Genomic DNA, 100,992 nt, shown 5'->3' with positions numbered 1-100,992 from the left:
CGTGTGGTTTCTGCATGGAGATGGAATTACAGACAGATCCCCAGTGTCCTGCTTCCCTAATCACTTGCCTAGCTAGAGTTCTCAGATATGCAGATATGTTGGGGTTTTTCTACATCCAATTCATACCATCCAATTTGATGGTGTTCAAATGTTTGGGAAAATGCATTTTAAATGTGCTTCTGTGCATTGCTATCAATATTATGCACTGACATCTAAGGACACTTTTCCAGTCTGTTGACCTAACCTTTCATTTAGAATATATGTAATGGATATCTGGTGTATCGAAGATGTGGTGAGAGACATTGACAGGTACAAAGGATGAACATTTACCTCTCCTTGCTCCAAACAATACTTTCTTTTCATGGGCATTCTCAACTAAGTAATCATATTTCTTGCCTAGAATATTTTCATCATCTCTTTTAGGAATTAACATTTCTACACAGAGGATTAGAGAAAGGTGGTCTATTTTTTAGTTTGCTTAATTTGTACTTCTGAGAATTCTTTGTGTGTAGTTAATTTCTTTCTCCAGTGACTCAGTTTTCCCGTTTGTTTATATGACTCTTTCCAAGAGTGAGTGAAGAGGGACTATTCCTGAAACCCAGAAAAATGGGATTGTAAAATGACTCTCCAAAAAGCAGAAGGGTGGCATTGGCAAGTGCATAAAACTTTTGTTGTTTCTTTCACTAACTTTGTTCCATGTTTGGATTTTTTTTGGGGGTGTGTGGGGTTTTTGATCTTTCATAAACTCTCTGTGCTGAAGTTTATGCTTTTGTAAAATGAGGACAATGTCCTTTTCAGTCTCAGGAGATGATATGAGGGTTATGTAAACCATAATTAAATTCAGTACTGTGAGATCATTAGAAGAAAGTCTCTTGTTGTTACTGTAACTCTAATGTTTAAAGATACTCAGTGGGGTACAATTTCTAACAATGCTGATGGAAGTTAGAATTTTTCAGGAACTTCTAAAGATGCTGGAGACCTAGAAAGAATACTTACAATCTTTGCCTCTCTATACATTTTGATTACAGACTGAATCCTCTTGCCAGAGGAGCTATGGGGATCCTCCACCTGTTCCTAGAATTTTTAGAATCAGGTGTGATAAGAAGAGGTTCACCCCCTACTCCATCTAACCTCTTCCAATCGTGCTGTCATGAAATGGCAATACAGCAGTTGTTAGCTACTTCTGTGTCTCCAGAAGAATATCCATGTAATATATAAAGTTCCTCTAGGAGACAGTGAATCTGAGGCTGTGCCTTCAAATGGGTATTTTCCACGGCTGGTATCTTTTTTTATGCAATGACACTTTTTAATGACACAAAGGGATGACTTTTCATGTAGAAATTTCACAGAAAGCAAGAAATATGGGTTACTATTAGTACTGTTCTATGAATTCTATGTCACAGGTTTTCCTTTTTAAAAAAAACACATAAGATTATTATATAAATATAAAAATTTATCATCTTTTACTATACTTGAATTCTTAAGTACTTTTTTCCTCAATCTTTTCTGGGTCTCCAAGGAGTGTTTTAAAATGTACAATGGGAAAGAAAAGAAATGAGGGTTGGCAAAGAATTGCTGAGATTTTTTTCAAATGCAGTAGCTATTTTTCCTATTTGTCCCATTATGGAAATGTGCTGAAACAGTAGTGTTAGAATCATAATGATCAAATGTCATGGAAATCACTTCTAAGTAAGATGAGCTTCTGTATTTTGGAAAACTGTATTGATTATGGGAGAAATGGAAACTGATTCTTATGCAGTTTGTAACAAAAATTATAATCACTTCTGATTTATAAAAAGTACGTCTAAAAACATACCTCTGGCATGTGCAGGAGGGCAAAAAAGAAGCACATGTATTTGAAGAGAAGTTTGCAGTGTAATTAAGTGTAATATTCCTCTGTGGGTTTTTACTTCAGGAGTTGTGTGGACTGTGGGGACAGGAGGGAGGAAAATCCCCACATGGGTCTGTAGATGCAAGTTGCATAGATTTTCAGGTCAGCCCTGCTACCACAAGATCTATAGTGAATAAGTTCATAAAAAAAGGAAACGAGAGAGCATTTTTCTGAGTTATTTGCTGCTAGTTAATCTACCCCTAGAAAGAAGGTTTTCAGTAAGATGCACCTCCCTTCAGTAAGCAGGGAGGTGCAGATTATACTTGATATAATGTGCTATGCATTAATTTTGCAGTAAAGGCAAAAATTAAAAGGAAGTATTGATAGCTGTTCCTCACCCCTGCCATCTTCCACCTCCTTTCAAATAACCTACTCAACCTCCTGGGAGTGAAACGCTATTGTAAGTGCCACTTTTGTCTGGAATGGGTTTTACAGTAATCGGCATAGCAGGACAACATCATTCCCTTCAACAGTTTCTCTATAAAAACTGTTGAAAACCAGCAGCAATCGTTTGTCTTCACTTCCAGCCTTGAGTGCTTAACCTTGGATGGGAGAATCATGCTGAGTCCTTTCCTCCATTGAATCCTCACCTGTAATTAAAATGTTGCAGATCGTATTAGTTACTCACTTATACCTGGTAACATCAACGCCTTCTTATTATATTGAGCTGACCCCTGCACTGTGCTGTTTGCCTTCTGCTGGTTTGTGAGAGAGTTATTGATGAGAGTTAGGCCCAAGCAACTTGCTCTGTACAGGTGCCCGGCAGGGTGTATATGGAAACACTGGTTACTGCTCAGCTGTGCCCTCTGCTGAGTCTGGCTTTTCTTGGCTCCCGGCTGGTCCTGCTCAACTGGGTTACAACTTCCATGGCTAAATGGCTCCAGGAAGGCAAAAATGAAGCTTATGTACCTGTGTGTTCTGGCCTTTCTCCTTTGACCAGTAGCATTAAGTTGTCTTTATTGAGATGGTGGAGGTTTCACTGAGATGCCTGAGAGAAACCTTCACATCTTCAGTCAATAACCCTGCCCCCAGAATTTTCAGGTGATTATGCTATATTTAGGGCCTGGGGACACTAACAGTGTTTAGCAAAACAGCCACAATCCCTTCAAAAATGTGTTACTTAGTAAATGATCATGCTGATCAAAAACAATAACAAAAAATGTGTTCGGCTCCTTCATGTTTTCTTAGGAGTTAAAAAGAAGTAAAGGAAATAATTTTGTGACTATGGTCAACAGAAGTTGCCCAATTTTTCAATAGAGGTGATCCACCATGTAAAAACTATTTTAACATAGTCACTTTTCAGATTAGTATTGCACTTAAGAGGGAAAAATCTGGGCGCAAGTGAAGTTAACTGTAATTTAAAGTATTTCCTGAGGACTGGCACTCCTTTGGAGGAAATAGCTTACTGAAATGACTCTTTTTGTTTTTAAGTTGAAAAAAGGATACAAGGGAGGAAAAAAGTGAAATCATAAATCCATAAAGCTCACATTTATTTGTTATACATACAGGGCAGTTTTGTCTAGGCAAAGTTGCCTGAGATTTTTTTAATGATACCTTTTAAATGCTCTTTCTGAAATTTTGATTCATCTTTCAAAGCATCAAACTTTGCTATAATAATATTGATATTTCCTGCCCCACTGATATGGCTTACATCATTTCAGTACCATATAATGTCAAATCTTTACTATAAAACATTTTGAGCAGAAAGAGAAAGAAAAACTCAAGAGCAGCATAGCCAGGAGAAACTGATTCTGTCTCTCTGCACGAATGAAGGGAAATGTCATCATAGATCAGACATTATGCACTACACATACATAATGTATGTATTTTTTCCTCCTATTTTCTCTCAGTCAAGTCTGATTGATTATGAGGGGAAACTAAAAAAGTAATGGACAACTGGAAATTGCTAGACTATGTTGTTATAGAATGCTCTGAATATTATTAAATGAATTAGTTACGCCATAGGGGGGAGAACAGCTGCATTCTGAACCAGGAAACAGCCTGATTCTGCCTTCATTTTTATTTTAAGCCAGTGAAACTATCATATGACTGAAGTCAATGGATCTAATGAATCTTTCAAAATATCTTCCTGGTAGAAAGTACTCAGAATGTAAGCACCTTGTGTGCAAAACCCATTAGAACCAAATATTGCTTCCCAGTGTTTCAGGGTATCTCCTTTTGTTTTCAGTAGGATTTGGGAACATAGTTTATTGCTTTGTTTTTATATATATATTACAGGAAGAAAAGGTTATCAGTTCAGCAAACTTGTAGAGCTCCACTGAGTGAAGGAGCTGACTTAGTATAGTTGTGATACAGAAAGAACATTTGGAACACTTGGCAGGAACAAAATACGCATTCCTTTACGATGCATATTTTAGACATTTATTTACTGTGTGTTTTAGGTCAAGTTGTCTCATACTAATTTTAAAATTAGATGTAGACCGAGGGGCCTGTAAGGACATATTTCTCTGAATGTCCTGTGTGCTTGCCCAAACTTGAGATCTGGGAAAACTGGGACAGTCGATCTGAAGATGCAACACCAAAGATAATATGTACTTTGAAATACATATAGTTGTCTTCACCTTTCTCTGTCAGAGTTTTCCCCCTCCTACTTGGAAAAGCAAGGCTATCTTGGCACCTATAACGCAAAGATCATTGTCGTTCTCAGGGATATGTGCTGTGGTGAAAATACATGAGGTGGCATGGAGAATAACTGCATTTTATCATTTATATAAAGTCTATTAATGCTGGAAAGAGAAATTGTCATTATGGAGTGTTCTATGGTCAACTGATAATTTTTTTATGCTATCAGCCCAGCAGTGCAGTGATCTGTGTTTAATGAAAATAGCTGTATAAGAAAAAAGGACTCATGGTAAAGTTGTATTTAACATCTTTCACGGAAGAAAAGGGGTAATTTGCTACCTCCCCAGTGAGCTGGGTACTGTATAAGCCACATTGTTCTTGCATGCCTCACAGGGACTGTGATCTGTCTGTTCTATTACTCTTTGTATGACAACACTCCCTGAGTGCTGTATTCTTCCACGTCACATGGAGGCCACAGCCATCTGGGCCAGATATCTGAGCACAGATTAATTCTGCCAAAGATGAGGCACTCAGTCCCCAGGTTTTCCATCCAGTCAGTGGAGAGAGTGAGTGTGTTTTGTGAGAGAAAGGCATCTCCAGAAGGTGATTTCGGTTTCAGGAGGACCAGATATACTCCCGGAGGTTCCACTGACTTTTGGTATAGTTGGAAGCTCCTAGCTGAGGTACTTCAGTTAAATAACTAAATCTGGACAAATCCAGGCCTTGGTATGTATTTTATCCCCTAGGCTAGGGCAGGGAAAATCTTTCTCTTGGCGTATCAGAATTAATTTGAAAAGAATGTGTCTTACATATATAGCATTAAACTAAGACCCACTGTGAGTTGCAATCTTTAGAATGTATCTTCAATTAATGTCATGCCAAATTATGTTTGTGGTGGAAACATACATATATGAAATTTCATAGGAAATATGAAATCGCAACCTCATATTTCACAGAGTGGAGTCCTCCTTGTTACAACAGCTTGCATTTGTACAGGGATCTATCTGCGCTCCAATTGCAAAAGCACACCAGGCCGGAGGGATTTCGTGGCTCAGCTGGTAGTCTTTGCTCCACTATGGTAACTGGTAAATTTGGCTCAATGCAGAGACATTCTTCTTCCTGTCTCCAAAATGAACAATTTTGTTCCCCATAGACTTCATTGGGATAAAAGACATGATAAACCTGTAGGGGTTAAGTTTCCTGTCCTTTCTCAGTCAGAGCTAGTTATTTTAACTGCACTCTAACGTTAAACTCCCAGTACTAAATCCTGCCTTCTATGATGCAGGGTTTCAGAGCAAAGCTACATTTTCTCTGAAATATCTAATAAACTATTACATTTCTTTCTCAGTAATAGGATAATGGACCCCTTGAAAATGACTAATTTGGTCCTGATAGTTTTCTATTATTTAGAAAGGAGAAGAAAAATTCTACTCCAATTATTGTAGCAACAAAGCAAATCAAAGAGGAAAATCTGTATGATATGGCACTGTGTTTTTAGCACCTCTCGTCTTAGCTCTAAAATGAACTCTAAAATGCACATTTTCTATTCAGTTTGCTGGTGGTGTAATTAAAATAAGATATTTTTACTGAGATTACATGCTCTTTCTTTTTACAGTGCTAAGGTACTTTAGCATGTGACAATCTTAAGTTCTGAATGTACTACCTTGTAGAAATCTGTTATGACTATATTCACTCAAAATCTCATTTGTTCATGCATAATTCACTATATACCCTTTTCATGGCCTACTCCAGATCTCCCTTTTTTCTTAATAGGGACACACATTTTAAGAATGGTGTGTTTCAAATCTTCCTGGTTTAATTTAAATAGATTTCTTAAAATAAATGGAACTTTCAGGTAAAAGTATGAGGAATCTCTGTTTATACTAGGTTAGAAATATGCAAGATTTGCAGCGTTCCCTTAACTTCACTCCAACACCAATGCTGCATTTTCCCCTTTCTGTGTTTTCTTCTTTCTGATCTTACAAATTCAGCAGGGAAATAAATATACAAGTGTCTTCTACCTGTAGTCCAAAAGAAAAAGGATGATAACAATACCAGGTATTGCATGGATACCTACATCGATGGCTGTCATGAGAAAGCCTGCTATTTCTGGCCTCTTCCAAATTGCAGTTTGCCTGCAGTTACAGTTGTGGGATCAGGGCATCTTCCGTCTACGTGTTCGTGCTTCACAGCACCAACAGTACCATGGTCTGTCGTATGACAAGGGGCAGCAGGGCAAGTCTCTTTCCCTTTGCATGTTTTTACCCAGTGAACAAACGGATTTGCCACGTGTCACCAAACATCATGAGAAGCAAAATCTCAGTATGTTGGACAACATCTCTACCAGAGAAAACCTTCATCTCCAGGGTACTAGTCATAAATTGAGAGTTTCTGAGTGTGATTTCAGCCTTGCTAGAATTTCTGTGGAGGGAGGGATGATTGTTTTTTACAATAAATACTGAAGAACAAAAATCTTATTGATAATATAAGATATCCTATATGCAAAATTCTCTAAATTTGGATAAAGCTGAAAACATTTATCAAGTGGACAATCCTGTAGAGAAATTGCATAAAGGTCTTACAGAATTGAAAAGCAAAAATCATTGCAAATTCAGTGTGAATATAATTGCTGCCCTATAGTAAATACTACAAATCAGTACAAAACGTGTTAGTATACATTAAATTCAATGAGATTTTCTCATGGGGATTCAACATACCATCAGAATCCTTGGGGTCTTCTTTAGGGTTATAGCTTCAGACAGCTTTCAGTTCAGATAATGTCTGATGTCTGCATGTGTAACTGCTGTAACTCAGTTGTGCATACTGTATGTGAAAGTTGCCCACCTACATGTATACTGCACTGGGTAGCTGTAGGCCCCTTCTTTCAATGAAGCACACCTCTTTGTAACTTTGTCCTGTTTCATGTGTATCAATCCATATACGTATTTGTGCACTCACAATTAGTCTGCTTGTTGGAGACCTGTGAATAAAAACATTAGTGTATGAGGGGAAGGGAAGGAAAGCATTTACAATTGTACATTTGTCCTCTACTCTACAATTGTCCTCTACTGTACAATTAAGGACCACAAAAATAATCAATGAATGTACCACTGAGTAAATATACAGTACTAAGCATAAAGAAACTTTGCTCTTTTTTTGTTTAACATCTAAATATGACTGTAATAAAAAAGAAGTAATAATTGTTTGTATTACCCTCTACACAACGTATATTGCAAAGCACTATATCAAGGGTGGGGTACAAACTGAATATTCTTGTGAAGAGGTTTTAATTTAGAATAAGAGCTGATCTACTTGCAGTGGCACGCTTCAGGAGGAACTCTACTGCAGTGAAGGGAGTAATCCCAGCACACACTGAAAATCAGGGCAGTCAGATTGCTTCTGTATTTCATGTTAGGCTCAATTAAATAGCTGTTTCAAATGTTTGCACTTTCTGGTGGTAGTATCAACACCTGGAACGGTCGTACTGCTCTTCTGTACTAAGGCTCATATTTGTCTGTATTTGACTCCTTCAATGCTTTTTCTATAGCCTAGAGACCACTCAGTGAAGGAGAAGATGGGAGCAGAGACTGACATCCAGGAATGTTTTTTAAGAACATCTTTAATGAGAGCAAGTATTTCACTCTGTTCACTCGAGCAGAACAAGTTACACCATGTCATAACACAGAGTGCATGGGCACGTGAACCCAGGCGTGCTTCCTGCTCTGCTGTCTGCTTTTTTGTGTGGTGGATGTTTCACAGAAACTAAACGGACATGAGCCATTTTACCTCAGTCCCTGCAGCTCCTCAGTGCAGAAACATCATAGATATTTTTTGTGCTAGGAATAATGATGGTCTCCAGACAATGGTGTGAACAGAAAACATGAAGTCTATTTCTTCTCCTTTCAAGTCAACAAATATCTTAACCCTAATTTCAAGGCAGAGGTTTATATTTCCTGTGATTGGATAAACTGTGCAATTTCCCTCCTGTGTGTGGGCTGCCTGCGGCACCTCTGGGCACAGGCAGCAGTGAGCAGCTGTCTGCGTGCGGGGCTGGAGCCCTCTGCCAAGTGCTGAGCTCTTGCAAATGTAATGGAGACATTGGTCTCCTCTCTGTATTTATCTGCGCATTTTTTGTCCTTTCTGGCTCTACTCCTTTTCTCTTAATTTGTTTTCATGGTGCAAGAATGTGTCATTAGTTTTTTTCCTCAGCTTCTCATCTGTTGGTCTGTGGAATCCATGTGCAGTGTGAGTGGGCAGGAGGCAGAGGCAGTAGGCACTGGGCCTGCAGTTTGGGCAGGGCTGTGAGGGTGGGAAAAAGGAGCCCAGACGGTGCTGCTGCAAAACATGGTGGGCCCAGGCTGGGGCTGTGGGGGATGAGCATGGGCGGTGGTGGCAGTGGCAGGGACACAGCAAGAGTGACACCAAGGGCCATGTCCACTTCCAGCCCTAGTGTCCCAACAGCCAAACGGGAATTCTGTTATAGGAGATAGAAATATGTTGTCTTTTGAGCGTAATTGATCTGTAAAAATCAATCAGCAGTGATTTGTATTGCTTCTTCCTTAGCTACGAGGGACCGTCAGTCATGTGTGCATAATCCTGTTTCAGCTGGAACCGACAATCCCTTTTGGGATTTTCCACTGCATCGACACAGTGGAAATTCAGAACTGAATATGCATCAAAACTGCTCAGTCAAAAAAACCTCCAAACATTTGGGCTTTATTTTTTTCTTTTTTTTTTTCAGTAAGTCCGTGTAATCTAGAACCAGTAACATGCCATTAGAGCTTTTCATTTTGATCCTGTTATTTCCCTTACTCCTTGCAGCAGCTGTAAGCAGCCAGACACTGTGAGCAACGTTTCTACATGCTCAGAGCCCTCCTGTGGGCAAGTGCGTGCTGCCAGCCGCCCCGACGGTCCCCAAACCAGCACTGTCCCAGGCCCTGGCTCTTCCTTTAATTGCCTTTTAAAAATAGTTTTGGCACTATATTTTTCTTCAACAGAAGCATTTAATTTCAATAAAAGCATGTAAAGTAGTTTGTTTACATAGATACCTAATGCATATGGAAACTTTCTAAAGACTCTTGTTACTTTGCACCTGATTCTATTAATGTTGATTTAACAGGCATACAGAGTAAATAACGTTGCTAAGAAGGACAGTAATACTTTTTTAATAGTTTTAATTACCTAAAATTATCTATCCTCTAGAAGAAATAAACCAAAAAGATTGAAATATGCAGTGAGATGCTCTTTAATGCATTGGGGAATTGAATATATTATAAGAACTCACATAGATGAAATGCTGATTAGTATTTAGGAAGACTAATTATAGTTAAAGACTGCTGTACTGATCATAGGCTGATATGCAACCTTGCTGTGTCTTCAGAAATCTTTAGAGCGTAGGACACAAAACAGACTTTACCTTTTTTTGAAATCTGGTACATGTGTATTTGTATGGCTTACAAAATACTTTTTGTATGCAAGGAGTGATAGATTGGTATGTAAATAAGGAGACAAAGCATCACACAGCTGTAGCAAAACTGGATACAACTCTAGAAAAATGGAATCTGATTTCTAGGGGCATTCATCTAACAGGATGAATCTACACAAAGCTTGCAGGATGTAAACAGTAATGGTTTTGCTGATGACAAGGGCTTAATGAGTGGGGAATAAAGTATACTGGAAGGCAATATATGGGATTTAAAAAGAAAATATTCTATATTTGCATAGATTTTTCTTCTAATATACATTTCCAAACTCACAAATTATTTGTGCATGTTGACAGAAGATATTTTCTGCAGTAGGGCTGTTCAGTTCAATCTATGAGGGATATGATGCTTCTCCATATTGAACTTTACATACAATTGCTGGGGCATGCTTCGCATGCACTGCAGCACCAAGAATGTTTAAGCTTTGGGGCATGAAATGATCAGCTACTCAGACTGGGAAGAAGTTCATCCTTCTATCAAACAGTGCATTACTGGAGTTTAATGTTTCTGGAGCAGTAGTAGTTGTTCAGAGCTTTTATCTTTTCCTGTACAGTGCTTCTAATGTTCCTAAATTGCTATGGACAGCTAAAATAGAAAGAAATATTGCAAATGTTGGTCCACAGAAAACTTGCTTCCTTTACACAAAATGTTCCACAGAAGGCAGTTGGCTAAATCTCCAGAGTAGTAGGATTTGGTGCAGAACATTTTTTTTTTTTATATAAAAATGGAAAATATTAAATAGGTGCTCAATAATATTTATCAGAAAAAAAATAAAGCATATTTCATTCTCTAGCCTCCAAAACTCCCCTTGCACAAAAACTTTTTCTCTGAAAATAGAAAAGAAACAGCAATTCCATTAAATGCATCAGTGACCAGTGTGTTTCTGCTGAGGTCCCTGATATGTTTTGCTTTAGACAGCTATAATGCCCTTCTACCTAATGTAGTCCCTCACTCCAAACTAAACACTCAGGATGGGACCTAATAAGATAGTTTAAAGAGGAAGAGCTTAAACTGGTTACTGAAATATTTTTTTCTAACTGAGATAACGGTCAGTAAAGTGACCAAAAATAGGCCAAATGGGCATATTCCTTCTGATCAGGATAGAGAACAATTATTTTCATAGAAGTAATGAGTTGTAATTGAACACCAGATGTGCCATTACCATAGTCCTAGAGTGAACTGAATCTAACACTTCCCAGATTCTGACAGCAGGTTAGGTGACGAGCTTATTTGTGTCTTGGATGAATGTTTAAACAAGCACTTTCCTAACATTTATTATTAAAATTCTCATTAGAAACCAGACTAAGAGGTCTTAGAAAGAGGGACTTCCACTAAATAGATGTATCACATATCACTTAATTTTTTCTCTAAGCTGCATACTCATACAGTACCATTCCTGTCACACAAAATGCCTATCTGCCCATTATTAACCCATCTTCCTACCCCACTCAAACATGATATACTGATTTTGTACCAGATTCATCCACCATAATCATGCTTGGGATGTTCTTCCTACAGGATGTGGCCAGACTAGGGAAAGACATGCAGCTTGGTTTGAGATAGGTCTCTGAGCAGCCTATTAGCTGTGGACAACATCACAATGATGGCTGTACTCGTGATGGAAAATTAATATGTGGCCTTTGGCCTATGTGATGGAAGAACATAGCAGTTTGCCCACAGCTGAGACCCCTAAGGAACAGAGGTATCTTTGTCACAGTCTAAGTACAGAAGGAAACAAAAGGTACCTGGGAACAAGAAGAGATGCAGGTTTAGATAACAGTAATGGATGGAAGTGCAAAAGACACAGGTACTAGCTTCTTTTTCAAATTTACAGTTATTTAACTATAGGAAAAAGAGCTTGAGCTTCTGTGTGAAGTCCTTGTTGAGCCACATCCCTTATCCTTATTTTCCTGGGAAAAGATTTTCAATAATGAAACTGAAGGGTACTAAGTATGTGCGAAATACAGGTACATGGGGTATTAACACAAGTGTCGTTCCTTGTGGTAATGCCTTCTTGAAAACTATGGCTGTAAAATTTTACAGAATTTATTTTCAACTCCCTCCTGCCCAGCCCTTCCCCTAAGATATTTCTACAATACCGTGGTATAACGTGTTGGGAAGGAAACAACCTTGACACCGTATTTTATTTTCTAGTAGTGACAATAAAATCTTGGGGTTTTTAGTAGAGTTATTTCCTAATATGTGTCATTGGTGGTGGTTTTTTTCTGGCTGTGTTTGTACACCATTTATAAAACTCAAGCACAAATGGGTCTTCTTATTGGAATTATAACCTTTAGCTTCCTACTAGCTTTCTACTACCTATCTACTCTGAAGTTTCTTTTGTGTACATTACAAGTAGTTAGAAAAACTTACTATTCTTGGAAATCATCAAGTATATATTTATGTACCTTTGGATAATTTGAAGAAAGTCATTATACAAAGAAGAATGGAGAGACATCTTAGTAGAGATTGACCGGTGGGGAGGTAGTGGCATGATGAGTGACCAGCCAGGGTAAGGTCACGCAGAGACATGCTCAACCTGGTAGACCATGGTGTCAGCAATACTTATTCCTGCATAAACAGATTTTCATTTCCTTTCCTCTGTCCTTTTTAGTCCTATGAGTTGTTGAAAATGAGATGTTAAGTGACAGTGGACCTCCTGGCACTTTGAATAGGTACGCCAGAAAATTTTTGCAGAGCATGCAGCAGGTAGGTATGGGCATAATGGACTACATTTTGTCATGGTGGTACTTACGTATGTTCATATAAGTACTTCTGAATTCACAAATTTTAAAAAAAAGTGCTCCTGACATTGAATGCTGTAATCAAGCAAACCAGCTCTCTGTCTAGCCAACCAGTCACATTATCCAGTAAGAATGAGACATAGGCAAATTTTCAGTACAGAGGAGGTTAAGAGTGCTCATAAATTCATATCGCACTTGGAAGTGAAGGCAGGCTTTGTGCCAGGGTTCTGCAGGCAAAGAGTAATGGCTTAATCGATTCTGTTACATCCTCCTCTCCACTTTCCTTTACAGATTTCCTTAAACTTATACCTACACTGTTCATAAAAATTCATCTCAGATTCACTGGATTTCAAAGATCCACTTGTGTCTTAATTTTTATGCCCTATCCATTTATCTGGTCATTCTATAGTGCTGATATTTTAAACCTGACATGATGTACAGGATAGATGTCTGTTGATTTTTAAATTATATGACAGAAAATGTAATAATTTTGTGTTGTACTTTTTGGAATGTTTTGTAAAGGTATTCAAAGAGACACAGTAGCATGACTTATATTATTTCAAACCTCAAAAATATCCCAGGCAAATTAATAGGGCTTTTAGCTGCATAGGTCTCATCTGTTTTCTTTTGTCTCCTATATTGCCATAATCACCAGAGAGTTTGAATGCTTCTCAGGAGATTAGTGGGCCACACAATTATTTTTTTCAGAACCTATGACATCAGTTCATTCTGCCTCATTCTTTCCTTCAGGTGCGAATTGTATAAGATAGGCATTATACAAGGGAAGCAGAGAGCCTACACATGCTCATGTTGTCCTGGAGCTGGCAGTCCTCCTGCTGAACTTGGAGCAGGAGGTAGTGAGGCTGGTGATGGATGAGCATTCCTGTGGTAGTTCTTTCATAGCCTTCAGCTTGACTGGAGAGGAGTTCTAATTCCTTCAGTGAAAACCTGTAGATGGTAGAAAAGTCCATTGTGTCCCTGTCTTTATCCCCAGACTTAGAGCAGACTTTCACAATTTTGACCAATGCATTTAACAGTTTGATAATGAAAGCTAAGACCCAGAACGTGACTCAGTGCTTTTGGGAGATAGCAGGAAGCTTTGAAGCTTTGCAGTGGAGAAGAGCAAAAGAGTCTGATATACTTGCTTTAGTCCATGTTGACAACGCTAAATTAGAGCTCTGTAAAGACTGAGAGCTTCATTTCATAAAAATTGTATGTAGAAGTCTAAGAGGATGAGAATATCTACCCTCTGTGAAGAAGCAGATATACAGGTAGAGCAAGAAAGTCTTGCAAGAGTTAGTTCTGTTATCTTGCAAACACACTTTAAAATTCACTATCTATATAAATAACAAGCAGATGTTCAGGACACTTCAAGCTAGCACTTCACTAACCAGTGAATCTGGATGACACCAGTCTTAACAGCTTCAAAGGCCATTTTTTAAAAGGTACAAATTTTATCTCAAGAAATTGTATTACGAAGTATTTAAAATTATGCACAAACGTATACAAAGTGATATCCCCAAAGTAAAGGCACAAACCTCTTCAGAAAATAGCAGGATGTTGAGATCTGTTTCTCTGCACATAAAGGCCAAAAGTCCAATTCATTTCAACAGAAAAAGGATGGACCATTAGCCTTTTTTTTTTCTTTCTTTTTTTTTATTTTTTCTTTTTCCCTTTTTCTTTTCTTTTGAGCTTGGAAAAAACTGGGAATAGTAAAAAATAAATCCTTATCAAGAACCATTAAGTTCTCTTCCAGAGCCTTTCAAATATCACAGTTCAAGTTATACTTCAAATGTCAGTGTCAGATTTCAATGTCAGGTAGTCACTGCCTGTTCTATTATTACTACTGCTGCCTACCTTGAAAAAAGTCTATTCACAATACATTCTTTTTAAAGATATGCAGCAAGATGTTAATCTGTCTTTCCATCTATGTCTTGTACTCTTTTTATTGCAATAGCATCTGGGCCTTAGGAACAGACACTATATTAAGGTTAGTTAAACAAAAAACTGGGAAAAAATTGTAACTATCTGAGACAGCAGCATGCATTTGCACCCTTTTTTACTCTGTGGTATTTACCATTTATGCATTCCTTTCAGGGAAGTTAGCCAGAAGCCTAGTAGGAATATAAGTCATAGCTGTAGCTAAACTGAAGATGGATCATGGCTATATCCATAGTTAAAAGCTTTTTAAAAGGTCAGTTTTCAATACAGTGGGTGCTAAATTATGAACTATGTGCTTAATTGCACAGAAGTCATTTTAGATTCCATCCCTCTTTGCCCACACAGTTGTTCTTCCAGAGTATGCTAAAGCTTTCAGTAGTTCATTCAAATGAATATAGGTCATTGCACATTTTCAAGTACTGCCATTGTCCCAGTAGTCTTTGTTAGCTAACCTAAATACTTTTGAAAATATTTCAGCTAAATATTTTTCCTTGTAAGTGTGGACAGTATGGTAATCTGAGCATACATCTTTGTTTTTCCCTTATTCATTGTTATGTATTTTAAATTACAAGCTGCTAACAGCAGTGACTATCTCTTTCTATCTGCCTGGACAGCAGTTAATACATTTGGAGTATTATTGAAACTTTTATGAATATTGCTAATTATGAAACATCTTTACAGACTTCAACAGAGCAACATGGCACTGCAGCATTCATTATCACAAACAAACTCACATAGTATGTAAGACATTTGCAAGATGCTTTCCAACAGGTCTCAACCAGTTGAAACATGTTTGACTTAAATGCTTGAAAGTCTGTTGACTGTGAAGGAAAAACACACAGTTCTTCAAAAAGGAGAGAGGTGTTTTATTGACATTAAGATGTTCTAATAGCAATGCTTTAACTTTCTTTTGATCTGTCTTAGATTATTTGTCAGTAGAGGTAGGCAAAAGAACCTATTTTTGATAGCAAGAGAACCTTATTCTTCGTATGTACAATATAAGCTTCCTGTAAGAAAAGATTGTTTCATGTGGTAAATTGTACAGCAATTAAAAATATGCAGCAATCTTGTCATAAACAAAAAGTAACACACTGTTGGTGAAATAAAGTGTTAATTGATAATTGTTAGAAAGAGTCTTTTCTCAGCATGTCTTTTATGGAAAAAGACAGACATCCAGTCTAAATAGTAGGTTAGCATTACTTTTCCAGAGCACACAAACTGTATTTTTTGATCACTTTTATGAATGACGCATATATTCTTGGATGTCCCTTTAGACTGCACTGTCACTTCATGCAGTAAAGTCCTGGAAGTAGCCATGGATGAGACTGTAACTTCCAGACAGCTTTCCAACTCTTAAGTCTTTTCTTCTCTAAGAATGTGGAGTTGAAGGTTTTACCAGTATCAAATTAAGCCCTCTGGCTCTTTGTCTGCAAATGGGTTATAGAATGAAGGGTCACTGATCGCTGTGTCCCTGTCCATATTCCATAGGATAAAGAAACCAGGCAATCAGTAACAGGGATGTAAATATTCTTATTCTTTCTCGTTCCATTACAAAGGCATGTTTCAATCTCAAACTCAAAGCACGATCACACTGAGTTAGAACAGAGGGCCATCTAGCCTGTCTCCTGTTTCTGACTGTGACCATTAAAGGATGCTTAAGGAAAAAGTAGAAAAAATAGAGAGTATGTCTTAATGATCCTTCCCCCGAAAAGACGTCCTGAATTTAGTGATTTATAATCTGAAAGTTCATCTGAATCATCACATTTAAAAACTGATCATGTCCTCAGTGAATGCATCTAAACTCTTCTGAGCGCCCTTTCACAGCTTTAGCTTCCACAAGAATATAAAAATTTCCAAAACCTTTCTGAAACAATAAATTTCTTTTCTTAGTGATTAATTTTTAGGATAAAGAAAGGCCAGTCTGTGCTTCTCAAGCTGAAAGCTACACGGGAGCTAAGCTTTCATTGAAGAGCAGGTAACCCTGTATTTTCTAGTAAGTGCTTTGAGGTAAGAACACTTCCATGGACATTTGCTGCAACTGATCTCACAACAAAGAGCCAACCAGGCAGTTGTGGTGACCACACACTTTTGACACTACTCAGTAGAACTGCTTTTACACACTGATTTTGATCCACCTAGATTCTGTTTCATCCACAGTAGCCCTTCTTATTTCTTTATAGTCTGTCACATCTTTACTGTGAAATGACATCTCACTATATTTAGGTCTGTATCCCTTTCCTGGCCAGCAAATTCTTTTTGATGCTGGTATCATTGTCACAACTACTATTTCAACATGCTTTCCCTCTGGAGGTTCTTTTCCTTTATGCATATAAATTTCAGGTGTTGCTTACTTTTTTTTTAACTACTTTTTTTTTTTTTTAAAGCCAGATTTCTGCAGCTACGTCACTGACTCACTTGATGTTTTCTTTAATATTATCTTTTGTTTCTTCTTACTGTCCCTTTGTTAAAAAGTCCTCCCTTCAGAAAAAAAGTCCTCTATTGAGTGGCCAAGCAACCTAAAATCTTCCTTCTAAGATTAGTCATTGAGTCATCTCCCAGTTTATTTAATCTTGTATTTCATACATGTTCCTTCTCTTGGGGCTGGAAGAATTCCATTAAAGACCAGATAAGCCAGTCTTTCCCAGCTGGCAGCTCTTTGATCCTGTTCTTGAAGGAATTTTGCAGTGATATTTTTCAGCATGAAGTAGGATTAGTGGATTCTTCTGCTGTCCCATGATGACTTTTTGTAGTTCAGGACAACATGTATTCTTGCTTCTGCCACACCACATACCTTTCTTTCCTCCAGATCGGCTCTGATGACTTGCTCATTGATTCTTTAATGAAAATCCCCAGTCATCCATACATATCTGCTTTCCATGTTGTCAATGTGCTTCTTCCCTTATCCCTCATCTGTGATTTCTTTATCCATTATTTTTGTCCTTTTCTGATCTGTCATGATTTGTATAATGCAATTCATTGTCCTCATGATCCAGTCTCTGCTTATTGTCATTGCTCCTTCCTCTCCTTACAGAGCTAGCTGCTCTTCTTTCCCCCTTGGTGTGTCTGCCAGTTTCTTCTCTTTATTTGCCCACCTTGATCTTTCCATTGGCTGTCTTTTCTCTTACCTTGTCTTCATGGCACAAATGGCTACTTTTCTTTTCTGGGTCTCTATGTTTCAGATCCTCAGTTTCTTCAGGGATCTACAATTCTTGAATCTTCCGTGCTGTCTTGTCTTTTCTCCTCTGTCATGTCCTTAAATCCCCTTTAAAAACTTGATTCTATGTATCCATGGCAACAGTTGCTTCAGATTCTGTGACCAACGCAAGCACTGAATTAATTCTGCAGTGCTTTTCTTGTTTACCATATCACATAAAAATGGGAGAGCTGAATTTTCTTATCTGATGACTCATAACTCTCCACTAGAGCTGATGTTTGAGCCCTTTTTCTTAGAGCTGAGTGAACAACTCCTAAGGAACAGCTCATTTAGTGAAAGTAACCCTTTTTTTTTTCTTTTTTTCCAGTTATTGTGAAACAGAATCTGTTGGATTTTTACAAAGAGTAAATACTGGATGGTTGGTTAGGATGTGCTGAGCTTTGGAATATCATTCCTGAAACCTGTAGAGAAGAAAGCCAGCAAAGGGCAACACATATCTGGGATGGTGAGGGAGGAATAGGATAAACCAACTTAGTGAGCAGCCATCTGTTACTCCCACAAATACTGCCATCTTGTGCATGAGTGATTAAAAACGTGAAACAATGCCATAGGTTCAGTCTGAGGGGATGGCTTTGCAAACCCTTGGCAAATGCTACTAGGAAGCTGCAAGCACCCTGCAGTCAATAAGAACAATAAGTCAATAAGAGAAGCTCATCACAACATATGATGGAATGCTACATAGATTCAGAGCACCAACTAGCATGTTAGGGAAACTATACAGGTGTTATCTATGTAACATGTGCATTATCAACTACAAAATTAGGAGTGAAATGCAGAAGTGGCTGTGATACACAGAAGGATGCTTAATACTTAAGCAGGGATGTAGGTGTATACAGGTTTGATTGATCTTCTGAGATAAGGTGATGGTGTGGTTTCTCATGTCAGTAAAACTAGAAAGAAGCTGCTTATCTGATTATACAGATTGTGGAGAAGACTAGTTCTTTTAGCAGAAGACGCTCCTACAAGTAAGATACATCTTGACCATCTGTTGCCAGATGGAAGTGTTCTACTTCTGAATCACTGGCTGCAATGACATATTTAGAAAATGAATCTTTCATGGATAGACCCACAGCACAAACTGTTTGTGATGAACCTCACATACATACACTGAGGTTATATTTTCTGTTTACTTGGCCTTAAGTTATAGTATGGCTATATACTCCTGTGAACATATTGTTGTTTAGTAGATAGCAAATCCTGCAGTTCACACCCACCCTTTGTCAGGTATCCCAGTTGCTTGAATAAGTAGTACATAATTCATCACTAAAAAATGCATAGAGGTCCTATTTCACTTTTATTTTGAAATCTCTAAATTTATTTGAGGAGTCTGTAGGATTCAGCATATGTACTTAGGTGGCCAGTGCGGGCAGTGTTTTGGTATTCAGACAGGCCCAGAACACAGCCAATTGAAGCATACACCTTCACTTACAGGTCTGTACTTAAATTTCCCCTGTGAAAAAAATATGCCATTTTTTCTTTCTTTTTTTCTTTAAGATATTTACTGTGATTTTTTTTTTAGTGAAGAGAGTTTAAGAAGAATAACTTATACATAAGCTAACTGGGAACTTCACAATTATGCAGTAAAATTTTAAGTCATTACTGTTTTAATGAAGTATAAAGATGATTATCGTGCTTAAGTTCTTTGAAGTTTAATTGTGGCTTTTTACACATATTATTATGCACAAATTAGGTCTTATGCAGAAGCTGAGAACTATCAGTGAATTTTATCTCAGCAGAAATAACACCAGGTTTTAGTCTTACATGAGCTGAAATGAACTGAGTTTATTATTTGGCCAGAAGGAAATAGAACAACTAAATGGAATCTGAAGAAATAGCATATAGAGTTTTGTACATGCCAGCCTCCATCAAATTTGTCTAAATGAGAAATAACTGATATACAGATTGTTGCAGTGTCATAGAGATTCTCATACTGGTGACATGGTGCACCTCTTTGATTTTGAAAAAGAAGAACCATATCCGCTCCTATCTGTAGTTGCATCACATCTTTCTGGCAATACAGAATTTGCTTAGATAGTTACATGAGGAACATACTTAATGTATTTTAAGATACAGTTTAAAGAAAAGCTGCAGCCCAGCTTCCCAAAAATCACCATCAGGAATTCTGCAGATCAGCAGTTCTAGACAAGTTGAGATACAGGTATTATTAAATACAAGTTAGTTTTGATATACATGTGCCTGTAGTGACTTCTGCTTCTTCTTTGTATGTATTTTTGGTGAACATCAGAGCAGTTGATTTTTTTCTGGCAAAAAATATTTAGAATCAGCAAATTTCATAGGCTGGCATGTGAGCTAAATTTTAATGAATACAAGGTGGAACTGATCATTGTGACAGAAACAATAACATGATATTTACATCTACTCAAAACTAATCAGCATAACTAAAAATTTGGATATTTGGCAATCATGAGAATTAAAAAATCAGGAAAGAAATGTCAATACTGAATAAATTTGAGGAAATCATAACATCACCTCACTCTGTTACTATTTTATACTACTATTACTGTTAATGAGACACACAGGAAGTACATTAATCAGCTGGATAGGTTTTATCAGCAGCTGTTTCACATCTGATTTCAGATGAGGCTGTATAATGGATAGACCAATGTCCATCACTTCCAGTGGGCTGACTCCACATCCATTGTTGGTAGAGATTGTCACTGATGAGTCCCAGAGTTAAAACAGGCAATGCACAAATCTCCCTGCAGATCCTGTATGGAAAACTGGAACCTGAATAAAGTGTGGCTGGCTATAAAGTACTTCAGGGACTCTAAATACTCAACTGAGCATCGAGTGAGGTAAGAATTGTGGAACAAAAGATGTTTATCAAATGTAGGTACAATCATGGATGCATCAAGCAAGCTTGACTCACCCACTGCCTCCACAGCACTACCAGCCTTGACTGTGAGGGACTTTTGGCAGCAGTAATTCTAGTGTCATTAGTGTGCAACTAAAAAAAGGGTTGAAATTCACATAATTATGTTTTATCTGTGAATTATTTGCTCAGAACTTTTAGGACTCCTTGGGTTTAAAACAGACCCAATATTGCTATCCCATTGAATGGCCTGTGTCATTCATACCTCACTGGCTATTGCTAATACACAGAGAGCTGCAGCTGATTTTGCCTTGCCTAGTAAATCCATTCCTGACTGCAGAACAAGCTGCAGACTAAGACTAGCCATTTAGAACATTCCACATATTTGAATATTTTGGTTCTAAAACAGAGAGAAAAATGAAGACAATAAGCTATTCCAAGATCTATATAGGAAATTATTGCAGACAGTTGCACTTTGTTAACTATTTTAGTGGGTATCTCTGCAGAGATTCCCACAATCAGCTGCCTGACCATGGGAAGGTGTCTTTGTAGCTACCTTCTGAGTGTAAAGGGCTTCTTGTTGTTATGGTAGAAGGTCATTGTCACATCTGTGTTGGATGGGATTTCATGTCAGCTCCTTCACTCCAGTGGGGTCTTTCTTTAGTACAAAGCTATAGGATGAAGATTTGCCTTGATTTCACAAATGAAGTAATTTTATGAAATTCTTTTATTGGTTAATCCCATATTAATTTGCCTGCTTGCAAAACAAGTGCATTCTTCCCTCATCTTCTTAACTAAAAATGACCTTGTTATTTCTGATCATGCAGCTTGTTGGGCAAAACTTAATCCTGTAGCTACAAACATAATCCAGTGAATCCTCTTCTTGCTGATAACACTTTTTACTATTTGAACTCCTGTGGGAGCTTTTTATTTGGTGTTTGACAGGCTTCCAGGTCCTCCTAATGTTAATCTTCAGATAATGACTAATCTAAGAAAGAGAAGGATATAGTTTCATCTTTCATGGTAATAAGATTGTTTCTCAATACTGTTTCAACTGTTTTACAGTTTTTTTAAAAAGGCATTTTATTTAATTTCAAGACAGGAGAGCATAATTTAGCTCTTAGTATCATCACAAATGTACACCTATCAGAAGGCCAGCAAATAATGAAGAAACAAGAGACATTTGTGCAACATATGTGGAAATCACTGGGGAAAGTATTGCATTGGTATATGTTGCACTGCCTCCAATCTGCTGATAATATTCTCCTCCACATTTCATTTACTCTTGACCTAGATGCTGCTGTCTATTGGCAATCACTGACAGCCTGGCAGATGCTACAGGGACCTTTTTGGCTATATATTAATCCACTTATGAGGTGGAAGGTTATTTGGAGGAAGTGGCAAAGCGAGTAACTGCTCTGGGATTCAGAGGGAAAGAGCATCTGAGTTCATTACTAAGGTTCACCAGTTAGTGGCACTCATGAATTTTCAGGTAGCAAAAGCAGCCAAGAGTGCCTTTTCCTGCTCTTATCAGGGCGATTTGCAATTGTTCTTCTCTCGTGCATCTCTCAGCTGATAGCAACCTATTCTTACACAGTTTACATTTCATTGGCTTCACACTTTGCTTTTGAATATCCATGAAAATGGTGACTTTGATCTGTAAGATCTGTGTCTAAGTTATCTTAAACAGTAATTTCTCCCCCAGCATCTTTACCATCAGTATGAGCTGTGTTACTCTTTCCCTTTTTCCTGTTATGTAGGTAAAAGATATGTTCTCTCTCCTATTGGGGAGGATTGGCTCTTGTGTATTTCTTTTCTTACTCTGGCAGAACTGGAGCCTGAAAGGATCATCATTCCTATTTTCTCATTTTACAGTCTTTTTATAGGAGAAAAGCAATTTGGAAAAATGTCGCATATTTGGCTGAGAACAAACTCCCTAGCATTTTACATTAAAAAGGTATAGATGTTAGTGTATAAAATTCTCTGTTTTATCAGTCATATCTGAAGATGAGTTCTTTGATATTCTGTAGTTTGGTTTGATATTCAGGTTACATTAGATATGAGGCTTATCTCTGCTCTGTCAGTTATTCAAAATGCTCGTTTGCTGTTCATACAGTTAGAGTTAGCTTCCTATTGCTTTGTCTGTCCTCTCTCCTCACCCCCCAAAATCAACACTATATCAGCATCAGGGAGAAGAGACTTTTAATTACTGCAGCACCAAAGCTTAAAATGTAAGAGAAATCCTCTTGGAGGAAGAATAGTGTGAAACTGTGGAAAACCTAATGCACTGTATTCTTCTAAAGATTGTTCTGAATATACATTTCAGTATTTCCACAATGAATATGGTTCAGGTTATTACAATATTTCTCTCTGATGATTTTTCTCAGCCTTAGAGAGCTAAAAAGCTGATTTTTGTCACCTTTAGATCATGTAAGAACTCTTTCTGATATAAAAACAGAGACTTCATTATCTGTGAAAGCCTGAGTGTGAAAAAAGCAGCTGTCTGTGCATATGCATGGAAAAGAGAGGTAACTGGAAAAATAGGTAAAAATAAAAAGGGAAATCTTCACTAACAGTGTTTGCCATGAGTAGAGCATCAACTACTGTAACAAATAACTTTGAGAAGTTTGGGGGTTTTTTTTCCCAATGCAATTCAGCAGTGACAAAAGCTATGAAATTTAAGTTGTAAGTATGAAACTCCGCCAGTTTGCACTGTAACTAGAATTCTTGTGTAGCTGGATATCAGGGACATGCCTTTGTGCTCATCAAGGCAAGTCCACTGAGTGGAGCAGGAACTCTCAGTCTGGCCATCTGCAGAGACAAAATAGTGGACAATTTGAAATAATGGACTAACCTGAGACAAAGTGGTTGACTGAATTCTTAGCCACCTTCACAGCTAAGTGTTTGACTAATTGGCATAGGAACTATCCAGGTGGGAATTTTGGACTGTCCTGAAGACTTTCGCAGGCAGCTCCTGCCATGCCCAGATCAATTTGTGTGTTTCAGTGTGTTGATTATCAACCTGCACAGAGAATCTGGACCTTCCAGGGACTCCCCAGCTGGTTCATCTTGGAAAACTGATAAAGCTGTATATAGATATCCTTCCGCCCACTAACTCTAAGCTCTCGTACTTTACATTCATGTAACACATTCCTCCTCCTTATGAACAGACTCTGATGATAAATAGATGATACAAATGGTACAAATGATAGATATAAATGTCAGTATCTCAGAGGAAAGTATCTTCATTGTTTTCTTTCTTTTTTTCTTTATTAAAATGCCATCATCTCCATTCTCCATTACCTCTATGAAGACTATATAGATTTGACACCTAATGGTTTCCTATCATGAAGATTTGTTTCCTTCATAGCACAGTGACCTTATTTTCCTGTTTTCTTGGCAAATTCAACACTCCCCAGACACATTCGCTGTTTACCTTTTGGCAAACCACTACATTTTTACCACACTGGGAAGTATAAGTGCCACCAATAGTTCTAGTGAGATTTATTTGCATTTTAGTAGATTTTTTTTAGTTCGGAGCATATCTTTACATCTCCTGAATTATTAAGTCCTTTTTCCTTGGTGTAGGTGAACTTTGTCCATAAATGGAAAGAGACAAATGAAATCGATTATGCCATTTGTATTTCTAGCTGAATCATAAGTTACAGGGAAACCTGTGATGGGACATCTCATAATGATGATACAGTAGTGTCTGAGATCTGCTTGGCACTTGTGTAAAAAGCTATGGAAGATGGGCAGCACCAGGCTCTCAAATTGCCTTCACACTGGCTTTCATCAAAAAAGGGATATGCCAGAAAACAGTCATACAAATGGCAACTGTGGATAATACAAGTAGTAAGATAGCAAGAAGATTAGGGGACTCCCTTTCAAAACTAATATCTGAGTCCATCTTGTAGCTCTGGCAGAAATGTGGTATTAAATAAATCAGTTGAAGTCATATTCAAGTTGTGAGCCCAGGTGATTCCTCTTCTGTTTTTGAGTAATGCTGGAAGTGCTTAAACTCTAGGCATCTCACTTTTTTACAATAAAAGTTGTTTCGAATTTCCCAGAGCTCATTGCTGATGTCACATCCAAAAAGAAGACTCCCAGTGAACATGAAGTACCTGAGCCAGTAGGCATGCGTAGAAATCACCTATGGAATTGATTTCCAGGCAAAATGCAGGGCAGTGATGGCTTTTGGTAAAAACATTCTGCTGGTTTGGCCATGGTCTTGCTGCCAAACTCCTACTCCCTTTACACAGTAGCTAAAAATTAAAAAAAAACCCAAACCACCCTAGAAATATGAATGCAATTCCCTCATGTTGAGGAGGGGTGCTGAGGCTTCTTATAAATTGAATTGAATGGATTTTGATCCAAATGGGATCAGAAACACTGTGAACATGTTTGCAACTGTATAAATTGAGGATGTTCAGCCTACAGCTGCCAAGTGTGATATTCACCTGTAGCTCATAAGCAGCCATCATTCAGCGCTGCAGGGGGGTACCGCTGCTGTCAGATGCTGTTGTCCAGAGCTCCTCCTGGAGTTGTGTGCTTGCAATCTTTCTTCCAAAACCAGAGAGAGCACAGATGTGAATGTGACTCCCTAGTCTAGCAGTGAGGCAGATTGATGATGACATGTGGCAGAGGTAGGCTTGTCTGGAGAGTGATCCTGTTGGCTGCTGTTAGGCATACCCCCAGAAAAGGAGCTGGAGGGAGGCATACTGCCTAATGCATACGGTGGTGTACTGCCAGAGAAACTGTTTCATAGGCTGCCTAGTAACTAGTTTTATGAAAAGACTTCATATTACTAAAACAGAACTAGTTCTTTACCAAGAGCTATTTATAGGGGTGCTTGTAGCATTTCCGCCATGCCCTCACAGATGGCTTCATGATGCCTTATTCAGGCTCACTCATCTTCCTCCAAACTCATAGCAGCAACCTCTGGAAAGGCAATTTCATGTATGGTATGTGTTTATCCTGTGTAAAGGGTGTTCCAGTATCCAGCCAGTGTCCATCTCCATGTTATAGAAAAGGAAATTTTGGGACACACCTCAGGGTCTACAGTTCATCCCCATTTTGGTGCACTGAGAGCTTTAGGGATTGGCAGACACCCATCTGCAGTATTTACGCAACATTAATAAGAACATGTCTCTCCTTTGATGCTGTGCTGGAGAAAAGGAATCTTAGGCCCTTTTTGTTCTTGAGGTAACAGCTAAAGAGCAGCCATGTATTGGTCCTTAATGCTCAGAGCTTGTTCCCTTTTCTTCAATGTACTGTTAGCACTCAATAAATAATAAATAACTGCTATGTTGTTGTCTCTTTAATGAGCTGAGCCTATAGTCCCAATGTGCAGTAGCTGTGCATGCACATCTCCATCTGCAATATTAATGGTTATATTATGTAACCGTAAAACAGAGTGTCAAGGAATCTCTGGGACTCTTGCCTGAGGGAGGATTTGAATGGAATATGAACAGCAGAGTTTGACCCTGGATGCGTACAAGTAAATTGATCAACAGCAGAACCACCATTTTCTATTTGCTTGATAAATAAGTTCAGCATTTAACAATCTGAGAGAGATTTCAAGGGCATATGCCGTACTGCTTGCTTATGAAGCATTTTCTTGCTCATTGCTTTGGATAAACACAAGCTGAACACAGATAACCACTGCTGTGTTTGATAGCACCAAAGACTGGGCTAAAAATGCCCAGAGTGACAAGGTCCCAGCTGAAAAGCTCCTAGCTCCTGGGGACAGCCCAGCTGGTACATGCACAAGTCTCATTGAACAGAGCAACAGCTCTGCTTCCACATTTCTATTAACTGACTCAGAAGGGGAAGGAGGCACAGTGTCAGAGTCCCTCAGCCACCTTCACGAGAGGAGGAGAGTATTAAAGATGCTCAGCGCAGTGCTGGGAGTCAGGCTGCACACACACATAGCAGAGTTTGTTTTTCCAATATTGCGTGGAAGCATCTGCTTTCTCTTCTCTTTAGTGTGCTACCTCCTGGACTGTTCAGCCCCAAGCCCTGCATGGAATATGCACATGCCCAGGCAGGGCATGGGAGGGAGAAAGAGAACAGTCAGCTGCAGTTTACTGAAGCATCAGAGGGAGAAAGGGAATCAAAGATGGATTTGGGAGGCCATGGAAGAGAGAGAGAAAGAGGTGGAAGATGTTGGAAGATCCTCTACATGAGAGAAGCTGAATGAGGAAAGGGGAGTATGTGAAAAGGGTAAAGATAAACTGGAGGAGGAACACAGGGAGACCAGAAGGAGAGAACATAAAAAAAGCAGTGAATGGTGAGACAGAAAGGAACAGTAAGGGTCACACTTGAGAAAAACAAAAGAGGTCTAAAGAACTGCTTCAGTATCTTTTAGGAAAAGCGTAGAGAGAAGCTTTTAAAACTAGAGTTTTAAAAATTAAATAATCAAAGCAATAGTGGTGTGGTTTTGGTTTGTTTGTTTTGGGGTTTTTTTTCGGAAGAAGAGAGCAATGTAGAGGGCTGCCCAGCATTTAGAAGTTTTATAATTCTTTAAGATGCTAATTCCACAGGCAATTTTAGTCAATTTACTATTCCAGTCATGGGCTGAATCCTAGGATCATTACATCCACAGTCCTTTTTTTTTCTGCTCTTCTTTTTCTGTGGCAGAGATTAGTAGTGCAGATTTTTCTTCTAGGAGGTTATTGGGTTTTTTGTTTGTTTTATTTGTAACAACAGATCTTAATTTTCTTGCAAAGAACTAGGAAAGGTTTTGTAACTGTGGTGTTGAGAATAAATATTCTATGTGATCCTTCAGAATCACAAATTTACTGTATTGTGATTGCAAGACATTACTTCACAGCTTGGTACTTTGTTCTAGTCCTGTGTTCCCATGCTTCTGCAGAAGCCTCAGAGATTAAAATTTTAGTTTTGAAAATTTTTAAGCCTTCAACTGATGCCCCTTCAGCCCCCTCTAGTAGAAACTTTAAGAACATGCTTAAGTTTCTCTGAAGTCAATAGAATTAGAAAAGCTCTACTGAAAAGATGTAAAGGTTTTGTTTTGTTGAAGTTTGCAGGGATATAATGAAAACAATTTTAAGTACAAATCTTTGTATAGATACTGTTATTTGGAACAAAAATGGCTGGATCAGTTTAAGAAAATGGTAAAATCTAAATTAACTTGAAGTTCCTTCATACTGCAATAAAGGAGAACACATAAGCAGTCCTCTTCCCTGTTGTAATTATCATCATTCCTTATTTTGGTACAAATCTTTTAGAGTTTGCTGTAGGCACATTATTCCAAACAATGCTAGCTTCTTACAGATGGACACAATATATTTTGTTTCCTTCACAGGTGAACATGATTTCAAACAGCAGGCATCAGTCTCAGAGAAGCTACATGACGTTGCCGTGCTTCATATTAGTTGAGGTAAGAAAATACAGCAGATACATTGCTAAGTTCTTGGGTGTATTTTTTTAAGAAAATGCTCTCAGCAGAAACAGATTTATATTTTACCAACATATTTATGTTTATCTCAACATGGACTGCTATCTGCTAGTTGACAATCACTTCTGGCAGCTGTGAGTAGAATTTCTGTCCCCATACTGTTTTTCCCCGCCTCCCCTCTTTCATGAGAGGGAATGAAGGAGGGTCCCTATGCCTGCAATTTCATTTGAAGTGGATATGATGTTCTAAAGTGCCAGAATCCAGGAGAGTGAAGTACCTCCGAGCTGGACCCGTACAGATATTGGTGGCTAAATCTTGGTAATAATACCCCATCAGTCTAGAATTCTTTTTGTTCATCAATCTTAAACTACCTAACATTTGAGAGTAAATGTCATTATTTTAATTTTAAAGATAGGGAGCAGTGGAACAGAAAGTTCCTTTAGTTGTTCAAGGTTGTTCAGTCTGTCCAGAACAGGAGATGTTTTGGAATGATGCATATTGAGTAACTTAAGCACCATCTAAACCAGTTTGTGTTTCTTTTGCTTTTATTTTTGAGACTACTCTTACTGAGGGACTATAACCAACTCCTTTTCTTTACTCTGATGCTTGTAGATCATGCTTATAGCAGAACTGACCCCAGTTATGTCTGCCCTGCAGTGGACCTGAGGCTGCAGCATGACATAGATCTATTTGGCTGTATTTGATCTAACTTCAAGGTGTCTTGCTTCAGCTCCACCCTAAACTCAGCAGAACTTGCTGCCTGCAGGGATTTGGGAGTTCCTTGCTGCTGTGGCTGTATGCCCACTGTTAACCTAATTATGATAAAGCTGGCTCAGCCAGGGTTAGATCCAGAGGGGTATGGATAAGGATGCTGCACAGCCATATCTGTGTGTATAGCCAGGGTCAGACTCATTGCACTTGAGTGTGTGAGCATGGCAAGTACAGCCCCCTAGTCCCTGTAGTAAATCTTGTGCTAACATTTAGGTGAAAGTGCACTACATTACAGTCATGCAAGGTTAGTGGTGTGGAAATGTCCCATTTCCAGCTAGCTGCAAGCTCCCTTCTAGAGAATGGGCAAAACTATATTGTAACAAATACGTTATTATATAACAGTATACATCTTGTGGAACCCAATAAAATATTGGTGTGAAGGAGAATGTAATTCCTTCATATGGCAGGTTTTACACTGGTAACTCAGTTTAGGGTAGTTGTGCCCATTTATATTGGCAGAGGTTTTGTTCCCATTTCTTTTAAGGCATTTCTATATCCAAAACATTTGGATCATGTATAAAATTCAGGCACCATTTTGCTTATCTTTTAATGCATGCTAATTATAAAGAAAAATCCTAATGATTCTGCCAGGGTTGCCAGCTGATTTGGTATGAGGGAGCCTGAGGGAGACTATTAAGCTAGATTTTGAGTACAATCGTTCCTGACTTACTTGTGCACACTGGTATCATTGGATTCAGTGGAATGCAGATCAAAGTAGAACATCTTCAGATAAACATTGCTGAGGCGGAGGGAAAGTGGGGGATTTGCATTCAATTTTATGCTCAACCACAGATTTCCTGTGCTGTATTGAATATGCTACTTGGGCCTCACTGCAAAGGCAATTGGGCATTGTTATGCCTGGATTTTAGGCAATCTGTTTGGTAGCAGTTGTTCCAGGGGTTCAGTAGTGCTTAATATTGGACTTCAGAAGTGAAAGTTGAGGAGCATTAAGATTCCTATGTGGATCTAGTTCCTAGTGTGTTGCTACCCATGTCTTTACCTCAGCTGGTACCGGGAAACCAATGCTTTTGTTGCTGTAGGATGCTTAGATTCTTCTGTGGTACTTTTAGAGACATCTGATAAACAGACAGCGGGGGATGTAGTAAATTGACGGAGAATATAGCAACATGCATAGGAAAGTTTTTTATGATGTAAACATTATGACTTAAGTGACCTTTCCTGAAGAAATTTTCATCCTTCATGGAGTCTTTCTTCTTTGCCTGTTAAATTACAGCGGGTTTTTTATCAGCACATTTTAGAAGTTGCTTCCGTGTAGATAGAAAATTGCTTCATTGTCTGGCATTATTTCTGTCACATCATTTCAGTTAGTTTTGCAACTTGGCAATTTATGTTCACTGTTTTCCAGTAATGTTTGTGATCCACTGTGACACAAATCACTGCAGATCCACTGGCTTTTCTTGCTTGTGCAATGTCACACTGAGACAGCATCAAGATGCATGACCTCTTGTCGTGGTTTAACCCCAGCCAGCTACTAAGCCCCACTGTAGCCAGCTACTAAGCCCCAGCTGCTTGCTTACTCCCCCCCGGCAGGGTCGGGGAGAGAATCGGAAGAGTAACGCTGAGAAAACTTGTGGGTTGAGATAAAGACAGTTTAATAGATAAAGCAAAAGCCATGCATGCAAGCAAAGCAGAACAAGGAATATTCACCGCTTCCCATGGCAGGGAAGTGTTCAGCCATCTCCAGGAAAGCAGGGCTCCATCACACACAACGGTTACTTGGGAAGACAAACACCATCACTCCAAACATCCCCCCACCGTTCCTTTTTCTTCTCCCAGCTTTATATGCTGAGCATGACATCATATGGTATAGAATATCCCTTTGGTCAGTTGGGGTCAGCTGTCCCACCTGTGTCCCCTCCCAACGCCTTGTGCACCCCCAGCCTACTCGCTGGTGGGGTGTTCTGAGAAGCAGGAAAGGGCTTCGCTCTGTGTAAGCACAGCTGAACAGTAACGAAAACATCCCTGTGTTATCAACACTGCTTTCAGCACAAATCCAAAACATAGCTACTATGAAGAAAATGGTCTAGTGGAGGGTGTCCCTGCCCGTAGCAGGGGGGTTGGAACTAGATGATCTTCGAGGTCCCTTCCAACCCAAACCATTTTATGATTCTATGATTCTATGAAAATTAAGTCTGTCCCAGCCAAAACCAGCATACCTCTGTATCGTGAATTGTAATGGCATTAGGGGATCCAAAATTCTGATGATGTCATGATACTATTATATGAGTTTATGTCATGGAAGTCATCAGGGAGATGGTACAGAGCAGCTAGAGCTGTAGATGGGGATCAGAACACATAATTTCTATTCCTAAATGTTGGGGGGAATCACTTAGCCTTATCCAACTTCTGGCTCATTATTTCTAAAATCTGAATAACAGTTCTACACCCACATTTGATAAGATACATAGATAGAAGAGAACAGATATGTTGTAGCAGTACTGTATTCTATAATCACTTGATATTATCATTGTTCTCCAGAATCAAAAAGTGATCCAAATACTGTAACAGCTGTAATTCTTTTTTTTAAAGCAACTAGATAAGAGAAGTATGCAGTATTTGAGTACCTGGGTTTAGGTATTCGAGTGATGAAAAGGTCTGTGAACTTTCTCAGCCTTCCTTTAAAAGCCTCATTGTAAGTTCCTTACTTCTCTAGCAGAAGAAATTAGTCCACTCATACATAAAAGACGTAAGGTAACAATTATGCTTTCACTTAGGCTGCAGCTGGAGAGCAAAAGAAGATATCAGGTAAGGATTCAAATGTCTGCAGCCATACAGCCACAAAACCAAGTCCTCTACACTGATAAAAGGGAATAGAAGCCATGAGGTGCCAATAGCAGTAGTGGTGACTGTCATTTGGTGGTGGCTGCCTGTAGAGACCTGATGTGTCTACAGAGTTTATAGGACTGGGCTATCTGTCAGAGAAACTGTTTATTTGCACAAGCACAGGAGTAACTAAGTGGCTGTGTGCAGCTTTGCCAGACTGTATTTCAAGAGTTTGTTTTGCATGGGACACAGAAAAAATCCACTTTCCTGGAAATCTATCAGCCTTTATTGAGTTGTATATTAGAGCATTTGAGCAGATGTAAATGCGATACAGGGTATAACATACGACTGTACGCAAGTCCTAGTTTGCTTGTCAGAGAAGCGTGTGTGTGATGCTGTGGTTCTCCACGCCACTGACATCTTGGTAGCACTTTCTCCTGAGCTCTACAGCAGCTGGGAAGCTCGGGCTTAGCCCTCAGCCAGAGCCTGGCCCAGCACTCGTGGTTGGGAGGTAAGCAGGGGCAACACAGCTAAAGCTACAGGAAGGTCAGTAAGTACCTTAGCCCTGGAAGGAGATGTGAGGGTGCTTGTTGGAAGTTACAGCAGGCAATAGTTACATACATGTTAGTCAGGTTCTACTTCACTCTCCTCAGAAAAATATGACTTTTTCATGAGTAGCCTGCGGTTAGGAGCAAAAGAAAAGGTGGACATCAGAGTGATGTACATTAGGAGAATGCTAAGAGTAGTTTCTGTCTTGCAACAAGGCAGAATAAGGTTTTCTGCACTTCTTAGAGCTTGCTCCAAAGCATAGGCTCAGCTCTGCTAAGCAATAATGTTATAGCAGGAGGTAATTTATTTGGTAGATCTAGTCTCTGTGCTCTTGGCCTTTCTAGCAATATTTAGTGGATTTTTTTTCCTAACTTATTTCTAACCTTGGGAAAGAAATTTAGTCTAAACAGAAAAGATGTACAGAAACTTTCAGTGGTAAGGAAATCAGAGTCTCTGTAGACTTTATTGTTTTGGTGATACTAAGCTCTATACCTTTCAAAATGCCAGCTTTTCTCTACAGAACAGTCTTGTAAGCTACTACTGTCAAAAAAAGTCTTGTAAGCTACTACTTTGCAGAAACCCCTGTCCTCTTCAATTGACAAATTATGGAAAAGATGCACCTGGGTATTCTGTCATCTGCTCCAGATACTTTCATTAGTCTAATTCAAAGAGATTAACCTCTTTTTATCTGTTGATCCTAGTGGATGGAACTAAGAGTCTGTATCTGACTACCCAAGCTGGAGGGAAAAATGTAAATTCTATAAGACTTTGAAAGCTCAAAAACTGAATCTGCATGGCAGAACTTGAGCTGTGCAAACATCTGTTATATGCTATTGCTGTCAAGAGCTTCTCCTGGTTCAAGGTATCATTTATGCAGTCTCTTTTGCACTTGGTTTTCTGTATCAGACATTGAATTCTTATGGTATGTTGCTGCACTTGTTTATTTATTGTTTTCCTGCTAGCACCTTTTCCATTAAAGAAATTCATGTAAGCATCAGATTTTGAGATCAATCTCCTCAAAGCCATGCAATATCAGAAGTTAGTTTCCCCAGCAGTACCAACTCATGTAGCTATTATGACAGACAATAAATTTAGATTCCAAAGCCCAATTATTGTCCAAGAGTATTGTTCAATTTTCCTTTGACCTAAGTTTTCCCTACCTTGTCCATTCTTACGCAGAATCTCACTTATTTCTGCCTTCTCTGAGATGTTTTAACTCATTTGTTGTTTAGTGATATATCTTTTTCTAACATGTATGCTGAAAACAGCTGTCTGGGTAACAGCTGTGAGGTAACATTAGATATCTCTCTTTAATGAAGATACTTTAGACATGGCAGTTAGCTGTCAAAAATGCCTGCTGGACTCAGTCTTAACTACCCTAAATCTAACTGTACTAATCTTGTACCTGCTTAGTATTACCAGGTGCAAACTCTTCCTAATCTTGCACACTTTTGCAATTTTAGGCTTAGGCATTCTCCTACTAAAAGCATTAAGTGATACTATTTAAACAATCTATTTTATCTGTTTTTCTTTTTTTCCACTTGTGTGTGTAAGTATATTCACTGGAATCTCTAAAGAAAATATAATTCTTTCACCTGGTATTAACTTTCAGAAATTACTAAACTTACCTTTTTTGAACGCAGGAATTAGAATATTTCTGCATTCCTAACTCTGCAAGTAGGCAGATCCTGAAGTATAAGTACCTTTGAGAATATTGACTTCTATGTACTTAGGATACTTGAGAGTTACATTCATCAACTACCTATCTAAATTTTGCGAAAAATTTACCTTAATGTGCAAGGGACTTCTGACTTCTTGGCATAGAGCTCTGAACTGTGCTTAACGATGTTCATAGGCTTCGTCTTTTTTTATTTTTTATTGGGGATATAGAATCATAAAATCATAGAATGTTTTGGGTTGGAAGGTACCTCAAAGATCATCTAGTTCCAACCCCCCTACTGCGGACAGGGACACCCTCCACTAGACCAGGTTGCCCAAAGCCCCATCCAACCTGGCCTTGAACATTTCCAGGGAGGGGGCATCCACGACTTCTCTGGGCAACCTGTTCCAGTACCTCATCACCCTCACAGTAAAGAATTTCTTCCTAATCTCTAATCTAAATCTACTGTCCTTCAGTTTAAAGCCACTCCCCCTTGTCCTATCACTCCATGCCCTTGTAAACAGTCCCTCTCCAGCTTTCTTGTAGGCCCCTTTAGGTACTGGAAGGCTGCTCTACGGTCTCCTCGGAGCCTTCTCTTCTCCAGGCTGAACAAGCCCAACTCTCTCAGCCTGTCTTCACAGGAGAGGTGCTCCAGCCCTCTGATCATCTTCATGGCCTCCTCTGGACTCACTCCAACAGGTCCATGTTGTTCCTTTGCTGAGGGCTCCTGAGCTGGATGCAGTACTCCAGGTGGGGTCTCACAAGAGCAGGGTAGAAGGGGAGCATCACCTTCCTCAACCTGCTATGTTTTGTAGCAATACAGCAATGCCTTTTTTTCGTGCTTCTCAGGAGATCCTGGCTGACATTTATCTCTGACTTGGTTATGCACTCTGCAGAGCTCTTTATGCAATTTATTCTTCATTGAATTGTGAGCTTTCTCATAGCTGAGAATCAAGATGACTCAGACAATTTACAGCTGATTCAACAGCAGGAGGTCAATCTTAGTTTCTCCTTTACCCTTTGGGTTCTAAGGATTTATTTTCTGCCTAAGAAGGATGTTATTTATAATCTCTCTCAAGGAAGTAAGTAAAATCATTTCACATCTCCCATCAAAATAGACAGCTTTCAAAATCACAACTTATCAAACAATCCTTATTTTAATTTATAACTCTCAAAATATATGTTTTTTTAAATCTAGAATTTTTAAATTTTTATCTTTTTTTTTGCAATGGACCTTAAAGATATCACACCGAAGTGAAACATTAGATATATATATACTGGAGGCTGCTCTTAGATGAATGGAGTTAGAGTGTGGTTTCTGCTTCTGCCAAGTATGCTTGTTGGTGTTCATTTATTTGTGTATTTATTCCCATTCCAAGACTTGTAATCCCCTTTAGGTATGGAGTAAGATGCCTGATGACTTTTTTCTTCAGTGTGAAATGAAACAGCACATGAACAGGGAAGTGCAATATGTCATGCAGATTTGTTTCTAATAATATTGTTATGTATTGTTGATCTCTTCTCCATGATTTAGCTCTTAAGGTTCTGCATAGCCACTCGAATGCAAAATGTAGGTCCTGAAAGGAATTACAGAAAGTATGAAGATTCTGATAGCAATTCTGCCATCATAGTAACAACAAAACCAACAATAATTTTAAAATACATTCAGCTGTTTTTTTAATTATATTGTAAGAAAATGAAAACTGTTTTAAAAGATTGCAGTGCTCTAAATACCATAGATAAATGCAAGATACCAGGACAGGATCAAATACACACAGTTTCTGATGGAACTGAAGTTATATGGAGATTTAATAGGAAAACTAAAATAAATATAATAAATTCTAGCTGAAAACCCTACTCCATAGCTTTCAGTGATGTTGGCTGTCCTTGGTTTGCTGTTTGGTGGAAAGCTGTTCCTTCAATTACAGGTAGCCCTTTGACCCATTTTGACTTAGGTAAAAAATATTTTTGACTGTCCTGCATATTTCCTGGAGCATCAGAATTGGGGGAGATTATTTTTTTTCTAATCTCGCATCCCATTAGTGACTCCTGGCTTATGACTTCAGATACAAATACAATCCTAAAAGGTGGCACAAAGAAGTTGCTTTAGGGAAACACATGAGCTTTGAAGTAGGAAGTGAATTGCTTAGGCAGTCTTTGTCATTAAATTTGTCCAGGATGTTCTAGAGATCATCTTACAGAGCAATTGCCATGACTGACTGTCCTCTAACCCCACTCCAAAAACAGAAAAAAGGATCACTGGTCCTTTTAAAATCTTGCTGAATTTGGTATATCAATCATTTGACAAAGAGGATGGAGGGAAATACATCTCTAGAAACTGCATGTGAGTCTCCCGTTCCAACAGATTCTTCTTTCCTTTGTGAAAATAGAGAAGTTCACCTGCTTCAGAATCTGAGCCTTGTGAACATTATTGCTGTATATTGATTAGCCTACATTTACTGCACTGTTCATTTAAATAGCTTTTGGGTAGAAATTACCTTACATGAAAATGATTTTTTTCACAGTTCTTGTCAGTTGCTAATTTCTGCAATTCATTTTAGTAATGCTTTACAATGAAAAATATATGTGCCACAATACATATCTGTTCTGTCATTGCTAGACAGGAATAGTCCACTGTTAGAAACAGTCCCCAGGGGGGCTCTGGCTATCTGTGTAGTATTTTACTTTCAAAACCAGCAACACATTTTATTTGACAATGCCCTGAAAAATTAAATTTCCAACCATATCTAACAAGATGATAAACATTCAGAGAGAAGAGGATTTCAACAATAATCATTCACTGAGAGCAATGCAACTGAGAGAGAAAGAACTGACACTGATGAAAGGCACTAATTGTGCTAATGAAACTTTTTAATGTCTTCTACTGATGAGGCAAGCATTGGAAAGCTGCTGCTTCTTTGAAATGGATAAAGCATAGGAATTCAATAAATGTTCTTTATTTGTAATGTAATCTTCCCAAGCAATTTCTGAGCATAGTTCTCATAAACCAGTAACATCCTAGTAAGCAATTTCTCTGTAGCATAAATGGTTTAAGGACTTGCATAGTAGAGAACCAGATGCAAGTAAACATCCTGCGTGTGAAGGTTGTGTCAGTCACCCCAGGCAATGCAGAAATGAGCCACCATCCTGTCTTTGTTCATCTGCACCTCCTGGTACTGAACACGACTTTAGTAGCCAATAACACAAAGCAGGTACTGTTTCTCCTGCTTTTCATAACCCTTGTTTTACTTATAAGAAATAGATCAAAGCACAAGAAGGCAGGAAATGGAGATGCCAAGGACAGCAGGACCCAAGGGAGGCATAATCTGAGGGAAACTAATACAGGAATGAATTTTTTCTGGAATGGTCTTGAAGTCTGAAGAGGTTTCCAGAATTTTTGCTCTTCTCGCTGATGCAAAGATTTTTCCAGCCCTGACCATGAGCAATGCAGGGAGAAAAAAATTTCCTGGCATCCAGAGAATGCATTGCGGTTTACCTCTCCTGCTGGCTATCCTAGAAGAAGGGAGGGCAATGAGTTCTCTACCTGTTGGATATGGATATGAACATGAAGTTGAACTTCCCTTTTTCTGTAGCATATTTTTAGTATGCTCAGGGATATTTTTAGATAGTTGAAGTATTTTCTAAGAACTTGTATAGCATAACTATCCCAATTGGTTTATAAGCTTTATTACTCTGTATTTCTTTAAAACACCCACGCTGGTGATATTTTTCTTGAAAATGAAAGGATTATGTAGAAGTATCTATTTATTACTTAAAACTAGTAAGATGCAGCTACCGGTGCAGGATTAAATTGCTGTGTATCAACAGCAATGAAAATTTCTCCTTCCAAGACTTTTTTCTATCTTTGGGGGAGATTATATGACAAAAGCTGCTCTGTGTCCCCATTTTCATTACCCTTGTTTCTGGAGTTGCTAGTTGCAACATTATTGTAAGGCAGTTGATATATTAAGTAGAGGGTGCATGATTAAAACCTGTGTGGATGATACGCATTTTTAGAGTTGTACATAATATACCATACATGGTTTTCCTGGACTTATTGTTGACTTTGGCTGTGTAACTAATGCCAAGGTCAGCTGGGACAATCGGATATTGTTCCTATTTCTGAGGGATGACATTTTTTTTTCCCTAACTGAAATTTTAAATGTTCCTAATGGAATTAAACACTGGACATTAGGATGCCTAATAAGCTAAATAATTTGCTTAATCCAATTTGGATACTGTCCTAGTTACTGTAGAAGCAGTATTCAGCATGCTGGATATTGGCATTGCTCGATGAAGAAAAGGTTAATGTCATAAAAAATTATGTGTTCCCTAAGATGGTTTGTATCTTTTAGCAGCTGCCCACTCCATTTCCTGAAGGTTAATTTTTGTGCCGGCTTAGTGAGAATCTGATTCTGCAGCCCTTACATTCTGTATGCAGATGTCCTACTGCTTGTAATTTCTCTAAATTAACAGAATTCTTATGGGGGGAAAGGACCAAACACTAATAATATTTTAATGTCTCTCTATTTCTGAGGTACTAGTTGTACTTCATATTTACAGCTTTACCACACAGCAGCCAGTTCAAAGTAAATGAGCCTTATATGCTTCTGAAAGTGATAGTTTCTGGCAATGTGAAGAGTGTAAAAACTGCATGATGCTTTAAGGCCAAAAGAGTAAAGTCACTAGGTGGTCTTAACAGAAAACAGATACTGATCTTAGTTCTGGCAGGTATCAATTAATCCTCTCCCAAAATAAATCCTGAAGAAATTTTACATTCCTTGATTCTGTCCCAGTGATACGGCCTTCTTACCCCTCTACCACCTGCCAGGCCTACAAAAAGCCAGGCTGCCTATGTGTAATCAAACTGTCTTCATATTGTCCTGCTGTCATGCCAGCGTACTGGCTGTCTGCATGAGCTGTTGAGCTGCTACATCTTAATCCTGTTGCTCTGACAGGAGCCTACAGAATCCCCCACTTCCTGCCTTTTCCCACAAGAAACCTGTAATTTCAACTTCTGATGTTCTTGCCAACTTTGTAAATGTACCCTTACACAAATCTCTCTCCCCACTTTTCCTTCTTTAATCATTTTTTCCCACATGATCACTTGCCACTTCTTTCTTTTGGTACAGTCAGTTGTCTGGAGTTAAGCTGGTTAGCTGGATGAATAAGGCATTGAATGGGTAAGGATTTCCAAAAGCAGTGATCAAAGTAAAGAGCTGTGTATTAACCAAACAAGCATATATTTTGTTACATAATAATTTGACACTGTCCCCTATTATATCAGTGATATTCATATGCTACTCTAATAAATTTCTTACCCTTTCACCTAACAATTTGTTAAACACAAAATATTTTTTACATGAGAAGCAATCTCAAGTAAGTTAATTTAGCAAAGAGCTTGAAAGCTTTGGTTATTAATAATTCATGGTACCAATGATAGCAACTTACCACAAAGGATCTTCAAAAGCTGGTTTATTTGTTATTTTATTATTACTTTGGCTGTTTACCTTTCCAGCTTCTTGCATTTCAGGATTCACTTCTCAAAGCAGCAAAAGCTGTTGCTATGTCTCTCAGAAATGACTTTTCAACTGTTTTTCAGTTTTCAACAAGTTATTTCCTTCCTTGCTGCCCTCCTGAGTCCCCTGCTAATGCTTGCCAGTATACTTTTTGCCTGGAAGGTAATTATGATAAGTGATGACCAAGGCAAAGGGGTACCCTCACAGATTACTTTTTTAAGGACCAATCCTGTAAGAGGTTTTATGTAGCACTTTATCGGAGCCTACACACACATATATGTATAGGACTGTCCCTTTAGAAAGGGGAAAATTAAGAGATATCTTTGTTGCTACCAGTGTAGGTAGTGGATGGGCAGTTTCACTTTGTACCAATTCACCAATTTAGAGGAAATATGATTTTATTTTAGATATGAATTACAATAATCAGTGAATTACAGTAATTGTAGTGAATCACCATTAGAATGAACAGTAATCGTTAAGACTAAAGATTGCAAATCTATGGGTTGGAGTAAATCAGAAGTAATTCACAGAATCATAGAAAAAATTAGGTTTGAGGGGACTCCTGGCAGTCCTGTAATCCACCCATATGTTCAGAGAAGGGCTGGCTTCAATTTTAGGTCAGGTTCCTCAGAGCCTTTTCAGTGAAGATTTTAATATCTCCAAGGATGGAGATACCTGATAGGAGGAAAGTATCTGAATAGTGATGGATAGAAGTGGTTGCTTCCTGAAATCATGTTTTGTAGGAATACAGTTATTCAGAGAAATGCACTTAACTAACTTCAGTGTGAGCAGGCCTAATGCTTTAAACAAAGGTTGTCTTTTCAGTCCTGCTCTGGACTTAGCCTTGTAGCCAGAAGGGGTAGCGTAGGTGGTGTTCTGCAGAAGGTGAGGGCTTCTCAAAGTGCAGAGGCATCTGTCCTGCAGCGGGCATGTACAAACCAGTGTAGGAAACCCCTGTGATGTGTGTCCTCACTGGCCTGGTGATGGTGTCACTCACAGCAGTATTGCAGGGCTGTATGACTGCTTTGTGTCTGTAGCCGACTACTTTTTGTCACTAGGCCTTAAGTTTTCCTCTTTCTTGAGGTTTTTTGTCTTTGCTGCATGCTCATGAACAAGCTGCAAAAAAAAAGGCATTTTTCAGAGAAAGGATGCTTGTGAAAACATGAATGTAACATAAATGTCTTGGTGCTGAATGGAAATGTGTGATACCCATGTTTCTTGTAGCTCTGTGGATCGTGAATGCTGAGGGCAGAAGGGCAGGGTTCTGGGTGATGAGTATTATGAATTGGACTTTAAGTATTTTTAATATTTAAAATTTTCAAACTAATCCAAGAAAATAATTTCTCTATTTCTAGCTTTCTTGAACAATTACCTGGTAGTAATGAATAGTTTCTGTAATTCTGTTTGGTAAGTTCTATGGGCTTTTTTTTTTTTTTCCTTTTTCTCCATTGAACTGGATAAAGGTACCCTGAACTTGCTCTTTCTGTGCTTTTCATCTTAATTTTGTGAAGTAATGGATAATATCCAACTTGGGAATGGGATTTCAGGTGTAATGCTAATGAGAAATGTCTGGTGTAATTTGTAAGAACATAAGTAGTTCCACCGCACAACTGTGTGTGAGCTTATCCAGCAGAAAGCTGTCACAGAGGATGTATTGGACTCCTGCCAGGATGAGCTGTATACATTAAACGATAACCAGAGCTGGAAGTATGCAGTGATTATGGTGCATAATTTATGATATTAGCCTATTTGTCTTTCTCTTTTGAGAGCGAGTTACTAAGTGGGTTAATTTAATCTTATGTACAGACTTGTGCTTGAAAGTATCTTTGGAGTCTTGTATACCTTAACAGTTCATGATACAATTGCTAAGGGCCAAGTTTGGTTTTGGAAAGAGGTAACTCTGCAAGTTTTACTAGGCATCTGCCCCTGAATTGAGAAATCTTCAGTCTTGGAAGGAAGACCTCACGATTCCATGCAGAGTCCCGTGGCAACATGATAATCTAATTTCTTTTACACACTTTTGGATGGTTTTACCTTTCTCCTCCTCAGTATCTCAGAATGTATTATTCCGCAGTCATGAAATTAGCAAACGATAATGATGGCAAATGTGCAGAGCTAAAAGTTAGTCACACTTCTATTTAAGTGTGGAATTTAAAAATGAGAGGGGGTGGATTCATCCAGGTAGAGACCAGGCTATAAAACATCAACCCTGCAAGCAGACAAGGTGTGGATTTTTTCACACAAGTTTTCCTGCAAATGAAGAAGATCTTCAGTTAAAACAGAAGTTTATCTCCATCTCTCTGGTAACTTCAGCTACTGCTCACAGATCTTTAGGCAATGTGTTTACAGTATGTGTAAAAGCACATACTGTGCTTAGAGTCCAGTTCTTATAGGCAGCTAAGCTGTGGGTGAGAGCGTAAGTAACCACAGAAGGGTGGCTGGGTGAGCTGGCCATTTCCTTCCTTCACACTTGTGTGTTTTCAGATTGATGAAAGTTTTATACTGACAACATGGAATCTTGAGGAGTGGGCAAACATTTACTTTAAGCGCATCCCCTTAAAGGCTGTACACAATGTTTAGCTGATAAATTGTATTAATTAGTCTCACTATTTCTAATTTAAAAAGTTCAAAAGAGAAGGCAAATTACAATACAGCAAACTGCCATATTCAAATGAGTGAAATTAATTCAGTAATATGTAAAGAAAGTTTTAGGACTGGTCTGTAAACCCTTCAGGCATTGTACAATGTCTGAACTAATTTTGAATTATGTACAAAAATGGGCTGTACAGATAGATACAGTGTACTGCACAGGGCAGGTCTGTGTGTTTTGGTGTGTTGGTTTTGGTTGGGTTTTTTTTTCCACTTGACTACTGCACCATGAATAGGTTAGTGCTCTGCTTATGTCAGCTACTGTTCAGTAATCTGCTGTATCAATATTCCAAGGCATCGCTGATTACCTTGGAAAGGGGTTTTCTTTCATCAAAAGAAATGACAAGAATGAGGATATTCTGGGTGAATGAGATGAGGAAGTTTATTCCAAAATCCTGAGGTTACTCATATGATTTTTATCAAACCAATTGTGCCAAAGATTGCCAAGTTTAGAGTCAGTTTGCATAACATTGCAGTTACCGAAAATGTTACCAATGAAGATAACTTCATAGCTGTGGTAACAATTTCTTAAGTGGTAGGCTTTTTCCTAAGTTTATCTTAGGTCAGGTTAAATAATCATTATTTGAGCTTTCCAATATCAGTGTTTAATTTCATTTCACATTGACAAAACTGTGTTCTGTATTTTTTTAATTTTGACAGTATAGTAGTAGATGTGCTAATACAGGCTTCAGTTCTCAAGATGTACAGGTACATGGTGTCCCTCTGGAATCCCAAATTTCTGTTCTAACCTATGAAGAACTTGCATGCAATAATACTTCTCCTTAATTTGAAGATAGCAAGCAGTTTTAAGAAGATTAATTATCTTATTGATGTAAACACTGACTAGGCAACTAATGTGCTGTGACTGCTACTCATTATATCAAACTCAATCATTGCATTGTTGCCTTCTCCTCCTCCTCATTTGTTTCATCTCCATCTGCTCACTCTCTCATATCCTTGCACTGCATTGTATGAGATGCCAAGCTTCCTGGGGCAAAATGTTGTCTTATGTGGAAACAGGGTCTACCTCTACATAATACCGCAATACAAATGCAATATTAATGCTTATGCTGCTACTAATTTGACTTTTTTCTCCCTGCGTGACTCTTGAAAAGTATAATTCCTATTTTGGAGCTAGTTTAACTATGTGCAGTGAAAGTTAAGAGGTAAAATTGATCACATCTCACTAGAGCCCTTTAAAAGAAGAGTGCTAGTCTTAGCTAGTTATCAAAGTTTGTTTCGTTATTGTTGCAAGTGGTATCATCAGAGGCTGGTATTTCTTAGGATGGAATGAATGACACTTCAGAGGATGATTCATCCTGCCCTAATGTAGTAGAGCTTAGTCACCTACTGGAGTTGTCTCTCTGTGAACTACATGCTAAGACCATACGAAAAGCTTAGATTTGGTGCCTAACTTGTGCAAGTGTTCTGGGCAAGCCCTCATTTCTGATTCTGTGCTGTGCTCCAACTGTTAGAAGATTATTTTCCTTTTGCATTATGATGGTTCTACAAGCATAAATTTTAGCAGTAAATGCCCTGGGCTTTAGGACTTAAATCACTGCTGGATGAAGCATATAATTAAACAATTTAATTAAACAATTAAAATGTCCTTTTATTTATCTCTTAACGTTATCTGTTATTAAATAGAGAGGAAGAGACCATTGTATATTGCCAGAGTAAAGTTTGCATCAAATACTCAGTATTATACAATGTTCTTCTAAAGTCTGTATGTAAGCAAATCTCTCTCCTGCTATTTGCCAAAGTAGGGGGCTTTCCCTCATTTTTAAAGCCAGGAGGTCTCTAAAGATTTTAGTTCATTCCATCTTCCCTGCTGCTGTGCCACCAACGCAGATGCAATATTCCCTTCAGAAAGGGCTCGTTTAGTGTAGTAGTGTGGACATGTAACAGGGAAACAGCCATGGGGTTGCCAGCTGTTGTCACTCTGATAAAGCATGAAAGAGGTAAACAGAAGGGTAAAAACAGTGGGATGATTTGATATCAATTCTTATTTTTCTTCCCATTGAGAAGGCTTTGTTGGGTTGGCTTTGTTTCTTTACTGCCTTTTGCCATAATAATGTTTCATAACTAGAAAATACTATAAAATGTGGTGATGTAAGCACATGAAAGGTTAGTGAATTTGGTTTGGAATTGGAAATATCTCCCTGTAATGAAGGTCATGATTTCAAAGTATTTCAAAACAGTGCAGCTAAGGTTTGTCTTTGTCTGCCCTGCTCTACATTGTGTCTCTTGAGCTGATATTTCACTTAAAAATTAGGTAGCAAATGAAAGAACAAGCTAAATCTATCAGGGGAACTCCTGCTCTGAAATCAGTGGCATTATTCCAAGAAAGTTAGTTTCAACAACAGTCTGTCTGTCATCTGAGTTTCAACTGACAATTTTATCAATAGCTTTCTGAAACAAAAATTGTTGGTTCTGGGCTTTTCTCTGCCATTCCGCTGTCATTGCATATCACTGATATAAATCAGCAGGGAATACTGTGATTGCAGAATATATTTAGCTGGCTGCATTAGTCACTGGGGATTGTGTTCTTGTGCTTCTATTTGTTTGATTTAATACATGTTTGCATATTCAGCTGTGCAGCCAATAAACATCATGTTCATTATAATAAAAAGCATAGCTCTGGTTTTACTTGATCAGCTAATGCATATTCATGAAGGCAAGTCACTGGTGTACAGACCATGCTTATAAAGTGTGTCTGCAACAATGTGAATTTCTTTATAAGTATTAAAATAAATCAGTATTTGGTATGATTGTATTTTTGCTTTTGTAATATTCTGAGCATCTTGTGGAGCTTGGATGTGCCTTACCTATGCATTCCTAAGCATTTCTACCCTTCCTTATTATACCAAATAGTAATCTACATAGTGCAACAGCCAATTTCTATGAAGAGAACAGTAGCAAGCATCAAATGCATGTATGTTTTTCAGCTGGTGCAAGTCAGACAGAAACTAATCCAGATTTTAACTTAACCTTATCAGCCACGAGAAACCAAGCCTTGCAGACTTGTTCTAAGGAAAAAAAAATTTCTTCAAAATGGGAGAAGAGGGAGAAGGGGCTGAGAAAGGATGACAGTGACAGATCAGGCCTTACCTGTATAAAAATAAATGCATGCTTCATCATTATTTTCACAAACAGTCATAGGTTTACAGAGCTTTCAAAGAAAAAAATCATTGAAATTTTTATATACTTTCTGCTTTGAAGTTTTTTGGCATCTGGTCACCTCTCTGTAGTTGAGCCTCTTGCTATCTAATAAGATGTCCGACTACTTTTCTCACCTAATGATCTTGACTCTAAGCACTGGAGGTTGCAGAAAGGGAATAATTAATTCCCTTAACTCCTCAATGAAGCATCAAGTTGATAATCAATCAGTTTGCCTATGTAGCACCACTTTTTTGAATAAAACCCAGAGCCTGATATTTTCATATTTTAGTTTTTTTCATCAGTGATCTGAGTTGACTCAGATCATTCTGAGTTGACTACCGATGAAGCTGACTTTAAAACTCCTTTTTGGCTTAAATCTTGTATTCTCTGGTGTTAACACTATTAAATGGCAAGTCCACCCGTAGTATTTGAAGCATGGGCACTAGACTGAGCCAAATAGCACAAGTGAATATTGTATCGAATAGATTTATTCCAGCCCATTGCACACTATGTTTTTAAATGATTGGAAGCCACATATTAGAGCCTAAATAATGTCACTGTTGTAGACTAAGAGAAAAGCATAAAGACAAACTCTCTTCATTGTAATGCCCCTTGATAATGCCTTTAATAGCTTCATTTAATGGCAGCCAATATATACTTGCTAGCATTTGTGTACCAACAGAAAAGGCGGAGCACTCAGAATACAGATGTATTCCTATACCACCAGCAGTGTTATTAATTTTGCTTAGCCTTACTGAGAGAAGGCCAAGGGCATTTCTTAGTATTGTTTACATCTACCTCATGGTGGGGTGTAGAGGAGGGAGAGTCAGGTTCTTCTCTCCAGCTTCCCAGTGACAAGAGAGGCAGCAGGCCCAGGACGGAACACAGAAAATTCTGGCTTAATATAAGGAAAAAATGTTTTACATGTCAGTGGTTGGAGGTTGGCACAGGTTGTCTAGAGTGGTTGTGGAATCTCATCCTTCAAGATACTTGGCAGTTGACTGGACTGAGCAACCTGATGTAATGGGACCTGTGTTGAGCAGGTGGTTGGACTATGTGCCCTATGAAGATTCTTTCCAAAATCTATGATCCAAATCCTTCAGAGACTTTGATAGTACCATTTTTTTTTTTTTTTTTTTTTTGTAAAAAACAGGACTTTTTCTTCCTCTAATTCCTATATGCAGTAGCTCCATTGGTATATCGATAAATAGAAGTTGGCTTGTAATAGCAAAATGCAGGAGTATTTTATTAGATGGTTACTGGAAAAGGTTGATTTTGCCCAATGCCAAGTTTTGAAAACTATACACCATCATCAGTGTTTCTCTGGGGCATCCACTCAAATAGCGCTGAAGAGCTGAGTCTAGTGCTGACTGCGGTCCTGCTCTTGACTTTGGTCTTTGGATCAGGCTTTATATCCTAACAATGGGGGTATTTGTATGCAGTCTCCAGGGTGAAATTAAGATTTTTGTGTATGGTAATGGATATTGGACTGCACTAAAGAAATGGGGAAAATAAATTCTGTGCTAGGCAGAATTCACCACAAGATGTCTCATGTCTCACTACATATTTTTCACAAAGGTAGGGAGCTATCCAGCTAAGTCTGGTGAGTGTAATGCGAATGACATGATTTAGATTCTTCTGGGGAGTATGTTAAGAACATATAAAATAGACTGGATGTGGAATCCACGCATGAAGAGGGTGTTCTTCAAGGGATGATTAAAAATAAATGCATGGAGACTAACATCTCTGAATATGAACTAAATTCTCCAGAAAGGGGAGGAAAATGAACAGTTAAAGCCAAAGGACAACACTAGAAGAATGATTACACATTATAAAAACAGGGCGATCAAATCTCACTTGTTATTTCTAACAGCCTTTACTAACTAAGCCCAGTGGAATCTTTAAGGCTAAGGTGCCCCTTTAAAGACTGTTTCCTGGCCATGTAACATTTTGGAGTGTGGGGGAAGTACCTTTAAGTAACTTTTTGTCTTTTTACCTGTTGGCTTTGGGAATCCAGACTAGAGCCTGCACACGGGTGAATCTGCACAAGCACTGGGCACAGTCATCTGTTCTTAAGTGTATGTGTATGCGCTATATATGTATTTTAGTGGAACTCTTTGTGTTCATGTACGTATGATTTCTCCCAGCACTGGAGCAGACTTACCTCTTACTCTGAACGTTACTTGCGCGAGGATAGGTTGGTGCCCAGCTACTCATTTTCTTTGTAGCTGTTAAACGAAAGCTTCAAACGTTAATTGCTTTAATAGCTATCCATATACAAAAGAGTAATGCATTTCCACTCTGAGGCCTTTACCACCCCGGCACATAGCGGCGATCCGTTTGCCGGCCGGGCGCGTCCGAGCCGTTGGCCGCTGGCGGCGTCGGGGCCGCCGCCGGGCCGCGCAGTGTCGAGCGCCCGGCGCGGCCGGGCGGGGGGGGGGCGGGACGGGACGGGACGAGACGGCGGGCAGCTCCGGGAGCTCCCTGCCTGTGCACACCCGTCATACAGGTGTGCGTGTCGGTGTAGAGAGAGGGACCAGCCGTACCCCCTGCCTTCTGCGGGGCAGGCGGAGGTGGGGAGGGTTTCACGTACTAATCACGGTCGCGCGGCCGGGGAACTTTCAGATTGGCCTTCGCAGCTGGCGCGGACTGCCCCACCGGTCCCTCCCTCCTCCCCGCCCGGGCCGGGGTCCGGCGCGGCTGCTGCTCCCCGGGCGGGGCGGGGCGAAGCCGCCCCCTCTCGCCGCCGCGCTCCGCCCGCCCGCTGCACGAGCCGGCGCCCGCGCTGGAGCCGGTGGCGGAGCGGCGGGCCGGGCCCCCGCCTGCCCTGCCCTGCCCTGCCCTGCCCTGCCCGCGCTCCCCGCCCGGCGGGCCTGACGGCGCCGCTGGCCGCCGCCGAGCCGCCTCCTCCCGCGGTGGATGCCGCCGGGGAGCGAGCGGAGCGCGCCGCCGGGGAACGGGGCTGCCGCGGCCACCGGAGCCCAAGTACATGCGAGTGCCCTCTCCGCTCACCAGCATGCTTTACTTCCAGATGGTGATCATGGCAGGGACCGTGATGCTGGCTTATTATTTCGAGTACACGGACACCTTCACGGTCAACGTGCAAGGCTTCTTCTGCTACGAGGGCGCGTACCGAAGCCCTACCCGGGCCCGGAGGACCGCAGCGCCGTGCCCCCGGTGCTCCTCTACTCGCTGACCGCAGGCGTGCCCGTGCTGGTGGTAAGCAGGGTCCGCCCGCGTCCCCGCTCCGGCAACTTGTTGGGCTGAACCGGGCCGGGCCTCGCCGCGGGCCCCGGCCGGAGCGCGGCCGGCGGGGTGGCTGTGGGGGTGGGCCCGGCGGGCGGGGACCCTCCGTGCTCCCGGCGCTGCGGGGCTGAGCCCGGCCCCGCGGGCCTCGCGGGCAGCGCAGTCGGGCCCGCCCCAGCCGCTGCCCACCCCGCGCCTCTGAAGTTTATTTTTAGCATCGATTTATGTAACTGCTAGTGCCTGTGTTGCCAGCCCCGTTCGACTCCTTTGGTAAAAATGGTCTTCTGTTTTTCGAAGCGTGTGTCACTTGCGGGTAGAGGGCTACCTGAGGGAAATCCGCTTGTTAGCAACCCCTAATACTAGTATTTCACCCCATCGTAATTATAAAATCCCTTTTGTCAGTTTATTTTTTTGAAAATAAACTGATACATGCAAGGAACAGGGAGGCAGTTCTGTTTGATTAGTTGTCTCCGTATGTCACAGTTACTGAGTGTGTATGCAAACTAAACCTGTGTGTTTCTAATTGAATGTGATCTTCTGTCATCAGGTTTAAATACATTGTATCTAAAATGAGATTTATTTAATTGATTTTCTTTGGAAAACAGCTAAGAGGGAAAGCAGTGAGATGTCTTCCCTTCAAGCTATTGAATGTACTGTTGTGTTGTCAGATAAGAAGGGCATTAACATCATTTAATAATCCCTGGCCATACTGTGGAGCAGAGACTGAGAGGGAATGCGATCGGAGTATTTAACCATCAGGGACAGATTATATATAGATTCATTAGGTGCATGCATGGTTACACATATAGAAACTCCTTGTGAGAGTTTTAGTCAGCTGTAAGCATTAGAATAAAAAAAATATAATAAGAAGAGGCTTCTTAAGATAGTAATTATTAGTTTCGCAGATTAATTTCCTTTCAGGAAAATATAAAAATATATGAGAAGAGAAAGCTTGCATCAAGATGATACTATGGTAATCCCAGACACAATTCCCTTCTGCGTTGTAGACCATGAGGTCTCAGATGGTATTCAACATAAAACCTCATGGTCAGGCTCAGCCTTAGTATGTAAGACTTGTTTCTTTTTTCCTAGGGATTGAACTACATCATTTGGCAAAAGATGTTATGTAGCCTTTGGTTGTGTTTTCCTTTTATTTTAACGTCAGTTAGTTGACCAATTTATTTACCAGCTTGCTTATTTGTTCTTTTGAACCCTAAATACTGTTTGAGATTTTTTTTTGTTTGTGGTGTTTCCATGTGGTGATTGTCTTGCTTTTAATTCTATTTATTTTTTTGGCTTAGGAAGTTATAAAGATTATGTCAGATATTTATGATGAGCATGTCTGTTTCCTAATGTGTGTCAGCAAAATGGATTGGTAGTTTTCCATTCATTTCCTGGGTGCTAGGTGATTACGTCAGAGGAAATCACCATGACATTTTGGGTTGGCAGTCTTGTAATTAGCCTTGCTAAAAGCTAATAATAGAATTTAATGATATTTAACTGTGCTTCGTCTCCCAGTTACCAGTCTCTTGGGCAAATGGCATGCATTGGGAGGTCAGGGCATGGAAAACCCCATTGCAGTGCCTGTGTTGCTTTTTTAAAAATTATTACTAATTTTTTTATTTATTAAATAAAGAATTCAGCTCCTAGGAATGTCAACCTCATGATTTCAACAACATAAGTCTAATCATTAATGTTATTTAATAAAGGCAACATTTGTCAGGCTTCAGACAGAATTCTGTTCTGGTTCTCCTTGGGCAATCCTCCTGGACTTAGTGTTTACACAGGATAGCTCTTGCTTAGTTGTGCAGGATATGGACACTGCCTTTGCTTGTTCCTTACATTGAAAGAAGTGGTGAAGGTAATATTTCTTCACCAACGCAACTTGTATGCTTTCAGAAGTAGTTAGAACTTCCTTCCCAAGATTTCAGAGGTGAATTAGATTCTCTTCTATTTAATTTTTTCTTCTTTATGAAGGTTTGAACATAGATATTCTGTGTAATTTTTGTTTTTTTCTATAAATGAAATATAAAATTGTATCACGTAAGAAAACCATATCTCTTCTTGTAAAGATACAAAACGTAGACCAGTGAAGGAAAGGGATTTCTATGAATGGAATTCTACTTTATTTATTTATTTATTTTAAATCACTATTGTCATGGAATATAGTTTATTAAATACTATGGGTTTTTTCTTTCTGTTAGTTTGGGGTGTGGGGTTAATGCTATTTCTGGAGTTTGGAGATAGAGGCAATAAAGGGTCTTTAACCTTGGTGTTCAGGGTAACTGGTTTTTTTGAGGGGATGGGGCTTATTGAATTGGAGCCCTAGAGTGCTTCAAGATAACCCGGGTTCTCTTAATGTGACTCAATCAATGGCTCCATTGCATTGAGTTTTAATGAAGTTGCTCTAAAATCAGTGAATAAATGAGTTTTTCCAGTAACTTTCCTCTTTCCACATGCCTGCTGTTAAAAAACAGAAAAAGTAAAGTACCAGTAGCTGGGTCTGTCTTGATGAGCATCTCATCAGCAATGGGTCTCTTGCTGCTGTGAGGCTGTCATACAACTACTCATCCAAAACTCCTGTGCTACATCAGAGTTGCAGTAGCAGACCTGAGTGTCAAGGTCGTGCGGTGGAGCTACGTGTCTGGTCACATGCAGGTGCTGAGACACGAATAAATGAGCTTGGGTCATTAGCAAGGGATGTACCTGTGAGCACTATGTTAATCCTGGAAACTTTCAGGTACTCTTTAAAATGCTACTTCCTACTAATACATTCCTGCAGGCCCTAGTGTGGCATGGCTGCCACACCTCCATTCCTGAGTCTGTCTGCCCTACTCCGTCCAAGGACAGATGCAGCTGACTGTCAGGTCACAGGTCCTCAGGAGTCTGATCTGGGAAATGGAGTCCCAGGGCAGAAACAGAGACTGCTTGCTACTGTAATGCTTGACTCGCAGGTGCTCTGGTATGGGAAAGGGAAACTGGGGGTGAAGGAAGGGAGTTTCTGCACTTGGGACTTAGATCTACAGTCTTTGGTTTGTAGATCTACAGTCTTTGGTCAAGTATTTACAAAGTATTAACCAAGTATTTGGTCAGCCCTGAGGTGCTCATGCAGTTGGACTAGATGGTCATTGTAGGTCCCTTCCAACTGAGCTATTCTATTCTACAATATCTCCTAGGACGTGTAGCAGCTAGTAAGAGGTCAAATTGTTGTGCTATTCACTTCAACAGTAATCAATTTATTGTTCATGAATAGACATATCTGCTTGAAGTCCCTGCAACTTCAGAGTTGCCCAGAGAAGGTGTGGATGCCTCCTTCCTGGAATTGTTCAAGGCCAGGTTGGACAGGGCTTTGGGCAGTCTGGTGTAGTGGAGGGTGTCCCTGCCCACGGCAGAGGGCTTGGAACTAGATGGCCTTTAAGGTCCCTTCCAACCCAAACCATTCTGGGTTTCATAGGTATAACAGCAGTTGTGGGAAACCCATAGAGGAATCCAGCAGCCATTCTGTAGGATAGGAAGAGCTTTCTCCTTTCCCTTTTCCCAGTTGTTTTCCCATCTCTTATGCAGGTTCCATGAAATGAAGCAGAATACATCACAACATTGGTTTCCAATCTGTGTTCTGTGGGTTATCTCTAAAGGGTCTATGTACTATTCCTTATCTGTTAAACCTGTAGTTTATGAGTTCTTCCACTGGAGAATTTTGAGGACTCAAATGTTTGGGTTCATTTGTTTTGTTTTTAAAAAAAGGCTGAAAACAACTGCAGCTTGACATATAGGAAAATATATGGTCCATTCCAATGTCAGACCATTATTTGTGGAAGGTCTCCTAAGTCATACCTCTGGGCATGGGCAAAGTAATGCCTTGAGTGAGTAGATGTGTTTACATCAGGAGTATTAGGCAGACTAACAGTAAAATGTTCTACCAAATATGGATGAGGCTGAAATTGCAATCAGAAGAATGTAGAAGCCTTAAGTATGAGGTTCTGCGATGGGAGAATAAGACTTCTGCAGAGGCAGTGCCCCTGTGCGCTCCCTTCCTCCCATTTGTCTTTGTGACTCAGGGTTGAAAGACTACTGCTGACTCTGTGCTCCTGTCCTTGTACTGTTCATAGCACTAATATCAAGAAATCTCTGATACACTGAGGAATTCTCAATACTTTTTTCTTTTTCTTTTTTTTATTTTTGATTTTTATCTTTAAGTCAAATGTGAGGGTGACAAGAAATACGCTCTTGATTTGAGTCTATTCAGATATGTAATCATAGAAGCGCTAGTTGAGATCTCAGTGCTATTTAAGCCATTTCCCAAAGTGCCAGTTCTTGCTCAGTGGGCTGGTTGCTTTTTTAGACTTGTTATGACAGATGTAGCTTGGGAAATATACGTCAGTCTAATCCTTTAGCTTCCAGGAGAAATGATTTGTAGAACTGTGAGGCTAGTGTCTCATGTTTTCAGAATCTATGGAGTGATCAGTTCTGTGTTATTTCTTTCTGGTAGATCTTAATAAATTTGACCTCTCTATAATACCATTAACTGCACTCAAGGATTCTTTTAATGAGTCCACACGCTAATACGGATTACTTAAAATGTCAAAACTGTTTAAGCAATAATTGGTGTAAAAATCAATGTATTTGACCTAAGATGTACATTGACTGTTGTATAAAAGCCAGGAGGAGATAATGACACACTTTCATTAAGATGTGTAAACAGTTTTATTATGCAAATGTTGTTTGTTTTTATTTCCAAGTAATAAGCGGATGATTACAGTACTTATTCATAAAACATACACTATTTGCCTAGATGAATTCCTAGCATATTCATATTTTCTCTGTAAACCAATTAAAGACTAATTTGTTTTAGCATAATCCCCTCAATATCATAATTGAAAAAATATCTGCCATTCAGACATGAAGTATTGTATTCCTTTTTTTTTTTTTTAGTAGACTGGATGAATCCTTAAATTGACACATCCCAAACAAGGAATGGATGTAGAAAATCAGGCATTCTGCCTTCAGCTTAGCTTTAGTCAGTAACTTTCTCCTTCCTGATCATCTGAGGAAGGAATTTTGAAACCTGGCAAAAAAGATTGCAAAGTGAGAGATGCAACATCATTGTTCATGTATCAAATTTCCTGTACCCTGATGCTTTAAGAAGAACCAAGATCGTTCTGTGAATAATGAGAAAGAGAAGCTACCTTTTGAAGGATCAGCACAGATTTCATAAGTCTCTCTTTCTTTGTCGGTCTCTTTGCTGATCTGTTAATAGTTCCAGGTCTGAGCAGCTCAAGACTAGTTGAAGGATATGCAGAGACCTGAAGGAGATACACTGCTTGTTTCCAGCACGTAGCTCTAGCTGATGTGATTGGGTGTGCTCCTATCTCACTCTTCTTTTTTTTTGAACCTGCTAGTCCCTATTTTCCTTCTGGCACCTGTGATTCCATGTGCTGTGGCATCGGAGACTGTTCGGATTTTATCAGGCTGTGTTTTCAAAATGCTCTTGTCAGAGTAGCTTTTAGTTAACCTGTAGTTCACTGAAACAATTCTACTCTGATATAACTTAGTGCTGTACACGAAGAAGGGTGCTGGATTGTGATCCATTTCTGGGACATCAAAATATTCTGTTATCTGTTTGTTATAACTTAAGGAAAAACATAATTTAGAATTAAAGTTCTGAAAAGGAAGTATTTCTGGAAACGCCCTCTGTGAACTTGCTGTGCCAGGAGTCTGTAAATTTACCTCATACCAGAGCACTCTAGATGCTTTTCATTCCTGACCTTAGTCAGAAAAAGCACTACCTTCACAAATAGTTCTTCCATCTATTTTAGGCTGATTATTTTTCTACTTCATAGCTGATACCAAGTCAGTACTTGGTACTTTAGTGTCTATGGGCACTTTGATACTATTGGAAAAAACTAAAGCACAGGGACAGAGTTGAAAGTGAGTTCTCTCCTGCTCTGCTACTCAAAGTAGAAGGGCCTTCTATGCGTCCTGAAGGACACTAAGCTGTTTTGTCACTTCTGCCAGAAAGAAATCAAGGAAGCTTGGTAAATATTGTAAGAATGTGTAGTTTCCAGCAGGTCTGTGTTACAGGGCTAGAAATTCCAAGAATATGTGGTGAGGTATTCAAGTGTTCATTTTTATCAACATCTTCTAGAGCAAGTTAGAGAAGTCACCCTGCAAAGTGTTCAGTCTGTCCTGGTGCTCTTTTCGGGAGCAGTAAGCTTTTTTGCTAGGTAGGTAGCTGCAATATTTGAACATCTCCCAATGCTGTTTTTGAAATTACAATGGTAATGCAACAGAAGATTAAAGTTGTACAGCCAGTCTTGTATGAATTGGGTAGCCTAAACTTATCCTCTGAAATCAAATGGAAAGCGTTTTACTTGTATGAGAAACTCTTTAGCATCTTGATATATGACCTGTTTCAGTAATCCTGGAATATCTTTGATTAGCTAAAGCTTATTTATGTGTCCTTTTCTTGTTGGCACATTTGACAGCTGTTAAGACTTTGCATGAAGAAGGAATTGCCAGAATACTTTGTTTACTCTGTGATCATGTTGTTCTTGAAGGGCCCATTTGGTCTCTGTCTTCATAGTTCTTTTTCAACCTGTGTGCACAGCTGCAACTTCTTTTCCTTGATAATTTTCTTCTTCCATTCTCACATTTGAGGGGGGTAGAGAAAAAAAGACATGTAAGACATGTCAAACTTTCTGGGTTGGTGTTTTGGTTTTTTTTAATGTGCAAATGCTGGAGACTTCAGAAAGCCACTTTTCTGGAAGCGAGGAATGCCAGCAGATGATGTTAAAGCTAAGGGACAATTTATGTCGTGCCCTTCCTCTGTGAAGGAATAATTGCATTGCAACTTTACTTAAGAATAAAAAATAAATCACACTGTTAATGTCTGCTGTAACTTTGTGTACCAGATGTCAGTACTGGCCTCTTGGGACACATAGCAAGACAAATACATGGTTTGATAGTGTGGTGCTGTTTTTATCCCAGCTTAAAACCACTAATCCAACAGAGCTGTAACTGAGAGAAACAATAAAAGATTCAGAACCCTTGTGGGTTTTCGTGGGAATTCTTCTTTATCTGTCTGTCTTCCTCTTGTGCTGTGATGGCTTACATGAATGTTGCCTGTAGAAGTTATGTTTGTACTTCCAATTGAATGTATAATTTCTACTGTGTTTGCTATGCCTGGTGTTTACAAACACTAACAATATTGAGGCCATATGCTTCATCCCTTGATGGGCTCTCTGGAAGTAAAGTGGCAAGCAGATGTGAAGAAGGCGGACAGGGTTCTGTTTGCAACAGCTGAATGCCTGCTTGTCCTATAAATGATGCACTTATGTTTAAGTGAGAAATTGTTAATCCAACTGATCCTGCACGATTAGGGAATTTGTGTGCATTGTTTGTAATCTAAAATAGTAGGCTTGAAGTAATAATCAGTTTCTCAACCAAACAATTCTTACTCATTGTACATCATACAGGATTGAGGAGATGGGTGTCCATATGATACATAATAAACGACAGCCAAAGTAGAAATGTAAGTAGCTTTAGCTGTGTTTTTCAGCCTTAAAAGCAATGTGACGTGTAAAAAGCTTTACAATGCTTTTGCAGCATCTCTCGGATACATTGAAGTGAGTGATGGTCCAGCTTTTATCATAAATGGTTCTTATTTAGCTGAGGTGTAGTACCTCATAGATTGCAAATAAAAAGCCTAGCTAAGGTGGATATACCACATCTCCAGTACTCAGAAAACATGTGACATGCTGTTTTAATCAGGAATACACATTGTGAACATACTAGTCCTTAATATTCATGCGTAGTACAATGAACATGGTGTTGGAGGGGGAGTAGTAAAGCAGAAGTTATAGCACCTGCTATATCTGATCAGCAACCTGGCTTTGATAAAATTACTTCTGTTCACCTGCAGGTGGGAAGATATTTATTTTCAATGTAAAGCACAAAGAAATCTGCAGTAGAAAAATTACTGTATATATTAAGATTTTTTTTAATCTACTGTTAATCTAATTAATTGTTCAGTACTGCTTCAAAACTGAACCTCAGTCCTGGATGCCATTTCCTGGGGTACGAGGCACCATAAAAAACCCCCCTCCGGTTATACTGGGTGAAAACTCAGTAGGATGTGGATTCCACTTCCGCTCACCATTCTGGACAGCATACACTGTTACTTGTTATCTTGCATGTATTGTATAAATGTATCATAATTATCCATTGTATAATTATTGTACATTATATATTATACATATATTTATATGAAAATTTCATTAACCTTATATATTTATTAATGTACAACCAATTAAAAATGCAATATAGCTATTGTTAAGGGCTTTCTTCTTTACCAATAGTATTTTTCCTTCTCTGCAGATATTACTTCTTGCCTCTCACCCATCTATCTTTAAAGAGTATGTATAAAGACATTCATTCCTAAACTAGAGTTTTTTGTTTTCTAAATAATAATAATATATCTAAAACCCCCCAAATTATCAAGAACAGAAGTCAGCCCAACAGTATCCTGCTGTTATGATTCTTTTTTCTTTCTCTATATACCATTTTGAAACAGCTATTGTTTTAGGCTAGTAGGTTTCATGTCTCTGAAAGGGATCAGAGTCATAAATTTTATTTTTTTTGTCATTCAAACTCTGAGTAATATTATGAGGACTTTCTTCAGTCAATTTGTAGTTTGCCTCTTTGTAAATCAAATATTAAATGGTAGAATTAATAAGTGGAACTCAGCTTCCCAATATAGTTATTTTGGGTAGTAATAGGGATTTCTGTGACCTGTCCATACCAATTTAGGGCTCAGTCATGACTGAATTAATTCTGCTTAAAGATTTGTTAATCACGGGTCAGCTGAGCTGCAGTAACCAACCATGTGCAAGTTGTAGCCTGTGGGGAGCATGAGGTGAAGTATTTGAGCTTGACCTGCTTTAATTAAGACTTAGGCCAATATATGTTAAACTAAAAGAGGGTAGATTTAGATCAGATGTTGGGAAGAAATTACTGTGAGGGTGGTGAGGCACTGGAACAAGTTTCCCAGAGAGGTTGTGGATGCCCCCTCCTTGGAAGTGTTCAAGGCCAGGTTGGATGGGGCTTTGGGCAACCTGGTCTAGTGGAGGGTGTCCCTGTCCATGGCAGGGGGGTTGGAACTAGATGGTCTTTAAGGTCCCTTCCAACCTGAACTGTTCGATGATTCTATGTTACCTTTTTGGATTTCACACAGTGGGTGCACAGACTGTCGATAACATGACATGGCTCTGCTGACAAGTGGGGACTCATACGGTCAAACTGCCCCTGGCTGATGTCTGGAGTTTGACCTCCTCATTCACTGAAGTGCATGGCTCTGCCTAAGTGCAGAGAGTGGGCATGCCCGAGTTTCAGTCCATACTTAATAGTAGTTTGATCATACACAGGTTGAAGCTGGTGTCCAAAGCCTCTCCACTGCTCAGTTTCTGCCTCTCCTGTCCTTGTGGGAGGTGTCCTTGGACCTGTTGGGGTGTATCTGGGCTATGCCATGACCCAGCTTTGAGGCTGCTGATATTGTGCATTCAAACTGCACAAACATGAGTCTGAGTGTCCGAGCAGTCCGAGGGAGGAATCAGGAGCTTGTGCTGTAGACCACAAGCATGCTTGTATGAATGGTGGTGAGGAGAGTCCAGCTGTTGTGATGATCATCTTTGCCCTCTTTTCCAAATGTTCATGCTTGACTGAAATCAGTGCTTCAGTCAGTCATGAGGACTTCTTCCAGAGCTTTTAGCAAAGGCAGATGAGATTTGTAGGCAGAGTGACCTTGGGGTGTGTAAGTAGTTTGCGGACATCTGCAGCTGGCAGAATGAACGTATGGAGCTAGCTTGTGAGCTCTATCAGGCTTTGCCTTGATAGAAGGATCTGGCCACCCAAGCAGGATGTATGTTTAGCCTTTACTGCCTAGCTGTCAAGTGGTAATTGTGAAACTAGGCTTCTCTGTAAAGCACTAGGAGATTCATGCATGAAACGAATTATACAAGAGCTAGGTATGTACTGATTGTTAATTAGTTATCTTGGTATTGGTGGGGTTTAATCACATACTTCAGTGCTCCTTGAAATAGCAAGTCTTTCCTGAGAACTAGTGTATGTGAATGAGTGTGGTGCTGATTGATAGAATAATTTTATGGAACCACATTCATTTTAAGAGTCAGTATTGCAGTTTTACTCAGTATTTCTTTTGTTTATGAAGTGATTTTGATTGTTGTGTGATTAGACGTAGAAGGAAATCATAAAGCAGAAACTATGTCTTTAACAAACTCAATATATTTACATATGTGAGTGTGTGTGCACAACCTGCTGCTAGGAAATAGTTGTGTTTACATGGTTGATTCATATCCATAGTTTAGTTCACCTATGTTTTTAACCTTGAATGCCAATGGCAAAAAAAAAATGCCTGAAAGAATTAGTTCACCACACCAGAATACCTAAAAAGGTTATCATATCACTGAATGTGTGAAAGCACCTTTCAACACAGCATACTTTGAACTTCTCTTTCTAGTAATAACTTAAGTTGCTCAGCTAATGAGAGATTACATCCAACACTGACTAAAACCACAATATATGTTCATACATTTAAATAACAATTATGTATTTTATCTAATACTCCTTTGTCTTCACAGAGAAGACCAAATGCCAGCTCTTACAAAGTCTGCCTTGAAGACAGTCAATGTCATAGCTTCACAAGACCTAAAATTTTTAGACTCATCATCCTTAAAACACTTCTCTCACCACCTGAGCTTTTTTGAAGGTAATTTGATAAAGCCAGCAACATGTTTACTATTATTGTACAGTTCTATGAAGGGAGGTGATCCTTGTTAAGGTAAATCATTATGACCTATTTTATGAGTAGAAAGAGATACAGTCACATATTGAAGAAGAGTAGCTGGGCTTGCTTTGGCCTTTAGACTTAGCAATTAGTTTTCAGAATACCATTGCATGCCTAAAAGAGCTGTTTTTATCCTTCACAGCAAAGTATACAATCTCCCCTCTGTCTTGTAGGCATTTCCTGTACTAGGAATTTTTTGCTAAAATTTCCCAGTCTTGCTGCTCCTGTTTCAGCTCATTGGCTGCTGTGCTAATGAGGGCACTTGGGACTTCCTCTTAATTCAAGCACTGCATTGTGTAAACTCCTAAACAGGGTCAGACAACATAGTGTTGCCAGCTGCACATCTGCAGCCATCTGGAGTTGTGGCAGGAGCAGTAAAATAGACATTGTGTAGCAGAGTTGAAAGTGCGACAAGAGTGCTGCAAATCATATTTGCAGAAAACCATAAAGTAAATTCCCCATATTTGATCTACAGGATATACAGAATCGTTATTGAAATGGTCTTTCTAGGTGCGTATGTATCAAATAAAGACAAATGGGAAATGCTACTCCTATGCAATGTTCTGTGAAAAAGCTTGCTGGCTGATTCACTACTGTTGCATTGTTAAGAGGAAGGTAATTATTAAAACTTCTGATGCTCATAAACAGTTCTCTGCTCTCAATGCCCTTTATTAAGATTGTGTTTCTAATAAACATCACTTCATATATTAATTTCTCCTTAAGAATGTTATTATAATAAATAACTGCAAACTGTGAAATTACAGCTTTCAAGTCTGAGGAAAGAGCTGTGAATGGTCACATGTCATTTTGCATCTGGGCATGCCTGGAAGAGGGACTTCTGCTCTCTTTTTCTTTCTGATCCTTTCTCACTGACCAGCATCTCTAGTGAAACTTCAGAAGTTAAGTTTGGTAGAACCACTATTTGCTTTGACTGTGTCGCTGAAGTGTCAATAGAAGTTGCAGTCTCTACTTTTCTTCGAAAGCTTTTATTTGGTCATTTGTTTCCTGGCTTTCACAGGCACTAGAAATGCAGATTAATACTGTCAGGACTTGTTACTTAGTAGTTCTACTGCTGGTTTTATGCTGAACGTACATATTACGCATAATGTAATGATGTGTGACAGCACAGAATTTCATGGTTCTAGATCAGATGCTTCCTATGCAATGGCTTTTGAAGTGTTTTTTAACTAATTTTTAATGACACCTGGATCCTTTGCAGTAATGCTCACAATGTGAAGACTATAAAGTATTATATAAGAAGAATGACTTTAAGGTAATATGCTCAGGAGTAGGCATTATAGTTTTGGACTTTTCTTTCTGATTTATCTGACCTGTTAAACCTCTTTCCCAAATATTTAGCCTTTAAAATTGGCTTGGCTTCCTAGTTTTGTTTTACTATCTTCTTGGGATGGCATTCATAGCTATGATCCATTTTCCCACTTCGACTGAAGTATTGCTCTTCATCAAGAGTGCTGTGGGTTTTCATGACTAATCCAGCCCCTATTGAATTTATGGGGATGTTACCTTGGATTTCAACTGGGAAAAGATAATGGCCTTACTGTGTTTGGTGGGTTGGCAATTATACTGTAGCCTAAGATAATTGTAAAGGAAGAGATGCTTATACAGAGGCCATTATAATAGGAGTGGAGCTAGTTAGGTGCTTTCAAAAAGACAGCTGTTTTATCGTGAAAATTTTTAATAAAAAAGCATAGCATTCTTTTATTAAGCTATCTACTTAAATTTATCATTATGAATCAAATACTAATTGACAATAACAAACATAAGTAAAAGCTAATTATGTGTGTGTTTTGCAGACACACATAGTTTCCCACAAAAATCCAGAAAACAATTTTTCTGGAATCTTACAGGTATTTATCATTTGTACAGCCTGTTTTTCTCATAGTTATATTAAAACACAAGCTGCTTTTAGTGGTAACATATTTGGTCCTTCAGTTTGAGTTGTTTGATGACGATGGTGTTTCAGTGAAAGTGGCTTGGCTTGAACTGATCTCAGGAATAATGTATCTGCAAAATGAGAGTAGCCTTGAGGAGAACTGAGATAGAAGTAAGACAGTGTGAAAAGCAGAAAATTCAGATATTCTCTTTCTTCTAAGCCTCTGAGAAGAATTGGCTCCAGTCACATACTGACTGTAAAACCACTACTTTGTGACCAGAATCTTTAAGAGATGCCTTTTATGTGACCAGTTTTTATTCAAACAGGGATGAAAGACCATTTATGTTGAATTTTGCAATTAAATGTTCATTTTGGGTAGAAAAGTGCAGTTGTGTAGATCACCTAAGGTTTAAAGCATAAAGTAACATTGCTGTTGGAAATGATCATCGGTATGGGTATCAGAAGCATTGGTATTGTGCTCATCAAGGAATAATGTTTTCACCACGGACAAAAGGGTAAAGAAACCAATCTCTCTCAACAGACAGAGCAAAGTACTGTTTTCTCGGACAGATAAGAAACAAAGAGGTTTATCAAGACCAGGCCATAAGGAACCACTGTCTTTTTCACATGTATCACTTGAAGTCCAATAGAAGACTTGCTTGATACAGCTGAGAGCAGAGCTGAACATGCTGTATGGAATTCATCTTCTAATAAGGAAGATAAATGATAGGGCTTTGAACAGTTTGTTTTTCCTTCACAAATATTACAGTATTTTAAATGTTGAAGCTAAGCACCTGAAAAAAAGAAAAAAAAATAGATGAAAAGTTCTTTTTCAAAATCCCTAATAAAATAATTGTATGTAACAACAACCCTTTTCAAGTATCAGTTGGAGATCAGGAGACTAAAATTAGTTGGTCTCTGGTCATATTACAGCTCATCTTCCTGATGAGATGTGTTTGTAGTGAAGTGTGGAGCTTGGAAACTTTGGATAATGGCATCCTTGTTTTTGTAACAGGAAAATGGGAACAACTTAAAACCTGTATGAATTCCTTATGATAAGCACCTTATCTGGAATATTTCATCCTGAAGTAACTTTACCTTTTGAAATGTGAATTGATGCTTTTAGAAGGCAGTTTTGAATACTTTTCTCTTCCCCTCAACATCTTCAGTCAAAATTACTGGGGTCTTTTAGAAGTTGAGAACTTTTTCTAGATTAATACCTTTTTCTTGCTTTTGGGTGTTATTTTTTAAAATTAGAAAAGCTTGGTGCAAGAGTTCTCACCAAAGTCTGTTATCTACTACCTCTTGGAGTATGTTCACCAAGAGTACTTGTCTCAGCATTGTGAAATGGTGCCAGCAGTTAGATGGTTTGGAGCCAGATGCCAGACACTTCCTTGGCCCCCAGACTGCCACGTTAGCATTACTGAGCTTGTTTTCCTGGTGTCCTGGCCATTTCTCACCCTCTGGAGAACTGCAGTGCAAAGCAGCTGGATACTCTTCATCTCGCAGCAGTATAAAAGGTTTAGTAGACATGACTAGGGGATGTAAGCCAAATGCAGTGGGTAAAGTGGATTGGATGTGGAGCGAACGTTCCTGCCGAGGTGGAGCCTGGCAGGGCCGGCGCACCGGTGGTGCTGCTTGCTTGCCCCTCCACTTCTGTCATGGAGCATCAAATGCAGGACCTGTGTCACACACCAAGACTCAGCCTCTGTGGTGATGGCACAAGGCCCTTCTCTTAGTTACACTCCAAATAGTGGGGTCCTAGTAACTGTTTCTCAAAATGATCTTTTGTGTAACCAAACTTTGCTCCGGCACTGTGTGATTCCAGCCCTGGTGAGAGCGTGCTGCTGTGCAGAGGCTTTGCCTGTTGGATAACGCAGGCATGCTCTATAGGAAATGCCATTTGCATGTACGATCAATTGCTCAGTTACAAAAAAAAGAAAAATAACAGGGGGGAAAAAAGGAATCTTTTAGAGACATTGTACTTGAAAAATATTTCCTTTTTTTTTTTTGTTTGTTTTTTTTCCTGTCATATGGTCATATGAAGATAATCCAGTGAATGGTGAAGGTGCCCATGTCTCTCTGATTATGTGCTCATGGGGTTCACTTGAAGCTCCGTGGTTATAAATGCTTGGTTATTATGTGCCTCTTGCTTTCAAATAGCCATAAAGTCGTAATGAAATGAACAACCTTTACCATTGCTACGTACTGACTATGTGTACAATGTATTACAAAGAGCAGTAAAGAGTATTTGTCCCTGTCAGAAGTAACATTAGTGTTTAGTAGCATATAGCCATACTCTGCACTACAGAAAAATAAGTAAAGCAGATATTTAACTATTAGATATATAATCTTATACTGATATTTTTTCTTTTGTAAATGGCCATGACCAAATATATACCAAGAACTCTATTAAAATTTTGATATTTTTCTCAAAAAACTGAGAACACATATTTTAAAAACAAAATTTACTGGAAAAAATGCTGGGTATTTTTTCCACTTATTTTTCTAGAAAAGCAATTTTCTTTTCACATCTTTTCTCCAGACCTTCAGAAGCTGCTATGCAGTATGGTCCTATATCTCCATGCTGAATGCAGGGGGGAATATTTTGTATTTAATCAATAGCAGACAGATTTATCTAGGATTTATTTTTTCATTTTCCTCAAAACTACTGGTCATTTTTCACTATAGAAAATGTACTTCTGTGAAAATCAACCAGGGCATTTGCTGTCAGTTTAAGCAAGCAAGAAGCAATGAGAACAAGAAAACCACAAAGAAAGTGGCCTCAAGGGAAAGCTCTGCATAATGAACTTGAAATTGCTACTGCTGGAAATACTGTTGCTGCTTTTCCTGCCAGGGCTGTCACCTCACACAGCAATTTTAGCTTAAAGCGGAGAGTGGAGCTTATCTACAGCATCACTAAAGACTGAGGTTTATGCTGCTAGATTTTTCCTAACTCTAGAGACCACTATGCTCTGTGGTATGTTGATGGCATTTTTAAAGGGGAAATAGGCCAAAAATAGCTCATGGTCTTGCTAAACGTTAAGAAGAAAAGATAAAGAACAGGAACAACAAAGCCTATGGAAGCCATCTTTTTAAAATAAATCTACCCCACACTTTTTAAGTGGGAACTCATAAGTGAAATGAATGGGGAGGCCATGCAACTTAAATGATAACAATTTGCCTGGAGATACACAGATCATCCTCAAGATTTTTAGCTCCAGTTCCCAGCTTCCCTTCCTGCCTGCTAAGGAAGTGTGAGGAAGTTCATTCTTGAGAGAAGAGCAGAGCTGCTCATTCCCCTAAGGGACAATCCTTTGCCATGTTAATTCCTAAAGATGGTCTCACAGAAGCCTTGGTTAGGGTTCAAGTCATGCCTAAATGAGAGAAATACGATGAATGAAAAGAAGTCAGAAGAGAAATCACAGTGCACAGTATTGTGAACTGTTCTTAACTTGAGGCATTCAGAACACAGATGAATATTTAGTGGTATTTTTAATGCAATAACTGCTTTTCAGTGTTACTCATCTATCTGAGTGGTTGCTGTAGCTACTGCATAACCCTGAGAATTGGCAGAGAGGGAATCGTGTATTCTACGATGTTCCTTGGCCCATATGAAATATTTCATGAACATTTGTATACCCTAAAATAGGTGTTAGCTGCAAAGATCTATGAATGTGTACACAGAAATTTCTTTCCTAATCCCTGTCCTGGTTTTGGCTGAGATAGAGTTAATTTTCTTTCTAGTAGCTGGTATAGTGCTGTGTTTTGGATTTAGAATGAGAATAACATTGATAACAATATTTTATTTGTTGCCAAACAGTCAAGGATTTTTTAGCTTCTCCTACTGGCCTGCTGATGAGAAGGCACGGGGTGCCCGAGAAGCTGGGAGGGGACACAGCCAGGACAGCTGACCCAAACTGGCCAAAGGGATATTCCATACCATATGACATCATGCGCCCTATATAGCTGGAGGGGTGGGACAGGAGGCAGTTCAGTTCAAGAACTAGCTGAGTATTGGCTTTGGTTGATGAGCAACTGTGCTGTGCATCACTTGTTTTGTTTATTGTTATTATTTATTATTGTCTTCCTCTTCTGTCCTATTAAACTCTCTTTATCTTGACCCACAAGTTTTACTTTTTTTTTCTTTTTTTTTCCCCTCTTTCGATTCTCTCCCCCATCCCACTGGCAAGGAGGGAGTGAGCAAACGGCTGCGTGGTTGTTTTAGCTGCCTGGTGGGTTAAACCACGACAATCCCAAATAAAGATTATCAGCCTTAAATTTCAGGATTTATCTTGTTTAAGTGCATTAATATACCCTCAGATATCTTGTCATATAAATGAATGTTTAATTCTTACTTGAATCCTAGATCTTTATAGGAAGTTATGTCATATGTGAAAAGATAGACCATAAAATAAACCTCATTAGTATTTTAGAAGTGCAGATTTAAGGTCATTCATTTATACAGGTGCTAGCTATTGTAAACCATATGTGACACTAGGGGAAGTTTGTTTATGGAGTCAGTTTACTGGAAAATCAGCAAGGTCAAAGCTGCTCTAGCTCTAATATTTGGTATGAGTCAGGTTTGACATTTCAAGTTAAAAAAGAGCTCAGAATTTAGAACCAAGTTAAGAATATACTGGATGGATGATTTTGGGAAGGACAAATTAAATTTCTAAATTGACATGCAGTGCTAAAACTAGGAACAGCTTGCCTGGATTCAGAAAAATGACTAATACAGAAAAAAAATGAATTTATTTGGGAGGGAGGAATCAGTGTAGGGAATGTGTGCTAAATGCTGTAAGTATCCTGTGCAGAAAACCAAAAAAGGGACAAGTGTTGAGTGGTTGGCAATAAATACATTACTAGTACAAAACCACCATGAAAATCAATCAGCTAATAAATTAATCAGAATCTCAGAGGTGAAAGAAGAAGAAATATTAATTTTAGATCTCACCCCTCCCAAACTCTGTTCCTGGCTGTCGAATGGGTTGTCACATTGCAGACAGGATACAATTACCATGGAGACAGTTATAAGAACTTTTCCTGTAATATAGATTTTGCTGGGTTAATATTTCTTTTCTGTGCTTCCATAAAAAGAAAGGACTGTCTAAATGCTAGTTATGAAGTATGTATTAATATTAAATATCTTTATGTAGGGTGATTTTTGTATTGTTCCTATTACACTCTATATAGTGACCCAGGACTAAGAGCCTTCCCTTTGGTTACTTAGAGGGAAGCTGTAGTAGAACAAGGATCTGATCGCTGCCTGTCAGAGCTTAGGCTGATGCCCATAGGGTGCTCATTCTTGTCTTGCTCCTTCTTGTAACAATTATGCACACTCCATTTTTATCTAAGTACAAATATCTTTTGTACTTTTATGTAAGTATAAATAAAACAATTATATATAATGTTCTTTGGAATACTGGAAAGCCTGCACTTTGTATTCTTAGTCTTCAGGTGAAAAATGTTCTTTTCCTTATACTTTAGAAGATGTAATTATATGTCAAAAGGTTTTCTCAGCTTTAGGGAAGGATGACCTCTGCTTTTAACAGCTGTTAAAATATCTGTGAGCTAGGAATTTTAATGTATATCATTCTTCAGGATATCTGTACAGCAATCTAAAGTTGTATGGCCCTGTTAGACAGAATAAGGTAAAAGGTACTTCTAATATCCTCACTTTTTTCATTGCAAATTATATTTCTGTACCTTAACTTGTGTAGGTCTGTCCAAAAGTTTACGTCGTCAGAGCTTTCAGATTCTCCATTGCAATTCTTCATTGTCAGTTTTGGAATATTCTAAAGATGTTTTGCCCCGAGACTTAGCGAAGAAGTACACAAGTAATTCTGTTACATTAAATGTCATTTTTTGACTGGTTGCAACTTGCATATGCAGTGGAAGGGGTAATGGCAGTCCCTGTGCCAGAGGAAATGCAGAAATTGTTCCATCCTGGAATATGCCAGGCATGCAAATTATGGTAAAAAGGGCAAGAGGGAGATCACCCTCCCTTTCCTCTACCCTGTAGAGCTGATTATTGCCAGTCATGCTGGGAGAAGAAGGGGAAGGAATTGTACTGGGAAACAGAATCTCTCCCAGAACTTACTGAAATTGAAAAATATTTTCCTTCCAATTCTGAAGCATCAATAGGCTGATTATTGAGATGAGTAGTGCTTGTAATGAAGGATGGAGGAAGGAGAACAGCTTTAGCTGAGCTGCCAGTACAGAAAAATACAGAACCTGTATTTATTGCCAAATTCCAGATGGATTCTTTCAAAGTAAAGCCATAGAAACATAGATACAAATGCCTGTTGTGCTCAATGGCATATCCCACTCTGATTACTTCTGAGGGTAGAGCACTATGCCTAGTGTAGCAAAAGTTTTGTCTTCTGCTGAGTTCCACATCATTCTGACCCTTGCACCTATGTACCCACTCTAAGAGTATTTTTGGTCAGCTAAGAACTTCAACACTGCTCCTTCCTATTCTTGGAGCAGAGGGTTTTCTTCATTCAGGTCACCATTAAAGACAGGAATTGTAACAAGGAAAAATTGTTGCCAGCAGCTGATGAAGACAGGAAGTGAGGATCTCCTTTCCTATAACTGAATGAGCAGTCTTCCCATTTGCTAACCCTAGCTTCCCTACCAACCAAAAAGAAGAACCTGTATTCCTAGATCAGCAGATTCAGAGATCGTGCTCAGAGCTGGAGAGTTGAGTTTGCTGACACACTTTCTCTTTCTGTTCTTGCAGAAGATTGAGCACTGTACATCATAGATGCTTCCCTGGTGCTGGACTCTACTTTTTCCTGGAGTTTGGAAATCTGCAATAATTTTACTGAAATGTATTGAGTTTGGCAAAAAAAATCAGTTAAATGCAGAATCTGACTTTGTTCAGGTTGCCTAGTCCTTGATGTTCCATTATTCCAGAGGAAAGGAGTTACTGTGACTCACAGAGCGTTTCAGTTCTCACCTTTATGAATCATATTAAAACTGAGGGTTGGTTGGTTTGTTTTCTTCATGAAAGTTGTAGGGGTCATTGGGCTGAATTCTCCTTATCATTGTCATAATTTTGATGACCTTGAATTCAAGATCGAATTACATTTCTTATGTGTACTGATAATTTGTTAATTATAGATGAAGAAATGTGGAAAAATTGCTTACATCAAAGCAAAATTTGCTTACATCAAAGTAGAGAGAGGATACTTGTTAGCTCAGGTATTGAAATTTCTATTTCATCTAAAAATTCCACTAGGATCAGAAGCCAGTCTAAAGTAATAAATAATTATTGCTTTTGTGACAAACTCAATTTTGCTTTTTACACACTTGCCACCACAGTTACTTGTGCTGCATTATTTGTAAGAACCACTTTCCTCCTCTATGTGTCACAATTTAGCTCAAAGTCATCTATGTAGATCTGTATATAACTAAGCCAGGCCATTAATTGCATTCTTCCTGTTGACAGCAAACTCTGCTTATGAGCCATCACCCATAGGTTGGGGTTTTTTTGTAACCAGTGCTGTGTGTAGAACTATTGTGATATATGAAAAGGTTTATAGTTTCCTGTTAGGTCAAAGGTTTAGAAAAATGTAGGCAATGAATCAGATTTGTTGGCATTATTTCTTATATTTGTGTGATATTGAGACTTCAGTTTGCTAGTCTTCATTGCTGTTTATGAAAGTGTGATGTACCTATCAATAAGCTTTACTGCTTTTCATATAGAAGAGTGGAAAAGCTTTGCCTTCAAGTCCCACAGTGAATCAAAGTTGGAATACAGTGGTCAGTATTTGACCTCTTTTTGATCATACCTGTGCTACCTGCAATAAAGCTTCAGTGTCATAGGTTTAGATATAAACATGCTTAAGACTTGGCTTTGGCTATTAATTCTCAATGCCATAATTGCCATGAGTAAATTAAAGGTCATGTTTTGCTGTACAGGTAAATACACATCTTGGAGGGGGTATTTTACATTCAAAATCTATATTTTTCTTTTTTTATTTGTGATTTTTTTCCCCCCCAACTGTAATGCAACTGATCTGTAGGCATGAGAACTTTATTCATTTTGGTGCAATGAATGTGAAACAGGCCATGCTTAATGTTAAAATATCAGTGGTGTGACACTTTGTTCAAGCATGAGCAACAAAGCTAAAGCCAGGCTTGATAAACTTAGCTGGCAAAATATGAATCAAACCCTGTTAAATACATCCTGGCAAACCAGTCTTCTGATGTGAACAGGAGCTATGTTGTCATTTTTTACTTTTTTTTTTTTTCTCCCCCCCCCACCATGGTCCAAAATTTAGAGCTCAACCTTGTGAATTGCTGCGTGTCAGGGAAAGTCACGTGGGAACTGAAATGTCCAGCATCTTCCAGGATTAGGCCTTCACTTTGGTCCACATCTTGTGTGTTATGCAATCTGTTGTTCTTGAACTAATAGATTTCTTTCTTTCCCCTCATCCTGAAAACTGGCTTATGTTACATCAATTCCAAGTCCCGGTTATAGAAGTTTATTCTCTTTTAACGCAAATAAAGTAAAGCAAGCCATAAGGCATATTTCCGTCATAAGAAGGTTATGTACAGAACTTGGTTCATTTATGTTGTCTTTTGTGCTGGTTTGGTCTTGTTTCCTTTCTCTATCCAGAGATAGCCATCTCTGTAATATTAGTATATTTTACTTGCTGTAATCTGATGTATCATTTCTCTCCCCTTTTTTCTCCTTCCTTAAGATTATCATTGGAGAAACTGCAGTGTTTTGTCTACAGTTAGCTACAAAGGATTTTGAAAACCAAGAAAAAACAATATTAACTGGAGACTGTTGTTATATAAATCCACTGGTGCGCAGGACCATCAGATTCCTTGGTATGAGCAAAATTAATGCTTTCATTTTCTGAATGGTGAGAGTGATCAATTATGTCTTAATTTTGACCTGGGGAAAGTACTCAGATAACCATACAACATTTCATGTGTAGTCTTAACACAGGTGCAGTGAGTTCTCTCCTATTGGGTAGCAAATGAAGCTTTTTGGAAGTTTGGATAAAAACATAGTTGCAGAAACAGCAGTAAAAAATAGAAAAAAATTGGGTCAAAATCCATGCACCACTGAAGTCAGCTGTAACTCCCCCATTGACTTTAATTGATATGAGATGTCATCCTTTCTACTTTGTTCATTGTAAATGTGTTTGGAGGGAGAAGTACCACCACTCAGAATCTCTCTTGAATATTCTCAGATTCTGCTTATTAATACATGCAGGGATGCCATAGCAGGGCTCAATTCTGTTTGCTTCTCACTCACGGTTATATCTAAGAGAAACAGCTGGAGGAATGAAGCATTGGGGCAGCTAATCCTCCTGTATGCCCCAGTCACAGGGGGAGTGGGGGGATGTAAAGCTGTGTCTCTATTTGCAGTGTTTGTGCAACAGCTGTGCCTGCCTTCTGAGAGCACAATTGTTTGCTGTCACACTGGAGTGCTAAAAGTCATTGAGACTGTCTTGCATGGGTCCAGAGAAGGTGGGGAGTGATGATGAGGAGCTCCTCCTGCTCCAGTTGCTCTGTGTGTAATCAGTGCCTGCATTTCCTTCCCACTTGGTGGGCCCTGCTTGCTCACGGAAGAAAAAAAAAAAAAAAATTGGGAGGGAGAGAAAGAACAGTGGCCTCCGCACTGTTCTACCAGATGAGGCATCACTACCCATTATGCTCACACAAAGTAATGCAGCCACCTATGTTGGGGCAGTACACGCCCTCAAGGCTTGCTGAAAGGGCCCTTCTGTGCAGCCACTCACTGGGCACAATCCACTGATCACCAGTGCCTAGCAGCTCAGGGTGAATTAACATTAGTGTGGCATTGCTGACCAGCCAGGATCCCAGAAATCATCCTTGGTCCTCTAGCTTTGCTGAGGAAAAAACCTGATTTTAGAAATGCATGTTTCTGTGGGATCATGTCTGCTGTGGTGTACATCCATTAAAGTCCTCGTGGTGCCCCATGAAATTTGGAGCTGCTAGAACTCGCACTATATACACAGGCAATTGAAGTATGGGAAAGGTAAGGTGATTTGCCCTTGGAAATCCAGGAGGAAATCCATAGTTCAGGTGGAATTTGAACATGTACCTGCTGGCTTTGCCTCCCAATCAGGGTGAACTGTTTGAATTTCCTTCCAGAGCTCATTTTCTGCTTCCAAAAGGATAGAAAGGGACCTCAGAATAGCAGAAATATGTTTTCTTTTAAGTAATCAGATACATGCATTTCCATTCTAATGAATGAGTACATGTGCTTAATGCTTTGCTGATGTCTGATTAAAAAACTCTTTAACATGAGTAGCTCCTCAAATATATAGATCTTTAGCTCACTGTGTTGATGTTGTGATTAATATGCCTTGCATAGAGATGTCCCCAGCAGCAGGCAGATGGAGACAACTCGTGCATGGCAATATTGAATTATTCAGTACTTCAGCTTCTTTACAGCTGCAAGGGAAAAGAGAATGTTTGTCCAGTATGTGTTACAACTTTTCAAGTTACTTTTCCATCAGGTTCTCAAGCAGATTTATCGGGTGAAGAATTTGCCTCTGTCACTTCTGTTTAGTGAACATGGGCGAAAGTTAGGTACCAGTATAGCTAGTTACCCTGAACAGTGGAGATTCATGGCTAGGGGACCTAGGAAAGCAGGTTACTTGCACAAGGGGTGAATGTGCTCCTCTGAAAGATGGAGAAAGCTCAGGCGTACGGGTACGTTGCAGTGTGGCTGCTGTGGTTGTGTAGGAAAGTACTATCTCCAACTGAGCCAGGGTCTTTAGGGTACATGTGAGGGTTTTTCATGCATTAAGTGGAAGGAGCTGGTATATTACTGTGATAAATACTATAATTTGTTGCACTGGAGTGAAATTGTCAGGAAATTTAACTCTCTGTTTTCCTCTTTAGGAATTTACGCATTTGGACTGTTTGCTACGGACATCTTTGTAAATGCTGGACAAGTAGTAACAGGGAATCTTGCACCACATTTTCTTGCACTTTGTAAACCCAACTATACAGCACTTGGATGTAAACAGTATACACAATTCATCAGTAGTGTACATGCCTGTACTGGAAATCCAGACCTTATCATGAAAGCCAGAAAGACATTCCCATCCAAAGAAGCAGCACTAAGCGTATATGCAGCTATGTATCTGGCTGTAAGTATATTGTACTATTTAATGTCACTCTATTTTTAAGAGCGAACGGCTCACACTGTGAGGGGAGGAGGGAGGAATGGGGAGAAGATAAGACAACTCTTGGCTGATTTTATATATGTAAACCTTTTATGAATTACTGTGAGGCCTTTGAGAATTTGGTTCATTGGACTTAATTCTGACAATTACAGATGTAGCGGTTCTCTGAGCTTTGAAAGCTAAGGCAATGGTGAGAGAGGGCAAGTTGTCCGAAAAGGGTTGTAGATTTAGGATAACCAGGTTTTTGGTTTACTTTTTCCTCATTTCCAGAGAATGTGGGAGGAGGCCTCGTTGGGTGGGAAAGAATAAGGGTAGGGATTGCCCGTGACTAGAGTGGTTCCTTTCCGTGTTTTAACCCAGTACAGATTAGTAGAATTGCACATGGCTGTATTCTTTGGTGCGGTGAAGAGTGGGCATACATAAGTGTCTGATCTCTGCAGGTTTCGTGAGATCTGTGCGTGTCTTTAGGTACCAGAATTGCTATTCACAGGTACCTCAATGCTCATGCAAAGTCAGTTTGGCTCTTATTCTGCAATGGAGGTGGCTATAATACAATCCAGCCCTTTTTCCCTCTTTCCTCTTTTATACAGGGAGTGATGAGCAGGGCAGGGATAAAACTGGTGTTTACTGCCTGGCATCAGAGCTGTTCTATGGGTTATTGAGAAATGTGAGGAGGCAGGTGAAAGGCAGAGTGATGGTGGCTAATGAATTTCACTTGAGTAACTCTGTGCAGTACTCACTGGCTTAGTTTGGAGTGCAGTTTGTTCTAGTCTTAAGCAGAAGCACATCTTCTTGTTAGTAAAGCTGTCCCCAACACATGCCTATGGGCGTCTCTTACCCGACCTGCGCTGGTAATCACAGTCCTTTGTAGCCCTTTGGATGGGCCCAGGACTGTCCTCATAGTGTCAGTGGGAAAATAGGCAAGTGTGCGTGTACCTCTGTGGTTGTTGCAGGAGTCATCCCTTAAATTCCCTCAGTATTTGAACAGTGGCCTGCCTATACATGTGTGTGTATGTATGTCTGCCTATATACACATGTACATATATATGTATGTATTGCTTTTGAGCATATATTTAATGAGCTGACTTTCAATTCCCAATTGAGCTGGAAACTGATACTTGCCAATATGGCAAAGATCCCAACCCCATCCACAGACAGTGTGCCAACTCCATGCTTCTGAACATGCTTTTAGAACCAGTTGCCCAGTTGCTTAAAATCTGCAACACTGACGGTAACATTTGTCAAAAGTTCCTTGTGAGCAATGTCTGCTTAAGAGATGTGGATCATCAGTTAGTACAGTCAAGTGTTATCTGCAAATCAGAGATGAGCAATAAAATTCTATTCTAACTTGAGGCAATCGTAAGACTCCTAATAGTATTATCTATTTGGGGAGATATGTAAGGCTTTGCTTCACTGAAACGTACCTCTAAATTTGGAACAAGCTATTTTAGAAAATATTCAGCATTCTTCATTTTAATTGCTCCTATTTTTCTCATCCATCTGTAAAGTTGGATTTCCACTGTTGCCATGAGTCACAGTAACTAAAAGAAACCAACTGTTCAGCTACTGCAAAGCAGGAAGGAAAATAGTGTTAATACATTTTAAAAACAAAAAGTAGACATTAGTAAGGTCTAATACCTAGTGACAATGGCTTTTGACATGAGCAAGAGTGCTTTATGCAAACCTTCTGTTATCTGTGAATCATAGAATCATACAATGGTTTGGGTTGGAAAGGACCTTAAAGATCATCCAGTTCCAACCCCCCTGCTGCAGGCAGGGACACCCTCCACTAGACCAGGTTGCCCAAAGCCTCATCCAACCTGGTCTTAAACACTTCCAGGGATGGGGCATTCACAATCTCTCTGGGAAACCTATTCCAGAGCCTCATTACCCTGTGGTCAATATACAGTTAGCAACATCAAAAATTAAAACTGCTGTGATCTATTTCATGACTTTATAATCTTTCAGTAACTGCAGAAATGAATATATCCTATGTCATTATTGTATTGCTGCATGGTGCATGACACTGTCATCATTTAACTAAAGCACTATAAACTGTTCTCAGGATTTCGGGATTCTTACAGACTGCCTAATAAAGTGAATTACTATGATGTATCAGCTGAAGTGTAGCCTGCAAATTTAGGACCTTGATGCAATATTGGCAGTCCTTTTTATTTAGTAATTTTTTTAAATCCTCTTGCATGGTTGCAGCTAAAAATACTGTTCATTATACACCAGGGAAAGAAATGCAATGTTCCAATATTCGGGGTCATGTCCTTACACTGTCATTATGTTTATCAGCGTAGTTGGCCCTGAATAACAACTTTCTCATCACTATTCACTGGAGTAGAAGATTTAAAACAGTAGCCTAGTCTTTGTATGAGCCATGGTACAACAGTTATTGAGAGCATGGCCATAAAGACCTCCATATATTACTCGGTATTTCATGAGCATATAATCTCTGATACAAAATGTGCTTTCTTTTTGGTTAACAGAAATATTTGGGAGAGAGAGAGGGATTGTTACAGAATTCTCCCTGGACATTTTAGCCAGCTGTACACAATACAAAACCAGCTTAAAGCCATAAACTGGCAATAAGTTGATCCAAAGTCCTTGCTCTCTGAGGGGGTGAAGTAAACCTCATACTTGTGTGATTTCAGTGATCATTTCAAAACAAAGCCCATGCTTTATCTAATAATTCCCCTATCTTGTTCCATTTAAGTGTAGCCATGTCCTTATCACATACCATCTGTGCATATTGTCTTGTTAACAATAGCTTCTTTTTTTCATCTAAGTTCTTGAGTCTTCCTTTTTCCCCCCCTCCCCCTCTTTTGAGAGTGGGTGGCTGCTATGGTAACTCTGAATTCCCCTCCTGCTGAAAGTACAGTCTTTTTCAAACAATTCTATTGCTAATATTTAGACCTCTCTGTAATGTTTGCCTCCGTTATTTTCTCTCAGTACCTATCAAGAAAGACTTAGCAATGGAAATGTTGAATGGCAGCACTATGGTTAGGCATTTTCTCTACCCTGCTGCAAACACAGACACTTTCAAGTATGCATTACCTGTCTTCTTCAGACTTTTAGGTTTATTTTTCCCAGTGTACCAAGAATTCTCAAAATGAACTACTGTAAATCTATTCCAAAATCTCTAACCAAGCTGGCTGCTACCTAGATTTCTCCTTAGGTGTCTGCTCAGCTCATCTTAGATCTTTTGTTTGTGTTTGGCTTGAGTTGGGCTAATAAGTTGACTGGATGCTTTCACTTCTTATCAGCATTGCAATTCACCCTTTCTCAGCTGCAACAACATCTGCTAACATAGGAATTAAGGCAAATGCTGCAAGTTTATTAAATAGAATATAATTGTATAAACCACGTTTTGATATGTGTAAGCTGACACAGGCTGTACAATTAGAGGTATATGTTGAAACTGCCAAGTATGCACATACTTGGGTTTTTTCCACAGCTGAGGCACAGAAATGAGAAGTCATGAGTGCCTTTTTTGGTAGGATTTCAAAGTGATATATGAAGATTTAGTCAGTCTATTCCCATGGAATTGAATGACACCTGTGACTAACAGTTGTCCTTTGGTACTGCAGACCTACGGGATTGGTCATTGCTAGATGTAGTTTAAGACATTTTAATTCATTCTATAAAATTTGGGGTTTTGTTGTTTTATTCTTATTGTGTTGGACAAGAGCAGTTGGCAGCCAACCTGTCTGTAGGGTAGTGTTTGAACTTGGTGTTACCACATTTCAGACCTGCTTTGGAGTTGTAATGATAGAGGAGCAGGTTTAATGACTTCATAATTGACATAGTCCATAGGTCTGTAGACTGCTTTTGTTGCTTTGTATGGTGAACCCTTGGCCTCAACTATGGCCTCAGGAGGGCTAGCAGGTAAAGCTGACAAATAATTTTTTCCACTCTGCAAAGCTTTTGTTGGGCCTGTGATCATCTTTTCTGCAAGGTTCTTGCTCCTGGCATTTTGCTGTATTGTCTTTGCTGTTTACTGTGTTCGTAAGTCACTGAGAAAGGACAGCAAGGCAGTCTGGGTCACAGTGCTGGCAACATGGTGACATTCTGCTCAGTGTCACTCCTTGATCCAGTGTTTAGGTGTAGGCCTTGTCTCACCTCTCCTTCGTTTTGAAGTGCCTGTTTGGCACCTGCTCAATGGGCAGCTGGCAGAGGCATGACAGGCCTCTCTTTGGTAGGCTTTTAGGGAGTGTTCAGGAAGAAAAGGAGTAGCAGAGCCACCTTGTTGAGTTTTGTCCATTTTTTTGTTAGGAAATTGAAGAATTAAAGGATTCTTTTGGCTGCTTTTCAGGGGCAGTGTTAGGAAAATGACATTTCTTTTCGGTACCTGGTGCAGCAAGTAGAAGTATCCCTTGATACAGATTGTACAGCATCTATCATGGGCTTCATATATTGGGTGTATTAGTTACTTTCAGGCTGGATAGTAAAGTTGCAGTTTGATCCAGGGATTTATCTAAAGGCCTCTAGATTTTTCTTGTCAGTCAATCCTTCACTACAATTCAACTGTTCAGGATAATAACCTCTGTAGACTGAATCAGCTTCAATTAATATGGAGTGTATCTTACAGTCCTGGTACGTTGAAGGATACCTCTGTCCTTTTCCAGTTGTTTAGACTTAAAACTGTGGGGAGCTTATAGTGGGAAACTTACTTAAATGGGAAGCATTTCTCGAGCTTTCTCTTCCATTAGCCAACCCAGACCCCTGACTTTGAAAGCCAATTTTTATCTAGCATCATTAATAATTACTGCAAAACTTATGGGGAAAGCTGGAGGAGGCTTCAAAAGTACTAAAAAAGTCTTCAGTGGGCAGTTGCAGAAAGACTCAGATGATTTGAGAATGACTGTGGTTTGCTTTAGAAATAATTTCACCCAATAATTATTAATTAAGGAAGCTGAAGAGCTTTTAGATTGTCAAACAGGATTCTAACTAAACATTGAACTTGGTTATAGACTACCATCCACTATAGCCTGCTACTTTTTAAGCTTTTTGATCTCCAAGTGTCTCTTTTCTTGTCAGTATGATGAGTATTGAAAGTTGTGCATTCCTCAGGTGGAATATCTATAACATTACTTATATTACTTGAATAGTTCAAGATTCTTTCTTTAACAATAGCACATTATAAAAGCAAAACAAAACATGAGATAATTTATATTTGGAGCTCTGCCTGGGATAGGTGCCTGTACAGTGATTCCTTCTTCTTTCTGCTTGTCATTTCATGAGTCAGTATTCTCTTCCCACTAATGGACTGGTCTGTCTCTTTGTCAGTCCCCCAGACCATCTGCTTTAGGGAGGACTGAAACAGCAAGCACAGAGAGGATCTTCCTACCCACATCCCTGGGCCCCAGGATGTAGGAACATTTTTCGGCTAGGAAAATTAACCTTCCTCCTGGCTGGTACACCCAGCCTGATGACTAGCGCCACGCTAACTAAAATGGGACTCTGGGAGCTATTATGTGTGTGTTTGTGTACATAGACGTTTCTGTGGGTGAGGCTAAAGATAGCTGAAAGATGATGACTAGGAAGAGCTTGCAGCATAGCCCAGGAGGCCACTTTGTCCTGCACTTGACATATAATTCCTGTTCTTCTCTTACATGTTTTGGAATTACTTTTTTTTGCACTGGATTTAGGACCTGTTTCACATGAGTCAGACTTGCAACATGACACTTTTGAAAGCTTTCCCAGTGCAAGCTAAGTGCCAACACTATGATTATTCCCTATATTGTCACCTGAGATAGTCAAGTCGGAAACCTCACAGGTAGCTTTGTCTTTGGTGGTGATGGTAATGATTCTAACTCTTTCAAATACATATTTTCAAAACCACTTCAATTAAAGTTTTTCTTTCAATTTATGAGGTTCTCTGAAGACTTCACTTCCAACATCTTGAAGACCGAAGGGCAAATGTGTGTATTTTCCTGAAAATCTAGTAAATATTGGTATATAGAATGATCAGATAACATCCATCTCCTTATATGGCTCTCTGCCAGTGTCTGCTTGCTGGGATCACCTTGACATCTTTTCATACTAAAAATCTTATTTCAGGAAAAAGGAAAAGCAATAGCAGAAGCTCTTCAAGAGAAAATTCACTGCTGATCTGATGTTGCAGGAGAACGTGCAGCCTGTAAAATCAATTCTAACTACTGTATCAATCCTTGACCTTACATACAATATCTTTGCTGTTGGTCTTGCTGTTGACTACTTTAAAAGATTTCTTTAATTAGATTTCTCCTCTTCCAATTTCTGTTTTTAAAAGGAACTTGTTCAGTAAACATCTTTAGCCATGTAAAAATTTATATTGTCATTCATTCTCACTAATGTTTTTGAATCACAAAGCTATTTTCCTTTGTTGATACTGCATTAATAGTTATGAAAAGTAAGAGAAGAAAAATCCTGTCATCTTTTCAGGATGTTTATTCTTTGGCAATTACTGACTCTGTTTTTTAGCTTTCCTTCCAGAATCAAGAAGAAAACAACTGCTTAATTGTATTTTATTCTTAGTTCAAATCAGATTCCTGACTGAGTTGACTGTGTTAATATATTGTACTAGCACTGCAAGAGGTCAAGTTTAAAAATGAACATTATGAATCCTGGCTTGGAAGAGTCTACGTTTGCTATGTAGAGTTTTGCAAATACGCAGACTTTTCGCTACACCGTTTCAGGAACAGTTTACCCTATTTCTATTGATGCTTTAATAATATTTTAATATAATAATATTCTTGATATCAGTGGTGTCTGTTCTTTAAAGGATAGATAGAAATGGTACCTATGCTGGCAGAACCCTCAGGTTATTTTGAATGATAGACTGGGCATGACGATCTTGGCTGTACACGTAGGAAGGCACTTGGCAAATGGAGGTCTTTATTACTCATGTGAGGCCCAGCGCGAGCCTGCAGTTGTTTCTGCTCACTCAGTGCTTTGCCTGAGTAGGGATTTGAAGGACATGCTTGATTGTAAAAAGATTCTGAGAATTTTCTGCAGAGCACTTTTCAGTTTAGCTCTCTATTAAAAATGTTGACGTTTGACTGAAGTACTGCAGAATCAAGTATTTGTATTATAATGTGTTTTCACTTCATAAAAATTGAGATCATCTTCTTGGGCGATGACCAGGTATTATAGATAACTGAAATATGTCACCGAGACCTGCCTCAACAAGCTACACTCTTGTTTGAGTTGATTTATCCTTCTCAGTAGTCATTTTGATTTAATATTCCACAATACAGAATTAAATACAGGATACCTTCCTGCCAACTTCCCTGTGTGAACTTCACACAAGCTATATTTGAAATTTGGTGATCTTGCTGCGCATTCAGAATATTAGAATATTTTCTCTAGCACCAGATGTTCTAACATGTAGTGTGAATCTGGATAATTGTGGTAGTATCCAGGAGTACAATGAGACTCACTAAAACAGAGGGTTACTGAGTAAGTCAGCATGCACTGCTCTGTCTGTAGCTTGAAGAAAACCAGTGGGGCTAAAAAGCTGGAAATTAAAGTTGCAGTTGTCTTATCAGCATTCTACATGGTAAAGAGTAACTCATTGAAGAGAGCCAGCAAAAATAGAAGGAGCTAAAAGGATAAACAGCAAAGGGAGAAACGCTATTTCTGAAATGGTCTAGGAGGAGGAGAGGAGAGATGTGGTTTGGAGATACGCCCCAAAACTCTATTTTTTCAAATCTTTGCTCTGTTTGTCTTAGTTGAAAGCTTGTGACGAATTTGCTATTCATCACGTAACCTACACTGAAGATGTATGTGGTGCAGTACTCTGCTGTGATTTGCACCTTAAGCTTTGATTTGTCCTCTAAGCCATGGGTCTTTCTCTAGCGTTTTGAACAAAATGACTGTCAGATGTTGGTCTTTTCAGACAAGCTCTGACCACTACTTGCTTCACTTAATTTAACGTAACTGTAACCACACTTCTTAAACTTCTTGACTGGATTATTGTAGCACTTTGTAACTGATTACGCAGTAAATTCAGCTGAAGTTTCAGACAGCACAAAAAAACCCCCGAAGGACTGCCCATTTGTTAGCCAAAATGTACTGATTCTTCAATGCGGATTCATCTGTTTCCCTTTGCATTTCAAAGTGATGGCATTACACACTTGGAGTCTCTAGTGAAACTCCATAGAAAATATTTCCATTTTTCAATCTAAGATCTTCAACTCTGTCCAAATATGAATGGTTTAGGGATTTCAGTGGTTTAATTGCAGAAACATCTTCTGCAGAAAGTAAATACTTTTTTCTTAAAAATCTTGTTAGTTGAAGTGTAATTTTTCAGGGGGGAACTTTCAAGCAGCCTTAATGCCAAGATTCAAGAGAATGGAAATTCAAAGATTTGGTATTAATTTCTTCTGTTGGCCCATCAGAGCTTGGAAAGTGCCAGCTTAAACCTAGTAGTTACTAATGCACCCTTAAGGCAGAAGAGCTGCTCTGCCACCAGGCAGTGCTTTTCATTCAGTAGTATTGCAAGGGAGGGTTAGAGTGCAAGCAGGGCAGATTGATTTCTCAGAGTTTGATGCATGAAAGTTTCTGCATTTAGATTGGTTTGTGTGCTGGGAGAGGATTGGTACTAAACATCCTCAGTTACCATCTGTAAAGTACAGGGGTGTATTAGTTCAGCACTTACTGAAACTATTGCACATTATTTATAAAAGATGCTGGCTTTAGTTCAAATTTCACTGCTTTTTGACAAATCTCTAGGTAATCACATGGAGAAGTTATGTATGAAGAAAGGCATTTGCTAATAAAAACAAGGCCTTGATGTAGCCCCTTTCAGGGTAAAGACCTTTTTCTATTATTGTCAACACAGCACAGTGAAAAATCAGTCTCTTTACCTCTGTGCATAAATAAACACATAGATTGGGAGTAATAAGATAGGATTGTCTAATTTGCCTGTTCTTTTGTGGGCTTTTCAGGTTCACATAAAATGTAATTTTCCTATGTGGTCTAATTCTTTTTCTATATCCCTAGGAAAAGGGTGTGATGACTTTAGCTAGCCCTCTACTTTATTATTTCTTTACCAAAAAAAAAAAAAAAGCCAAATACACATGGTCTATTCAAACAAAATGTAGAGATTGTATTCACCAATTAATGGGAGATACCATCAGTCTTATACTTTCTTCCTTTCTAATTTTCAGATGTATATCACCAACACAGTAAAAGCCAGAGGAACAAGGCTTGCAAAACCTGTTTTGTGTCTGGGCTTAATGTGCTTGGCTTTCCTTACTGGAATCAACAGAGTAGCAGAGTATCGAAATCACTGGTCAGATGTAATAGCAGGATTTATAATTGGAATATCTATAGCAGTATTTTTGGTAAGTGTATATCTGTGTTGCTTCTGTTTGAAAAATATCAGTGTATAGTTTTTTATCTCTTCAGAAAAAATATTGGTAGCCTTGACTTTTCAGACAACTAAATGACAAAAGAGGTGTTTCTAATTTTTGTTTTTAATTAATTTTCTGTTTCCTTAGTTATATTTACATACACTCAGAGATGTGAAGTCAAAAAAGGACTGATTAAATGATCTCTTTTGACTTCCTTATAAACCAGATTGTATCATTTCAACCAATATTTTTTGATCAAGCTCCACTTTAAGCAAGTGTATATCCTTCAGAATAACATCTAGTTATGATTTCATGTATAAAGGATTAAATCTGGTATAGTGATACCTACACTGATCAGAGAATAAGTAGCATTTCCAGCTTTAATGTAAACCCATTGAATTCCTTTCATGCTAATTCAGGTTTACATTGAAATTTTACGTTCTTTTCTATCTAAAAAAAATCCTTGTTTAGCCTTTTCCTTTTCTGGAAACCAGATCATTAGTCGCAATTCACAATGACTAGTGTCAGTGTCAGAAAGCTGCTGCTAATCTATTAATCACCTTCACTGATAACTTCAGTGCAAGACTATGGCATAAAATAGGCACTGCTGTTTACTGCCTGCAAGTTTGTCTGCCTTGGCAGCTTGTAATAGTACTAAATACACCTTTGAATTTTTTCCCCATGAAGACAGTTTTGAGCTTGATTCTTGGATCTCAAGGTCTTGATCTTGGATCTGAAGACTTGGCTTGGCTGAGAACTCTCACAGAGATGGCTGATGTGGGTGTTTTCACTTCTCTGAGAAATGTGAGGGCAGCTTTAGTCTCCTTTAAAATATACCTGCTTGCGTTTCCAAACGTTCCCTTCCACACAAGGTGTCCAGGAGTTATTTTGTTGCTCATTTTTAAGAAGTTTTTCCATTCTGTTTGTGCCCCTAAAGTCATAAAAGAGAACAGAATAGGAAAGAAATCTCTCCCAGCATTTTTTCTTGTATTTTGTGATTTATATTGCATAAACTCCTTTGAATAGCATGACATCAAATTTAGTTGTGTTTTGAAGAAAATACAATGGGCAAACATTGCTGCTGAGTGTCTAAACTAGTAGAAACACTAACCAACTGCTATATATCACATTCCTAAATCCCTGCGCGAGAGTCACTGCTACCCTGAGCAGGTTTAGAGTTTAGTTCTAACTTGGGGATGGTCCTTGCCTTCTTATTCCCCCTCTCTCACTCTCCATTTGAGAAAGTCTTTGCTGGTCGAAACTTAGATGGTACTGGCCCTTCACAGGAATTTAAGGTTACTGCCATATTCTGCTGCACATGCTCTGGATATCTATTCATGACATTGCTTATTGGTATTCTATTATTTAGCTTTGGTAATGGATTTGCTTTTAGATAAGAGAGTTTTTTGGTTCTCAGATGATGCGTGTAACAATAAATTGGTTGAAAATCTTTTGTCTTGAAATATTAATTAAAGATTTTCTGTAAAACATGAACTTCACATTTCTGTGTTTCTACTGTAAGCTGTGACTAAAGCTGGTGTCAGTTCTGCCTAATTATGGATGTCAGGATCAAAGCTCAAAAAAATGAGTAGTTCCTTAGCTATTCTATTTATCTTCTAATTCCTTCTAGGTTGTTTGTGTGGTAAATAACTTCAGAGGACGTCAGGCAGAACACGAACATTCTCATATGGATAATCTGGCCCAGATGCCCGTGATCAGCATACCCCGAGTAGAAAGCCCTTTAGAAAAGGTAATGTCTGACTTTTTTAAAAACAATTAAATAAAATGTAGCTTTCCTGGAAGGATTGATCCCAAACTATCTTAACAAGAGTGCCAAGGTAATCAGTTTTAAAGTAAGGAGACATGGCAGTGAAGGAGAAAGAAGGGAAGAATTAATTCAGAGACACTTCTTGGGAGACTCTGCATGTCACCTCCAAGAACAATCGCTACATATTAGTCCAGTTTACTGCTGTAGCCACTGCTAAGTCTGTGGATTCAGGCTGAGTAGATTTGAAGCCCTCTTTCCTTATGTTCCTCAAATAAGTTTGATTAACGCTTTGGCTGAGAGTCCATGGCGCTTGAAGTACTTAGAAAATTGAATCCCTGAGCTCAAGGAGTTACGCAATTCAGGTACAAGTGGCATTTGTCCTATTGCTTCGGGTATGTCCTCAGTTAGTATAGAACATGGGATGCAGTCCCTTCTGGATCAGCTGTGGGGCTTTTATCAGGCACATGCTAGCCCCAGGCTGGGACACCCACTTGGAAATGCTGGGGATTTGGCATCTGCGCTAGTAGGGCAAACAACTTAATGAACGTGATAATAATAGAGAGTAACGTGGGTCATACAGTAACTGCACAAAAGCCGAGATCTCTTGCCAAAGCAAATGGGATTTTGGACTAGGACATGCTAGTGATAGTCTCCTGGTTATGCCAAGGCTTTTTGCATGAGTAAGTATTGCGATGTGTTTAAAATTTTATTTTAGTTTCCTGTAATAAAAATATATGTTTTTTGAAGATGATGTTGTACTATGTAAGTGTTAGGTAAGGTTATGTCTGGACAATTTTATGAGCAACAAGCACTGAAATAGATAGCATAACCAAATGAAGAAAACATTTTAGGCATTTTTACCAGGGGGAAAGTTTGAAACCAATTCTACTTTTTCTAATTACTTTATCTGTCATTATTTGTTAAAATCTCTTGTGTTATGCCCATATTTGAAGATAGTAAACAATTCTACATTGGGCAGGGCACCAAAAATATGTTTTTATGGCATTCTTTTAAATCCAAATTACTTCTGATATTTTTTCATATTAAACATGAGAAGAAATGTTTTTAACCACTTCCCAGTCGGGCTTAGTCACTGGAAGTGGTGGAAGTTGTCCTTTAGTAAGAATTGCTGCTATCCCTGGGTTTGTTATTCCTTTCCTTGAAAGGAGAGATTTCTTTTTAGAATGATCGAACACACCTTTTTGAACCAGATGTGTCTAAGCTACTTCTGCTGATATCTTGTCATAAGGAGGTCAGAGTCCCATTTGCTTGAACAAGCTTTTAGGTGATGAATGTGTATCTTCAAAATAATCCATTCAGTAAACTTTCTGTAAAAAAGCAAAACAAGATGCCAGTTGGCCTAGGACATACCACACTAATAAGAACATGTCTTATTTACTCTTGGAAATGTGTGGGGAGTAAATGTGCTTGGCTCTTCCACAATAGAAGCCATTTCTGCTACTCAAAAGCCATCATGGGTAATAAATGTACATTCTGTGGCTGTTGAAATTTTTATTTGCTTTCTGTGGATACAGACCTCGTGCTAACTTAGTGTTTCTACCTGATTTGACACCCTCTTGCTCATGATGAACAATGCTCTTTTCCTGAGACTTGGCCTAGGCAAGATTGAGATGTTGTGGGGAAAGTTATGGGAGAATAACTTTCCCCACAAAAGGGAAAGGTGGTGGCAGGAATAATGTTTGCTCTGCTTGAGGATGACTTCTACCATTTGTGCACTTCCCAGGACTCTATTATATGAATGAGCTTCTTGCCTTCTGAACCCATATTCCCGTGGCAGTAGTGGGTAGCTGTTGCTGTCATGGAACTTCTCTCTAGATAATTAAATTGGGGGCTGTCTGCAGGGTGTTAACACTTGATGAGATCTGAGTGTATGAGTTCATCTTGGTCTATGTTGCAAAGTCTTTCTCCTTTCCAGACAGAGAGGATGAGATGGAAGGACAATAATGTGGAGACTTTGCTGTTTGTTGGGAAATACTTACTTCTGTTTCCACTCTCAGAAATTTTAAATTTGAATTAGCAAATAATTGATGAAAAAGTTACTTACATGTGAGTGCTTTAGGTGTTGAGATTTTGTGTATCTTTTTTTTTTTAATACTTAGTCTAAAGTTTTAGATAAAAGCCAGACCCTGTTAAATAAAAGGCACTAAGAGTAATACTTATGTAGAACTAAAGTCTAAATCGAGCCATCTCAATTAACTACCAACACTACAAGAATTATTAACTTAGTCTTTGCTTTTTACCTCCCTTCTTATTTTACATTCTTTGCTCTCCTCTGGAGAGAGGGAGAGGTGCTAAATAATTTGTGTGCTACTTGCCTTTCCCTACTTTAGCCACATGCAAGTTACTTTTCACTACATTTCAGTTCGGGCTATTCCAGTTCCATATTCTGAATGCATATACATTTACGTTTGGCTTATTTTAAAGCTGTTTTTCCTTATTCTTAGTCTGCAAGCTCCTGTGCCAGTATTACAGACAGTTTACTGTCAGAAATTAGCTATTACGAGTAGCACAAATCCTGACTGACTGAAGTTATCATGGGCTAAGGCAGTGCTAGCATGAAGCAATGCAACTCTGGTATTTAAAAATAATAACTATATGGGTATCTGGGAGCGACCAATTCAAAGATGCTGTCTTAAAGAATGAATTTATTAGAAATGCCTACCAGATGGGACCTCACGCATTGCAATTTTGTTATAAATTCACCCATAAATGAATAAGCACATGGTGCTTCACACAGATCTGGAAGTACCTTATTTGTATGTTTCCAGATCTGCTACTTGCTATTCCAGTGCTTTTTCCTGCCGGAGAACGAATGCTCTTAGCATGCTTGGCATGCTCTCTGTGCTGCCACTGTCTGAGTTCTGGTGGAGGTCAAGAGCTAGATTTGAAGTGCACTTAAATAGGAATATGTGTACTTGTAATATTCTGAATTGAGCTGCTGCTGGTTAATGACAAGGGTAGATCACTGTTTGCATGACACTTCTGTTTAACTGTGGTGCATGTAGATGATTTAGCTGTTCTGCACGGGTACCCACATCTCATGCACTCAAATAAGCCATAGTTGCAGAGTATCTCCTTGAAGAATCCTTGCCAGAGCTGGCTCAACAACGCAGACTTATTGCTTTCACCTTGACTACATTCATCCTCGGAAGTAATGAAAAGAACGAAAGCCAAGAAACTTCATCACTCACTCCTTTTCTCTCCTGTCTCTGCCCTTCTTCATCTCCTACAAGACAATTTGTGTTTCAGATAGCTGGCATTTTGGTACTAAGAAGTCTTTAATTGATAGGCGCAGTTGCGTGCACACAGCATGGCCTAGGGACTCAGGTCTGGTCCCTATGGCTCTCCGGGGAGACTGATCGCCTATCACTGAGCTCACAGGCTAAAAGCAAAACGCAAAGATGTTTTAGCTCATCATACTATGGGCAGATGGGGGAAAGGGTTTGTGTCTATTTTTGCTACTTCAAAATATTTTAATTGAGAAGTATCCAAATACTATTGTGCTTGATATCCAAAAGTGTACATGGGTATCTGTACAGTGTTATAGTACATGTATGTGTATCTCCAGGATGGCTTAGATTAGCTTACACAGTCCATGTGCTTACATTAGCTTTTAGGCAGGTTTTCAGGTTTCTGTTGTCATAATGGTTCTCTCCTGATAATACAGTATGTTAAAGGAGATATAATACAACGTTGTTTCACACACAGAAACACATACCCAGGAGAAGCAGCTCATAAAAGACCATAAGCAATTTTGTTTCGATGTCAAGCATTTGAATTTGCATTCATGTCCCACTCTTCTGCTTAAGTCTACTTCTGGGGGACTGTACAAGAATTATTTCTGTTTGAATGCAAACTGTGATCACCACATCTAATGTTCAAATAAAATCATACTTAAACATAGGAAGTGGAACAATATATTCATTGTGACCTCCTCAAATATACGTATTGTAGGTGTTACAGAATCAAGGTATTAGTAACAATCAAGAAGATCCTTTGCAACGAAACTCCCTCAAAGCACGCATCATTAGGTTCTTCTGCTGGATCTCAGGAATGGACCATTTTGAACATCTTCATATAAGGCAGTAAACACGTGTGCAAGAGTGCACATGAGTGTTTGTGTGTGGAATTGAAGCAAAGGCAGATGCCGTGTGGTGGCAGCATTCTGTGCAGGTCTGCAACATTTTAAATGGGGAATTTAATTCAAACTCTTTCATTTCTCTAAGAATGTGATTTGTCCAGTAAAAGCATAAAATATACTTCGCTGACCCAGAGAATTCTGTATGATAACATTATTATTATTGTATGGTAAATTATCATTTGCCTGAACTACTACAGTAGTGTTTTTCTATTTCTTTTAACAAACTCCACTGTGTGAAAGACTACAAACAATTTTTCAAATTCCTGTTTTCAAAAATGGGAAAATCTTTTTAGGATTATGACTTTTTGAATATTTCTAACTGTGTTCATGAGAGCAGAACAAAAAAATTTCAGGTAAAAAATATTTGAGATATATAATGACAACTGCAAACCACAAAAAAGATGTTGTGGATTTGTTTCAATGCTTTAACAGTATAGAATTGCTTATAAACAGAAATTAATTAAAATCTTAACAGAAGATATACAGATATGGATCATTTCCCTCCAAAAACCTGCACTCAAGGCTTAGCCTTCAGCTTTTGTATTTCTTTTAGTGGTGTGAGAGCACGGTTATGAAGCATGCTTTGTTCATGTTGTGCTGACACCAAGCTTCTACTGTCAATGTAGAATGAATAATACAAAAGCTGGTGTGCCTGTCTGTGAAACTGCTGCCATTGAGCAGACCCTCAGCATATTCTAATTCTTTTGAATATTAATTCTTAATACTCATTAATATTAATTCTTAATATTCTAATAATTTCCCATGGAATTGGAGAAGCTGAGGTCTTATGCATGGTTTTTGTTTGTCTTCTGCATCTGTGTGAATCTGTTTGCTGATGGTGGTTAGTAGCTCACATTGAACTTTGTCACAGTAAATCTAAGCACAAGTAAAAGAGCATAGTAAGAGAGTTGAAATGCAGTTATTCAAGAGGGGTGCTGTTTGTTTATTTTTTTTCTGTAAAAAGTCTCAGCGAGACTTATTTGTAGATTTGCCTGAGACAATAACATATGACAAAGCATGAATACCCAGACAGTTGCATGAATCTGTATCAGGGATTCTTGTGATCAGCAAGAGATTAATTTTGACCTAGTTATACATTATCCTGCTGAGTCCATTGGAAGTCAATTGACAAGTCTTCACTAGGGTCCAAATCAATAGCTCCGCAATTGGTAGCTTAGCAGCTCTCTCTGAGAGTTTATTGAGGAATGGGATTTTCTTCTGTGTGGTTATATCCCATGGTCTGTATGTCCTTCCAAGGATGGTGACCTGCTCATCTTGGAAGTATAGCTGGCGGAAGCGTTTACCACATTCTCCTTTCCCAAGTAATAGTTACCCAGTCCTGAATTAATGCCACATGAAAGAGCATTTGGTTCTCTGCGTCACAGACAAATGTGTGTCACTTAGAGAAAAGGATAGCACATAGCAGGACTTGAAAGAATTTATTAGAATGAATAATGAGGAATTTTTTTCACCTCTAATTCCTCATTTTTGAACCAATAAAATGAAAATTTAGACTGATACTAGTTTAAGTTGACAGGATAATTTTCAGGTCTAAATAAGGAAAAATGAAGTAAACACTGTGAAGAAAACGTCATAATAGCCTCACAGCAACTCCAGAGTCCTTGAGGTTGCACAATGTTTCGTGTTTCCTGTACTGAAAGCAGATGATGGCCAAACAACTAAAATGCTTTGAAATGTTAATGTTTTGTTTTCTAATTAGGAAATCTAACTTTGCTTTTTTTCTGCAGAATCAAAATCTGGAAACAATGACATTTTCTAATATTATTTACTGAAAACACTTTCACAGAAAGTTGCACACTAATTCTTTTTTTTTCCTAATACTTTTTAAAAAAATCTGCTAGCTATGGTTTAATCATTGTTATTTATTTAAAATATATTCTATTTTGGAGAAGAATGTACATAGATGCTTGCTATTTACTGGTGTTCTTTTATGAAAGCTGTCATAAAATTCAGCAAGAACATTGCTAGAGCTAAAATGCATATTATAGGGGAGGAGAAAGAGAGCTCCTCCTCCTGGACACAGTACAGTTATGGCACAGTGAGAAAGGGACCAAAGCTGCCAGCCTTCTTTGGAGACAAGGGAGTAAGAGGCAGCTCTCCTATGCTCCCACTCAGGGTACTTCTAAATTCCTTTCTGCAATGTGAAAATCAAAGATGCCTGCCTGCCGCCCCCTGCACAGACTGACAGACAAATATCCATGCAGTTTAAAGAACTGAGAAACAGAAAATTGTGTGGTAGCCACTGTTTCTCTCCAGCACTTTCTATGGTGCGTGATAAGGGATTTCCTGATAGACTTAGTACAACTTCACTTAAGCAAAAAAAGGGAGATCTATCCTTCTGTCCATGAGTTAGTTACATCCCCTCCTCTTCAGCTTATGCCTCCTCTCTTCTGACTTTGGTCTGCTCCAGGAGGGGAGGTGATGGGAGAAATCCACAGTGCTTTGCATGGTATTACTTCCCTGTGTGCATTTTCGTGCTGGGGAACAAACACGTGGCTTAACATCACGATTCCCTTTATTAATTTTACACATTGCATGTTTTTATTGTATCTGACTTTACACAGTCAAGGGTACTGTGTGCTTAAAGGGAACGTGCAGTTCCTTTGGATCCTGCACATCACTGTGCAGTTGAGTCTTCACCTACCAAATGTTTGCAGAGGCACTTGCTTAGGTTAGAGCATGAAAGAGTAACAAAGCTCTGTGGGATGCTGCAGTTTTACTGTGTAGAGTCACACGTAGTATATTCACATTCTGATAGACGTCTTTGTGTTCGGAAGAATCATCCCATTGAAGGAAAGAAGAGAACAAATGAAGAGGAAACTGTAGTGATTCTGAAAAAGAAATCTCGAATATGAGTTCTCAATTGCTGAATTCAATTCTGTTGTAGCATTTCGCTACTTGATTCTGTGCCATTGAGCTCATGGGGAGCAATTAATCTTTAAAAAAATTGCAACATTAAAAATGTTGTTAATGCTGAAATAGAATATTATAATCTGTCAGAAACTGTCATTTTAATTTCTAGGAATTTTGCTTTAAATTATGAATAAGGTAGCAATAAAAGTACAGCTGACTCAATTATTTACATATACTTAATTTTAAAAACCCCATCTAAAACTAAAATGTTGCAGAACCATCACACCTAATTACTTTGTTCAGCATACTTACGTATCCAGTCTTTCAGCGGTTAACAAAGAATTGCTATGGGAGTGAGTGAGAGCGCTGCAGTGAAAACCACTTTTATTTACATCATCCTGCAATAGTCTCCAAGCATAAGGCTGTCCCTAAAGCACAAGAGGCAAAGATTTTCACAATGGCGACTGATGTCTGTCTGTGTGGTTTCTGGGTTTTTATCTCTTTGTTTCTCCTTTAACTCGTAGAACCACATCACGGCCTTTGCAGAAGTCACATGATGTTGATGCTGATGTGTATTCCCTCCATTGGACTTCATCTCTTTTCACAGCCCCCACACGATAATTGCAGTGTATCAAAAATAAGAAATTTTTAGAAGTCCTATTTCTGACTTGATTTTTACATCATTAAAATGATACCAACATTTTGAAGAATTCTTAAATATTAGAACGTCACTTTACTTTCTAGCAAAAATATTAACTGTTTACTTTTTGATGGAATGGGACAAACTGAGCACTAACTATATTTATCTGACAATACCCTCTATTTTGGCTTCTCATTGTTTTTAACGGTTCATGTACCTATTCCAACAGTACTTCATATTTTGATTTGACTTTGATTTTTAAAATCTACATTTTTAATTCAGCATGAACTTGTTTCCATTTGAGGCGATTTTAGTGTATAAAAAAATAGACAAATATTATGTTCTGTATGAAAATGCTGTTTGCACATTGTATTACGCTGTATTCCATGTAAGATATCATTCAAACAGTATGTTACATGTAAGACTGGTGCTTCTGCTTTTGAAGAGAAAAAAATGCCAATTTTTACTGTAATAAGTATTGTATCATAATTAAAAGTTTATTTATTTGGATATTTTCATGACATAATTGTAGTTGAATTGTTGTTTTGTAGTTCTTGAATGTCTTGGATGATATATATGTATCTAGGTTAAAAGAAATGAAAATAATATAGGAAGTTTGATTATTGCTATATTCTTTATTACTAATGATATCCCATGAAATGTTAAGGGCTCCATTCTTAGCTCAGCATATCTGATGGGAAGCCGTGCTGTCGTTTAAAAAATTATTCGAGGAAGCCTGCATCTTGTCATATTTGTTGTACCCTGATATTATGCTGGGAGAATGGATGCTAACATAAGAAGAGGGTCACTGGCTTAGTGAGAAAAATGCGCATGAGTTTCTGCTCTCTATTTTCATGTTGGAGCACTCATGGAAGAAACAAAATGGCTTCATTAATTTCTTCAGTCTAAATGACCAGGACAGGCAGACTTTCTCTTTACAAAGCTTTCTATTTCTGTGTTGCAGGGCCATATTCTTGCAAAAAAGTCCTCTGTCAGTCTGTGTGATGTTGACAAATAGATTTTTCTTCAACATCAGGCATTGTTGCCATATCCCTATTATCGCTGTGAATAATCAAATTGAACTCCCCTTCAACAGACAGCCTCACTGACTATACGTAGTGAAGGTGTCCTGTAAAAATTAAGCTCGAAATGGATCTGAATATTGTAGATGCTGAAGGTGCTCTTAACAGCTGCCGGAAAGTTTTCCTCTGGCAACAGCTGATACAGCGCTAGCACTATAGACACATAGAGAATAGTAATGTTCAGTGCAGGCTGTTGAACATTTCTAGGCCTTAAATTTTCCATAATTCAGTGTATTTCCCGTGCATTAATCATTGTTAGAAGATGTTTGAAGCATAAGGCTGTAGAATCAGGTATATATTTTCTATGATGAATTTTAATGCATTCCCACATAGTCATCCAGGTAACACCAGCTTTTTACTTTTTGTTTTAACCTCTTCTTTCACTAAAGTACGACTACCTAAATAGTGCTTGGCAAACAGGGCAAGGCCAAGTCATCTTTGAGTGCAATAGAGTATATCTCGTGAAGTCATTGTGCTAAGCTGAGAATTACAGAATAAAGAAACACATCAGTGGTGAGAGAAGTCCTAGAATAGAGCCCTTAGCTACAACAATGTTACTTAGGTAATTAAAAATCCACCTTTATTAGACTATCAATTGTGTTTACAAAATTGTAGTAGGTGCAAAGTTTGTATCACGGTGTTAGGCACACTTACCCTTCTCTCAGTCTAGCTATTTAGGGTCCAAGGTACTAATGATTTCTCTGTGTGCAGATTTAAATGAAATCTTCACTCATTTTTGCATGGTAGCAAACCTACATCTTTTAATATCTGATTTATAAGATTACCAACAGATTCTTTTATGTTAAAAGAGATTACTCTTTCAGTGTACTGTATATCATCAGCTTGTAACTGGTCTCTTTCTCTCTCAGGATCTTTCCCAGTCAAATATTTGGGTTAAATTTATCATATTATCTCTGTGAACCAGCAGTGAGAAAACAAAAAGAGAGACACTCTGCTGTATAATGTATTTTTAAATAAAATAATTTTTCATTCACATGTAGTGTATTTTTTAATATATCTGCTCTAGATATATTTTGTTTGATAGTATGCATATAATGAAATGATGATTTTAAGCCAATTGCATTTGGTGATACATTTTCACAATTAACCAGGAATCCTCACAGTTAACTACCTTTCCTTAGAGGTGGTTCTGATGAAATTGAAAAACAGGAGAGGAAAAGCAGTATTGCAGAAAAGTCCACAGACTGTTGGTGAAAGAGTCTCCCCAAGATGTGGACCAGCCAAGCTCCAGACCCTGCTTTGATTTTTTCAGAAGTGGCAAGAATTTACCTCTGCTATACCTGTACTTCTCTATTGCTCTGGAGCTTGGGCCTTTGATCTTCCATTCTGGATGCGAAAAAGCTTTTAGTAGGAACAGTTTGCCAAAACACACATAGCTGGCATTTTCTGACTAAAATGGCTTTTTGGTGGTTGCTTTTAAAAAAATCAGGGTGAGGAGCCTATGACAAACAAGGATCGTCCCTCATTCAGGGAATATTCTAGTACAGAGTGGTTCCTAATAAAAACACTGGTTGAACCATTTCAGTGGTTTTGAATGCAGCTGGTTTTATGATTCTTGTGGACCTTTTCTGTGTGTACTTCAGTGTAACAGCTCCACTCTATTTATAAATGAGATGTTTAAGAAGCATCTCTAATGCTATATGCTGCTGTGTTCCTAAAAATGGAATTCATAAGGCATATGGGGACACCAGCTGGGCTCGTATCCATGCCATTTTAGATTCCCTTATATGTATTCTGCTGTTTGTTCATAATCATGAACTGCATAAGACATACGGCGATAGCATCTGGGCTCACGTCTCTTCAGCTTTTAAAAATGTTCCTTTTAACAATATGTATTAAAAGAGGATAATGTTGGTTTTTTTCAGCTGCAATTTTCTTTGCTGTTTGCTGTTGCCTTCTAATTTTGTTGCTGTCCAAGATAATAGTGAATGTGATAGTCAATTTGCACGTTATGTTAGCAGGGAGCTTTTTATACTCTTCTGAAGTCTAATTTTGGTATTTCTGAGGCTTGCCATGCAGAAAGCAGAGTGCACTACATTTTAGGAACAGATAACCTGAGTCTGTTTTGATCAGATACATCCCTGGCCATCTGCATAGCCTTGGCCTTGGGGACACTCAGGAGCATTTGCAGGTGGAAGGGCAAGCAGACCTCCAGACCTCTCAGCCCTGCAGCACCTCCATCCAAGGCACACCAAGAGCGTTTTCACCAGGCTCTGCCTCTGACAGCTGACTTGACCCCAACACACCAGACTTACCTGCTGTACACCAGCACTTTTCAACTCCCCTCAAGTACCTTTGAGAAACTGGACAGATCAGGCAAGTTACCACGCCCTCACCCCAAAACGTACTACAAGCATGACTGCGGCTGGAGCTAGCGTGGACAAGTGGAATGCCAAATGAATGAGGACCCATCATGGCTTTGGCTTTTGGCCTTCTCCTCCACTTTCTAGGCCTTTTGGTTTTCAGGGGCTTCCACAAAGGAAAGTAAAGGAAAGTTTCACAGTCTCTCTGCCCGTTTGAGTCTCTGCTGTACGCCCAGGATTGTGCAAGCTTTACTCTTGCTATTGGCCACCAGGGACTTTCCATTAAAACACAGTGTTGCCTTTTTGTCATCCTCTCCTGGCTGGAAAAGGATGGCTGGAAAAGCTCCTTAGGGTTTCTGGGCTTGACCTAACATTCTGGAAAGAGTAAACTGTGAACACCTCAGAAATACTATCAGAGTGGGACTTGGAAACCCGAGTGTGACTGTGGTAAGCTTGGTTGTTTCCTCAGCACTCACTGAGTTGCAATGCCAAGGTACGACTCTAACAGGTTTTCTTTTGATACTAAACTGCCTATATTTGCCTCATCATGAAGCCCCACTCCACTTCCAACACGGGATTAGGTACTTGGTCCACTGCTCGATACTGGAGCTTGTTCTCTTTCTGTAGAGAGTGCTAGGAAGCGCAGCATATCCTATATGAAACCTGTCCCCAGTGTCTGATGAACAGTATCCCAGACAAGTTGGTGGTAAGATAGCTGTCATTAAAGCTGGCTTCAAAGATACTTAGCTCCCACTTGCCTAAAAAGATACCATGATCCAGGCATGTTTGATGATCACTCCAGCTGGAAGCAATGTAACCGGCTAGTGCCCTGGCTCCATCTACTTTCTTTCTGAAGATGATGGTGACATCCAATTCTCTGCCTATCATGTCCCTGAACTCAATTTCTTCCATTCCAGTTGTCAGCTGTTATCTCACTACATTCTGCTGTGAGATGTGATATTCATGAGGCATAAGGGGAGAGCAACTATATTCATCGGCAGACCATTTTAGATACCCTTACAAGTCTTCTGCTCTTGATCTGTTATCACTAGCTGTGTAAAACACATGGAAGTTAATCTAACTGAATTAGGACGATTTATTCTGAATAAAAGTATGCACCCATAGCTTTTATATGATTCTAACTAATCCACAGCAAGCCTCTAGCTAATTCAGATAAACTGTCCTGAATTGTCCCCTGTGTGGACAAGTCCTAAGCCTTTTTGTTTCCCAGAGGAGCTCTACTGTTGTAATACCTTTCCCTAGTGACTACAGTCAGAGCAGTGTGCAGCAGCCAGCTTCCTGAAGTGATCACATCAGCAGAATAATCATCTCTAAATTATGCACCTGCTGGTGGCTTCATTAGTGGACTGGGTGCGGAGGGCTACTCTTGTGCTCTGAAAGTGATTAAGAATGGGCACAATGGTCATCTCCAGCTGTGAAATTACTGAATCATAAAATAAGGGCTTCAGTAAAAACCCCAGTAAAGGGTTTGAGTCCCCAAAACCAAATTCTTTGCACTAGTGTTCTCATCTGGCAATGTTCAGATCTAAATAAATAATTAAATGTAAGAAACGAAACCCTTTTTCTGACAAATCTCTTCCTAAATAACAATGTTATACCTAAATACATACTCTCTGCAGCTACAGGGAACTTGTAACCTTGCCGGCAATTTTTAATGTGTTTCTGAATGTGAGATCCTTGAGTTGTGAATTCCCAGGATTGGTCTGAAGTAGGCAAATAACCCTAAAAAAGAGAGTAAACATGTCTACAACTGTAAAAGAAAACTAAAGAGCTACAAAATGTGAAAGTGATGAATTTCAGAAACAGGGAAAACACCTTCTTCGTTAGCAAATGTGCCTATATGAGGTAGATTTGCTGTATTTTTCTGACTTAAAATATCAATACTTTAGCGGATGGCATTTCTGCATTTTTGAAACACTGCAGTAGAAGAGAACTGCTGCCCTTAGTCTGCTGTTTCTGCTAAGAAATCATCTGCTGTTTCATCCTCTTTTGCTACTGTTGCTTAAGGAAGCAGCTACTGTTCCTTCCTTAGCAACCTCTATTTATACAGTAGCAACTGACAACTTAAAGATATTCTATTCAAATACTCTAAAAATAAGTCCGATGTGATAAGAATGAAGTGCTTATTTAGGAAAACAAAAGAAAAACCCCTTTGGCTCTCGTTGAAGACAGGAGACGAAGCTAATCCTAGTAGGAAACATGAAGGATAAAACAAGACCCTTGCCTTTTGGCAATACCTTGCATTGTTGTCAAGGCAAGGTGATAGATCTTTTTTGAGATTAATACCCGTTTGGGGTTTTTGGGGTTTTTTTTTGAGCAATTAGAGAAAACATTATAAGGATGCAGTCTTGGAGCATAAAGTCTTCCAGAGAGAAACAGAGAATGTCCTTGTTTTTATATTATATTTATTCTATGGAGTCATACTCAAAGACAGTGAACACCAGCACAGAAGAGGGGGAATATAAAGACTAAACAAACTAAATATTGTTAATGGAGGGTAAGAGTTTTCCCACGCTGAGTCTTTTTAGGAAAGAAACCAAGTGAGTGGGGACTTGATGTCAGCCGATTATGTGACAGAATTCTGTCATCCTGGGCCTCCTATGGGAATGTTGCCTGCTTATAATGTATATATTTCAGTCAATTACCATTTTGCTTAGAAGAATGGATAATCATGAGATGTTTGATCTTTAGTTCTTTGTCAGATTAAGAGAAGTCGTTACTCCCATGGCATTGGACACTATGCTGCTGCTTTTTATTTGCTGCCTGATGACCTGCCTTCCCTGCATATTTAAGGTAAAAGGCTGTATTCTGCATTTTTGAATGAATAAAATGGAATTTTTCTTCAGGAATCTAGTGATCTGCATGTAGAGGTCAAGAAAATTTCTCTCGTGGATGTAATTTCTTTTGAAAATTTGGATTGTAAACTGAATTCTACCTGTATACTGCTATAAACCCTAAAAGCTTCTCATGGTTGAAGGGAAGAGTCACTTCTACAGGTTCAATGGAAGAGCCAGCTTCTACAAGTCTTGAGCACTGTGGTGGGAGATACCGCAAGGGTTTGGTCACCTACAAGCCTCTTTATGATCTGCTTCATCTCAAGTGTGTGATTTGATTTTCAAACGTACCACTCACTTCACTATGGTTGTGGTTCCAGCTGGAAGGAAGATTGCTGAGAAACATACATGTCAACCCCAAAGAAAACAGTACTAAAACTTTCCTCTTCATCCTCACTGGCCTTTAGTATACCTGCTCCTTTTGTTACATGGCTCTGTGTTCTGTCGTCATTGCTTTTTCACTCTGCTTCTGGCATTTGTCTTTCTCATTAGATGTTACATATTGCTGCGTCACATTGTGTAGTAACGAGCAAGTGTAGTTGGACTTAGGCCTTTTCCAACATAAAATGGATTTTTCAGGTGCAGATATGAATATGAAAGTAAAAAAATGTGGTGAGGTATCAATTATTTTAATGGGAGTAGAGCAACAGCAGAAAATGAGAATTGTTTCAGAAAAAAATGGAGGGGTAAGGAAAATTTTATAACGAATGTGAGTGAGATAATCTAAGCTAAAGGTTTAAATCTGAGTACAAGTGGAATTTCAAAGGATATGATGTGCAATAACTTTATAGACAGTGGATGAGAATTTCCTATACACCTGGTAAAGCAAACAGATCATACTAGATTAATTCATGACATTGCAGATACTACAGATAGTGGTCTACAGTCATGTTTACAGGCACAAATATAGCCTGAGTATGTGACAAGTCACAAACTAATGGAAAAGCAAAGATGTGCAAGGCTGTGTGTATCATGCCTTCTGCCATATTGCAGAAAAGAAGATTGGTCAAGAAAGGACTAGATACTGCTCTTGTCTATTCTGGTTTGTGTAACTCTGGGTGGGAGTCAGGGGACTTGTTCCAGTTTTAAACAGGAGACATAGTGGAGGGTGGGAGGGGTGGTTTTGCATCTTCTTATCATTTACAAATCAGACCATATGTTGTTAATTCTTTCAAATACATGTGATATTTGCGAGCAGCACTCCTGATATGACAAGTGGCCCTTTCCAAAGCAAGCTTCTTGTGTGTTGCTACTTGAAGAAAATCACCAAAAAATATGTATGGCAGACAATAAGAAAATCCTGATCATCATCACTGCCCTTCAGCCACCTTGTGTCTCCTGCTTTGAGAAGTCCCCTTTCTGAAACTCATACCCCACCCTAATCAGGCTTTGAATTAGACCTTAGATATAGGCTACCTGATGTGAATCCAGTACCTCCTCTCCTGCACATCTCTGCTCTTTCCCTGCACTCACAGACCATTAGCAAGGCTTCAAACACAGCTTTTGCATTAGCTGAGGAGGACACAGGAGAGCTGCAGCTTCCCCTGTCACTGCTGTTCTGCAGGCAGAGCTGAGATACACAGCCATGCTCCCTTCTACTAGAGTAAAAGGATACCAAATGTCTTTGGCAGGACAACATGCTGTGGGAAAATGGGCCCATGGGCTTAGTTGCTGATGAGTATTTGTATATTTGTGTTGTGACATTGGTATCGTTCTTCCTGACAGACTTAGTTGTAACAGGAGGCTGCAAGCTTGCGTAGATCGGTGGTTAGCCCTGGAACAGGGAAAGGCTCTTTCACCTGCCAGATGGAGACTGGAATTATCATGTGAATTTATCAGCTGTGTCTCCCAGAAGCTTTAAGATGTCCTGGCATAGCCCTTTTCCAGGACAGTATGTTATCAGAGTAGACTTTCAGTTCATCATTTCTTAATCCTTGAGTATGAGATAGAGGTGATTTCCATTCATTCTCTGTAACAGATGCCGTCTTTTTTTTTGTATGCCAGTTTCTTATTCTTGATTACTTTTTGAACTTACTCACTGTTCCATATTGGTCTTTTATTGCTCTTATTACCAGATGGCATAAAGAGCTTTGCAGCATACATTAGTCTAGCTTAAAAAACTTTCCATTTCCCTTCAGTGCCATTCCTCTCTGATGAGTTTTACACTTTAGCAGTGTTTAAGCATGTAATCTTCCTCATTGGTTGGTGTTGGTTTGCAGTTTAGCATTTGGCTTAGAATGTATTATAGACAAGTAGATAGCTTTGCCTTGCACTTTTCAACACCTAGGCCCCTGTCTCCCTGTGGCAGTGGTGTAACTATGGCATTCTGCCAGTTCATGCATTCTTGGACATGCGCACTGGTTTCAGGGCAGAGGTATGGGCAAGGAGAAATGTGAGACTTTTCAAAAGCAGGGAGAGACCTCCTGATCTGGGCAGTGGTGTCCTCGTGGCTCTCCTAGCACAGTCACTCAGAAGACTGAGGAAGCTTTGTCACAGGCAGGTGTGGTCCCTTTGGAGCCCTGCTCTCATGTTCAGTGCTATTGTCACAGTAACAGCTGTATTTTGCTGTTTTACCCATACACTTCTGTTTCTGCGTCAGCACGGTCAAAGTGGATTAAATAATGCCAGAAACACACAGGCTCCCTGACACTTTTTAATTTTCTGTTGTCTGCCTCTTCATACAAACATGCAACGTGCTGATATGTCAGTGCAAGTATCACCTCATCTGTTTTCACATCCATCCTTGAGATACAACTGACCATGTTTTTATGAAGGAAGAAATACAATATTGACTCTCTTGCCTCATCTTCCTTCCTCTAGTGACTCCCCCACTACTGTTAGTCCCTTTGACTTTGATTCTATTTTAACAAAGACCAATACACAGCAGAAGTAGCACTGTGTATGACTGTATTTGCTTTCTTACTACATATCTGGCTATGAGTGTGATGTGAATTATATCTATTAGACTGTAGATTCTTTGCAGTATGAATTGTCTGTATCTGGGTATGCAAGGCACCTCATCAAATGGAGCTTTCATCCCAAATGGGACCTTTAAATGTCATCCGTATTCTTCTATAGACACTTTTATATGTCTAGGAGACACTTGGGATCCCACTGCTGAGCACAGTATCTGCAGACCTGAAACGGTGGACATAGCACTAAGGTGCTCCATCCAGCCTGTGAACATGAAAGTACAGGCCAGGATATATGAGAATCTTTTATGCTGCTGAACTGTGCTGCTGCTGACTTAAAATTGAGATTACTGTGAAAGGGGGAAGGCATGAAAACAAGGAAAGAGAAAAACATTTAGCTAAAGATTTAAAGACCTATTTAGATACTAAGATTCTGAAGCAGAAAAGTTGCTTCCTGAAAGCACATCAGATCAAAAATTACCAAAAAAAAATCTCCACCAAAAAGGGAGCTTTCCAAGTATTTTGTTGAAAAAAACATCTAAACACAAAGAGATGCAAATAGATTTCTGCCTGTTTTCTGAGATTAAGCCTTTTGTTGTGCCATCCTATACAGGAAATTGCAGTCTATGATCAGTGTA

The 100,992-nt window shown here is 39.0% G+C and overlaps 1 protein-coding gene across 1 annotated transcript; it reads left to right on the top strand.

Annotated features, from left to right (window-relative positions):
* The first annotated feature begins 48,097 nt into the window (after nt 1-48,097).
* Nucleotides 48,098-93,257, top strand: PLPPR5 (phospholipid phosphatase related 5). Its single transcript, XM_075760014.1, is given in 7 exon segments — nt 48,098-48,334; nt 48,337-48,422; nt 69,919-70,051; nt 72,104-72,354; nt 81,552-81,728; nt 83,368-83,487; nt 91,066-93,257. Coding segments are annotated over 7 exon segments (942 nt in total). The 5' UTR covers nt 48,098-48,192; the 3' UTR covers nt 91,099-93,257.
* Nucleotides 93,258-100,992: the final 7,735 nt, after the last annotated feature.

This window comes from Balearica regulorum, chromosome 8 (genome assembly GCF_011004875.1).
Source record: "Balearica regulorum gibbericeps isolate bBalReg1 chromosome 8, bBalReg1.pri, whole genome shotgun sequence".
In the NCBI taxonomy this organism is placed as follows: Eukaryota; Metazoa; Chordata; class Aves; order Gruiformes; family Gruidae; genus Balearica; species Balearica regulorum.
Note: the sequence above shows the minus strand (reverse complement) of the source record. Positions and strands in the feature narration are given on the sequence as shown.